This window comes from Rissa tridactyla, chromosome 3 (genome assembly GCF_028500815.1).
Source record: "Rissa tridactyla isolate bRisTri1 chromosome 3, bRisTri1.patW.cur.20221130, whole genome shotgun sequence".
Classification (NCBI taxonomy): Eukaryota; Metazoa; Chordata; class Aves; order Charadriiformes; family Laridae; genus Rissa; species Rissa tridactyla.
The window spans coordinates 117,565,251-117,709,429 of NC_071468.1; positions in this window are offsets into that span (position 1 = coordinate 117,565,251).

Below are 144,179 nucleotides of genomic sequence, written 5' to 3' on the forward strand. Positions count from 1 at the left end.
ATAAAAATGTACATCTTTTGAATATTTGCAACGTTCATTTACTTAGACCTGAGAACTGTCTTGTATAAAAAGAATAATATTAAGATCCACAAGGTCAAGAATGACCCAAAGTTGTATTATTTACATGTAACTGCCTTCAGTGTATCTTATATGTCTTAAATATGATTGCTCCTGTGTCGTGGCCCAATGTTATTTCAGTGCAGGGAAATAAAAATAACAACAATCCAGTAGGATTCAAACATTGTTATTATTAGTGGCAGTCCTGATGCTAATAGCCATACTGATACTGCTGGTTTAGTAGGAAACTAATCCAGGCCTGAGGAATAGTTTTGCAACTCAGAAATCCAGTCCTGTCCTTAGAAGCAGTCAATGTCTTCGGGGTCAGATGAATTGTGCCCAGGGTGGATTTAACGCTGGCTCTGTCTGACACAGCTTTGAGCCGCAGTAGTTTTTGTTCCTGTTCATGGGGTCAGGTGCCCCAGCTGCCTGGCTCTGATGCTTCTCCTGATGCTAAGTGTTGGGGTGAGGGTGAGGTGGCTGCTTGTCTCACTTCTTCATCAATCTTTGCTCTGTCAGAATTGTAGAAGGCCTTTTTGCCCTGTTAGTCTAGACACGAGAAGTCTGAATATCTTCTTACACTCTGCCAGCATAAAATGACCTCAAAATGTTCTTAAATTACAGTGAGCCATATATTTACTCCCAGCTTAAGGCTCTTTGTAAGGCTTGTTGCCAGAGCAGTGCCAAATGTAAATCAGAGCCAATATAAATCAAGGTCCATTTAACATACTATGCAGAGTGGAAATTAGAAAGTTTAGAATCAAGTAACAGTCTTTTTTCTCTGTTATAAGACTCTCATAGCAATTTATATTCTGATCACTAACGCATGGCATCATTTGCCCCCTGTTATTAGGGGAATGTATTACCTCCTCAACATAATTTTTCCTTGTTCATGGGTTTAAACAATTTCAGATTTTCAGAATCCTGTCAATTTCACAGAAAAAATAACATCCATATTAATAAAATTACAGAATTGCATTAAAAGAGGAAAATAATTGCAATGACGGAAGGGAATTTCTTAATTTCCAGCCACTGTTTGTTACTATCTATCTGACTGTGTTACTCATTAACAACAAACGCAGCCTGCGTTATAAGATCGTGTTTTATGGTATGACTTGAAGGCAGACTACAGTTCGCTCTTTAGTCTTTTGTTATTAACAGCCTTGTTAATCTATCTGGATAATTGAACAAAGAAGCTTAGATCTATATGACAATGGGAGAGGGCCTTTTTTTTCCATGGTTTGTTAGACACACATCAAAACTTAACACTGTCCCATGACACCATCTCCTTGTAACTGGATCTAAAAACAGCTATTTTTTTTTTCTATCTATCTAGTTACTCTAACTGGATTCCTAGAGCTAATTGCCAGGCTTTAACTCCTTTGTGGGATTCTGCGGTCCATGCCTCCTAAGCCTTCCAGCTAGTTCCTCACATATTTACCCTCCTTCCTTGTCAGTGATTAACATCCGTTTCTTCAGGAGACCTCTGGGCTTTTCTTGGCTTGGCATCATAACAGGGTAAACAAAGTAGCAAGAAAAAATAAGTTCTTAAAAATGAGATTTTCTAACAATTGACAATCCTCTTTTGAAAAGTCATTTGACCATGAGGTCAAGTCTTTAAAAATGCAACAAAATAAAGCATTTTTAGAAGTAATTTCTTACGTCTGATTTTACCTCTTAGTCTGATAGGTCATTATTGAAACTGGGAAGAGAATTCTCTCACTCTGTCTCTTTCTGGTTTTCACATGGGGCAATGCGTCCTCCTGTAACAAAGGACAGGGTCTCCTCCATGGCACAGTGTCAGTTCCTGCTGTTTGGCTTTGGTCTCTTATTAAAATATCTAGCATCTCTTTTTAATTGTATGCCTTTTATCTCTCATAATGATTCATCAGCTGTTCTGATGCTTGATTCCAGTAAGACAAATTCCCCTAGGCAGTACCCCGTAATTGTTGTTTCAGGATTTGTTCAGTTTAAATATGAATGCTAATTACCTTCAACCATAAGTCAACTATTAGATGCAAAAATGTTGTCAGATATATTTGAGGAGAAAGTTGGGGAAGGCTTCAGCACAAGGTGAGGGACATCTACCAAAGGATTGCCAAGAAATAATGAAAGGCGAACTGAGGCAGACAGATCTGCTGTGTTACGTCACATAAAGTTTAGAAACAAACAAACAAAAAGGTTTTGATACGTACAAATCACTTACTAACAAATACCTTCAAAATATAGAGTGTATCTTGTTTTTTACCTTTTATAAAGTGGTTTTATTCCTCCACAAACTTTGGCAAAAATGTTTGTTCATCATTCAGGTGACCCCCACATGCCTGTTTGGCTGCCCGCTTTTTTCTCGTTTCAATATAAGGTTGTCTTTTTCTCATTTTAAGTGAGTTTAAAAGCTATTTTAAAGTATTTTCCTAGTGTATAACCTTGTCTTTTTTGCAACTCAGGCCCATTTGTCTCCAACAGATATTGGAAACATTTTCTTACTTTCCTCCTTCTAGTAATGTTACATTTTAAAGCCTATTATTATGTTTACCCTTTGTCTTTTCTACTCTAGTCGTCTAATCTGCTCTCCTCCAGTGACTTGCAATGCCTTGCCATTGAATTCTGATTATGCAGACTCCTAAAGGCCTGAGGAAGTTTCAGGTCAGGTGTCTGGATAATCAATAAGTCTCTAGTACCTTCTCTTCCAAAAGTACGAAGGAGACTAAAGAACACTAATAACAGACTTCTACATCTTCCAGTCATAGATTTCTCAGTTCTCCAAAATTTGCTTTTTTTAAATCAGAGGCTTCTTCTATATTTCAGTATGTGAAGCTCTTTCTTATTATGTTGAATTCAGCCTGCTTGCAAGCTGTCCTGTTATTCTCACATTCACAATCAGTTCAGCTGTCACAGAAAGCACATATAGGCAGACTTTACTTCAGTTTATGTCATCTATATTTTACTTCTGAAGAATCATTTTATAATTTAGCTATTACTTTGATAATCTGTTACCCTGAATTTTAGTATATTTCAATTGAAACAGATAGTGAAGGAGTTAACTTCTGTAAATATAAGTTCAGTGAACTCAGACAGGAGGCCAAGTAATTCCCAAATTTCTTTCAGGTGTATTGGTGATTGCCTGTCATTCATTTGGCTTCATTCTCTATTCTTTGCTTCATTCTAGTTCAAATAATTTAACCACTCTTCTCTTCCATATGTCTATGCAGTGGCTGTGAAAGGAGATTATGTAAAACATGAAAACTGTCCTTCAATTTTTTTCTCCTCTAATACAGTTTTTCAGACCCAAATCAATTATGAGTTATCTTCTTTCCAGCTATTTTATGTCTGTGACTAGTGTAATTATGACCAAGGGTGCCATACCAGAATCTTCTTTTCATAGCACAGAAGCACTTAAAGGCCATAACATCAGAGATCTCCTGACCCCTGACTCTGATTAGAAAGGAATTTGTTATGGGAGTCATCTCAAATGAGTCTTGGGATAGCCAATAATTGCCATTGTTTCCCAAGAGTTCAAGTTCTTGTTTCCTACCTTCTCTAAGTCTATGCCTAGATCTTTTTACACCATAAATCACTCATTTTTGTCTGTCTGTATTTTTGCTTTTTAATTACACCATTATTTTGCTAGAACTCATCTGTTGCTTTTAATGGAAGCATGTCTATCTCTTGCAAGTAGAATCTAGATGGCAATACAAGAAGGAAGTTGTCTTCAGACCGGTATATCATACCCTAATGAAGCAACCATAGAACAACGCAGACCAATGCACTACTCGCTACTGCTGAGAAATTTAGTTACACAGTTAACAGGACACACTCTGGCCCCACGCAGTTGTAGTTTATTCAGAAACACACATCCTCCTTTTGGGTTCAAATATTACTGATAACAAGGTCTTGATTTCCTTGCATCTGCTTATTATTCAGTCACGTTAGAGGAACTCGCTTACTAAGGAGCAGTTATAGCCTGTGAATCTCTCAGTCTCCTAATTTCGCTCTTCTCCGTTTCAACAGTGTTTTGTCATGTGATATTGTCTCTGCTCTTCAAACTTAGCTAATGGCCAGAAGGGTGTATGAATAAATCATTGCTAATTTGGTTATTTCTAAGAGATGTCAAAATGGAGAATGTTGTACCTGAAGAAAAGAAAAAGACAGAAAAGGAGAGAAAAGTAATAATCTCACTTGGCCTGTTCTCTGAACGACAGTATTGCAACCACAGATTGTATTGATAATGTTCAATTTCTCTCACGACAGAGGAAAAACAGAAACATGACAAATTTTATTAAGCTAAATAATTCTTCATGCTGTTCTTACTTCCTTACCTCTGCCCATATTAAAAATGCTTAGCTCACAGCTGTAAGTGTTAAGATCACACCAGTTCTTACCCTGTTTTTCCCAATCTGAGCAGGGTGCTCAAGGCTTTATCCAGTCTCATCTTGGAAGACCTCCAAGGATGGAGACTGCACAACACCTCTGGGCAGTCTGCTACACTGCTTACTCCGGCGCTGCATCTCCCTTCTCAATGTCAGTCCAGAAATGTGCTGTATTTCCCCTTTGTCTGAGGTCGGTATCACACACCTAAAGAACAAAGGCACCTTACAAAAGCACTAATGAGAGTGTATAGCAGAAGAGCAGTAAATCTGCATTATGTATCTAGGCTGGGATATGACCTTACAGGGGTATAAGAAAAGGCTTTTCTGATCCCCAGAGTGTCATGGTCACAGCTGGAAATGAAGGCTTGAAAAATAAACTTTATGATAGCTACTAATATTACAAATTGTAGCACTATGGAATAAATCACAGGAGCCATGAAACACAACATACGGTACCCTGTTTTCAGCCAAATGATTTATTCATGAATGTTCGTAATTCAAATGAATTGGCCATGAATATTCATGCTTACTCCTTTGTAACTAGATATTGTAAGGAAATCTAGGCTAATTACAACAGAGGCTCTTTGCTAGCATTTGCATAGTGGCAGTGGGAACATTTTGGAAGTTGGAATTCCTTACCGGAGTCCCAGCTGTAACTACTTCATATGATTGAATGCGTACAGAGGTCAACAAAGCAAATATGTAGTAATACTTGGATGTAGTCTGCTGGCATCTACCCAGCCTATTTGTAGAATATGCACCATTAAACCATGAATATCACACAACTTACTGCCAGTAAAATGGTAGACATTCATGCAGAGCAAGCCTTAAGCACAAGGAAGTCAAGTGGCTTTTGGGCTATGTTCCAGTAGGCACAAGAGGTCAATTTCTGCTCACAGTTGCATTAGTGCAAATTCACTGATTTCAATTAAGTTACTTTGGTGTGACTACAAGCCAAATTTGGCCCTATCTACAGACTCATAACTCATAAACTGGCAATTTTCTTTTCCAGTAACAGCACTGAGAAACAAATTATACCATGATTTCTTATCTATTTCCAGTGACATAGGCTCAGGTTAAAATGTCATAAATCTGGCATTTCATTTTTTCTTGTTTTCTCAAAAACATCAGCAGGAAGGGATGCTTATTTCCCTCATTGTTCCTTTTTCACTTCAAAAAAAAAAAAAGAGACATAGACATCCTATATGGAATTGTTTGCAAACACATATAGAAAGATCTGAAAAGGAGCTATAGCTTTGACATTGATGACACAAAGGAAGAAGGATGAAAGAAACATAATAGCTGGGTCTTTGTTCATCTAGAGAATGACAATCAGGTAAGATCCTTAGGGAGTTCTTAGACTCATATATTCCAAGCTCACATGAGACAATTCTGATTTGGTGTCATAGAATCATAGAATCTTCATGGTTGGAAAGGACCTTTGAGATCATCGAGTCCAACCAAACAACCTACAATCTCTGTCACTAGAGCATGCCCTGAAGTGCCACATCTAGATGTTTCTTCAATACCTCTAGGGACGGTGACTCAACCCCCTCCCTGGGCAGGCTGTTCCAGTGCCTGACCACTCGTTCAGTAAAGTAGTTCTTCCTAATATCTAATCTAAACCTCCCCTGCCGCAACTTCAGACCATTTCCTCTGGTCCTGTCATTATTCACCTGGGAGAAGAGGCCAACACCCACCTCTCTCCAACCTCCTTTCAGGGAGTTGTAGAGGGCAATGAGGTCTCCCCTCAGCCTCCTCTTCTCCAAGCTAAACCTGCCCAGCTCCCTCAGCCTCTCCTCATATGCCCTGGTCTCCAGACCCCTCACCAGCCTGGTAGCTCTCCTCTGGACACGCTCCAGCACTTCAATGTCCCTCTTGTCCAGAGGGGCCCAGAACTGAACACAGCACTCGAGGTGAGGCCTCACCAGTGCCGAGTACAGAGGCACCATCACTTCCCTGCTCCTGCTGGCTGCGCTATTCCTGATACAAGGCAGAATGCTGTTGGCCTTCTTGGCCACCCGGGCACACTGCTGGCTCATGTTAGGGTGGCCGTCCACCAGCACCCCCAGGTCCTTTTCTGCCGGGCAGCTTTCCAGCCACTCTTCCCCAAGCCTGTAGCGCTGCTTGGGGTTGTTGTGACCGAAATGCAGGACCCGGCACTTGGTCTTATTAAACCTCATACAGTTGGCCTTGGCCCATCGATCCAGCCTGTCCAGATCCCTCTGTAGAGCCTTCCTACCCTCAAGCAGATCAACACTCCCACCTAGTTTGGTGTCATCTGCAAACTCACTGAGGGTGCACTCAATCCCCTCATCCAGATCATCGATAAAGATATTAAACAATACCGGCCCCAAAACTGAGCCCTGAGGGACACCAGTGGTGACTGGCCGCCAAGAGGATTTCACCCCATTAATCACAACTCTCTGGGCACGGCCATCCAGCCAGTTTTTAACCCAGCGAAGAGTACACTTGTCTATGCCGTGATTCGCCAGCTTCTCCAGGAGAATGCTGTGGGGGACGGTGTCAAAGGCCTTACCAAAGTCCAGATAGACAACGTCCACAGCCTTCCCCGCATCCAGAAGGCAGGTCACATGGTCATAGAAAGAGATCAGGTTGGTTAAGCGAGATCAGGTTGGTTAAGCAGATGTCCTGAATATCATAAACCACATCATTTTTCCCAATAATCATTGTGACAAGACCAAATCTTCTGATAATCTGACTTAATTTAAAGATACGGAAATGAGGACACATTTCCCTTAAGGTTGATGTCTCTGAGTCAAACATACATACCTAAGGTATAGGCACTGCTAGGGTGTAAACCACCGGACAGGTTTCTAAAGCAGGGTGGGTGAATCATGAATATAAAGAGTTTCTAGGTAATAAGAAATCCCAGATGTAGATGTCAATGCTTACCCTACATTTCGATAGGCTTAATCTCACCAGGGTTTTCTCCAGAAAAAAAAATTTCCCCAGGAAAATCAAGGATTTCCTCCAGCAAATTGCTCAAATATTCATTTCACTGTTAAAATGTGCTTCTGAGTGCTGATATAAATTTTTCTGGCTTCAGCTTTCTACCAGAGCTGGAGTAAAGCTTTTGTAATTTGAAGTGACAAAAGAAAAAGAAAGAAAGAAAAAAGAGATTTAAAAAAAGATCTGTAAGAAGAGGCAATAATTCCTGCAGGAAATGTTTCCACTTTTTCTGTGTTTGTTAATAAATGTCCTTCCTTGGTCATTACTTCTTGTTATGACTTTGTTCACTTTGTCCCCATGTGGTTATTATGGATTGTGATTATGTTGCCTTGTAACCTTTTCTGGGATAGACTGCTGATGGAGCCTTTTAAGCTTTTTGTGAACAGAAATTTTTCAGACCATACATTATTCCTGCAGTTTTCTTCTGAACCTCCAACACTTTCCAGTATTGTTAATGAACCATGAACACTGGAAATAAACACTATTTTTCCCACTACTGCTGTATCCAAAAGTAAATACTATTTCTCTCCATAAAATTTTACTTTTAACAATAGTGTTTTGCCCAATGTTTAAATTCATTTTGTTAAATTCATTAAATTCATTTGTGTGTGTGACAGCCTCTATCGTTTTCAAAGCTTTTGTGTTCTAGAATATGTTTTGTAGGAACAAGTCTAAAGTCTTTGTTTCCCAGGTATATGATGCTACATTTGACTCCCTCCAGATAAATGAGGATCGCTGAGCAGCATAACATTATACTGCTAACATATTATTTATTCATCTTACATTTTTTTGCATGTTAGCCTTATTCTTCATCAGTTGTGATTTTGTATTTTACCTGCAGATCATTGATAAAATATATTGAACAGAATTACTCAGGTAGACACTTTTTTTGGGATGCCTGAGCTATCCTCAGCCAAATGGCATTTTTTTCTTGCTGGTATTTCTGGGTTACTAGCCAGTTTTTAACTAATGCACTGTGTGCAAATTTGATGTACACATCAAGACAACAGGAATAGCAGGTGCCTTGGCAATTTGGGTCAGGTCAATAAATTAAGTTCCTTTTCTAATAACTAGGTTGTTATTATGTAGTTATGAGGAAGGAACAATTACAAGAAGCAATCAGGTGGAAAAGATTCACACCCCTTACCTTCTCAAAGTTTTGAAGGAACAAAATGGCGATGAACTTTGGTTGGTGAGGGTGCATGTTAAACCAGCACTAAAGGCACTGAAAAGAAGTGAGAAAAACAAAACCGAACAGAAGATAAAGGAAGTACAATCAACATAAGCACAGCAGGAGAGTCTTTGAGTGCCTTGGATAAGAAAAAGGGTGCTCTTATTCCAAGCTTGTAGAACAGCAGTTTTACTCTACGCTTGATTTATATTGTGCCCCTTCTATGGAATCAATTGCTTGAATGCTGGCAAGAGCTCCGTACTGCTCCATTAAATGTAAGACCCACTGTGCTACAGGATACTGATTAGCATGGACAGGAACAGACAATAGTGCTTGAAAATTCATTGCAGCCATGTTTTTAAAAACTATCAAGTCATAACTTAACAAAAAGCCCAATTAGTGCTCAAATATCTTGTATATTTTCTCTAGCTGTGGCATTACCATTGTTAAAATATATTAAAACTAATGTATAATTCCCAGAGTGTAAAATGATATTACAAAATAAATATTCTAAATGAACTGTTCTCTATCCTGTATATGCAACTGAAGATGTGGAAATACACTGTTGTATGGATGATAAATGAAGATCAGCCTGAATTTGTGAAATGATCATTATATATATACCGCAAATGAATAATGAAATAACATTTTTCCACCCACATGCATATGATCTATTTCTGATGAGCTGAAATTAGTCATTTCAATTATTCTTTTAAATTTTACCCCTAACAGATTATTCTTGGTATTTAGATGCATCTAACTAGAATCATTAGTGCATCCTTTTTATACCATAGGAGACAAAAAGGGGGCTAGGCTTTTTAATATGTTTTGCTTCTTGATAGAAAATTTCTACATAAGTATTAGTGTCTGGGATCCACTGAAACATGATTTTACAGACATTTAAGTGAAGAAATGGAAAGTGTAATGACATTGCATTTTTATAAAACTATAGTTCTGGACTTCGGTCCTTTTCACCTTATTTTTTGATGTTTTCATTGCTTGAAATTTTATTTTTGTAAAATTTTGCATTTAATGGTTTTGATGTGTGCAAGACTTTTGTTCAGCAGGAGTGATCTCCTTCTGTAGGTAGTGAATATAGATTCACTAGGAATGAATATAGATTTAGGAAAACCCACATTACAAAACCCCACATTAATTTAGCATTAATGTTTGCAAGGAGAGGGGTTATTTGCACAGTTCTCTTTGGACCCTGAACATACACGACCTCACTTTCTGTGTTGGGCTATCTGAGGAGTGATACTAGTTCTTCTTGCCTGGTCATGTCGCCCCCGTGTTACATTTTTTTAGAAGGATGCCACTGAGCAGCAAGCAGAGTGATTGCCTGCTTGTCTTGTTTAGTCTGGAGTGCTTTCAATCTGACTGATTCTCCTGTAAGGAGTGCAAAATTGTGATAGAGTTGTTCTCTATAAAACTATACAAAATTCAGGAAGTTGCCAGGCTGAAGGTAAGACTGGATCTCCTCTGTGAGGAAGCATTGCAGATGTGGAGATGGCTTCAAATCTTTTGTCCAGGGTTATCTCATGCAGCAGGTCTGAGTTTCCGAATTTCAAAACTACCTTCTAGCTTTTGTTCCAGTAAAATGTAAGAGTGGAAATTCCTTGCAAGGCCTTGCAAGTGTTTTCCCGATGAGTTCTTAAATTAAATAGTGCACACAGATATGTCCCCCTCAGACCTCTGTGTTTGGTGGCTGCCTTCACTGGCACACTTATGATTCTCAAGCATCATGAAGGAATAGTACATTAATGCTATTAGGAATGTCAAAGATTGCTGTAAATACCGCTTATTTGGCTTCATGGTTTGAAGAACAAGAAAAAACTTTTTTAACAAGGCATATTTAAGATAGACACCAGGAAAAAAATAGTTCTAATGGTGAAGAGAATAAAGCACAGGAACAGATTTTCTCAGAATTTTGCAAAGGTAACAGAAGTCTTCAAGAAACAGTTGGGCAGCCAAAAGGCAGGAATGACATAGGTAAAGTTGATCCTGCCATGGGGAACAGGTTAACTTAGGGTCTAGGAAGTATCCCATGGTTCTGTAGACAGAACAAGGACCCGAATGTATTTTTGACCATCTTACAGAATAGTAACAGTAGGCAATTACAGAGAGTTAGTAAAAATTCAGATGTTCACTTTCAAGGCAGTTAGTGAAAATTTAAACATTCTCTTCCAAAAGTTTCAGCTAAAATGCAACAGGATGAGCAGAGACATGAGTGAGATCAGAGCTGGTCCCTCTGCCTTGATACTCTGTGCTGGCACACACTGATCATTTCCCCCCACAGAGCCCATCTCACTGCTAATGAACACATTCACTCAAAAACAGGAATACATTATTTATGTTAAATAATTACCCTCTCATAAAACCCAGGCATTTCATCTGAACAGCAGCACACTGCAGAAGGTGTCATAGTGTGCCTATGAGAAATGACTTCTTGGTTAGTGACATCACCATAAAGAGCTTTTTTTATCATGAACAAGGAGTAACGTTCTCTTTTCAGGTTGTTGCTGTTAGGCATTATGAAGGATTTGCATGTCAGATATTTCCCTCTCCCCCACCCTCCAAGCAGCTCTTACAGTGTTTCACTGCAAAAATACTTAGATTTAATATGAAAGCTTGAAGAGAACACCTAAGGTGATACTGCTGATACTACCACCTTTATTTGTCCTGAGTTGTATCTTCCCTGATGAGCAGATTTACTCTTACTCCCTGTAATTATGGTAACAGGGCGAAGAATAAAAGCAGAATAAGGTGCTACTTGTGATGTTAAACTTGGCCTTTCATGCCCTTCTCCCTCCTGCTTATTTTAGTTTTGATACTGCTAAAGACAGTTACTCCACAACATTTAATTCAAAAGTTCAAAATTGAAGCCATTGCAGGATGTTTTATTGTTTTTCTCATTTCATTAATCTTTCTCTATCATCTATTTACTGGATATGAATTGCAAGAAGCACTGTGCCACATTTGCGTGCTTCAGAAAAACAGTTTGCATGTGCAGGCAGCATATGGCAAATGTATAAATGGTTATGAATAAATCATGAATCACCACAATTATTAATAACTGATAAAGTCCTGAAAAAGCCTTTAGCTGAGCAATCTGAAGGAAGAAGAGAGTGCAAAATGCCTTGGAGAAATGTGTCTTCACTTAAGAAGTGAGCACTCCCACAGCCTTGAACACTGGATTTAGCAGGAGACTGTGTGGAGCCAGCTATCAAAATGGTTTTAGCAGCAATGACTTTAACAGAGCGTATGTTCTCCTGGAATCTAATGATAGAGGAGGTGGCGAAAGGAAGACAGGGGGATAGATTGCTCAGGGGATTTGTAATGGGAACATCAAGATAACACTTGCCAATTTAATTGCGCTTTTCATCATATGATCTCAGAGTGTTTTTCTCATAGATTCATCGTTTTTATGGCCAGAAGGGACCATTAGATCATCCAGCCTGACCTCCTGTTTAATGCAAAATTTCATCCAGTTATCCCTGCACAAAATCCAATATCTTGAATGCTTTGGAAACTCTACAAGATTAATTCTGTATCTCTCACCCATGTTGAGAAGAACTTGCTTAGGAGAGAAGTCCTAATTTAAATGGGATAAGTTTTGTGCATAAATATTGCAATCTGAAAAGAGCTACAGAACTAAATCCACAAAGATTTGGGATGCAAATGAATATTCAGGACATAACCCTGGGCAAAGGTGTTACTGTTGAAGGGTCTGCTGAGATGCACCTTTTTCTTTTCCTCTGATAATCATCTATTCGCATACTTCCAACTTTTACACTAGGATTTACATTTGTACTAAAACACCTCACACATTAAAGAAAGGAGGATGCTTTTCTGCACGTCTTGGGGCAAACCATCGTACTTTTCCATTCTTTCACTGTGTTGTGAGAGCCTGGAGAACCTGCTCAGTTAGGAGGAAGATTAAGTACTGAAGTGACTTCGTAGGAGGAAAGAGCCTTACTGTGGGTCTGGTTCAAAGACACATGGTTTCCTCTCCCCATTTATGATAAATCAGCTTTAGCCAATAAGCCATTCAGTTACATTACCTATATTGCCTAAGCTAGTACAACTTCTTGAGATGTACACCCTACTGAACTGCGACTAGAAAATATGTCCATCTAATGAGATGCATGAGGTGACTTAGTCCAGATGTTGTACAACTGAGGGAAAAGCATTCATCTGATGCTACTGGACTGCTGAAAGCAGATGGTAAAATTTGTCTTCTGGTGGCTCACGTATCATAGGAAAAGAGTATATACAAATTTCCTCCGTCTCTTTTGCTCAGTCTGGACATTGCAATCCATCACCAACAATCAATACCTACATTATTTGATTTTTTTCTATGTTACAACATCTCAGCTCACAGAAAATTTTCTAAGGTAGTATCACAAACTTTTGCTGATCCAGAAAACTATGCATTTTTGAGGGTAATTCCAATCCCACTTTGAAAGGAAATTAACCATGCTGTCTTAATTGTCTTAATTTGACAATTCTAGTCCATCATACTTTTAGATTATTAGAAAGTCCATAATTCACAGAGCAAATTGTAAATATAAGATCATAGCCATGGCATGCTAAACTAGCAATAATAACAGTCAATTGGCTTATTTCTGACTACATCATGGGGAAAATGATTATTATGATGTTTGCATTGCTACAGATGGAACAAATGGCAAAAACTTTAGGACTCATTCTGGTAAATATTATAATAATATTTTTTTCTATTTTTTAATGATAAATTCATCACATTTTTCTGGGAAACTGAGAACAGTGTTTCTTGATGTCATTCCATTAGCTTTTACTTCTCAAGAGCTCAGACATAACATTGGACACAAAAGTTTTTATGCAGAATTTGGCAACTTGTATGTCAAAATCTCAAAGGACACAAATGTATAGTAATTGGATCCATTATCACAGAAAACTTGTCATTTGACCTATATTAATTATAAACATCATGCTTTTTATATAAACCGTGAGACTGTGGTTGCATGAATAAGAAATAGAAAGCAAAAATAACATAAAAGTACCAGAGTAATGATCAGCATTTTGAATTCCAGTCGGCAGGTGTTTTTAAGCAGCATTTCTGAGGTATAAATACTGAAACTGATACTGTTTAATATAAATATTAATGATCAGGATGGCAGGATGGAATCCACCCTCAGAAAGTTCGTGGGTGACAGCAGGTTGGGGGGGAGCTGTTGATGGGGGAAAGGCAGAGCATCTCAACAGGTTGGATAAACGGGTTGACAGAAATCCCATGAAGTTCAACACGGGCAAAGACTTTTGCACTTGGGATGGAATAACCCCATGCAGCAGTGCAGGTGTGAGGCTAGGAAGCAGCACTGGAAAAGGACCTGGAGTTGGTCATGGTGGACAAGTGAACAGTAAACCCCTACGGTGGTCAACCCCACACTAAATTCTATTAACCAGCAGATTGAAGGAAGCCATTTTTCTTTGGTGTCTGGCACTTATGAGTCTGCTTTGGAGACCGCTATACCTCATTTTGTCCTCCCCACTACAGAAAAGATGCTTTCAGACTGGGCAGAATGCAGTGAAGGGCCACCAAAGTGATTAAGAGTACAGAACATATCATATACAAGAAGAAGATGACCGCAAGATGAGTGGTGCAGTTAATACAGCTGAGGGAAGGGATACCATTTAGAGGGAACTTGACAGGCTTGTGAAGTGGGCCCATGAGAAGTTCAGCCAGGCCAAGTGCCTGTGTCACAGCAATCACCAGTATCAGCACAGACTGGGGGATGAATGGAATGAGAGCAGCCCTGAGGAGAAGGACATGGGGATATTGGTGGATGAGAAATGGGATATGAGCCATCAATGTGTGTTTGCAGCACAGAAAGCCAATTGTACTCCTAAAGATCATCAAAAGAAATGTGGCTACCAGGTCGAGGGAGGTGATTCTGCCCCCCTATTCTAGTCTTGTGAGAGCCCACCTGGAGTACTGCACACAGCTCTGGGACCCCCAGCACAAGACAGATGTGCACCTTTTAAAGCAAATCCAGAGGAGGGCCACAAAAATGATGAGCGGGCCGGAACACCTCTCCTGTGAAGAAAGGCTGAGAGTTGGGCTTGTTCAGCCTGCAGAAAAGAAGGTTTGGAGGACACTTTATTGTGGCCTTTCATTACGTAAAAGCAGCTTATAAGGAAGATGGAGAGAGACTTTTTACCAGGGCCTGTAATAGCAGGAGAATGGACAACAGTTTTAAATCAAAAGACGGATTGGTCATAAGGAAGAAATTTTTTATGATGAGGGTGGTGAGACACTGGAACAACTTGCCCAGGAGGAGTTATCATTGGAAGTGTTCAAGGTCAGTTTGGATGGGGCTTTGAGCAACCTGACCTAGTGAAAGATGTCCCTACCCACAGGCATTGAGGTTGGACTAGATGAGCTTTGAAGGTCCCTTCCAATCCAAACCATTCTGTGATTCTATGAAGCTGAAAGAAATGACTTTTTTTCATATTAAGGAGAGGAAGCTAAGGGGAATTTTATTTTTATCTACTGCTAACTAAAGAGTAGTTGTATAGAAGATGGAGTCAGACTCTTCCCACAGATACACAGGGAAGGAATAAGAGGGAACACAATTTGTAGTAAGGAAAAATCTCATTACATGTAAGGAATACATTCTTCACCTTGAAGGTGGCCAGACCCTGGCACTTTTTGCTCAGAGAGGCTTTCAGATCTTCATCTTTGAAGATATTCAAAACTTGAATGCACAGAGCCCTGAGCAACCTGTTCTAACTCTGGAGTTATCCTTATTTTGAGCAGAAGGTTAGATAAGACAACTTCCCCAGGTCCTTTCCAACCCAAATTATTCTATGAATCTATAATATTTCCACAAAGAAAAATTATAAAAAAGATACATTAAACATTTTAAAAAGATCCTACAGTGATGATGGATATTCTGGAAGAGTTCTCAAAGAGATATTCAGATGTATTAAGGATTTAAAATAATTTTTCCAGCTATTGAAGAATCCAATAATAACAGTGATTTACACTGTTCTTTAAAAGATGTTTACCAGTTTGTAATTTTTAGAGCTCCTTTGAAGAGCAACACATTTACAGATATAGTTTTCAATGCCTTTAACATGTGATGAAATCTTGACCCTGTTAAAAAAAAAAAGGGAAAAAAATACTCTTATGTGTTTACTGGTTTCAGGAAACATCTATGTGTGATTTGTGGGATAGAATCTGTGCACAGTCTGCGAACAAAAGCTGTAATTTTTTAATGTACTTAATATGACAAATAGCATAAAGATCATTATAGTGCATAAAAAAAAATCCCTATGGACTTCCACAGAGCAAAAATCAGCTAATGTCTTACTTAACGAATATATAAAGGGAGAAGTTCCTCTTGGGTAACAAACTGATTCTTCCACCAAGTCAAGGCAGGAATCTGAGTGGTGTTTCATGGTATGCTCATAAATCCAGCTCTGAAATGCCTCAGTTTTGTTGCCATATAAAGTGCAGGGGCAGAGCGCTGCTTATTATACAGCTACCTAGCAGGAATGGGAAAAAAAACCATGGCTTTTTCTTTGTACTGAGGCTTTGATTTCTGTAAAAGCTTTAAGATCTTTTGTGAACAGCCAAAAGATAGTTCTAATCCTCATCACATTTTATGTGAATGCTCATAAATGTGTGGACTTATGGTCAAATGCCATTAAATTACCACACTCCATCAGATGAGTAGCAACAGCTGACTAGATACATGCTCTTAACCCAATACGTGGTGAGGCAAAATGTACTGCTTTTTTTAATTTTGTACATTTAACTTTGCCCTTAGAGTGGACTGAGTTTTCATATTTTAAGCCACCACTGACTGTGTTGACAGTCAATTATTTTGTAGTATCTCAATTTTCTTCTGTCATACCCTCATACCCTGACTACACAATAAAAAAATGATCTATACGTCCTGTTTTTCTTGACACCTGTCCTGCCACATTTCAGGGCTGAAGGTCTAGCTGAGAAGTTCTGGTTTTATGTGTATATATTAATTTAGAGATAAAAGTTAAAAGATAGTATATAACCATTCCAACTTATTTGGCACTACAGTAAATTATCTGCGACACGTTGCTCTGATTTCTAATAGAACTACTCAGGTAATTCTATATGGTAAAAGGACAAATTAACAGGACAAAGCTCAGTAAAACTTTCTGTGTTATACTCAAGGCAAAGATATTAAGCGTTCAAACAAATTAGCCAAAGATCTGTAACATAAAACTTATCAGATTTGCTGAATCCAGAAAAATTGTCACCAACATTTTGACCTTTGAACTGAACATATGGTTGCAAGCTTCAAGGGCACTACCTGTGCTCTGATTTACCTTATAGAAGATACATTTTTCCTGCTGAAGGTTCCTTACAGTCTTATGCAACCCCATACCCAAACATATGTTCTCATTATGCAGAAGTTTGTTTCCCACATAATTTCCCTTCTTTAAGAGAATAACACCTCTCTTACCTAAGTGAGATTTTTCATTAAAATAATGAGCCATGTAACACCTTGAACAGTGCAATTAACCAAGGTTCACAGAACACTTTATAAATTAGAATTTCAACACCCGACAAGCAAGAGTTTTTAAATACCATTATTCCCATTTTCCCAGAGGTTTGGATTGAAATCGACTAAGGTTCACTCAAGTTCCTACTTGAAAAAACTCTGCATAAGCAGTTCCCTGATAAGGTTGAGTAGTGGCTCACACTCTTCACTGACTGCGTATAGTTCCTAGGTGTCTTAATACAGAAAAAAAAATTATCTACTGCCCAAATAAAACAACACCTATTCCAGGCACCTGTAATAGGTAATCTGGATTTTTTACTGGTGCCCCTCCTGCAGCTGTTGCCCACACGCCACATGAGTGGCACAGCTGAGCAAGTATGAAACCTGGGAGTGCTGCAGCAGGTGACATCCACCTCTGTGACATTCCAACCTCCTTTTGAGGAAAGGTCCCCTGTCCAGGAGACTGTGCTGCAGAGCTATGATTGAACCCATGAATTTTGTTTGACTTTAGGTGGCAAGAGTATCCAGCTGAACAAAAAAATAAAATCTTTTGTATCTCTTCATGGAGTACTTGACAACCAGACTCATTTATCTCATACATATTTATTATTTTTAAGAGCTTTTTGGAAGTCATTTGACATTTCATTTAACACACTTGTATTATTAGCCTTGAATGCTTATTTGCGGCATTAAAAATCACTTCTAATTGTTACAGGGGCATAATTAGGATTATACCAAAATCATTCTACATATGAAGTCAGACAGTATGTGAATGTGAAGAATATGTGAATACATGCATAAATAAGTATATGCCTATAAAGTATGTATGCACGCATATATATTTTTATTATCTATCTTGCAGTCTTGAGTTATTCTATCTTAAGTAATGTTCTGGAACTCTGCATCCTGTAACAATAACCACATGAATTTGCATGGTCATTTATCAAGAGAATGATTTCTGGGACAGGACATATCTACAGAAAATCTGACTCCACCTGAGTTAGCCTTTTATACCCTCTTTGTAATCAGTGGAGATAAAGCAGCACTTTTAAGGGGGAAAAAAATCTCTTCTACCTTATATAGTTGCATTATTTAGATGAATCTTGCATTAAATTTGTCCGCTCCTTTGCACAAGTCTCCTTTTACTTTAAGAAAGTCTGCACAACCAGTTAAGAAAAAGATGTCTATTGTGTGAATGAACCAGTCCTCTTCTGGACTTTAATATGTCTGTTTTCCAGTCCTGCTGGGAAATCTGTAGAGATGAAGATCTTTCAGGATAGAAGCCACACTGGCAGTAGTGATGGACTTCAAAGTAGATTTAGTAAAAAAATTGTTTGTATCATTCTTCTTGTAAAATCATAATTTCTCATATCAGAAACTTTTCAAATGAATTTGCCTATTTCTATGAAAAGTCCCTATGAAGGTTTCTGGTCAAAGCAAGAGAAAGAGGAAGTGAGATAAACAAAATATATATTGGTGGAGAAGGAGACGGGAAAAGAAAGACTGAAGTTTAAAAAAAAAGTAAGTAAACAAATAATGTCAACATTCCCAAAAGCAGAATGACTGGATTTGAGTTCTGAGGAAAACACAAATATTGTTGTGGTTTTTGTGTCTTTATAATGTCACCCTAAAGGACTGTAAAATATTTGAGCCTTCTAATGGTGACAGTGATAATAATAATTTTTCATTCAAACATAGGATGTTTTCCCTTAAACCCTCTCTCATTTTTTAGGCTAAACTCTTTGAATATTTTTAAATAAAACATGTATTTTGTGACTCTTCTAGTTTTAAACAGAAAAACAAGTGAAATATAAGAAAATAGAAACATTCTTCATCATCTACAAAATAAAAACTAAGAAGTGTGCACATTTGGAAGGCCACCCTCTAACACCATTATCCACTCAGCTACTTCCCCTGGCACATAAAAACAACAAAAAAGAACTAGTTTTGTGTTAATGTCACCATCCTGTCTTTTTGCAGATAGCTAGTGCTATCCAAAATAGATGTATGTGTTTGAAAGATTAGTCCGGTTTTTATATGCATAATGTATCAACATCATTGCACAGCTCCAAGCGTGGTTAATTTTTATTTAAAAAGAAGCAGCATAATGAAGACTGTGTGCTGGAAATGTCATAAGGAACTGCTTGCGTATATTACCCACTTTCAATTTCTATGATTTATGTGATGGAAATCGTAAACATGCTGTGAAAAGTGAAGCCCAAGACTTGAAACATATGAAGCCGAATACTGCAAAGGACTTTGGCATCTGAGTTATTCTGAGAAATAATTTGATTTTCTGTTACGAAATAGTTTTCCTTAAATGTATGCTTTGATTTACTATAACATACTTACTTAGATTAGTATCTATAACATAGATACTTAGATTTGCTCTGATTTCAAGATCACAATGGAAATCTGGTAACATTAAGAGTAATCTTAGCACAAAATTCTATTTCTATGATTGGGAAATTCTTTTTTAAACAAGTCTTGATTATGGAATGTATCTATAATCACAATGCTCCCCTGCACATGATTAATCTCCAAAAAGCCACATACTTTAAAAGGGTATATAATTATAACTAAGTATTATCCTTGGCCATTAGGAAATGCTCTTCTTATCAGAGCTGCAGAATGCTGACTGAAGTATTACATGGGTCTGTTGGGAGTATGGTTAATGTATTAACATCTCTGGTTAAGTCTATACTAACCAATGGTAAATGTTATATATCATTTTTAATTTGCACATTCCTCAGGGATGAAAGTTTTATAGTGCATCCAGCTGTGAAGCAAAGCCCCTCAGTACTGCAGCGATAGTATTAGCTGCACTCTACAAAATGTCAGGATTGATTGCGATATGTGTTTTATGATTTTTATTTTTTTTTTTGTCATTACAGTAGTCTAGCTATAACTCAAGTATGTTGTTTTGCAAATAAGGATCATAGAATGGTTTGGGTTGAAAAGGAACCTTCAAAGCTCAGCTGGTCCAACCCCAATGCCCGTGGGTGGGAATGTCTTTCATTAGACCAGGCTGCTCAAACCCCCATCCAAACTGACCTTGAACACTTCCAATGATGGGGCACCGATAACTTTCCGGGTCAACCCATTCCAGTGCCTCACCACCCTCATTGTAAAAAATATCTTCTTTATGTCCAATCTCAATCTACCCTCCATCTGTTTAAAACTGTTTCTAATTGTTGTGCTACTACAGGCCCTGGTAAAAAGTCTCTCTCCATCTTCCTTATAAGCTGCTTTTACGTAAGGAAAGACCACAATAAAGTGTCCTCCAAACCTTCTTTTCTGCAGGCTGAACAAGCCCAACTCTCAGCCTTTCTTCACAGGAGAGGTGTTCCGGCCCGCTCATCATTTTTGTGGCCCTCCTCTGGATTTGCTTTAAAAGGTGCACGTCTGTCTTGTGCTGGGGGTCCCAGAGCTGTGTGCAGTACTCCAGGTGGGCTCTCACAAGACTAGAATAGGGGGGCAGAATCACCTCCCTTGACTTGCTGGCCACGCTTCTTTTGGTGTAGCCCAGGCCACAATTGGCTTTCTGGGCTGTAAGCGCACATTGCCAGCTCATGTCCAGTTTTTCACTCATATCCCCATGCCCTTCTCCTCAGGGCTGCTCTCAAACTGTTTAGCTTCCAGTCTGCGCTGATATTAGTGAACACTGTGACACAGGTGCAGGATCTTGTACTTAGTCTTGTTTGAAGTTCATGGGGATGAAGTTCATAATGACAAACTTCATGATGATGAACTTCCTCATCCCTATGAGGAAAAGCTACGGAAAACAAAATACCAGAAGCGACCTATGTTCTTAAGCCTCACGACGTACATTTGCATGTGCATCACTGGAAATTTAGATGCTTATGGAGACTTTCTGGTGAAAATAGAGACACAGAAGAAGGCATTAATCTGGGTGCTTTTTTCCTTTTAATGAAACTCAAATCACTCAAATTGGTGATGATGACGACTAAAAATCTTGAATAAATAATCTGCCCTTGTACAGTTCATAAAATAGATAGTAGACATGCAAAATGGAATATACAAAAAAAAGAAAAAAAAAAAGCAGAATGTGGGGCCACAGAAATTCAAAGCAGGGAAGAAACCCACAAATATTTACTATACTAGCTCAAACATGGGAAAAAAGGAACAGGGGAATTTAATCCCCCAGATATTGAATCCCAAAGTCTTTGGCGGGATGTCTTTGCAGAAGGAAGGCTTTAGCAAACACCAGGTTTTAGACTCATCATGGTGGATACTGAATGAAAGTTCAAGGCTTGTATCAGACAGGAAATCAGATTAGCTGAACCTTTCTGAACTCAAAAATATTTGAAACCTGTGCAGTGAGAACCGTCTATCAGATGAACTGAAATAGGCAGACTTCCCATAGAAGATCAGTAACTTTTAAGGTAACAGGAACATATGTGGAAGTTGAATTAAATTTGTTTAGGAAAACACGCATCTGACATTTCACCGTGTATTTTACCAAATAGAACAAGATTGCTTCAGTGTAAGGCTTTTTATTATTATTTATTATTATCATAAACAATTAACATAATCTCACCTGTTATAACACAGCACAGCCCCACTGAAATCAACAGAGCTGTAGTGATTTATAGCAACTGAAGATCTCATCCTGTATTTTTACATTAATAAGCTTAGAAAAGCTATTTCTTCACAAATAAGACAGCTAATTGCCTGACCTTTCAGCCTCACCCCTTTTTATAGCTGTCTTGGGGATTTACGGAGAAGAGTTATGAGAAAAAACCCATCTCAGGACAGGGCTATCTGAACCTGTGCACCACTCAGGTTTCTCTCAGGACAGGGCTAGCTGAACCTGTGCACCACTCGGGTTTCTCTGAGCACGACTTTGCTGTCCAACGGGGCACGATGCTGGAGCAGCTGAGGTACCTTAGTTACTGAAGCTGTTGTATTTCATATCACAGCCACGAGACAGCTCCAGAGCTCAACTTCAGTGTCGGCCGTGCAGGTGGGGTCTGGGAGTTCAGGAGGAACCATCTTTGGCCTTTCTTGTCATAGCATGGAAACTGAAATCCCTAGACAGGGTCATGCTCTTCTTTTTAAATGGTTTTCACTTTGTGCCTGGACAGAATGGGTTTCAAGCAGCTAGGTTTTATTCCATTCAGAAACTTCAGCTGGTAGGTTTGAACAACTTCTTCCCTAAAACAAAACAATTCTATTTAGCACTTAGTAACATACATTAGAAAACACAGATTTTAAAACAATGATGCATACCTTTTATATTCTACCTCTCCATCCATCTTGCAGTTATTCGCGGCTAATCTTATGTTTCACTACAAGCCAAATGAGATGAATTCTCCTCTTAAGTTACTGGGGCAGAACTAAATCAATCTGCTTCCCCTTAGCCAGCCCAGATCCTGCTGCGTCTTTGGGTCTTTTAGACTAGTTTCCTTTTGTTCGTGCTACCTTGAGTGCTCCCCATGAGAGTGGGCTGGAGCCATTAAGACTGTTATCTCTGGTATTGCCTCTTAATGACCCTTAAGTGTAAACTGTTAGGCACCAATTAGAAAGGCCTCCTCCCTCTTTCTCTAAGTGGGTAGGCTCTATTAACTTGACAAATCCTCAAGGTGAAATATCTATTGGGTACAGATTAAAGTTGTTTAGGAGTTTTTTCTTCCCAGAAGCAGCTGATTCAGCAAGACCAAAATGCTTATTAGGAATATATTGCTTTTGAAAAACACCCAGTGAAATTCAGCCAGAGCTTAATGAAACTGCTTGATTTTCTGCTGATGCATTGAGTAGGGAAACCTGACTTCCTTTACCGTATTCAGGCGTACGGGAATCACACCATGAGTACTGCCAGAAAATCTCAGTGTTTTACTGACATGAAGCTGAGAAATTGGAATTTTTTAGATCACCTTTTTGAGACTGGTCGAGGAGTGCTGAAGTGTGTATTGACAAACTCAGTGATTTCAGACCCTTCCACATACCCTACTTATATATTCATCCCTCTGTTGCTCAGTTATGCCCTAGACTCTCAGATTCCCCCCTTTTGTATATCATACAGAAATACTAGGACCCACGGATGACCTGAGGACCTGGATTGTCAGATTCAACACTATTTACTTTTAATTATATCTTCTTTATTGTAAGTATTTTATTAAAACTTCATTGAAACAATACTGCTTTTTCTTTCACAATGAAGCACTTCAGCCACTCTCCTCTCCAGATGTTGGAATTTTCTGTGATCAGGAAGTGTAGCTTTTTACTTCACTTCTAATTTTACAGTGCTGCTAGTAGGAGACTTGGAGCTAACCTCACTAATTACCAAAAGACACTCCTACCTTTATTATACATCCCAGACAAGAGCTTATGAAAAATAATTCTGTAACAGGGTTGTAGAGTATTATCTGCTCTGTGCCCATGGCACAAGGGTAAAGGGAAATTTTATACTCATCATGAAAGTTGCATCAGTTTGCATCAAATATGGATCTTTTTATGCAAATAGGATTCCCCACTGCTTCTATTACAACTTGCTGCTAGAAACCAGTACCCGCAAATTCTCTTTCCTTCAATGTGTCGGGGATTTCATTTCTATTGATGACAAATGCTATTACACAGTAAGGGATTATAGGAATTGATTTAGAACAAAAAATATGAGAAGGATTATATATGCAAATGGAGGAAGGAAGGCCAAAATAGTAGTTTAGAATGCAAGAAATGATGGAATACAAAGCAGAAATGAGAGTGTACATACAATAAATAGATAGCATTTCTGATAGTGAGAATTGAACTGTATGACAGACATCGTGCTAAAGTGAATATACTCAGTGCTAGAATAGTCTTTGGCACAATTGGAATATTTTTTAATATTAACATGAAAAGAATAGCAGAGTTTTGACCATGTGAGCTGTATGTGACTTTTCAGGCCATATCTTCTGCCGACATCGAAGTGCATAAATTTATTCCAGCAGAGCTTAGATTGATACCAGGACATGAGTTTTGGCCCTTCCTTATGTGATGTCTCTAATGGTTCAGCTTCCCCATCACTATATAAAACCAAAGAAAATAACTGGGGTCAGTTATGCTCTTTTACCAATACATATGCTTTCAGATAGCTACAGAGTGAGACCTGGGACATTTAATTTTGATCACTTTAGAGTTTTCTTTGCCGCTGTTTTAAGTGCATAACTCCTGGAAATGAGCTTTAACTAGAAGATGCATGATTGTTCCTGTGTATTGTTCTTATGGAACTATGAGAGCAGGACAGCGTGTTAATTATCCAAGCATACAATCAGGTATCTCAAGAGACAGAGAATAAACGCTTTCTTTCCTACAAAAAGGCTTTGTGTAAGGGATTCTCGTTGTAAAATCTTTGCTTTCCATGCAGCTTTGAAGCAGAGCTGCAGGAAAGATAAAGAACGAGGAATGGAGGAATCTGCATCTACTATAAACTGCATGACTTTGCCAGTGCTGCTGGAATCATATAAAGGACAGACATTTTCTGCTTATTAGGTTGTCTCCCTCTACCCCTTTTTAGTTTTTAAATGATTTTTCTAAAAACTATAGAAAAGAATGGGAAGGGAAGGGAAGGGTTGGGTTCAAGAAAATACAAAGAAATACAAGAATCAAAAAAACCCCCAAAATGAAAAACACCCCCAACCAAAAAACAGTGAAAAGAGCTATATATATTTTTATCATTCAATCAATTGTGGGGCCACTCACAACGGCATAGCCTAAACCACAGTGCACCAGTTCCTGTATGAAAACACCTATGAGTAATTGCTGAAGTGCTTATACAGGCTAGGTCTACATTAGGATGAAATCCATGATGCAATTGGGAAAACAGAAGTTCTGCATGCAGACAAGATTCATCCTTCCCACTGGAATCTTTTAGAAGATCCTTTAATGTTCCATTTGTGGTTTTGCACTAAATGTGTACAGGTAATAAAATATATGTCAGGGAAACGCTTCCCTCATTTTAAAGAAGAAGAGAGAAAAAAAAAAGCTTCTCTTGCTGGTCTAAAGCCAAAGCAGGAAGCAGAGAGTGCAACTTGGTAGTGTTTATTCTTTGGGTATGCTTATAAAGTCTTTCCTTCAGTACTCTGAATGCAAACAGTCTAGTTCTGAGCTTTACTCAACAGGGAGACTTCCATGGACTGCTACTGGATGATGGCCAGCCAGTCTTCATAGAATCATAGAATCATAGGGTTGGAAGGAACCTCTGGACATCATCTAGTCCAACCCCCCTGCCAGAGCAGGGTCACCTATAGCAGGTTGCACAGGAACGCGTCCAGGTGGATTTTAAATGTCTCCAGACATGGAGACTCCACCACCTCTCTGGGCAGTCTGTGCCAGGGCTCTGCCACCCTCAAAGGAAAGAAGTTCCTCCTCATGTTTAGGTGGGACTTCCCATGCTCAAGTTTGTGCCCATTACCTCTTGTCCTGTCCCCGGGCACCACTGAAAAGAGCCTGGCCCCATCCTCCTGACACCCACCCTTTAAGTATTGATAAGTGTTGATAAGGTCCCCCCTCATTCGTCTTTTTTCCAGACTGAAGAGACCTGAATCCCTCAGCCTTTCCTCATAAGAGAGGTGTTCCAGTCCCCTCATCATCTTGGTAGCCCTTTGCTGCACCCTCTCCAGCAGTTCCCTGTCCTTCTTGAACCAGGGAGCCCAGAACTGGACACAGTACTCCAGGTGCAGCCTCACCAAGGCAGAGTAGAGGGGGAGGATGACCTCCCTCGACCTGCTGGCCACACTCTTCTTGAGGCACCCCAGGATGCCATTGGCCTTCTTGGCCACAAGGACACATTGCTGGCTCATGGTCATCCTGTTGTCCACCAGGACTCCCAGGTCTCTTTCCACTGAGCTGCTCTCCAGCAGGTCAGCCCCCAATGTGTACTGGTGCATGGGGTTATTCCTCCCCAGGTGCAGCACCCTACACTTGCCCTAATTGAATTTCATAAGGTTCCTCTCTGCCCAACTCTCCAGCCTGTCCAGGTCTCTCTGTATGGCTGCACAGCCTTCCGGTGTGTCAGCCATCCCCCCCAGCTTTGTGTCATCAGCAAACTTGCTGAGGGTGCACTCTATCCCCTCATCCAGGTCATTGATGAATATATTGAAGAGGACTGGACCCAGTACTGACCCCTGGGGAGCACCACTTGTCACTGACCTCCAACTAGACTCTGTGCCCCTAATCACGACCCTCTGAGCTCCGTCTTTCAACCAGTTATCTATCCACCTTACTGTCCATTCATCAAGCCCACTGTTCCTAAGCTTCCCTATGAGGATGCTGTGGGAGACCGTGTCGAACGCCTTGCTTAAGTCAAGGTAGACCACATCTACCGCCCTCTTCTCATCTATCCATCCATCCAGTCATGCCATCATAGAAGGCTATCAGATTAGTCAGACATGATTTCCCCTTGGTCAATCAAGCTTTGATTTCTACATTTCGTATGCACACTAAGCATTTTAAATAAATAAATTGCTATAAATAATTAAATTAATTAAAATATTACTATCTGCAGAAAATTCTGAGGTATTCAGTGGTTATTAAAGAAGCTCCTGTTCCTCTGAACACTTGCAAGATGACACATTAGTTGAGAAGAAAACTTTTTAAAAAATAATATTGTCCTTTCCCCCAAACTCAGGAGCATTTTTTCCTTTGGGAATGTGTTTTTCATCTCTCTTCTACCTGCCTGTGTTACATATTCCATCAAAAGCAAGAGAGGAGTTGTTCAGTATTTCCAAGAAGAGTGGTCATACATCTTCCTTATAGATGTACACAGCTAGGTAATAAAAATCAATTCAAATGTTTCCAAAGTAATCAAATAGCCATTGGTTGAATTTTCACCTGACAGCAGAAAAGTATAATGTATAGTAGAGTATAACACAAAGTGCTGTGTTTTATAGTAGGTATACACAGTTGTTTTTCACTGAAACAAACTCCTTTCAGAGATAATTACCTTGTTTATTTGCTAATGATCACTCCAGATACAAAGCTATGTCTGCTCAATACATAGGATTTTCACAAGGAAAAACGTGCTGTTAATTTCAGAAGGAAATTTTATATCTTTCTCTATATTTATAAATCATTAAGCAAATGATTTGTCAAATTGCATGTAATAGATTTACACTTATTGATGTTGATCTTTCACAATATTGGGAGAGAGAAGTAATAAAGATAAAATCTGTGAAAGATGCCAAGTGGAGAACATTTATTTCTATTTTTCCTAATTAAACGAGCTTTGTAAGTAAACAGTCCTAAACTTTATCGCGACCTCTTCTTAGTCAAGATGAATACACTTATAAGAACTGCCATAATAATCTTATTTAATACTCTCTCTGGGCCTGTTACATAAAACTTTAATGAATAATTTGTCAACAATAGACATAAATCTCTCTGCTGATGCATATCTTAATCTTTTTCATAATTTGCAGGTCAAAGTCTATTATGCTTAATGCAAAAAAAATGTATCCGAGCAATATTAAAGATACCGTATTCAGACAGGTTTATTGCACATGGAGACATCCATTCACACTGGATGTTTCTCATTATTAGCAAAGATATATATATTTGCAATAGTAGACTCAAATTACACCTTTTCTTTCATTACCCAGCTGCATTATAAGATTTCCTGGGCTCCGTTTAATTTATTGCAGCTTCTTGTTATGCAAAGAAAGCATCTACTTAAAAAAAAATCTACATATCAGATTGTATAGAGACTTCATACTGGGAGAGAGATTATTAAAATGTGATTTATGTTTCTGAATCTGAAGTAAATCACCTGATTGTGAAATAGTTTCTAAAAGAAGCTAATTTCTCTTGCTTGTTTGTAGCATATTGTAATTTAAATTAAAGGTAAGTTTTCCTGCATTTTGTGACTTTGCAGGGCCATTTCACAAGTTTCCTTTTAATCTCAGTGTTGCTGTGTAATAATCTTGTTTATTTCTTGTTCAATGTTCCTATTTAATCTTTTTTTTTTTTGTCTTTAAATAGACTGAAATTAATAGTGTCCCCTGCATTTTTAGGTTATTTTACTCATGTTTTTGCACCAATTAATTTTTCTCAGAAAAGTTTTCAATTAAACCCCTGGTGATAGGAAGTGGAATTCTGCAACACTAATCTGGAATTTCCACCTCCCAATCACTGGGGGGTTAATTGAAGGCTTTTCTGGGGAAAAAATTGATTGGTGTATAACCAATCAGCAAAATATTATGAGACTACACGGAATACTGTTAACCTTGGACTGTCTAAGGAGAAGAATATTGCCTTATTTGAAAGAGAGAAAAAGAAAAGAATTACAAGAAACATATGAAATGGGTCAGCAGACTGGAGGAAGAATTCATTAGCGAGCTCCAAGACAAATTCTCATTGCCTTTTAATACAGCACCTTCCTAAAATGGCTCTCTAGTTTCAGCAAGGCATGGTCTGTCCTGTGCTCCTGTGGGATGAGCTGTGTGGAAAGGACAGCCCTTTCGTCCAAGTCCTTACATAGTGTTAATTGGCAAGTTGGCTTCTTTGCCTTTGATCTGTAGATCTATGGTGGTTACAAGCAGTGAAGGTTCTGTTCCCAAAAAAGCAGTTTTCAAAGAATTAAAAAGTCCCCACCACTAATTGTATTTGCCTCAGACTACAGGCAAAATGGACAATGTCACAGCTCTGAAGAAACTTTGATAGGTTTATCGGGTAGTATGCACAATACAGTAAAATCACAGGAACTGGGATAGATGCAGATTTTGTATTGAATAAAAAAGGATCCGTCAAAACCCAGGAGCTGGAGCTCCAGCATTATTGAAATATATTCTATTAAATGTAAAATAACATTTATTCCCCAATCAATAGACTCCTTGTAAATCATATCCTGGTGTGAATGAATTTCATAGATTACATTACAAACTCTTGATATGCATCTGTCGTTCTTTGCAGATCTGCTACTTCAGCTTAATGCATTGATCAGCTAACGGAATATGGATTCAAAAAGAAGAAATAATTACTGAACTGTAGTCCTCCATTGATCTTCTTGAAGTTTGATAGCTAACCAGAGCAGATTTGCTTATTCAGATCCACTAGCCAAAGTCTCTAATAAGTCTTTTATCTGTTTTTCAGCATCTCTGAAAAAGCATGTGGCAGGAGTGAGGGAGGTGTCATTGTTTGCAGGTTTTATGAGTGTTTTGCTGGTATTAAATGTATAAACAGCCTGGGACTCTTCACTCTCCACTCTATGAATTAACAATGGATTGGAGATGTACTTCTTCATGCTCACTCTGTGACCCTACAGTTTGCATTCCTGTCTGCACAGTGTGGCCAGTTAACGGGAGGAATGGAAATACGTTCTCCTATAATACCCTACAGCCAGGTGGCTAGTGTGTTTATTCGTCATGTAGATTCAAAACCTTCCAGGATGAGAACCTAATCTAAACTGCTGTTCAAAAGGAAAAAGCCACTGCTACCACATCCTCCTTACAAGGAAGCTCCAACGTGCTGCCCACATTGCTTTCATTTTCCAGTTTTATAGAAGCACCCAACTCAGACCTCCCAAAGGCAAGAGGCAGGGTTTTCGGTATCCTTTGATCCTTTTTCCTTTACGTTTCTTAATGCCCTGCATTTCCTACTGTTCAGGATGGTGGGTGTTAATCTCAGTAGAAACACCAAATAACCCCCTGTCTGTGTATAGAGAGATTTTAAGGAATGTGCATCATCCTGATGAGTTCCCCTCCTGGACCTGAGCATTTACGGGTGGCAATGGTGATTACCGCTTCATACAGCAATTTTCTTATCAGCTGAATGCGCAAAATCAATATTTTTCATATAGTATTCCTGTTAACTCATATTGCCAAAATCTTTTCTTGCTTTGGGGGATTGCTTCATTACCAAATTGCTCTGAGAAACACTTCCTACATACATCGTGCAATTTGTGTTACGAGAACAACCAGACTTGATGCTGAGACTGGGAGGTTTTGTGGAAGCCAAGCAGCTGCCAAATGTGGAGTTCAGCAAAGATCTGGAAAGTTACTAATATACAACCACCTTTTTGTTGAGGAATGAAAACACTACTAAAGAGTTTTTCTGCCTTACCTCAGACAGCTGCATGTGTCTTTTGACCACTCTCTTGTACTTAGAAAAACCCTGGAAGATGACAACCTGATAATCTCACGGCCACTCAATAAAACACTGGAATTCATATCACCTCAGACATTTAAGGAAATATATGTTTCAGTAACAGTAGTTAGAATATTATTCTACAAAATATATGAGGAAACTATGATTTATTAATATCCCAAAATCAATAGAAATGATCATATTTCTTAAAACGCTTCAAAAGTTATCTAAGATATACAGTTCATTAAATGAGCTTCTCAGCAAAATCCCTGATATATATACACAATGTACATTCAATAAATATTCAGCCATCCATCTCCCATTATCATTCAATGAGAACAGGATGTCAAACTCTTTTTTCCTCCTAAGAAATCCCAGAACCCAATACTTCAAAGAAGGAAGGAAATTATGTAAAGACATTTGTCAAAATGATCATTAGCTTGCATGATAAAAGAAATTCACATCATGGCTCTGAAGAGATGCACTGTAATATCTGAATTGTTGAATAAAATGCACTGGCATTTCAGATATACGCTGAAGTGAACGTAATAGATCTGATTCTTTCATTCACTTGGATTGCTTTGTCCACTCATGTTAAACTTATGGTTCAAGTTAAAAGTATCATAAATAAAGTTACTTCTGATCAATCAAGTTCAGTCATGTTTTTTTCTCTTTGATACCCAGATATTTTTCTGATGGATTTCATAAAGATATATGCAATCATTGTCTGTCTGCAGCTTTTGAAAAGGAAAAATACTTTTATCACTGAGCAGTGGATTTACTTAACTTATATTCACCACGAACAAATTAATTCCAGGTTTGACAAATATAAGGAGCGTGATTCAAATTTATCAAAATATTTGCATATATATTTAATCAAAAATACATGACCAACTAATACTGGTTCAGCCAATGTTTCCTGTCCCCCACCCCATTTTCCTACACTCTCACTGTACCTACTCACTACCCTGATAAATACGTCTACAGATCCTGTGTTATACTTGAAAGCTCTTCTCTGTAGAAGAGTTTCAAATTTGGACCCGTTGTTTGCAAAACTTAGAAAGCTATCTCAATGGTCTTGAGAGGGAAAGCTTGAGGGATCATGGGTTTTAGCACTGAAGAGAGAGAGGGGAGTTCCGGAGTAAATTTATCCCTATGTTATACTAAACATACATGGTTTGCACTGCTAAATCTCAGGAATTTTCCCAGATAACTGCAAGCTGTACACTTGAAAACACAATACTGCGATAAATCAAGCGTAAGGCTAAGATTGAACAGAACACTGCCCATTTTTACGTGGTGTTAATTTAAATTGCACATCCCATACCACTTAGTTAAACTCCAATTAATATGTAGGTGTCTTCAAATTTGTTATTTTGATTTTCAGGCTACCTTTATTTGAAATCATAAACTCAGAATAATTTAGATGGGAAGGGATGTCAGGGATTATGTGATCCAACTTCCCACTCAAGGCAGGGCCAACTTCAAAGTTAGATCCAAATTCAAAGTCAAATCATCAGGACCCTCTGACCCTTGCTTAGCCATGGATGGGTATTCCACAGCCTCCCTGGACAGTCTTTTCCTCTTTGAACCCTCTTCAGTGCAGGGGAAAAAAAAAAAAAAAAAAAGGAAAAAAACTTCCTAATATCTAAGCAAAAGTTTCCTTGCAAAAAATCATGTCTGTTGCTTCTCATCCTACCACAATGCACTTCTTAAAAACGCCTGGCTCTGCCTTCTCTGCAACTTCCCACGATGTATTTAAGACAAAAATATGATCTTCCTTATATGGTAATATAATAGGCTGTATTTCTCATTCTTCCTCCACGTCTTCTTCCACCACCAAAATGTAATTTAATTGAGTAATTGTAAAAGAGCCTTTTTTATATGTTTTTGCAATAAAGCTTCCAGATGTATGAAACCATGATGTATTGCTTGAATTAGGTATAATTTAAAAGTTAGCTATAATTGCTCAAATTCAAGTGCCTAAAGGCTCTGTGATCAAGAAGCTGTTACTTCTGTGAACAATGAAAGGTATTTCTAAAATAAAGATACTGTTTTGCTTTGTTTTGTTTTGCTTTCAAATACCTCTATGCATTTATTCTTTCATATGCAAAAATGACATATTCTGAAATACACCTGAAAGTGTCAGCTCATTGTAATTTTAATTCTAATAAAAATTGTAATTTCCAAAAAGCAAACAGCAAGTGACTGTTAATGCGAGAACAGTGACTACACTTAGATATTCTCAAATGTAAATTTCTTATCTATATTTTAGATTAACATCTCTGGCTGCGTTTTTTAAAAAGGTTGTATTTGAAATTCAAATCAAAGATAAGTTAGCTGACTTCTCTGAAGATCTCTAATAAACAATAGTAAATTTATTTTGTTATTGTCAAACAGAATTAAGCAGGTACAGACAATATTGTTATTTTTCATTTTCAGAAGTAAATGCAAAGTAACATATAGTGATGGGTTTATTATTTTCTGGGAAATCAAAATTATTCCTCTAAATAAAAACATTTTGATTTCACCTTATTTTTCACGTTGTCGTTTTCCATTACTAATGTTGTAACAGAGATATAATCTAACGCCATTGACTATTTTGCAGAAAGCCTTTATTAAATGTTACTGCAAAATAACAGCTATTTTCTTTGACTGAAAATTGAACAAATCATGCTTAATCCAAGCAATCTTTCAGCAAAACCATTTAAACAAAAATCTGCCATCATTGAGCCACTCCTACTGAAGTACAGAAGTATGGATTTTGTTGTTTGGGGAAAAAAAAACAAACAAACCACCTTGTGAAACTTGCTATTGTTAACAGTCATCAGCCATTTTAGCTCTCGTTTTGAGAGAGACAGCTAAAATGGACAAAGCTGCGGTCACAGTTCTCACCTATCTTAACTATGTGTTGTGAGACCCAGTATTGATGAAGAAGAGCCAGTCACACTTCCGGGTTCACCAGTTAATGTCCTTGTAGATTTCTAATAATCCTAATTCTTTGTTGCTCAGTGGCAGTGAAATAAATCAGTATCAATCCAATCAAATGATAGTACAATATATATTCCTACCTATTTATATATGAATTAAAATTATGAGACCGTAACTGTAAAACTAAACATGAATAAATAGCTAAAATTTAAAAAGGTAAACTGAAAGGCTTATAACAACACTGAATCTATCTATGTGCCTGTAACAAAACTATTTTCTAATCCTTAGGTATCTAAAAGCAACAGAACAATAAAGACAACTTGCATAAATTATTAACTACAGAATTTTATCACAGGAAAAGAAATAAAGCTTTGGAGAAAGTTAATTATTTTGCTATTTTGATACTGGAAATAAATTATTCTTCTATTTTCTGACCTGCAATATATGAAAAATAAACAACTGGTTACATCATTTCCATTTTACATTTCAGTTCTGGTAGAATGCACCACGAAACCCACCTCTAGCCTTCCCTTCTAAGATCCCACAGGGCAGATGCTAGCAGAGCAGCCTGGCAGACGACAGGCTGACAGCTTCTGATAGCAAGTCACAACTGATGACCTCAGGTTTCTTTGGAGTCTAAGCACAGAGGTCATGTCAACGTGTATGGCCCAGATCCACAAAGATATTTGCTCATTTAATCCCTAGTTGAATTTCTGCGTTGCTGTTGAAATCCACGGGTAGTTAAGGACCCAAATGTGAGCTTCTATGGCTCCCTGGAAGCTCTCGGATGGAGCAGCTGAGCTCATCTTGCGGCTCCCAGCAGAGGAGGATTATCTCTCACGTCTTCCTTCCTGGCTTCCAGCCATTGCCTGACCCCTTAACGAACTGACTCCGGTCATTAGGCATGTAGAAAAATATAAACAGTTTTTGCCTCTGTTTTTCAGAAGGTTTTGGGGGGTGGTTTTGGTTGTTGTTTCGGGGTTAGTTTTTTGTTTGGTTGGTTGCTTTTTCTTGCTATTTCTCTCACCAAATCACAACCCTTAATGAGTTAGTTTAGGGGTCTTTCTTTTACTGTTCAAACTGGGAAAGATTTCTTTCTGGCACCCTTTCCTTGTGAACTTGAAAGCTGCTCAAACACATAGATATGCATAAGGTTACACTTTCACACTCTAATTAAGGACTAAAAGTGGAGTATGTGTCTTAGATCACAAAAAAAAGCAAAAGGCAAGACCGTAAAAGGGAAATGAGGCACTTGTGATGACAAGGGGTGCACAAATCTTTGGCTCTCAAAGTCTTTTTCTAACAGAATTTCAAAGATGGAGATGCTGCTGCACTGTCATCCTCATTTCCCTCTTTACAGGTGAAGAATGGTCAGGAACTTACTGATACTGTGATGAGTCTTCTTCCATACCTTTCTTCCACCATGTTTCCTGTTAACGCTGGGAGTAAGGGTGTCCTATTCCTAACTTTTACTTATCTGGTTTTCTGTCTTTACTTTTTCTTCAGTTCCTCACACAAAGTGGGGATTAAATTCACAGTGAGGCTTTGCTGGCAATTCTTCCCAGAATTGAAGGCAGAGCACCTCTAAGACATCTTGACTCCCGGAACAGTCATGCCTACGTGAGCAATTGAGGAAAATACTCACTTCACCAGAAGGCATGCACACATGCATATGTAAAATATTAATTGCGAAATACAGAATAGGGAAAGCTGGCATGACTGGACAAGGCAAAAACCTCTGTGATGACTTTCATGAAGTTAGGAATCAATTTGTGTTACAATCTGCCTGTAGTCAGTGGAGACAGGTTCCTACAGAGACAGACTTGATTAGGCAAAATGACTCTCTGGAAGCATCCAAGACCCTGCACTGAATTTTAAGAATTTAACCACTCATCAGAAGTATTAATTTGACTAAAAATGGATGTCTAGATTATAAACTTCTATACCTGAGATAGCCGTCAAAATTAGTATCATAGTGAATAGAGGGAAAGTGGTAGTTTCAAGGTGTATTTCATCTCTTCTTACTATGGACATCTATCACAGGTCAGATATATTGCCCCCCAAAGTATGTTTTTCTCTACAAAATGGAGTCCGAGGTGATGAACTCAGGCACTGATGTTAGGCAGGATGAATTCTACCCTCTGTAGTAAAAAGAACAATCTAATATTTTGATATTTGGATATTGAATGAGTTCACATACTTCCCTGTAATTATACTGTAGAATAAGGGACAATGCTGGGAATAGAGATTTTATTTCCGTAATATTTATTACCATGGGATATCACTGAGGCCAAGAACACAGAAGGATCAAAAGAAAAAAAAAACAAAACAGGATAAGCAGCTATATGGATAACAAGAACATCCGCAATTATATTAGATTAAACAAAAATTCATAAGGGATATAAACCTTCATGCTTCAGAGCATAAGCTAATCACTGACTGATGGGAATTAAGAAACTTCTGTTATGGAGAGGTTAATCCCTAATTGCTCACTACAGTATTTCTTGCAACATCATCTGAAGCACTGGCACTGGATAGTAGACAAAACAGACAATTAGTCTGATCTTATATTGTAAAGTCTATCTTGCTGTCTTGTGACTGTAATGTACAAAATGCAAATCCATGTTTAGCCTGGTTTCCTGAAGAAATGAAGCGTAGATGACCCCACTATCTGCTATCTGCTATACCTGCCTAATAACTTTTGAAACCATTAGCCAGTTCCAGCATTTGTCACAGGAGTTGAGACCTGGGGGATAATAAAATTCCTACACCTTCAGCAAAATCAGAAGCTTGGCCAAGGAGAAAGGCCCAAATTAGTGTCCCACTGCCAGAACATCTTCAGAAAGAGCTCAGCATTGATTTGGTCAGCTGGCCTGCTGTAAGTCAACCATCCCATGAATCCTGGCTTGCTGGCCAGCCTGTACACCACTCAGAAGAAGCTTGTTCATACCATCTCCTCCACTGCCAGGAGTTAAAGGAAACAGGAGCAATAGAAAGTGCAGCCGGAAGAGATGGAGGTTAAAGATGCAGATGCAGGCTGAAGGAACATCTGAAGGGCTAGTGGACATCTGGGCAATAGGGGCAATGTAGTAGAACTCTGTGGTGAACAGATTAATGGATATAGGACAGCAATGCACCGAAGACTTGAGTTGATTATTTTCTTTGTTCATAGAATGATTTGGTTTAATGTTTAAGAAAAAATACGCTTGAATCATAAAGGTGACATAGGGCTGTTCTGAATGAGTCAGTACACCCTCAGCCTTCTCAGCATCTTCTCCCCTACTTCACTCCCTTTCTTCCTGCAACAAAAAAAATGGAGATCCACAGTGACTCCATTACTTTTACACATGAACAAATATTCTGTCCTGCCTTTTTCCTCTCCACAAAGGATATACGCGATGGATCCACCTTCAATTTGTGCTCAGCATACCACAGACAAAAAGTTAAGACACAAGAGTTCCTTTGTTTTGCATCATTCGCAAAAATTGTACAAACATGGTCATATTCGGGTAGTCAGAATGGAAGATAGGAAAGCCAGTAGTAGTATGACCTCATTTAAAATAGCTTGAGGGCTCTTCTAACTGATAGCATTTTTATGAGACCAGTGAAAGACTCTCTTTCTGCTCTGTTATTCATCCTGTGCATGTCCATCCCACAGGGTTGACAAGGCATTTGTGGGAATCAGCTGTGCTGACTTTATACAAGTAGAGAATTTCCCTCTGCTGGGAGCACTCTCCACTTGTGGATGAAATGCATTCACTGTACTGCAGAGCAGCGCGAAATGATTAGAGCTGAACCAAGACCTTAACTGACACTCATTATTACGGTATGTCTACACTGTAAGAAGATGTGTGATTGTGGCATGTATCAGCATATTCACACTGCCTTTAGTGTAGCCAGTGAAGGTACCATGACATGGAGCTTGAGGCTGAGTTTTACGAGTCTGTTAGAGACCCTTCATTCTTATATGGTTCTTATACTGTGTGTGCATATGTGTGCATATATGCATGTAGGTATGTGTGCGTCTACATATATATATGTAAAGGTATATATTTGTAAGTATCAAACTAACAAATAAGAGGAAATTAAATCAGATCACAGAGTCATAGAATCATTTCGGTTGGAAAAGACCTTTAAGATGATTGAGTCCAACCATTAACCTAACATGGCCAAGCCCACCACTAAACCACATCCCTAAGCGCTACATCTACCCGTCTTTTAAATACCTCCAGGGATGATGATTCAACCACTTCCCTGGGTGGCCTGTTCCAATGCTTGATAACCATTTTGGTGAAGTAATTTTTCCTAATTTCCAATCTAAACCTCCCCTGGTGCAACTTGAGGCTCTTCTTGTCCTAGTTCCAGGCTTAGGCAATGGCCTTCAGTTGTCCATTCTGGGAAATTACTGGGAAGGCTCCTGGCACAGTTTTTACCTGAGATCTATCACTCTTCCAACAGTTCTGAAGCCTTGTACATGAATTAATATGGATCAAGAACTGTAGCTGAGGCAGTTTGCATGTGTCAGTTCCCCCTGTTCCCAGTTTTGGAGGCTAACAGAGTATGAACACAGTTAGGATGACGCAATTTGCCTAATGATCCATAATGGTCCCCAAAATGACTAAACAATAGCTATCACTGAGCAAGCAGATTCTTGGCTACATGAGGCACTGGTGAATATTATATTGTTCTCCCAGTTTCATCCGTATGCATTCAGAGGACTATTCCCTGTTTGCCTTAGATCCTGGCTGCCAGATCACCGTTCTCTGATTTGCCTCTGTTGCAGATGAATTCATGTAAGATGCATAAATAACACTTCCAAGAAGCAACTCAAAGTGCAGGCAGAGAAATTTAAGTGGATCATCATTAGATGCAGAAGTTCTTCGGGGTCAGGCTTTTACAGGGGAAAGTGGTGAAGAGAGGAAGGTTTTTGTAAAGACTATATGTGAAAAGTGAAAAGACAACTTTCAAAGTTGATCCTATTCAATAAATGTCATTAATTTCCTACTGCACAGAGACAATATAACGGGAAGAAAGAGAGAAGGAATTAATTTGGAGAAGAATATATTTCTATATATATCTTCAGCGTGTGGTAAAGGGAATTCAGCACCATTTCTTCAAGAGCACTGAGAGTCCTTACTTCTCCCTGAGTAGCTAGGTTGGCAGTCTTCAGACAGGAGCAACAGCACTCTTTGCCAACTATCAGTAACAAATTAAAAAAAATGACAAATTCAGCTTTAATAGAAACACTTGCACTGGGGAGAGTAAATAGCCAAGGAGCATATGTACAAATTTTAAAGCATATGGGCTTCTTGCTCTCCTAGCCATTAATATAATACTGTGAGTGCATTTATGTTCTCTCTTTTTTTTTTCTCTATAAACTATGTGTATAGGAGGCTATTTGGGACATAATTAACACTTGCTCCTGTTATACATTATAAAGGACACTTGAAAGACATTTATTGGTAATTGGATACATTAAATACCAAAAAGAGATAATAGAGCAGTAGGTCCTGAAAAACAAAAACATTGTTAAAGAGCAGATAATAGATCCTTCAAAGTACAAACCACCCACCCAAAACTTAAAAGCAAGAAACCAGAAAATTACAGGAGATGATAACCTGACTCAAACTTTCCCTTGCAAACCACATGTCTTATTATTATCTTTTAATGCTGTATTTCAGACAGCTACTGAAAACTGACTACTATTTCCAGACAACCCATGGACAAGCTGTGCTCTATAAATGTATCTTACCCATCCTGTGCAAACATTTTACCTAACTCAGCAAAAGCAAAAAAAGTGCCTTGATTCACCTGTGCATTAGATTACTTCATGATGTGAAAAAATTCCTGAGGTGATTCTGAGGTGCGAATGATTAGATGAGAAAAATAGCAACGAATTTCTATATAGAGACTGAAGAAACCATCACCCTTTAAACTAAACAGGAGGTGAATTAATGATAAAGAAATGTTAAAGCTTTTAGTCTGAAAAATATTCTTTTAAAGAGAGGATGGATTTGGTTAAAAATAAACTGCAAATAGAACTTGCTTTAGGGTATTTAATAGCTTCAAATATACAATTTTTAAAGAAACAGATTTTTAGTTTAAATCAAAATTTTATATAATCCAAATAATTTTTAAATATTTCCATCGTGAAATCTACTTGTCTGAAAACTTGGGTTTTATTCTCCTCTATTTCCTACACCACCACCACCCCCTCCAGTGCAAAATAATGGAGAGGGGACATGCACTTTCCACACAAAGTTTTGTGGTTTTACATTCTCTTCAATGCAATTTGCAAATCTTTCCTGAGTCTAGCAAAAGTCTGGACTATCAGAAGAGAAAATAAGATTTTACAACTCTCACTTTTGGAACAGTCATCTCTGACTATTGGAAGCATTTCAGAATATGAGACAACCAGTAAATAAAAGAGTTTTGGACTGGTCAGGTTATAACATAATTGTCCATAAAAGGATTTCTCATTCTCTCTATCTGAAGTGTTTGATATTGGCTTTCTGTCAGAAATATATTATTGGACTACCTGAACAATATTTGCCATAGTATAGTAATTCCCATGGGTATGTATCATCCTTCAAAGTTCACAGATTCCAGACACACATGCATTTCTTGTAAAAATATAAAAATAGACTTAAAAAAGCCTAGCACTGTTTTCTAATAGTAGACCTGAACAGGGCAACAGCACTTTCTGATCACTCTGTAGATTTTTGTAACTTTTCTGGTGCATGTGGGTGGCTGCATAAAGGGTTTCTCACAATGCTCACAAACAGCAGGCTGCAGGGGTTTCAGTGCCACAATTCCCAGACCACGTGTCACAGATGTGAACTTAGATGTTATTTTGATGCAACAGCATCAGTTTCTTCTGAAAAGTATTTATGTTGTCTTCTACAACCATGCTACTCCCACTTTGTTAAAGACTGAGGGAAACAGTTTTTACTTATCCAGAGTGCAATAGAAATCATGAGGTTTTGGTGAAAAAAAAATATTTGGAAGAGTACTAACACCAAGTTCATTGAAAATATTCAGAACTACACTGCTAATATTTGCACCTCCAAATTCAGTATTTATAGGCTCAGAATATTCTCCAATATTTGCTTAAAACTGACTATATCACATGCATCCTGCCATTAAATTCACTTTATAGAATATTCACAAAAGGCAAACACAAAGGAAGTAAAAAAACTGCTGCGGAGAATTCAATTATTGTACTTGAGTGCATACCCACAGAAATATTTCCTAAGTATTCATTCAATATTGGCACCCATGGCTATGTCAGTAAATCAAATCATCTTTAAGCAGCACCGTTAAAATATTGTCACTTTTTCTTTGCTAATTTATAATTGTAGTTCTCTTTGCTAGATTGGGTCAGTTCTCAGTTGCCACTCAGGAGCAAACAAGATCCATTATTGCATCATTCTTAATGAAAAGGAAAAACTGTTGCACAGATATTCTCAAGACAGGGATCAGAAACCATGGCATGTGAGACAGTTGTCCTACTCTTGTCTTCACAGCTGGAATGGAAAATGTTAGCCATGGTTAGGTGGGAGTATAGGTACCTTCTTTTCATTCTCCGGGAAACAGGCTTTGGATATGGAAAGTCTTGAGATTCACAAATTAATGAGACGAAAACCAAGCAACCTTGAAACTTGGAAATGAATATTATTGGGAGAACACAGTTGCCTCTTCTGGAAAGGTGGCGCCTTCTGAAGAGGTCACCTTCTGAAGAGGCAACAACTGGAACTAGCAACAATCCAGTGAGATCCTTGAGTTGTTTTAGCATTTACAGAAAAATGTCTGTATGAACTTGTTAAACCAAGGAACCCTGAAACTAAGTCACTCTGCTATTGGGGGAAAAATTGTTTTTATGGATAGGTGGAGAGTTAACAGACTGGTTGAGCTACTTCTTCTCAGAATATAAAGAAATTCTAGGAACTGTCTTTAGTTTTGGAAAATTAGCTATTTTATTACAAATAGATTATATCTCCAAAAACTTCCCAACACTCTAAATAAATGTTCTCTCTCTGAAGATCTCTTTTGTGAGATCTCTTTTTTTGAAGATCTCTTTTGTGACTCCACTGTTGCTCTAGGGGTGGACAATAAGCATCTCTTCTCCCTTCAGCCTGCTACTCTTAGTGCTTTTGAATCTCGCACATGCAGTGAAAATGGCCTTTTGCCTTCTCTAACTTTCTGCAGTTCATCAACTGACTGTTGCAGCATAATAGGTCCCCCTGAAAAGAAAGGTGCTAGAGAATTTGGGACTATAAAGATGGAACCTCCAGACAGTCATTCAAGCAGGCTTGCTAAAAACCAAGTCTTTCACGTTACTAGCAAATTACCTGGCATCCCAAGGGGCTCAATTTAACAACAGTGATCATCAAGCCAGTTTATTGCTACCTTCTCTCTGGAAGTTGAAAAAGCTCTTTCATCTTTTCTTCCGTGAAACTCTTTAGCTTCAGAGTATCTGGTTTAACAAGCTCAGCTCAACATGGAATTAGCTATAGACGTATTTCTTTATTCCTCTCCCCTCTGCCTTCCTCTTGACCTTACTAAGGGGGTAAAAATTATCTGGGATTAACCACTGCCTCTCAACAAATAAAAATTACAGGAGAAAACTGACTTAATAATTATTTTGCAACATTCCAGTTGCCTTATGCGTATTCGCTTATCTGCTCTTTTGTGCAGAATAATGCCTGTGTTTACACAAGAACCTCAGCCTTATGGCTTTCAAAGGTTGGACTTCGAAAATCTAAAACTGTTCTGCTAGAATTAAGAATTTGATATAAAACTAAACTGGATCCCACTTCACTAAGGACACAGCAGGTGGCCAGAACACTAGCCACTTCTATCATTTGCTTGAGACTATAATAAATCCTCTAATCTTCTAGACCTATGAGACCATTCATGCCTTTTGCAGTCAAAACAATTTCTCCTCTAGTTGCTTTTAACATCAACAAACTTTGCAAGATTTTCATTATATCAAGTATCACCTTGTAGCATTGTCCTTATCCCCTTTTTTTAAAACTGTGAGGAACCCTAGGGTATATGAAATTCAGCAGAGTAGCATGCATACAATATACACCTATGATTGGAGGCAGGAACTGCCTTATTTTACTAGAGAAATCAGCTCAGCAGCACAAAAGTAGCACACTCCCAGACGTAAGGATAAGAGACCTTCCTCCAGGCTATGGATTATAGCTCATGTATTTGGGTTACATTAGCATTTCACGCTATAGAGTCTTGATTCAGCCATAAATTCCACAAGTGTAAGAGAAGATGAAGGGTCTGAAGCTACAAAAAGTTTCCCCAGCATGGCCTGCACTTCCCTCCTCACCAGTCTGGCATGGAGGGTTGTGCCACAGCTGCAGAAGCACAAGTCACAGACCAAAGGAGTATAGCCCACAGACGTATGGGACAAATCTATGCCTTTAACATGGATCCGGCTTCTTCGCAAACATTCACATACTCAAAGATTTCCAAACTCTCTACCTGAAGGCTAGGAAAAAATGTTATTAAAGGAGCAAGGCTCCCTTTATATCACACATTGCTGATACATAGTGCCTGCTCTGAAATCCTTGAAACAAGGGAAGCATGTTCCTCAGGAATATATTTCCTTTCCTTCCTCCCTCTTTATTAGCAAACCGTGCATATTTCAGTCTACAGCAATAGGATGCCACGTCTTTGTTTTCCTCATGAATCTTTCCATCCCTTTTTCACAACTGACTCAATCTGACCTGTGCAGGAGGAGCAGTGCCCGACAGAGAGTGAAGTTACACGGCAGTGACTGTGTTCTTCACCCGGCACGTTCGTGCTGCACTCCACAAGAACTCATGGAGAAAATGAGATTACCGCTTTCCCCCTTCCCCTCCCAACCTCCCACTTATAAAATCTGCACCTGGGTTTGCTTTGGCAGCGTAACACCATTGTTGCATCCTATCCAGCAGGTACTGTGAGATGCTGATTATAACATTTGGGATTGCTTCTTTTCCTGTTCGTCCTGCAGGAGGGGGAAATGTTATTTGTAAATGAACACAAGAAGTAGTAATTAACTGTTATATAAACCTAATTTCAGCATTGGAAAACATAATGGCAATCTTTATATTCATTTCCCTGTTATCAAGACTCCAGACTGCTGAGATGCATTTGGAGGGTGTGTAATAGCGAGGCGTAGCACAGACAGTCTGCCCCAGGGCCAAGGACGATGGAAGCCAAGGAGGCTACAGCTCCGGGGAGTGCCTGAGTAGTGGGTCTGTCCTGGGGATGCTCAAAGTCGTGGATGCTTAGCCCTGGAGCAGACAATTTTGGCAAGTGTGCCCTGAAGCCAAAGCCCCTGAAAGCTGATACTAGCAGCGAAGCTGACAAGTAACATCAAATTCAATGAGCAGCTGCACAGTTGAAGAACTTTTGATTCATCACAAACTTGAAAAAAACTTGGATTTACATACAAATTAAAAAAATTAAAGAGATGAAATGACATTTTTTTGAGACTCAGAAACCCTGTGTGAGGCTGTATCTTGTTTAATGGATTTGACTGCAGCTTACATCTCCTAATTTTCTGTTCTCTAGAATAAACATTTGTTTTTTCATCCTTTACTAATAATTCATCTTTTTGTGATCTTTTATTATCTTTGTTGATCTCTTTTAGAATCTAGAGTCTAACAAGTCTGCTCGTTAATGAGTGGTGCAAATTCTAGAAAGTTGAACTGGATCAAGGACCTTGGTAGTTCAAGCAGAATTAAATAATTACCTTTTTAAGTCCTGCATTCAACTCTGAAATTAGTACATTTTAGAATGATGTTGTCTTTCTTATCATATATTTAACCCATATAGTTTATACTACAGCTCCTGTTTTCTATATTGATCTACTTTTGTTTTCCCTTTTTTTTGGTATTTTTTTTTCCTTCCTCAGTATACATCTTTCTAGTTGCCTTTCACAAATTTCTTCTTACTGATTTCAGACTATTTCTCTAATATATCATAATCTCTGAGTTGCTGTTCTGTCCTCGAAAGTGACATAACCTGTCCCAACCTAAAGTCCTTGAACTTTTCGTAAGTATATTCTCTATCCTGTCATCCATGTCTTCAATGAAAATACTAAATAATACATGTCCCAGAACTGCCGTATGTGAGGCCAATTTGAAACAGCCTCCTAGTCAGGCAGAAAACTAGTGATAAGTCTGCTCTGAGTACTTTTTCTCCCAACCAGTTCTGCATTGACTACATTTGAGCAAGGCTGCGTTTCCCAAATTTACTTGTACGAATGCCCCATGCATCCACATCAAGAGACTTACGTAAATCAGACTACCAAACATATCTAGCACTTCTCCCGTATCCACTCGGCCAGTTAACATGTCAAGAAGGAAATTAGACTGGCTTGGCATGTTTTGTCAAATCCTGACAAATCCGTATTGCCCTTTTCTTAGCACCTTATTACCTACCAGCTGCACAAAAACAGATTAACAATTCTGTTTCAGTATCTTTTGGGGTATCAGAATGAGGTCAAGTGCTGTTTAAGTCCTTGAGATCTCCCTTCTCCCATTCAGTATTGCATTGCTTCTTTTTCTCCTGTTCTCTGAATCGTCTTTTCATACATTTATGGAAATAATTGTTGGTGCTTTGGCTAATATTTTAAACTATATGAGGGTATCTTTCAGCTATGGAAAGCTAACTTATCCAAGTAACTCTGACCTCTTCTTTCCCTTTTTTGTCTTGTTTTCCTATTCTGTTGTTAATGCAATCATGATGAGTTTGTTTTCATAATGAATTTATTTAAAAGAAAGGTCATTTAAATATGATTTTTTCAGTATCATGTACCACTTAAAACTTTCTGCACATTTTAAAAGACAACTTTCTCCCTAATGTAATCTAAGGATTTTTGGAAAATATAGCTGTGCAGAGATAATAAGTCAAAGAACTAGAGCTAGAACCAGCACTGGAATTCAGTTGTCTCTGCTGCTGAATCTTTATAATGTCCATGATTTTGGCCAAAGCCAACTAGCCAGATAATTTCTGGGTCCAATTCAAGAGGTAGCACAGGTCAGGGACCATTCCCAAATGGCAGTGCAGATCTGACCACATTGCGCCGGAGGCTAAGAGAGTTTAATAGCACGGATGTGACTAGACTGTGCCAATTGGCCTCAATGTCAGAGAATGATCCCTGGTACTGTTCAGTTTGTTAGTACAGATCTAGCCTTTATCTCCTCATATTTTCCTTATCCATCAGATGTTAAGTTAGTTCAATAGGTGCTGTATTGGAGTCATGCATGCCTTTTATCTTAATCCATGGATGTTTAATAATTCCATATCTCACGTTCTTCTGTGTTCAGATTCATTGCGTTTTTCCTTGATATATAAGGCAATACTTTCCCCATTTTTCTTTCCTTTTGTTCTAGGGCAAGCAGTTCTCTTCTCAATCTGTCTACCTTTTACTTAAAGTCAGGCAATAAGAATTCCAGTAGTCTTCCTTGGTTATTTGATGAGCTGTAGACAATGAAAGATTCCAATGAAAGATTCACTATTATTCTTTTCTTTCTTTCAAATATCAATAGAAATGTGTTTCTGAGAAAATTATGTGCTTCTTGGATTTGATATTTGATCTTTTCTTCTTCCTGCAAAATGACAGAAATGAGAGATCAGCATTCGTTAATTATATATAATCAATTATTAAAATTTAGTACAATAGTTATCTCTGTACCTTTTTCAGGTATTTTGCATTAGGCATTCCAGTGCTTTGCTGGCTTGAGGGCCCCACACCACCTCCCTGAATATCAAAGGGGATCTACACAGGCCCAACAGCCCTTTCAAGCACAGCATATTGAAGGATGGAGACCTTGGATCAGTATCCATTTCATCGGCTTTAACGATGTGGTGTATTTAAAATGCATGTTCTGGAACCCCTAATTAGCAAAAGATCATAGCCTATCCAAAGTGGTATGGAGGGAAAAAAATGACATCAAAATTTACAAAAAGAACCCTAAAGTTTATTTTTTACACATCCTTACTCACATTGGAATGTATATGCTGAAATGATTCAATTGAATCAAAAAAACCCAGGCCCTCAGTAACTGCTGAGCCATTGAAACAGTTTTCACAACATCATAGATAATTACAATTATCCTTCTCTTAGGGACATTGGAGCTGCCAATTTTCTGCAATCGAAAATAAATAAATAATTCAGAACAGATGTTGACTACTCATCCCAGTTTAGTAGAAAGCTTTAGGCAGGCATGTCAGCACTAAACTTGAGAACAGTGACAGAACTTAAAAATATTTCTTCTCTTTTATTTCCTCCTTTTTTGTTTTCCTCTTTCCGTTTTATCTTCTGGGCAGGGTTTCAAGTTTGTCATAGGGTGACTTAGTCCAGTGGAAGAAAAAAACCCAACTGCTTATCAACTCCGCTTGGATTAGAGATGTAAGGCGGGAACCTGTTTAGTAACCAGGAGAAATATCAAGCGCCTGTGGGTGGCACTGTAGGTATTTGGTCATTAATTATTAACAGAACCGAGCAGTGACTGTTGTGCTCCCCACACATCTGTAAGGTGGAGGTTGTTCAGCCTCTAATCAAAACTGTAGCACAACTGTGACACTTGCTGTAAATAATATTCACGTGACCAAAAGGTTTTTGTTCAGACTAACAAAGGTTATCAATGCATCTAACCGACTATTGAATACGATATTATCAGCTGCACCTTGCCTCTGTGGTGATGGTTCTTTTTTTTAGGTCAGGATAAATATTCTTCAGTAACTTCTAAAGTGTCTTGGCCTCCATGAGCCTTGGCATTGTGATATTGCTTATCTTTGCCTGATGCTTTAGCTTTTTTTTTTTTTCTTTTGCCTTTTTTTTAAGTGCTTGCTACATGCAGAAGCTTTCTCTTCCAAATATGCAATTTCCAAGGAGTAGTGTCATCTTTCTGCTCACTGTTGCAAAAAATGAAGCCAAACAAACCTTCTCAGACTTGTGCTTACACCTCACAGCCAAACACAGCTTTTGTTTAATTTTGGTAGGGTTTTTTTAGGTGGTGGTGGGGTTTTGGGGTTGGTTTTTTTTTTTTTTTTTTAGGAGAAATTTGCAGACATAGAATTAAAAAATCTTTTCCTTTTAGCCAGACTTTAAATGTTTCAGTTCTAGTAGATGCTACAGCTAGGAACTTTGCTATATTATTACCATTTTAGAAATTAAAGTAGGATCCTTTCAGCTTCTGAAAAATGCCAGATTACTGTCTGTATGTCAACGCAACCAATACTGAAAATACAAGCCCTTTGTCCTATGACCCAGCAGTTCCTTGGTTCAGATGATCTGAACTGCTGGATGACTGGGGATGTGTTCTGGATATTGCATACATCTCACATCATTCACTTGGGATGCAGCATGAATTAAATAGTGACAGTTTGTTACGTGCACCTGGGGGCTGCGTATATACTAAACTAAACAGTGCCCAGTACATTTCTGGGCTTTCCAATACAGTCATCTTTATTATCTATATTTCAACTCTTAAATTGTTAGAACAGTCTCTGGCTTGCTTTGGGTTTGTCCCAGTTGTCAATTTCCTAAACATTCCTTGGGAACAGTACGTTTCTAGGCACCTTTTCCAACAGGCAGTTTGCATGCAGCCACCCTGTTATTGGAGGCTGAAATCCTCCCTGCCAGTTGGTCATGAATTTTCCCAAGAACATTTAATTTATTAGTGTAGAGGTAGCCGTAGGGAATCCAGCCTCAGAAACGTGTCTGAGATATTTCTTCAGGTGGGATAAAAAATGATCCTCCCTCCTATTTCTTCCTCTCACTCCACTCCTTACAGCTCGTTCAGCTGATGTAGGAGAGGTATATATAGCAGCATGCCTTTAAAGGATATTTTGACTATATTACACCGGTGTAAGTTTTGATAGCTGCATATCTGTTTTAGACTTAATTAAACATCATAGTTCTGACAGACAGAATATGAAGTCTGCCTATGAATTTCCCGTGAGAAAAAAAAACAAACAAAAAACAAAAATCAAAAAGTATCCACTCTACAACAGTAAAGATTACTGGCAAATTCTATTTCAATGCTTTACAAGAGTAGATCAGCATATGTCTTTCTTTGATCACTTTTCCAGTCTGATTGCGTCTCATCCCTATCTGCTTTGTGGCAATAGTGCTATTTTCTATGGGTTAGCCTTTTTTGGGGGTGCAGTACTGGAAGGAGTGGAAGGAAAGGGCACATTCACTGTTCTGTGTAATTCAGGCATCATGCTTGGGTGAGAAGTGCTGTAAAGCAACATAACATATTGCTATAGTTGTACAAGAGAAAACATCCTTTTTGCTTGCAACTACATTTATTATCATTGGCAGGTGACTCAAAACTTGAATTATATTTTCCTTTGCACTAAACACAAGAAGAAATTCAAAAATAGGTTTAAAATGCTTTTCTTTTAATCCCTAAAGCAAGCTGAAAATGCATGCAGCAGGTCAGGAGATTAGACCATGGACTTCAGCTGTGATTGGGAAGTAGAGTGTGCTGACAGCGTCTGCTATAGGAGTACTGCTGATATGGTACGTTTACTGTCAGCGATAAACAACAAGCACAAGCATTGCATATGATTTCATCCTTGTCTTCTCTCTCTCATTTGCAGGTATGTCAACTGTGCCTGTTTTTTCTGTCCAAGATGCTTGTAACCATGAGTCCTACCATCAAATTAACTCATCAGGCCTACATTCATAAGGAATATTTATATTTATTAATTTTGTTACCTTATTAAATTACGTAGTAAAATATTTTCCTTTGCCAAAATTAACACAGCATTTTGCATACACTTTGAGGATAAGTTATTTTTATATGGGCAAATTATTTGCAGATGTTTGGTAAACAAAAGTCACCAACATGCAGAATGCAGTGATGGTGAAATGTGCCGTCAACGCCCTCCAGTGTGTTGACTTACATTATTCTGGATGCACACTGGAATGATTGTGCTGCTAATGCTACTTAAAAGGTCAATATTTATCACACTGTGCAATGTTCCCAATGTCTTAACTGCTGGTACAGTCCATACTGTGACAGGATAGAAGCCTTTTCAAGCTTCACTGCAATTACCCTCCGAACACCCAGTGGGATAAGAAAGAGCTTTTACGCCATTTCCATGTATCAGGAGTGAAGATACAGGAAACTAGCTGAGATTGTTAAGGGCAGATCTGCAGCAAGGTATGTTCAGATGGAGGGCGCTCCTCTTACTGCATGCCTGCTCTGGTGTTTTCCTCTTACTTCCCTATCACTATACCATCCTGACACCAAATGAACTTGCATCAACTCTCCTAGCAGGTCTGGAGCAGTTGCCAGTGATATTAGAACATATTTTCCTCCATTCTCCTCCTAAATGACCCATAAAATGCCATTTATGCATGATTGCTCCATAAATATCCTTTCTGACCAATGCATCTGGGTTTCCTTTCCACAAAAGCGTGAGCATGAGGGAGCAAGAGGAATAATTTACACTCATATTTTGTCTGGACACACAGATGGGACGCAGCCAAGACATGCATTAGGACCTGGCAGATAGAAGACCCCTCGAGTCACATTGGCCCCCCAGTCATTTAAACATTACAATCAATGTAATCATATACAAAAAGACCTATGATTATTTACTAATTTTATGAGGAAGCAAAAAGTTTACTGAAGAGTGAATTGTACTGTATCTCCAAGGGCTAGAAGAGGTTCTTCAAATGCAAATGTGTAATATACTAAATACCCCTTGAAAGTAACATGCAGATTAATTTTTGCAGTAAGATAAAATCTTTTACCTAAATCTAAAAAAAAAAATTTGGATCGGAAAAAGGAATCAAATTTCATGTTTTGTCCTCTACTTTCTGATATAGATAATAATTTATACACAATTACAGGTATAAATTTACAGATTTAGTCACAAAAATGTGGTATCTTGGTCTAACATCTCAGTATTATGTTTGTTTAACTTAAAGATAATAATAATCAGTTTTCTTGTCTTCAGAATATGTGTTAGTGTCATCAGTTCATAGAATCATAGAACGGTTAGAGTTGGAAGGGACCTGAAAGATCATCCAGTTCCAGCCCCCCTGCCATGGGCAGGGACACCTCCCACTAGACCAGGCTGCTCAAAGCCCCATCCAGCCTGGCCTTGAACACTTCCAGGGATGGGGCATCCACAGCTTCCCTGGGCAACCTGTTCCAGTATCTCACCACCCTCACAGTAAAGAATTTCTTCCTGATATCTAGTCTAAATCTCCTCTCTTCCAGTTTAAAACTGTTACCCCTTGTCCTGTCACTACACTCCCTGATAAAAAGTCCCTCCCCATCTTTCCTGTAGGCCCCCTTTAGATACAGGAAGGCTGCTATAAGGTCTCCATGAAGCCTTCTCTTCTGCAGGTTCAACAACCCCAACTCTCTCAGCCTGTCCTCATAGCACAGGTGCTCCAGCCCTATCATCATCTTTCTGGCCCTCCTCTGGACTCCATGGAGGTCTATGTCCTTCTTGTGCAGAGGGCTCCAGAGCTGCATGCTGTACTCCAGCTAGGGTCTTACCAGAGGGGAGTAGAGGGGTAAAATCACCTCCCTAAACCTGCTGTCCAGGCTTTGTTTGATACAGCCCAGGATGGGAATGGTTTTCTGGGATGCAAGAGCACATTGCCGGGTCATGTTTAGCTGCTCATTAATCAACACCCCCCAAGTCCTCCTCCTCATTGCTGCTCTCAATCTATTCTCTGCTCAGCCTCTATTTGTGCTTGGGATTGACCCAACCCACATGCAGGACCTTGCACTTGGCCTTGTTGAACTTCATGAGGTTTGCACAGGCGCACATCTCCAGCCTGTCCAGGTCACTCTGGATAGCATTCCTTCCCTCCAGTGTGTTGACCCCACCACACAGCTTGGTGTTGTCAGCAAACTTGCTGAAGGTTTACTCAATCCCACTGTCCATGTCACTGACAAAGATGTCGAACAGCACTCGTTCCAATACTGACCCCTGAGGAATGCCACTCATCACTGGTTTCCACTTGGACATCAATGTATTGACCACAACCCTTTGAGTATGACTATCCTGTCAATTCTTTACCCAATGAGTGGTCTATCCGTCAAATCCATGTCTCTCCGATTTAGAGATAAAGATGTCATGCAGGACAGTGTCAAATGCTTTGCACAAGTCCAGGTAGATGATGTCAGTTGCTCTTCTCTTATCCACCAACGCTGTAACCCTGCCATAGAAGACCACCAAATTTGGCAGGCATGAATTACCCTTAGTGAAACCATGTTGGCTGTCACTGATCACCTCCTTATTTTCTATGTACTTTGGCAGAGTTTCCAAGAGGATCTGCTCCATGATCTTGCCAGGCACCGGAGTGCGACTGACTGGCCTGTAGTTCCCCAGGTCTTCCTTTTTTCCCATTTTAAAAACGTGAGTTATTTTCCCCCTTTTTCATTTTAAAGAGACACTGAAACAGGCACCCCAGGGAAGCGGTCATGGCGCCAATCCTGTGAGAGTTCAAGGAGAGTCTGGATGACACCCTTAGTCATATGGTTTATTTTTAGGTAGTCTGGTGAGGAGCAGGGAGTTGGACTTTATGATCCTTATGAGTCCCTTCCAACTTGAGATATTCTATGATTCCATGATTTCTATTAGTCAGCAGACATCCCAGGAAACCACTCGTAAGCACTTTTATTAAATCTGCTATTCTGGAAATGTTGCAATATTTTTGAAGAATTAATAATGTTGATAAAAACTACTACTACTACTACGTCTGCTGTTACTACTATACTTAAAAATAGGAAATAAAGTAATCTGGACAGCTGTACACCCATTGACTGCCACATTACCCAGGATTTAGAAGATATTTTAAGAGGATGAATAATTAAATATATGGAAGTAAATGGGAAATAGGGTAAAATGTGACATGGATTCACCAAAGATAGATCACATTAGCCTCAGCAGACATTTCTTTTTGATGAGTTAATTGATTTTCTAGATAAAGGAAAGGCAATAGGTTTAATCTAACTGGACTTCAGTAAATCATTTGACATGTTGCCATATGGGAAATCATTGGTTAAATTGCAGAAGATGTAGATTAGTATAAGAATTATATGCAAACAAATGGAACAACATAAGAGGGTAGTGAAAAAGTACTATTGACTTTAACAGGTTAGGGATAACTTAAAAATTGAGACAAGTATTATTCCTGAGGTTTTTGCAGAACTAATGCTTAAGAAATTGATCCCAATATCTTCATTACTGATCTTGGCACCAGTCCGCTGGTAATGCAAAATGTTAGAAGCTATTGTTGGCAAGAGGAGCTTGAAGAACATACTAAGAGAAATGAGAAATATTTATTGTACATTTGTACAAAGTGCCAGATAATGCACTTACAGTTTAACAGGAAGAATTTCTTCCACATGTGGGTAGCCACCAATTAGAAAACAGAGGAAGTAAACCAACTTGAAGTTCTGGTCAACCACAGGAAAAGTATGAGGTAACGAAATAATGCCATACAATATAACAGGACAAGTATATCTAGGAAAGAAAAGAAAACATTGACATCAGTGTTTCAAGCACAACTGAGTGTTCATTTAGAACATTGTTCAGATGTTTAGTCACTTGTCTTGAAGAAAAAGGCAGTGAAACTGGAAGAGGAGAAGAAAGGAGTTCCTGACTATACTGAAGATATCTATACTCCAGGTGATGTAATAGTCTTTACACAGAAGGAGGATTGTGAAAAAAAAAAGAAATCAAAACCTGGATATGTGTAAACTAATGTAAGTTTGATCACGTTATGAAAGTGATGATATGATATGATGCCTGTGACACCAAGGGACTGTACCCTGTGAGCCAAAATACCTTCAATCCAATGTTCTTAGGTCCAAAACCAGAATAAATGACTTCTCCTCCTACTGGTGTAATAAGATCTTTAAAAGACAGAGAGCAAAGTATTTTAACCATGCACACGCATACACAAATAGATTTTCTGATACACAAACATGAATTTATTTCCAATTCGTAAAGGTACTTCGGGTCCAGGAACATGAATGTAATTGCCATCAGCAATACTCACTCAATGCTTGTAATACATATTCCAGTAGCCTGAGGGACCCCAGTCACATGCTATGGTCTTGTTCTTTCCTGCACAATAGAGAAAAGGAAAGTTTGTTTCCTTACAATAATTTTTATTAAAACAAAAAAAAAAAAGAAAAGATGCAATGGTGCAATGGCTCTTATGCAGTAATTTTTATAAAAAAGAAAAGATGTACGTGCCCATCTTCAGGAAAGGCCAACTGGGCAATTGGGAACAGACAGTCAGCATCACTTTGGTCCCTAGGAAAATCATTGAGCAAGCACTCCTTCAACACATTTCTGGGCAGATGAAGGAGAAGAAGGTGACGGGGAACAGTAAAAAAATGGATTTACCAGGGATAAAAAATGATTGATCAACCTGAGTGCCTTCTATGATAAAATAAATAACTGGATTTGTGGATGAAGTCAGAGAACTGAGTATTATTTGTCTTGACTTTAGCAAGTCCTTAAATGCTGTCTCTCAAGATATTTGTATTCAAATTAGCACATAATAGTCTGGATGGGTGGACAACCAGATGGGTAAAAAGCTAGTTGGATGGTCGGGGGCCAAGGGCTGATATGTTTTACTCTATCTTGTGGCTGGTAACAAGTGGTCTCTCCTGGGTCCAGCCAGGTTTAACATCTTTATGAATGACCTGGAGGACTGATTGCTTATCAAATATGCAGATGACACCAAGTTTGGGGAGAGTGGTCAATATGCAGCCAGGCTGCCATCAGACATCCAACCTGGACAGACTGAAGGAACAACTGAAAAAAAATTTGTTGAAATTCAACAATGAGAAATGCAAAGAAGTCCAGCGTCTGGAACAGAATAATCCCTTGCAACTGCAGAAGTTGGGGAGCTGCTCCACAGAAAAGGCCACATGGACCCAGATGGACAGGGAGCTGCACAAGCCAGCAGTGTGCCCTAGCAGCAACAAGGGCCACCAGCACCCTAGACTGCATGACCAGGGTACAGCCTGCAGACTGAGAGAAGTGGTTGTCCTCCCCTCCTCAGCACTTGTTAGCCCAAATCCGTATCCACTTTTGGACCCTATAATAAAAGAAAGACATTGACAAACTGCAGTGAGTTCAGCAGAGGGCCACCAAGATGGTCAGGGGCTGGAGCACTTGCTGTAGTACTGAGGCTGAGAGAGCTGGACTTGTTCAGCCTCAGAAAGAGACAGCTTCAAGGGGGGGTCAATGTTGGAACAGTCTGTCTTGGGAGGTTATGTAGTCTCTGTCATTGGAGGATTTCAAGACCTGACTGGAAAAAGCTCTGAGCAACCTGGCTGGACACCACAGCTGACCTTACTTTGAGCAAAAGGTTGGACTAGAGGCACCCTGAAGTCCTACCTGAATGATCCTGTGATTCTATATAACTGAAAACCTCATAAATGAAATATTTCGTACATCCACACCAAGGTAGCTATATGAGAATAAATAAATATTGTTAGGAGTCAGACAAAAGAGAATGGAGAGTTACACTAAAGAAGCAGCAAACAAAGAAACCCCATGTTTGGACACACTGATTTGTAGCAGTGCTGGTTCTGGGATTTCTACTCTGCGTTCCAACATGACATGATTGATCAACTTGTGAAATTGAAGCTTTAGCACCGCCACTCACTAGCCATAAGTCAAGAGGCCCAATTTCCTGCTGTCCTGCATGTTCAAAATTCAAATATGGAAACCTCACGTAAGACACCATCAATTTAAAGTAAGTGTTTTGCACCAACTCTGAATGGATGTAAATCACTTCCTTGCCTACGGGCAAAAACTGAATCAGGACCAATGAAATAGGCATATGGCTTTGCTTCTAAACAACAGCAGCATTTTAAAAATAGAATCATAATAAACAAATTTCAGGAACTACTTAATGGAGTACTGGGTTTCCCCAACCATTTTTCTAACCAACCAGATTGATTTTGTTCCCTTTTTTTCATTAAACAGATTACTTCAGACTGTGAGCTTCTTTGCCAGTTTCTAGCCTGCAGAGAATTTTAATGACTGAGTCATAAACCCCTCCAAAAATGGTATATTTAATGGAAATGTTAAGGGACCCTTAGCTAGAGTAATTGTTGTGTTATGCTGCAATAATAATAAACAATAGTAATAATATGAATAAAAATAACACAGTTTTATGTGAACCCATAAAAGGCCATTTATATGATCACTGTACAAATATTTAAAATTTCGAAATACTTCATTTTTCACAATTACGGTGATGCTAAAGACTTTATAGACTCTTCCAAAACCTTTGGATCTCCATATGTTGCATGCTTTCAAGTCTTAAGACTGGTTAAGGGTATGCATTGGCAGGCCTCTGGTCCTGACACTACTGATTAGTTAAAAGGACTTTTTTTTACTAAAACTTTTTTAACATTTCCACTATGTATATTTTTTAACATATACGCCTTAATGAGGAAGTAAAAGGTTCAAAGTTTCAGGAAATTCTGAAAAATCCCCAAGTACAAATCAATGGTAGCAACCTATTTAATAAATTATGAACCAAAAAAATAATCAGTTAATATCCATTATCAAAAAGGCAATTTCGTATAAAGCTGTTTCTGCATGTCCTCAGGCCATCAAACTTACTCCCTGGCTTCCAACAGCGTGGAAGATTCAATTAGAATTTCATGTTGAAACGTACGTTAACACCTTCTTATATATATTTTGGTAATGTCTGTTTAACTCCGGCTGTCACAACTTGGAATGGATATTTTTTTCTTTTCCAATAAGCCAGTTGAAAAAAAAGGGGGAAGATATTGAATGGTTCATAAATATATAATGTTCCCATTTGTTATATTCTGCAATCAGAGGCAGCAGCTTTAAACTTGCATATCAGTGCATAATTCCACGAACTTAAAAAATTGATCTGCCAATGTCTCCCCTCTAGCAATCTTTTAATTAAATGAACTTCACTCACCTTACTGCTAAACTCCTTGAGTTGATTTTATACTGAGATTTAATGTATTTTTCAGTGAAGTTTTTGGTTGCTGTTTTTAAACTATAAAGGTTGTTTAGTAAACAAGTGTTTAATAATGTATACAAGGTGACTGAACATAGATCAATGCCAATTATTTATTCACAATAAATAACTTGGAAGTAATAAGGTTCTTTTGTATTCTCACAGCCAAAGACAAGACCAGGCCCAGTTCTCAGCCACGGTAAATAAAATCGAACTTTTAATTTGTAGGAAACTGTGCTGATTTGCTTTAAGGATATTTTTTCCCCACATTCTTATATAAGAATGGAATTTGTAGTGATGGAATTTGTGTGGAACTACATGAGTAAGCTAGTAGATGTTTCAACACAGAAAGCCATGATAACGTCACTAAGAACCTAAAATATTGTGGATCCCTCACTACTAATTTGAGAAAAACATATTTGATGAAGTACACTTAACAGCTCAGATTACAAAAAGACAGGATGAACTACAGCTAAAGGGAGTGGCAAGTCTCCAAGTCTCTAGCTCAGTGGGTTAGGAAACAGACCCTAATAATTAATAAGTCTACAAGTTGTACAACTTTGGAGTATTTAAATGCTACAAGGGCATGCTCAAATGCAGGAACATTGGGCAAGAATGGCACAGAGAAGGTGTGCGGATCTCCCAGACTGCTGTCAGACAGACATGGCTGCAGTTGCACCACAGCCTCTGGGCTTCAGGAACCAATATGCGGGGCTATGAAGAGTGAAAGACGAGATGCACACTGCTGGTGTACACACAAGGAGCTCCATCCATTGCCTGCACCCAGCCCATTGCCGGGGTGTCTTCAGTAAACCCAAATCACTGGAGAACTCTGCTGGCTTTGCTGTTTTATGGGGTGTGGTAGGGTAGGAAATGTAGGAAAGCTAAGAGAGTTTTAGCTTTTCCCCATGTAAACCACAGTCTGCTGCCAAGAGGAGAACAGGATTACAGCTGACTCCATGCCTCACCAGTTTCTTGTTGTCCTCATTTTTTTGCTGTCATCAGACTGGGCTGTACGAAGAACCTCAAGAGTGGAGGAAGGCCATGATACTTTCCTTCTCCACTGGGGTTTTGAAACGCTGCATAAGAAATTCTTCCACTGTTAAAGCTGGAAGACAGTATCAGCAACTGTATTTCTCTCCCTGCTGTATATTATAATGCTGCCTAAAGTTCCACCAAAATCCAAAGGATATTTATGTTTCTAAGCATCCCACACGCTTGCAAATTGAAGCAGCAAAAGCTAAATGCACCTGCCAGTGGTTTTCAATGCCCATAGAAAATATTGCTCCGTTTCCTCTCCCCAAAAGCCATTGCTTCTAAATCATTTGCAATGCTGCTAAGGAATTATAACTGCAGCACCAGACATTACATGACAGCTGTTTGAACAGAAATACTAATTGCTTTCATATTTAATTAGCTATTGTTTAAATTAAAAATACCAACAAAACAGTCACAGCAGGCTCATTTTAACAGGAGGTTTATTGGTCCAGGCGCTAGCTCAAAGAGCAGCAGGCATTGGATTCACGCACTAGCTCTCTTTAGTCCTGAGAAACTGCCAGTGCATTCCGCACTCAACAGCTGCTGGTTCATCCCACTGGCCTGATATTCTTCCTAATGGTCTTTTCCCGCCTGAAAAGGCAGAAATGGAGAGATGTCATCTGAGGCAGGGCGGAATTATCTCACCTATCCTTAGATATTAATAACATAGATGCCTAGAATCCCTTTATTAACAGTGGGGAGTAATAGCCCCATTTATGCAGCTAAAGAGTGTTGTACTTTGATGCCAGGGTGTATCATGTCCACACTGCTCAGGGCTGCCCACTTTAGCAGAAACAGTCTGCTTCCACACATTAGAGCACTTGGCCCTAGAACATCATGATTATTTGTGCAATTTTTTTCCAGTTCAAAGCCACCCTGTGTCACAGGGAATAGTGTTTTAATATCAGGAGGATAACGGTATGTGCTGTGCACTCTTCAAGGTGATTTGGGGCTTTGACACCTGTCCTATTGGACTTGGAAGCTGGGGCCACCACAATCTCATATTGCGTATATCAAATTGTCTCTGGGGCTTACTATCCCCAGATCGACCTTGGGTGTCACCTTGGCAGACAATAAGCTCAGATGAAAGGACATTTAATTGGTTTAGATGAAGAAGAGAACAGGTTCAGGGAGCAAAGAGGAAAGCTGAGTTATTTGATCATGTAGATGAACACTTGGAGTGTACAGACAATTGCAAAATATAACTCACTGCTTCCTAAGGTCCACTACAAGTTTGGGTCTGACAGCCTATTTTCTCTATTCACTTTAAACAGAGTAGGCTACGTTACATACAAATAATTATGCCATGGAAATCCGAAGTTCGGCAGGATGAATATCAAGCATTGTGCCATATAAAAGACTGGTCTCAGAGGCTGTCACTCTCTGACGTGTTCAGTCGTCCCTACACTCCCTTCGTCTCAGATGGAAACACTGCAAACCTCGCTCCAGGCAACAGGGGAGGTGCATAGCTGGTGCAAATGCAGTGTGGGACCCAAATGTACTGTGTAGTGCACAATGTGGATGCCCCAGCGGCAGGTCAGTCTAAGAGGTCCAGAGCTGTTTCCCTAAATGTGAAGGTTCTGGATCATTATGTGCTTGAGATATCATCAAATGGCCAGTGTGCTATTTTTTGATTGAATGTGGTGCTACACAATGACTCTCACTCCCACCTTCTTCCTAGTGACATCTAAAGAAGTTATCATTGATATATTCCAAAATGCTTTGCCAGCTGCATAACCATTCACTTTGCTGATTCTCAAAGATGCTGGCAAGTATATTGCAGGTACGACTATTTACTTAAATAAACATTTGTGTGAATTTTCATGTGATATTTCCTTTCTGCTGATATTCACGAAAAGAAAATTGTCTCACCCAAATATACATGAAAATCAAATATTTAACTGTTGCAAACACTGCCAAGGACAATTTTGTTTAAAATGTGTGCAAATATTCATGACAAATGTTTTGTGATATTCACTCAGCTCTGAATAATTAACAATGCTTAAATTGCAACACATGTAACAAAACCTATTAGTTCTAATAAGTCAGTACAGTGGAATTAATCAGGTTTTCATTTAAGCAAATGTATTACAAACTAAATTGTTTCATAAGCTGTCAAATGCATAGAAGCACAAAAGTTTGCATTCGCTTCAACCCCCAAGTGCCAGGGTGGAACGTGGTGTTCGGCGTTTGGTTGACGATCTGACGGGGAACCCAGCTCACATGTGGGGGCAGCGGTGCTTGGAAAGGGACTTTGTGGTGGGATCCTTCACGCAGCAGCGTGAAAAATAAAGGTGGGAATGTGTTGTCTCAAGGCTCCTGTAAAATCCATGGAGGCTGCAGAAACACTCACTCTTCCCCAGGACAAGTGTCTATGACAGGTGGAATGAATTGCAGTCTGGAGGTTCCTGTCACTCTCCATTAACTGTAAGAGGAACCTTAGCAGCTCATTTAGGCTAGACACCTACAAGACAGATAGAATTGGGTGATATGAATCTCTTCCATTACAGATCCCAAACAACAAACTTGGATTAGGTAAAATGAACTCACCTGTAGTTGGCATTTCCAAGGGACTGTAAGGGAATTGCATGTCCTGCTGAAAAGAGTTTTCATTACAAATCCCTGACTTGGTTATTATGTGCCATCTTTCTTTTCCTGAAAAATATGACAACCCCCTTGCCACGATCATGATCTTAGTACGAAGGTCAAAATAAATAATTATATATTTACTCAAATCTGACTTTGTGACTGTACATAAGTATTGGAATGTTTTTCTTTCAAAAAACAAGTTTCTAGCCTCCATGTCTGAAAAAAAAAGTTTGAATATATATCCCAAGTGTCTCTCAATACTCAAAGTAAAAAAAAGAAAAAAAAACCAAAGAAAAAACCAAAGAAACACAACTTGAAAAATATTATAATTTTTCCTATTCTTGTGATCTTTAAGACACCCTCATGATTTTTGGGGACCCAACCCGTGATGTTTTAGTACTTATGGTTGGAATTATTAAGATAAAAATACACTTCCCATCCTCATTACAGTTGCATTTGTTTTCCTGAGGCAAAATATAAGTACATTATATTATTCATTTGAAAAATATAATAGGCAGAATCAAGGAAATGCTTTGGCACTGATGCATGACTTCATGCTGAATGCATACACTGTAAATCTTCACACAATCCATGAACAGGGTACATAAAGGAAAGCAAATGCGGAACAATTTTCCCTATACTGCATTATCATTATCGTGTGAATGTTTCATTTGGGAATGCAAACATTCTCTATTCAGCCCACAAACACCATGTTGGTTGAAATATACGTTAGTTGGCAAGGGAACAAGTACTTGATGCTGGAGAAAAACAATGTGGATACAAGCTCCTTGCTAGCTGTTGAGGAAAAGTTTGTCCCTCTGAGTCACGCATTAGAGTCCAGAAGATACAGGATGATACGCTGATTTCCAGCTACTGCTTTGGGTAAGAATCTGACAAAATCTAGTTATATTTCAGTTCACACTGGACAACTGTGTGCTATAGGTGTGATCCTGGCAACGCCAGACCAATTGTTCCTGCTCTACCTAGGCACGCCACACACTGAGCATCTGGCTTGATAAGCAGCCTCTTGGCATACCAGAAGCCTATGCAGCCACATTGTGCTTGTCTTCTCGGTAGACAAAATGCAGATGAAGGACAGGCTGTAGCTTCTCCCTAACGTGATTCCTAAACAGCCATAGCAAGATCTAACGCAACTGTCAATAGAGTGGCTTTCAACATGGCTAATTCATTTTCTTTTTCATTTTAAACACAATGGTTTCTGGTTTCTGGTTTTTAAAATAGCATGCCAGAAGTGTTCAGATGCTAGACCAATGAGGGTCTTCTGCATGCCTAGAAACGTGAGTTGGAGATCTAGATTTTCACAGATTTTCTGCATAATTTTGATGTTATGCTTAACTTTAAAGTATCTTCAGAGTTTGTTTTTTTCAAATTAATTTCAAAATTTGCCGTCAGCAGGATTTCAAGTCAGTGTAGTGTTAACTAATTTGTTTTTCGTCGAGTTCTTTATTAACAAAGAAATCCCCTGATTATTACACTTCTCTGACTTTTTGATAATCTCCCTTGCAACCAGTCCCATAATGCCTGAATACTTTTCACTGAAATATTGTTGAGCTGAAAGAGCTGATGGGCCCTGTAATTAACTTCCAAATAATACCAAAGTAATAGGATGTTGTAAATAGTAGGAATCAGAAATGTATTTGTGCCCTGTTCGAGAGACCCGTGGCACTGAGCGCAGCCTTTGAGCTGAGGCTCACCTGCCTTTCCTTCCTGTTCTTCGCTGTTACTAACAGCTGCTACGTTTTCAGTGCCATGCAATTTACATTTTACAGTGCTTTTCCTGACTGCACTCCGGGATATTTAACACATTCAAATGACCACAAGCTATTCAGTCCTGATGGGCAAGATGAAGCACAGTGATGCCTCCCTCAAACTTACTTCCTTTCCAATTACAAAAATAAATTAGCTGAACCTAACACCACAAACCTGAGAAATGGATATTGCAAAGAAGAGAGTACCTTCAAGCTGGGCTGAGAGTGATAATAATCTAGCCCATAATTAAGAGTAGAAATATGCTTCAGTATTAAAACATCCATTGCTTCATTTGCAGTTGATAGGAAGAGAGTGAACTCATTACAACAGCAATGTAAGGCTTTCCATACGAGTGCCATAAAAAGACATGACAAATATAAGTTAATTGGCCACATAACATGCCTTGATGACAAGAAATTCTTGTCATAATCCATTCTATGGAGAGATAAGCAAAGCCATAACTTGCTCAAAACTGGAAAAGTAACTGCAGGATGAGGAATATAAATCAAGATTTCTGCTTCACCTTGAAGCCATAAGGGTTCATTGCCCCATACACACTATATGAAAGTGTAGGTGCCCTCAATAACTTGTGTAACAAAATTTGTTTTAAGCGTTCATCTGCAGCAGCAACAGAAACTCTTCATGGACCACGCATGGCTACTTTGCCTCGAGCGATGGGGTAGAGACCTGGGAAAGGAGCAAGAACATTCTCTTTGCGCCACTTGCTCCAATCTACTGAGCTCACTCTGTGCATGTGTATGGAAAGCTGGAAAGAAAATGCAAGTGGAGTGAAGGACAAGTCAGTCAAAAGCAGTAAACTCTCATTGCTGGTATCCACTGGTAACCTCTGAGAACATTCTGGACATGAAACGTCTTGTTTCTTCAGGAGTTCTCAACAAATGAACTTCACAGAGAGGGATTTATTTAACTGGCAGGTATAACTACAAGCAGATTTTTTTACTGTTATGGGGTCTTTTTCTTCAGATTTCATCACTGCTTCTTTGGAGCAATTAAACCCAGGAAACGGTATTAAATATAAAATGAAAGCCTGAGGCACAGGTTCAAATGCAAACTGGAATTCGATAATGTTTAAAGTTATTTCCTTTGTCTGGTTTTAACATTTTCTGCCTTACCCAGCAGACTATGTTCCTTTTAAAGCTGAGATTTTGAAAATGAAAATGTGAAGTTTCCCCTTTTCAAAACATGGATGACATTTTCAAGAGTCCTTCCTCCACTTTTCCTTCTGTATTTTTTAAAGCAAACAAAGCTGCCATAAAAAAGCAAATAATGAAATTCGCGAGAAAAGAGAGAGAAAAATAGAGAGACAGAACATTTCATTTCATTTCTGACCAGTTCTGAACTGCTTGTTCATATTCCCCATACTCTGTCAAAATGACCACCTAGTAATATTTGTTATTAAGAACAGGATATAGATGGTTCATAAACTTACCTGCTGTTCTCCAGAATAAGTCATGGACATGAGAAAATACTCTGATTCACACTCAAAATTTTACTTCCCACAAAGGATTGTGACTTGTAATATGATTTCTCAGCAAATTTTCCTATCTGTCAGAAATGATTAAACACGGAGTATTCTACTGTGTATCGTAAGTAGAAGTCATTCTGTTTCTTGCTAGATTTCCCTATTTACCTGCTTCTGAAACAATCTACCTAATTAAAAGTAGCACCCTATCTGATCAAGCTTTCAGTAGAAAATGGTAATTTTTACAAATCAGAAAGAAATGCTAAATGGAAATATTTTCCTAAATTTCAGTAAGAAATTAGCAAACTTTTTTTGATTGATTGATCTACTGAGATTGTTAAAATCTTGTAAATACCTTTAATACACTACTAGAAAAAAGCAAAAGCAAAAGCAAAAGCAAAAGCAAAAGAAAAAGAAAAAGAAAAAGAAAAAGAAGAAGAAAAAGAAAAAGAAAAAGAAAAAGGAAAAGAAAAAAAGAAAAAGAAAAAGAAAAGGAACACTAAATGAGCCTGAAGCTTTTAGGTACTATCCAGGCTGATATTATCTATATAATAGGTTATATAATAGGTTAATAACATGACTGCTAATCACTACTTGGGTTAATGCAAGTCACAAAAGGCAATGAATTTGCAAACCATAAAATAAACGTTTGCAAAGCCTGATCTCTGCCTGGATCTAGAGCATGTAAATAATCCCTTATCCTCATAATCACTGGAGTTCACCAAAGGGTATCAAGGGAAATGAAATGGGAATGGGAATGAAACTAATCTACGGATGTGTCTCTGATTTGAGAATAGGGAGCTGAAGCAGAACTGTAAAGTATCATAGTTCTGAGCAGAGCTCCGGAGGTGCACCAAGCATAGCTAGGCGTACCTTCCAAAAAATTAACAGCATAACAGCCTCCTTAGCGTGAAATTACCCTGTGCGTTTTCCTAGGGTAAACAGTGGTTTTCAGAACCTGCATGACTTCCATTCACCTCATTACCACTGACTTCTTCAAGCTTCTCTTTCCTCTGTTTCAGATTCATTGCTTCTAACTCTTTATATTTCCAGCTTCCCTATTTCCCACTCTTCTTTACTGTTTCATGTTTCATTTTGCTCAAAGCTCAAAAAGAGAGTTCATAAAACTTTCCCTAGGACACCTCCAAGAGGACACTGGTCTCTCAGTTGCTGCCTATTATCTCTCAACCCTGCGTGACACAGACAACGAATGCAGAGCACTCGAGCTCAGAAACGTCATGCACGGTATTGAATCATTGTAACATCAGTTTATTTTGCAGTGACAAGGATCCTTAAGATAAGGGTTTAAAACTTCCTTAGAGCCAAACAATATAGGTACCTGTTTCAATGAAATTGAAGCTTATTTCTAAGTCTTTTATAATCCTTCCCATTTCTCATGATCTCCTCTTCCTTCATCTTTCGATCTCTTTCAACAACCTTGCATATGAGAACACGATAAAAATGCTCTGATGTCCTTGTTGGTAAATAAAAAGCACAGTAAAAGCGGGGTGCGTATATGTGTAGTTTATTCCTAGTATTAAGCTATTAGAGCATTCTGGGAAAAAAGTAATTATGAAATTATTGATCTGCTATCAGCTATATGGTCAGGTTTTTAAGGTGTGCAATAATATCCCTAGGTATGAGTTCTAATATAAGGTAGATTAACTTATCAGAAAGCTTAATGGAAAAATCTATCAATAACTATTAAAAGATAAAGATTTTTCTGAAAAGCTTTTCTTGCTTTGTTTATTTAGACCGTAGTACTTTTATTCATATATTTATGGCGTGAAGTTAGTACATAGGTTGAAATATAACAGTAGATGGAAGTCTGTCACATCCAGACTTTATCTAACTTCAGTTTGTTAATTAATGTACAATGTTAATTCATGTAACTAATGTCTCTGTTTTGTTTTGTTTGAATGTAGAGGCCACTTATACCAGTATTAACCATGCAGAGTAGCATCTTAACACTCTGAATGCCAGAAAGCACTCACTGTATTTAAAGACTTTTGCAGTCACTCACCATCATAGGTCCAATGGCAGGATTCAAATCAAGATTAAAGCACTTCATTTTAAGTGTTTGCCCATGCACTTAAAGTTTTAGCTACCTAAAAAGAAAAGTTTAGTGTCATTTTTGCTGCCAGATGGTGTCTTCTCTTCTACTTCTCCAGAAGGATCAAAGCTCTTGTGGGTCCTTTATGATACCTGTCACATCTCTGGAGATCTCTTGCACATTCCACAACAAAACCAGCCCAACAATGGCTGTCTATGTTGGTAACTGAATCACAGTATAGGTTCCTAAGTTCCTGGTGCAGTCAGTGGAGATCTAAAGAACACTGAGAAAAACCTAAAGAGCTACTCTTAACCAGTTACTAGTGCTCAGTACTATTGCTCGCACGCATCAGGTGTTGATTGAGAAGCTTTGAGGTGTCCTTCCCGGCCCAGGATGGTGTCTTGCCCAGGCCCTCTGTGATCTCTGCCTGCCCCATTAGGATGTCTCAGACTCTATAGGCAGCTTAGCTGGCACCAGGTGTGCGTGTGTGTACAGCTGCAGTGAGTCTTCCAAGTCCACTGTATGGTGAGCTGAATCCCTGCCTGATGGGCTCGAGGGTGTCTGAGTCAGTGTCAGCTCACACCAGGGCTATTCCCGGCAGGAAGAACAGATGTAGCCATGCTGATCGAGTAGAAGAAGCTACATGGACACTCATCACTTCTGACAGTTGGCCTCAAGGCCAGGAAACAGTCCCAGGCACTTCCGTGTTGCTTAGTACAGGCATGGTCTTTCCGAGTAGGCTGTTATTTTCAGTCTTTTTGCTTTATAGTGCCTCTGTTGAACAAAGTAGGTTTAGACAAGTTCACACTCATGCAGATTTATTAGGAGGCTCCATACCTGATGTCATTCATTCAGCTCTAAGGCTGAAATTTACTTCTAGAGAAAATAAAAAATCAAAAGAGGAGAGAAAAAGAGAGAGAGAGAGGTGGAGAAGCAGTGGGGGTTCCCAGATGAGCATCCCCCCCTGGGTTCCCATCCAGCGCAATGAGTGTCCCCGTAACATTTTGGCACAGTAACAGTGTAGTTTTCATCAGGACCAGCTCAAGGCCCCCGTTGCTTGTTCCTGCTCACGATGATGAAGCACATTTTGATTAGCAACAGGGGCTACATGCTGAATGGCTGCTAAGTTTTATGCTTCTGTGTTATCAGGGTCCCTAAGGTAACTCAAAAGCTACAACCAAAGCAGAAGGAAAGGAGGTAAAGAACGGATGATTCTCACGCTAGTGACAAACACTTCCCATTACAGCAATATCAGTGTATACAGGCAGAAGGACAGGAGAATAATGAATAACATGAGGAAAATGGCAGGATAACAATGGCAGGAAAACAAGGGGAAAATGTTGCCAAAGAGACTCTGGGATATCTTGGATGAAAGGGTGCAGAACTGCTACAGGGAAACAGGCAGCAGAGCTGCTGGTGGACAGCCCTTAGCCCAAGGCACCTACGTGCAACATCTCCCTCAATTTTATCACTGGTGATGTACTTCTAACTTTTAACTAAAGGACCACTGAATTCTGAATGGTGTCTTCTTCCCCCTTTATTTTAGAAATGCTCCTCAATATCAATTTAAGAACATTTATGTCTTTTGTAGGAAAGTCATGCTTTGCAATACCCTATCACTAAAATGACTTAGAAGGGGAGATCTGTAAGTGCGTGGCACGGGTTACATAAATCGAAGTACATTAGGGATCTGGGCAAGTTTTTGCTCTCACTTACACCATTGTAAACTTGAAGTATGTAAATCAGTACCAATTGAATTACTCTTGATTTGTTTTACTGTAAATGCACCAGTGTAGTCCATGAGTCAGCTTTTTAATTAGAAATCCTAGGGAGACTGAAGCTGGACTGGCATTTTTCACATTAATTATGTTTTGTCAAGGAGACTTGAAACTGAGAAATACTCCATAATTTGGATTAAAATAAAAAATAACATTTAAATGATATAATTTGTTAATCTATAATCTTCATTGCTGTAAGTGCTCCTGAGTCTCCAGCAGTGAACTCAGAGTAAAAATGAGAGATTGTTCCAGAGGCTACAGAACTGACAGATCATAAAAAAGCACTACCAACATAAAAATAATGATTAGTATTGGAAATAGGGTAAAGCAGGCAAATTTTTCTTAATTCTACATTTGGAAATAGTATGAGACAGAAGTCAGCATGAACCTTTCCCTTGATTTGACTGTACTGTCTAGTCTCATACACAGCATCACAGACACAGACTCTGTACCAGCACTGAAATCTGTACTACTGGGCTTCTGTGTCTGCAGGAGAATAACTAGGTCATTTTTAGCATAGGAGAGACTTTAAATGAAGAAATATAGTGCAGTATTCTACACCTGCATACCACTTTCACGCAAGCACTAGGAGCTTTATGGTTGCTCCCACTTTTGAACTGCCTCTGCAGCCCTGCATGTCTCTCTCATGTGTCTTTTTTCCTCTTTTTGCAGGAATCTGACACACAGTGGAAGACACAAAGGCTTGTGAATGACATAACAGAGTCTAATACAACATGGCTGATGGCTTGGAATTGCCCAGAGACTAACGTTGGCCTCATTGGGGAAAAGGTAGACAGGCTTTCAGGAAGAAGATGATGTTTCTAATAACATCCAGCCCATAAAAATAAATGGTAAAAAAAAAAATTGTCTGAAGCAGATGTAGGCATAAACCCACCATTATACACAGATGGGAATAAGAAACAATCTTTAAAGTCCTCAACCCTGCATCTGGTCAAGCTTAACACTGGAAAGTCATTCAAAGGGGAATTTGGGTGGTTGTTTTTGCCTTTCTTGCTACTCTTGCAATCTACTTTCCTGCCTTAAAAGACTGTGGATTGGCTTTCTTTAGGAATGACTAATAGAAAAAAAGCTCTGACTAGAAACAGCAACTCAGATCTAGAACATCAGCAACATATTTTTGTGAAAGGCCCTATGACTAAAATAGGAAAAGATTAAATAGTCCAGGGGAGGGTCAGTATGGTAAGGGAAAAAAGGTCCAAATGACATAAGAAGTCAGACATGTATACATGATTGATAAAAAGCCCACAGTTAGAGCAAAAAAAGTATTTCTTTAAAAAGTCCAAGCAGTTAAAAACAAATGGATGTTAGGCAAACAGAAACAATCTTTCAATTGGTTGAATATGGTCCTCCCACCCCTTTCAGAACCAACTGCTGTACAGATTTCGTGGACTTGGTGGTTGTTTTCAGGCAGAGTGAAGATGGCTGCTGTGTAATGTCCACCACAGCTTTGGCTGTTAGAGCTCTAAGAAGAGCAAAATGATCCACAAAACTTCTGGGCAGAAAGATATAACTGGGTCTGGCCAAATGATGCCTATGCTCCAAGCAGATACAATTAATGTTAAAGATTCTAATATTTTGCTGTGAGTACGTCTTCCCTTATTTCAGATCTCCAGACTTCTATGACCCACCTGGTAAACCAGCCCGATAATCAGTTTCCTTGACATTCCCACTCTAAGCAGGCTGAGAAGATTGTGGGTCATCTTTCGTTTTTTTCAGTAAGATTTTCACATTATATTTGGGAATCCTAAGAGGTCCACGTTCACTGCTGATTTTAGATTATCTAAAGTGAAATGGACACAGTCATTTCACCCAAGAAAGGCTTGCTCACAACTGGTTAGAAGATAAGCTTTGACGCAAAGAGCTGAGCAATTATGAGAAATAAGAAGAGGTCAAGCTAAGGGAGATGGGATTAAAAAAAAAAAACAAACTGCAGAGTAAAACTATATAGATAACACTATTTTTCTTCATTAGAACTTCTGAAAAATCAAATGAAAATTTGAATGAAAATACAAAATCTTGAAAAATGCAATTGTCTGAAAAGCATTCTGTACCAGTCGTTCAAATCTTTGATTTTGCGGACTTTTTCTTTTCTGTGTCTGGGGGAAGTTGTCACATTAGCTTTAGTAAACATTTCAAAAGGCAATTGACAAAAGGCAATTGTGGACTAAAGGTCATAATTTTCTCAAATTAGAAGTGCTGAAATTGTGTATATTGCGCCTGTATTTAGGGAGATAGTTGCTGTCTAAATTCTGTAACGTTTCTTCCATTTTCTCACCACCTCCTAACACAGAGCACATTGCCTATTGATGTGATCCAATGAGACAGATTTATGCCTTCCCTTAATGTCAGGCCCTTTATTTAGTCACCTACTCCAGGTTCTTCTTCTGCCAGAAGCCACTCTGCCTATATTTAAGTTGCTCATAAGGAATGTCACGTGAATCAACACAAATTTTGACCTGACAAAGACTTCCATTTTCAGAGTCTGCTCTAATTTCCTCAGTCCAGTTGAAAAAAATATGGAAAGCAAGAACCAGCTGTTCTTGCCTATGCTTATTGTCAGGGGAATCAAGAAAATAAAGTAAAAGCACAGTATCATTGCCCTGAGCTAGTAAAGCTTTGATAATGAGATAGCTGCTGATACATGGTTAGTAGTGGCTGGTTATATTTAAAAAACAAGAAAGCCAAAGCAACAAAAGTTCTATGGGTGAGCTACAGAAAATAAAGCTACGTCAATTCCCCACACCTTTCTGCATTAAATGTTTAATATCATGTGAGGGATGAATCTCTCAAATATGCTAGGAGTACTTGCTAGTCGGAGGGCATCCTTGTTGACAACAAATTGCGTATGATCCAAGTCTTTGCAGTTAAAGTCAGCACGCTCTCTTCATTCTCAGAGGGAAAATGAAGTAAGACAGAGAATTCCTCGTGCGTCTGAAACAGAAACAAGAAAGTGGATAAACTACAAGAATTACTGATTTATTGCAGCATGTTTTGAGATCACTAGCGTTAGGACTGATGTCACTACTAACTTACGCAAATACATTTCTTTCTGTTCACTTATTTTCTCTTTATAGATTTAATAATCCGATGCTTTGGGGCTTAAACTGGCAAGTGATCCATGATCCTACCATCCCTGTATCTATACAGGATACGTAGACAAACCCTAGAAAGGAGCTGTGCTTTATTGTCGGACATTTTACCCCAGTTTGAATTCAAGAAGACTTGAGAAAAGAAAAGGAGTTTTGCTTACATTTAGAGTCACACCTAAATTTCTTAATTTGCATAGGTTAGTTTTAAAAGAATGGAAGCTTCAGGGGGCAAGTTCAGCTTGCCAGAAAGTGCCCAATGCAGTGAAATCTCAGCTTGAAGTCCATAAGCATTGTCTCCTAAAATAATAAAAAATAAAATAAATTACAGATCTTCGTATTTGTCCTGGGACATGCAACCTTCGTTCCATTACCTGTGGTAAAGATGATGGCTATTGACTAACTCTGCAGTATTCCCTTGTTTGCAAAGAAGTAACTTTATGGTCACATTGGAAATCAAGTTAGAACAGACAAGAAAAAAAACCTTCATGTCTTTGAGTACTGTGTGATCTTTGGGTTAAATGAATCCCCAATGAGAAGTATTAATCTGTGAAGAGCACTTTAGTGCTTGGGTGGTGGTTCCTGAGTTCTCTGCACTGAAAGAGCAGAAAGTCTCATGGCTTTAAAATCATGTAAATAGCATGAATATATCTCAGATGGTAGGAACTCATTTGCTCTCAGCTGCAGCTAGCACTATCCAGCCAGAGGTAATATGTTATGCTTAATTAATTAAAGGGATACTGTTAACATAAAAATCATACTTCATTCCGAAAATGTTTTAACCGCTGTTATAAGAAGTAATACCTTTTACTGCCAGGCATTGGAAGAGATTAGGAATTCTGTCTTTTTTCTCTCATCCATGTGCTTGGCAAGGACTTTTTGTACCAAGGCTGATCAGATACTTTCTGCTGCAACTTCGCTTTTACAGATTTTTTTTGGTTAAAAAAAGCAAAGTTTGATTCAAATTTTGTAACAAATCTCTTCAAGAACAGTGGGTCTTCTTAGAAAATAAATGTCTTTTTGCATGTTATGTGAAGTTCCTCTGGAAAATAAAAAATGTGCAAAATTTTCAACTTGCTCTTTATGGCATAGACACAGTTCTGTGGGCACCTTTTGTGTAGTCACTCATTCTGTCACTATCATCCTCCAGTGACTTTGTCTTTCACACAGCACTAGAGAAAAAGAACTAGAGTTTAAAGATAGGAAAATGTGAATGCAAAAATATAACACTGGCAGGATGTCTCAAGGTAAATGCATTGGCAGAAACTGCATTTAACTTCCTTTAAATTGACTAGATTTCAAGTTGAAAGTTTCCCATTAGTGCTTGAAATTAATGTGTCATTCAGTTTTCAAATGACAAAATACCATATAGCTAAGAAAAAAAGATGCAAGAAGGAAGCAGTATAAAAAGAAAGAAGAATAAAAGCCACCACTCCGCAACGACTTCTGAGACAGTGAATCAGGCTGCCAACTGTCAGGCTGTATAACCTCTGGTTCCCAAGATTCAAGAAGAGAGATGGTGCTTCAGTTTGACATCTATGTCAAGAGCAAATGAAGCCAAGTCCGAAGCTACCCACACTGTTGTGAATTTGCGTTGGAAATACATCTCTTGCTAGGGTATTCCTGGAGGTCATTGCATCTGAATTAACATATAGGGAAATGAATATTTCAGTGAAGAGCAGAACTTGTGTGAAAAAAAACGCTATGTCCAATCACAACCCTTATACCTTAAGGATGCAAAAGTGAAGTATACATGGCTCTCTCTTCTTTTCTTGTTGTTTATTGAGAGTTTAGCTTAGAGAAATGACCTAGAGCTATGATTTAAAGCAGTAAGGTTTAATTATCTTTCTACACTAGTTGAAAGCTATATCATTGCCTTCTATTTTTATTTTTTTTTACCTTAACTCTATTGACAAAGAAAACTACACAAAATCATCTTCAAGAAAGTATTTAAAAAACTAAAGAAGGAAAATAAAGAACACACACACACACACAAAAAAGAAATGCCTTATATAATAATAGAATTGGACAACTGGCTCAAATTATTCACAAAAATATCAATACAGTCTGGTACCTACCAGAATATCTTTTTTCTGGTATAGAGATAGCAAAATATTATGCACTCTCACTTAGTACCTATTTTCTTGAGGTAGTAGGGAGCTAATATGAGGAGTGTAAGTCAAGAGTTCAATTCTCTGCTCACTTTTTTGATATAAACCAGAAACATCTTCCCTTAAATCAGTGAAATTTCACCATTTAAAACCAGGAAAATAAATAAATATCTCAAAACAGGTGTATCATGCAGAAGACTAAATCCTGTCCTTTCTAATATTATAGGTATTTAGAGTACAGTCCTGTACTCAGGATGTGACCCATAAGAGTTTGCCAAACTGACAACAGGAGCAACACATTTGAAAAGAAAATAATAGCTTCGTGTGTTTCTTCCTGTCCAGTTTTCTTCCTTTGTAAATCTTTTAATCCAACAAGAATGATCTCTGTGGATAATCCCTCTTCTAAAATGTTTGCTTTTTGAAACATTATCTAAACAGTGCTGGCATCTGACAAAAGTCTCCCTGATGAGGTCTTGTTTGATGAGGAACTGCCAAACATTAACTCATAAAAAGCCCTCCCCTATTTTTTCCCAAAGCTAGTCACTCTCATTATGGGAAAATTAAATAGCAATAAATAGAGCAACACATAACACTACCTGAATTCTTCTCATCTTATTCTCACCTCTTAAATCACAAAACATTCCTGAAAGAAAGTTTCATATACTTGTGTCCAAACAAGGGAGTGAAACTGAGGTCAGGAGGCAAGCCGATATGCCTGATATTGTTCAAAGCAGCAACCAAACCAGAAATGAGCCCCTTGAGAAAAACATTAGTGCCACAGCTTTCATTAATGGCCAGAATTCATATCCATATCTCCTAAACCAAGGCCATCCAGGGCAATAAACCGTTGGCAGTGAAGCAATTAGAAACTACCAACTTCTCTTTATGGGTTCTGGTACAGTGTGAAAACTGGTCATACAACAGGAATATGGAAAAGCACAATAGAAATGATGATAGAAGAAAAGACTGGTTTATAAGCAGAGGTATGTTTTGATAGGTTAAAAGAGGCCTAAACAAGAGAATTTATAAACATAGAATGGTTTGGGTTGGAAGGGACCTTAAAGATCGTCCAGTCACAATCCCCACCTGCCGTGGGCAGGGTCACCATGCACTAGACCAGATTGCTCAAAGCCCCATCCAGCCTGGCCTTGAACACCCCCAGGGATGGGGCAGCCACAACTTCTCTGGGCAACCTGTTACAGCGTCTCATCACCCTCAGAGTAAAGAATTTCTTACTGATATTTAATCTAAAACTCCCCTCTTTCAGTTTAAAACTGTTACCCCTCATCCTATCGCTCCACTCCCTGATAAAGAGTCCCTCCTCAGCTCTCCTGTAGGCCCCCTTTAGATACAGGAGGGCCACTATAGGTCTGCCCAGAGCCTTCTTTTCTTCAGGCTGAATAGACCCAGCTCTTTCAGTCTGTCCTCACAGGAGAAGTGCTCCAGCCCTATCATCATATTCGTGGCCTTTCTCTGGACCTGCTCCAACAGGTCCATGTCTTTCTTGTGCAAAGGGCTCCAAAGGTGGATGCAGTACTCCAGGTGGGGTCTCATGAGAGCAGAGTAGAGGGGCAGAATCACCTCCCTCGACCTGCTGGCCATGCTTCATTTGATGCAGCCCAGGATACAGTTGGCCTGTTTAACAGTCAACTCATTTGCCTACAGCCCTAACAGATAGAAAGCAGATGCCCAAAATGTGGTATTAAGGGTTGGGTAGTCCACATAGCCCCCCTGTGCATGCTCAACATATCATGTCTCGAGTTCATCCCTGTTATCTGATCTAAATGGAGACCAGTACAGAATAAGGGTAATGGACTTGGTCACCAATTCTCCGTGCCATCTTCTGCAACTTATTTAGTCTCCTTGAGCCCCACCTCACCTGTCCATAAGTAGGAATAAATAATATGTCATTTTTGATAGCCAAACAGGTTTTGAATTTTCGTACGTTCATTACTAGAAAGTTCTTGCCACTCTTTAGAGAAAGGTGGTCATATATATGTAAAGTGACACAAAAGAAGCTAAATAGTTCCTCTATTTTAGCATTCTTTTCAAGCATGGGAGTTTCTGTGCAGTAGTGCAAGAGCTAATCACTGGAACTTGGTCTCATGTAATATCAGTTAATCTATTTATTGTAATTTATTTATCTATTGTTTTTATTCTAAAAACTTACACTACAGCATGTTTGCAAAAATGCGATAAAAAACTTTGAAAAAACTTGAACTGTGGTTGACAAGTGCAATAGATGGTACAATTTCCAATGTGTTTCTTTACTAATTCACAGAACTCCAGGTTTTGCAAGTCGTTTTCCAACTACAATGACCCAAATTAATGAAATCTCACTTGTGTTATTTCTAATTGACAGCAACTGTTGCCTTGTGCTATTACTTGTACAATTGATCTGACAATCAGTGGGGAAAAAAAATCCCACCATCTTCTCCTTCTGACCACACAGCTTAGCATATTTGTGTTCGGACTTATCTCTAATTTTAATCTTCTAATTTTAAACACCAGCTTCAGCAATTTGTTGGACTTCTGGTATTATTCAGGACAGAGGTTTAGTCTCTGTAGTGACCCTCATATCTATCAACAGTATGAAGGGTAGAGAGAAAAGTACTTTAAAAAAGTACTATCTTTGCTAAGAGCAATATTTGTTTCGGATGAGATGTGTCATATATCTTGTGTGCAGCACTGCTGCCTGATATGTCTTGTCACATTACTTCTTCTATCATGTGTCACATTATGTAAGGTCATGCTGCTTTTGCCAACAATAAGACGCAAAGGACTAGAACAGCAGTGAACTGCTTACCAGAGGCTCCTTCTTTACGCTTCATCCTGTCTCCTGCGAGGAAGAGCAAATCAACAGCTGCAGCACCAAACTGCAAAGCCACCTGAAGAAAAGGAAGTAAATTACCAACTGCTCTAAGGACAACAAAATTTTTGAAAGCTGACTGAGAGTCCACTGCTACATTCCTTACATAGCCTAACCTTCCATTAGAAGCGAATGAAAGTCTACACAAACTTAAAGGAAGATACAGAGCCTTTTCTAATGAGTTTACAATTTGCAGCTCTTATTCCTGCCTGTATTCAAGGCACCAAGCACCACATCCCAAATTAACACACTGTAGATAGATTATGACTTTCTCTTACCTTTTATTTAAACTGCCATTGCTCAGGATTAAATGCATTGAAATCAGTAGTACTATACTGGTGTGAGAAGAGAATGAAGCCCGTGTCTTTTCTTCCTACATGCATTTCAGCTACACAACTACTTTTCCAGAAATACAAATAATAACAGTACCAAACCTGTTAAGTAGTATGCAAAGCAGAAAGAAAAAAATCTGCACCAAGATCTTAGAAGAGAACAGTTATTGTGGATCAGTGTCATGGAGATGTAGGAACGATCTGTTCCTACATTCATGATCCACATAACCGCCATGCAGCACTAACAAACACTTCTGTTATTTGAGTTACATTAATTTCCAGCAGGGCATTTGGTACCTTACTTGTGTAATTACCTGGGATTCCAATTCTGCCACAGTATCCTTAGTAGGAAACTTCCAGAATCTCCTTTGTGATCTGTGACTGAAAATACTAGAAGCGGTAACTGCTGGAGTTTTACTGGTCTTGTGTACAAAGAAAAGTGTTAACTGAATTACCATTATCTCTGTTGCTCAGTCTGAGAATATTCCCAAGTTACGGTTGGCTAACTGTTAGTCCTTTTGTAGATAATTGCATCTGGGGAGAAATCACCGCAGGCACCAGTACACAGGAAGCCAACTGGCTGTAAAGCAGTTCTGCAGAGAAGGAGATTGAGGTCCTGGTAGACAACAAGCTGACCATGAGCCAGCAGTGCATCCTCGCAGTAAAAAAACCCAACAGTTTTCTGGGCTGCATTAGGAGGATTGTTGCCAGCAGGTAGAGGGAGATGATCCTTCCTCTCTACTCAGCACTGGAGAGGCCACATCTGGAGTTCTGTGTCCAGTTCTGAGCTCCTCGGTGCAAGAAAGACACAGACTTAGTGAAATAAATCCAGCACAGGGCCACAAAGATGATTAAGAGATTGGGGCATCTTTCACACGGTTAGAGGCTGAGAGAGCTGGGGACTGTTCAGCTTGGAGAAGAGAAGGCTTGGGGGGATCTTACCAATTATGTCTAAATACCTAATGGGGAGGATATGAAGTAGAGGGAGCTGGACCCTTCTCTGTAGTACCTACTGACAGGACAAGAGAAAATGGGCACGAATTAAAAACTAGAAAATCCTACTTGAACACAAGAAAGCACACTGTTGTTTACTGTGAGGGTGATCAGGCACTAGAACAGGTTGCCTGGAGAGGTTGTGAAGTATCTGTCCTTAGAGACATCCTTGGGGTTGGGAAAACATGGCTGGACACGGTGCTGGGCAACCTGCTCTTGTAGACTCTGCTTGAGCAGCAGGGGGTGTGGAGTAGAAGATCTCAAGATGTCCTTTCCAACCTTCCATTCTGTGATTCTGTGACTTTATGTGGTAGCCAGTCATTTTACTTATACATTACACTCTTTCCAGGCTATACCAAATCACACTAGTAGTTTTCTACTGAGATTGTTTCCTCGATGATTTTCAATGAGAAGAAAGAAAGAGGTTAGAGGAAGCAACAGGATTTGAATAAGTCCTAAATAAGCACTGAATATGTACAGTCTGACCTCCTGCCTGGAAGTTCAGCAGAGCTTCTAGACCTTGTACTGGCATCTGCCAGTAATTTAATACATAGACAAGTTTCAGCTAAAGTTTTTCAGACCTGACAGCCATATAATGAGAAGAGCGCATGTAATGTGCCCTCAGTAGTTCACATCACCTTTAGCTGCACCAGCACAGTCAGAGCTGTGAATGGCTACTGGAGCAGCAAAAACCAGCTGCTGAACTCTAGCACAGGACAGAGACTGACAAATGAGATGTGATGTCTCAGATTTCACACTGGCCAGTAGAGGATGAAGAAAACTAAAGTTGAAACACAGCTCTACAGTTATAGATATAGATCATTGGAAAACCGAATCATGAAAGCGTGTTTCCTTGTTATCCTAATGAGAAGGGGGATGTAGAAAGTGTAACTAAATCTGCTGAACTGCCTTTCTTCAGAAGAGACTGACAGGCTTTGTGGGGTAGGAATATATTATTCGGAGGAGGGTATTATGTATGATTCCATCAGGGCTTTTTAAGAAAAGTATGTTGATAGATGTCTATATTTGTATTCAATTACAATGCACCTTACTGCACAGGTGGAGTAGATGGAGGCGAGCAAACATTCCCCTAGGTATGTGCTGGCTGACAGGTGCTGAACCTGCTCTTTTTGGTGTGGCTATTCCCTGAATTGGAATGTGCCTCTCTCCCTTCCCTTCTGACTATTAGGAGGAGACTGAAAAAAAGGAAAAAATAAAACTTAAGGACTGTTTTTGTACAGAAAAGTGAAGAATGGGAGGTGACACGATTGTGCTGAGAAAGAAGGAAAGACCAAGAGTAGTGCTGTACCTTGCTTGGCACGACATTCACCTGCAAACATGAAGAAACCTTATTTCTTCTCCAGGATGTTTATAGATTTTAGCCAATGCCCATTTTATGAAAAATACAGAAAAATTCTGGAAAACAGAGGTCAGCACTCAGTTTTTCTCACTCACATGATCAACATAACACATAACACAGAGCCTACCAATCTAATTTTCTATATGCTATCCCTCTGCTCATATTCCCTGTACGTTGGTTTCATTTATTGTCCTATTTAGAATACAAGCCTTTTTGAAAGTAGACTGTCCTCCAGCAGTACGTAACTCTGTCAGAATGGGTTCATGAGGCTGTGTGAAAGGCAATAAAACATAATAAATAACAACAACAATGACTAGCAGAATTACCATTTTATAGACCTGAAAGAAGCTAAGCAGATTGCCCTGAATAAAAGAAATTTCTTCCCACAACCACAAATCTTCAGGTCTGTGGCTGCCTAATTTTAGTTTGAAATTTAAAGACCATTAAAAGCAAAAGAAAATATTTGTGAATGTTTAACATATAAACACCACATTTTCTTAGCCAGATAACCCAAATGCATCACTTCAAAAATTCAGTCTTCTAAAGTGAATAAAAAAATATCATTCTTTTGCACTGAAAACACAGTACAGTAGCATGCTGACTGTAACTCCCTTCACACTAAAAAAATCCCTTGAAAAATAATCATCTAAATTCAGTATTGAAAATAACGTTTTATCATCATATACTAGCTGGATTTAAATTAAATATTGCTTTAATGACATTATTACGGGAAAAATTAAAAAGTAGCTTAACACTTGCCACTGGTTATTTTCTTAATAAAACTGTTGTGGAAAGCAGCTTTAATCTTTTTTAAATGCCACATAATATAAACCAAAAATTTTGTATTTAAACCAGCCAAACTATATACATTGACGATCTAAACCAAGGGGCTGCCTGACAGTTTTCAGGTTAGATTCACATCTTAGCAAAATATTTGAGAAAATAAGAATAAATTAAAGTTCCTAGTTTTTTTTCACCAAAGGGATTCTTTGTGCGAGTATACACACATTCACACACACATATATATGTATAAATGTATGTATATATATGTATATACATGTGTGTGTGTATATATACGTGTATAAAAAAATATATGCATATACCACCTCCACAGGGATGACTACTAATGTCATCCAGACAGCTCAAAGTGCATCAGGTCTTTCTTGCCTATGCAGCTCCACTGGAATTAAGAACGTAATCCTGTAAAAATCCATTGACTCCACTGGGAGCAGGCTTGTGCTCTTGCTTGCTTAAATTAAATACCTAAAGTTGCAATGTATTTTTTTGTATTGGCATTGTGTTCATTCTTCTTTCATTGATGTTGCTAGGTTAATTCTGCAGTCAAAAATGTGCACCTTAAAAATCATGAGCATTTCATACACTCTGCGAAGACAAAAAATCCTCTTCCATGTTTCCTTGCAGTAAAAAGAGCCTTAGTTTATCTTCATTTGCAATGCAACAAAACAGAAGTAAGTTTTCTGACATTTGTGAATTTACTCCATATTTTAAGTGAGTATCAAAAGAAAAAGAAAGTATTTGTGAATGTTCGACATACAAAACTCTCATTTTCTTAACTGGATAATCCAAATGCATCACTTAAATTGGTCTTCTAAAGTGAAAAGAATCTTGTTTTTAAGAATCTCAGGCTCTTGCTCAGGTCAGTAGCAATATTCCACTCACTGAAGTCACTCATCCTATTCTTATGATGGTAGTAACTCACAAAGAATAGAATCATAAAATCATAGAATTGTTTAGGTTGGAAAAGACCTTTAAGATCATCGAGTCCAACCATTAACCTATCACTGCCAAGTCCACCATTAAACCATGTCCTGAAGTGCCACATCTACACGTCTTTTAAATACCTCCAGGGACGGTGACTCAACCTGTGCAGCCGGTGCCAATGTTTGATAACCCTTTCGGTGAAGAAATTTTTCCATCCTAAACCTCTCCTCTCACAACTTGAGGCCGTTTCCTCTTGTCCTATCACCTGTTAGTTGGGAGAAGAGACTGGCCCCCACCTCTCTACCCCCTCCTTTCAGGCAGTTGTAGAGAGTGAGAAGGTCTCCCCTCAGCCTCCTTTTCTCCAGGCTGAACGCCCCCAGCTCCCTCAGTCGCTCCTCACAAGACTTGTGCTCCAGACCCCTCACCAGCTCCGTTGCCCTTCTCTGGACACGCTCCAGCACCTCAGTATCTTTCTTGTGGTGAGGGGCCCAAAACTGGACACAGCACTCGAGGTGGTGCCTCACCCCATCATCGAATACAGGGGGACGATCACTGCCCTAGTCCTGCTGGCCACACTGTTCCTGATACATGCCAGGATGCTGTTGGCCTTCTTGGCCACCTGGGCACACTGCTGCTCATATTCAGCCAGATGTCGACTGGGTGTGTACAGCACAGAAGCCTTGAACACGCCCGCTTGTTTATTTTTTGCATTAACCAGACACCTTTGCATAGAAATCCTTGTGCACGCTCTTCTCTTAGACTGACAGTCTTTTTCTTACTCTTGTGAGAGGGCTTCATGTTTCCATCTACAGAAGTTTAGCCTCTGCAAGGTCTTTGGGAGTCCTTCTCAGCATCCCCTTGGCAGCCACCCCGACTGGCTCCTCTTCTGGTCTCCTGATCCTGCTTAAATGGGATTTTGCTTGTCCAAATCATACTGTTTCCATGTCCACTCACACTTTTAAGTTTCCAGCAAAGGCTTGTAGCTCATGGGAGATGGAGAGGTATATCCATACATGCTGTGGACTGAGGTAATTTTAAAAGCAAGGGGCATAGGCCCTTATAAAGGAAGCAAATACTAGTGTATAATACCAGGTACTTGAACAATGCCTTAAATTCCCAGCCAGGACTGTCTTTATACCATCAGTGGGTATGTATTTTGCACTCCTTTTATGTTACCTCCACAGCAGATGCAAATTGTCAGTGAAGCTAGTTGGGAACGTTCAGACAGAAGGATTTTCTGATAGAACATGCCCTTCTCGCAGAATTGATTTTTTTTTTTTTTTTTTAATTTATTTTGTGAACAAATATTCCATTTTTCCACTGGGAAAAATCAAACTGACAGGTCTCCAGGCTCCTCACCTGGAAGGTTTGTGTCAGCTTCACTTTCTGCAGGCAGAAAGCAAATTTGACAGGCGTTGGCCAGGCAGACTGTCAGAGCTGAGTACCGAGCTCTCTGCCTCCTCCAGGGTGGGCCACCTTTCCCCACTGGGACGGTAGGAGGGGTAAGGACACAGAAATCCTGAATGCTCCTGCTTCAGCTGGCCTCCTGGAAAGCTGGTGTCAATCCACTATCATCACAAGCAGGAAGTAACGCTGAGGAGAGCCATTCAGGGTAGTTATGAGACAAGCTGTAATTTTGTCTCAGTTCAGGTTTTGAGTGGTTTTGTTTTGTTTTCCTGGAAATGCTCCTTATGTATATTTATTTCTTTTTTTTTTCTTCTTTTTATTTCTCTCTTTTTTTTTTTTTACTTCTTTTTTAATTCAGGGCAAATGCTATTAAAGTACATTATATATAATTTCATTATATCATATATATAATAATAGACATAATATACAATATATACTTAGTTATTTGTATGTGTTTCCATATGTATCTATATATATACATATATATAAAAACTGCAATTTTTTACAGATGATATTATACTGTCAGTCATATTATGATTACAATATTATGCTTACAGTCATTGTTATGTCCTTCATGTTCAAGTGCAGAAAGCTGTTATCTTTAAACATGTTACAAACTGCAGCATAAATTAAATGGAGCAAAATGTACTTTACATTATTAGAAAACAAAGGAAATCTCTGTATTTAGTAACATTAGCAGAACTAAAATCTTCGGCAGTGAATAAAATGGATTGCAATTGAAAACACCAGTGGTAAGGTAACGTCCAACTCATACACTAATTTACATAGCTGCAAATAGCTGTAACATTTATCAGCATGTAAGCCTGCATATAGACTAAAAGACTTGCTGCTTTTCCGCCTCTACAACAGCTTCTTCAATTCCTTCAGTAAAAACTGGCCAATTTTTCACTTCTGTCCTGAGATGATCAATAGTCCCTAAGTGAGCCACCTTTTGAAGTACTTCAGGACACATTTAGCTCCCTCTTTGATCTTTCCATGTCTCCTTTTAGATATAATGGATTTTACTCTACTGAGGCTTTATCCCACCAGCTTCATTTTTATTATCCTTTAGCTGACTTTCCAGAAGATAAAAGCAAGTTAAAAGGAGAACTTTTCTTAGCAACAAAAATTAATCATGCATCTCCATTTTGGGGAGCATCAGACACTTTGGAAACCCAAAGAAATCCTCATAAACAATGCTTTTTGCAACATTTACTTTTGTGGTGGTTCTTGAGGAACACACAAAGCCAGAGAAATGAGTAGGGGTGAAGCATCTGTTCATGTCTTTTTTAAAGTTCAGGATCTGTGTCCTGACTAAAAGGGTGTTCCCAGTTGTACAAATCCAACAAAAAACAAATGGGGAGTTATGATTCCAACAGGCAGCATCTTCCCTGTTTCTACTTTTTTGCAGTTTATTCTACCCTGTTGCTCTGTGTTCCTCCCCTCTCTCTCTGCCAACCCTGTAAGCAACAGTCACGTACAAACAAGATTACAATTGAAGCAGATTTGGGCAAAGAGGGTTACTGCATACCACACGTGGTACCAGGTTTTCTTTGTTCAGACTCAGCTTATGGATCCCTCACTAAAACACATGTAAACTACTCCCTTATTCTTTTGAATTTCCTGTACCAAAAACAGGGTCTCCAGCAAACTACTGTGACGCCTACCCAGACTCTCTCCTGCCGTGGTGTAACACAAGACAGCACAGTATCTGAACTCAGACACAGGTGAAGGCATGGCTGCAAACCGGCTCTCTACGACAACAAGGCAGCAGCAGCATGCCGTGCACTCAACTAGGTCAGGGGACGGGACATTTGCTGCATCCTTGGGATACTGTGAGCCCCAAACCACACCTGTGCCCTGGTCACATTGGAAGAGAATTTGCACCATAAGTCTTCCCCTGCTCCTCAGCTCTGGACTGGACCACTCATAAGCCTCTTGATGGGATGCTCATATTTATCATAGAATCATAGAATGGTTCAGGTTAGAGGACACCTTAAAGATCATCTAGTTCCAACCCCCCTGCCATGGGCAGGGACACCTCCCACTAGACCAGGCTGCTCAAAGTCCCATACCGCCTGGCCTTGAACACCTCCAGGGATGGGGCATCCACAACTTCCCCGGGCAACCTGTTCCAGTGCCTCACCACCCTCACAGTAAAGAATTTCTTACTAATATCTAACCTAAATCTACCGTCTTTCAGTTTAAAAGCATTACCCCTCATCCTATTGCTTCACTCCCTCATAAAGAGCCCCTCCCCATCTTTCCTGTAGCCCCCTTCAGGTACTGGAAGGGCCTATAAGGTCTCCCCGGAGCCTTCTCTTCTCCAGGCTGAAAAACCCCAACTCTCTCAGCCTGTCAATCCTTATGTTCTCACTGGGATATTCTTATGGTGCTAGATACCATGCAAAAACAGCTCAGTTTCTCTACACAGACAGCTAAGGGATTATATTTATTTCTTTTTCCTTCCTTTTTGTACCTAGAACAAATAAAATTATTCAGAGGAATATACCTACAAGAAAATCTCCAACAGCAGAAATCCTGCAAAAAAGTGGAACAGCTGCTCCAGATTTTTGAAGAGGAAAATTATTTTTCTCCTCAACAAAGTTTGGGAAGGCACTCTTTCCAAATAAGCAACCGGAAGAAAGTTGAGTGATTTGTTTGCTTTTCAGCGTACATCTGAATATTTCAAGGAAAAGTCTCAAGACTAGAAAAGAAAATTACCTTTTCATATAGCATGAATTTTAATCCACAGTAAATGTGGAGTCAACAGAGCTGCTGAATAGAAGGTAATTTTCTGAACAGTATCCCTACTCTTCTATCTAATTCACAGGCTGATAATTTTTTGTGTGTAAATGAGACAAACCCTTGCACTAGATTACTGTCAACATTAGAGAGATAAAGAGGAGAGGAGGAAAAAAAAGAAACCAGCTCAGACCCAAGGCATCCATTTAGCATCCTGCTATTCTGTGTGCTGATGGAAGTGACAAAAAAAGAAGAGGTAGAGAAAGGGAACCTGAAAGGACTGATGAAGTAATAGTAAAGCTAACCCAGTGCTAATGGGGGTCAGGAAAATGTAAACTCCCTCCTCATACCCAGCCTCGGATTTGCAGATTTGCAAGGAAAACTCCCCTGGAAGGATCCCAGCTCTCAAGTCAGCTGGAGGGTCCTTGGACCAGATAAAGGCTGCTGAGACCGTAAACTGATGTAGAGCATGCCCTAAAAGTCCTGGTCTTGCCAGACAGGGTCACCCTAATGGTCTAAAGGTGCATCTGACTCACTAAGCAGTGTGTTATAATTTAGGGAAAGTTGCATGAAGACTTGTTCTCAAAACTGAATTGCCGGAATGTCAGCAGCATGCTGGTTTGCTCTGTGTGCATGTGTGTGTGCCACAAGCTGGTAGAGGCTCATCTGCAGCACGGGTTTTGTGTAGACTGAGTTATGTAGGATTAGCTGTGGAACAACAGCTACAGCTGAGATGTGCCTGGCGTCTCAGATTTAATTTAAGGCTAACATCACAATATATATACTGCCGATTTAGAGCTAATGTCCTTCTGTGAATGCCATTCTCTGCAGAAAAATAATGCATATGCTGCAGTTATGTCACCGCTGTAAAACGGAGTTCACCTGCAAAAAACAGTAAAAAGAAATAGTTGATATGCAGGAAGCCAGACCAGAGAAGCAGATTCAATTCAAAATGAAGACATCAAATACAGATGTCTGAAGGGATGTGCGCTCAGGTGAGCTATGTGTCTAAGTTGCCACATAATCAATAGAGACACAGTCAATACAGTCATTGTTTTTTACGGGGAGACAAGCCACTGGGGTGCAATTCAGTTTCCTGCACACAGGCACAAACACCATTTGAGAAAGACTAGTACATGCAAAAAATCCACCCAAGGTTGACAGACACAACACACAGGATCTACATTAGATCCATGGCGTTAGGAGTGGCAACTTGTGACCAAGCAGGAAACCAAACACACCTCAGCTGTGCTTAAATACATCTCTTCAAGCATTTGAATGTATGTATAGTAAGCTGAATCATAATCCACTCTCCTCAGAACGTACGGGTTAAGACTAGGAGTCAATATCCTAAGCACAGGAGCTGTTAAGAACTGCAAGAACTCATGTTTAATGCTCTGCCTCTTTCTCTTGGTTCAGCAAGTCTAAATGGGCTACCTCTGCCCCTTCTGCTCCAGTGACTCCCTCCAGTTCCTTTGATACATAGCTATGGCAAGACTACTGTTCCCTAGATCTATCTCAGTGATTTAGCAGCTCCACCTTGTTTACCTTTCCCATCTCTCTGCCACAAAGGTGCATTCAGTCATTTGACATACTTTGTTTCAGATGCAAAAAGTTCATTTTGGATCTTCCTCTCTGACTCTTGAGGTTCCAAAGGAACAAACGCTGCCACTGAGAGAAGATATTTATCTTATAATCTGTAGGGCTGTGTCTGCTGGAAAGAGCAGTTCTGTCCATGTTCTACTTCACTAGTAAAAATGATGTGACAGGCAAGCAGAGTTGTGGGAAAGAAATCTTCACTATGCATTCAAAGTGATCTTGCTTCCACAGTGACAGCTTCTGAACCAGCTATTACTGCTCTGGAAAGAGATATTACAGTTACAGCAGGTAGCTCTATGAAACTATTAGTTCAGTGTTTAATGGATGCCAAAAGCAGGCAGAATTAAGAATTACTTGTAAAGGAACAGAAAACAATATAAAAAATGTCATAATGCCACTGTTTAAAAACTCAGGTGTCTTTAATACAGTTCAGTGTTACCTTGTCTTCGAAAGAATACAGTAGTGCTGGGAAAGATACAGAGAGGGACAACAAGGAGGACCAATGATAGTGAAAAACTAAACAGAATAACATTCCTCATCTTGGAGAAGTCACTGAGGAAAGGATACGACAGATGTCTGTAAAACAGCAGTAATGTCAAGTGGGTGAAATGAATAGAAACTGTCTCATCTATGCTGAGACCATCAAATAAAACTAGCAAGTAACAGATTAAAAGCAAGCCATAGAGGTACTTTCTTATATGTGTGGCTGACAGAAGGCATTGTGGATGCCTAAAGCTTATCTGGATTCAAAAGAGATGAGACAAATTAATGAAATAATATTGACAGGATTCTATTAAACACAAAGGCATCACCTTTCATTCAGGAAGTCCCGGAGGCACAAGTCACTGCTGGCAAAGCAGTGTACCAGGGAGGCGTCACCATATGTTGCCCTGTTCTTACATGGCTCCCTATGCATCTGCCGTTGGTCAGTGCCGGAGACGGAGCTAGGTGGATTTTTGCCCTGACCCAGTATGAGTGTTCTTATGTTCACACAATTAGTGCTAGCCTCTGGGGAAAGGATTTAGGCCAGCTACTGTGGATGCTATTGCGGATGCTATTGCAATGCTTAAAATGTATACTCAAGAACCTGGCAGCGTGATTCAGAACACCTCAATTAGGCACTGAGTCATCCTATACTCTCAGTGGGGGCAGAGGGGTATCACCAACATTTTTGCACATTTTGCGTTTGATTTTTAATTAGAATAAATGTATTTGTGTTCGTAAGAATGTTTATGTGAAAAAGGGATGTGTTTTGCAAAGAATAATACAGGAAGAAAACTGTATTCCGTCCCACCCCCATCCGAAATGATCTCTTGCTGAGCTGTGACTAGAAGTCATAATTTCAGATATTACTAGCACCATTATTGTATCAAATGGCAGTATGGTACAAAATTCATTGCTGCCACTTTTTAATCTGATATTGATGATTCATATAAAGTCAGATAATTTCATCCCCAATAATATGATACAAAACTGTTACTGCATGAGTCAGTTTCCAGTAATGAAGGATAAAAATATACCAGAATTCTCTATATAACAATATTAGGGCTGTAATACACTTCTTGGGATAGCCAAGATCTACCTCCCATGTTAAATTGAAATGCTCTTCTTCTGTTGTTGCTCATCATTAAATGTGTTGAATACTGTGTTCTTACCTGGGGGATGGTGGGGAGCTTGTAATATTTATAAAGGGAAGAGCCACTCATCTAAGGGCCATTTCTGTTGTATGTATTATTTATTCCCTGATCTATCTCCTCCCATGTTCACTGTCTTTAAGAACTATGATTAATAAAACATTCCATGCTGAACAGTGTGGGTTATATTCCCAAATATATATATTCAGGCCATTTCTATGAAAATGTCCCAGGAGAGATTTTTCATCACAAAAAATGTACGTATTCTCTATTTGATCCACTAATTTCATGTCTATTTTTTAGATTAATTATTCTATTTCCCTACATGACCACTTTTCAGCTGGGCATCCCAAAGGGATTTTGTAACCAAAGTAGACAGATTTTGTTCTTTAACACATATCAGAAGTAACTGCAGAAGAGAATTAAAGGGGGTGATTTAGAAAAAAATATTTCTTCATTTTGTTCTCTAGTTTTCTTAAATGATATTGAATTTGTTATTAATGTATAAGAAAAAAGAGGAGAGAATGTCATATATTTCTTACAATACGATTAATATTAAAAATGAAGTATATATTGTCTTAATCTAACTTTAATCAATATTCCAGTAGGTATGGGAACACTATTGCTACAAACAGAGACCTACAACAAAAGTCCTTATTGTGGCAAATCTCCTCTTGATATCTGTTCATTGAAGGGAATGTGACTGGGTGCTTTTAATCCCAGCATCTGCAAAAGGTAACGCATTAGCCTTGGTTCAAGAGAAATAAAAACCCCCAAATTTTGTATTATGAGAGAGGTCAAACTATGTAACTTGGAAGTATTTTTTTTTCTGGTTTAGATCTATCTTTCCCTCATATCTGGCCACCTTATCCTAACACAGCAACTGAGAATATGGCAATAATCATAGAATCAAAGAATGGTTAGAGTTGGAAGGGACCTGAAAGATAATCTAGTTCCAACCCCCCTGCCATGGGCAGGGACACCTTCCACTGGACCAGGCTGCTCAAAGCCCCATCCAGCCTGGCCTTGAACACCTCCAGGGATGGGGCAGCCACAACTTCTCTGGGCAACCTGTTCCAGTGCCTCACCACCCTCACAGTAAAGAATTTCTCTTTCAGTTTAAAACTGTTACCCATTGTCCTATCGCGTCACTCCCTCATAAAGAGTCCCTCCCCATCTTTTCTGTAGGTCCCCTTTAGGTACTGGAAGGCTGCTATAAGGTCTCCCCGGAGCCTTCTCTTTTCCAGGCTGAACAGTCACAACTCTCTCAGCTCATCCTCGCAGGAGAGGTGCTCCAGCCCTCTCTTCATCTTTGTGGCCCTCCTCTGGACTCATTCCAACAGGTCCATGTCCTTCTTACTTTGGGGACTCCAGAGCTGGATGCAGTACTCCAGGTGCTGTCTCATGAGAGCAGAGTAGAGGGGCAGAATCATCTCCCTTGACCTGCTGGCCATGCTGCTTTTGATACAGTCCAGGATACAGTTGTCTTTCTGGGTTGCAAGTGAAAATTGCTAGGTCATGTTGAGCTAAGAATCCCCGATTGTGTTTGTATCACCAGAATAGTCAATGGCCCCAGCAGAAGAGCCATTCTTCTGTGGCAGCGCTGCACCAGCATTGTGTAGTCCCTCATCATCAGAATCTACATTCTAAGGCTAGGACATGAAGCAGGTGAAATAGAAGGATGGTGAAATAACTGTAAAAGAAAAAAAATAATATTCCTACTAATACCAATAAAAAAGCCTTCTATTGCCTTCAGTGAAGCCAGTTATGTATATTAACTTATGTGTAACTAGTCATGATACCCAAGGTACAGCATAACATCCCCGATAAGCTCAAAAGGGCCAGTGCACATGGTCTTAACACACTTGAATGCAAATATATTCTCAAATAGTTTAATTAAGTTGATTTTCAATCTTGATTTTTAATTGAAATCTTTAGTCTTGAGTCAATCCTCAATTCAAGCAGGATATCAAACACCATAAGGGGAAACAGGTTGAGAGAGGACAGCTGCACTGGGCCTCCAGTTTGAAGTGTGATTCTCTTCTTAAACAGTGCGTTACTATAGACCCAGATTTGACCTCCAACATCATTTGCTTAGGAGAAGTGCACAGCACTTTCTCCAAATGATTAAAAAAAAAAGTGCTAAGAACTGCAACCCCTTCAAGACAAATTTCAGTTAACTGGAAACTCCTTCCTTCTGGAAATAGAAGCCTCAAGCTACATACCTCAAACCACTACTGACTTATGAGCATCTTGCTCTTTGTCTCTGCTCAATTGTTAAATCTCTGAGATCTTAAAAGCTAATCACAAATTATTGTATCAGTGCAGGGAGGACATAATTTGATAGGTAGACAGATGCCAGTTTACAGATCTACCCTGAATGACTTTATACAAAAGTCATGAGCAGGAATAAATATTGACTCTCTCGACTTTTCACTTGATCTCAGTAGGAGTTACATATATAAAAGGACTGCAGGACTTGACGCAGCATTGTAGGTTTGGACATAAGATAAGCAAAAAGCTTATTGCCATGATAAGTAATTATCTGGCACAGAGAAGGCACACCAGTTTCTAGAAGTCTTAGCAGAACAAAAGAGTTATTTTGCTGGCTCATCCCAGGAGCTAAATTGGGTGGATATTATCAATTCTGTTGCAAGCAAGAGTGTACAGACATAGAAATGACTCACAAAGTCAAAGGAAAACAAGGAACTCCTTAGAAAGCACTAGCTCAATCCTTTTCCTCCTCAATAGCAGTAGTGGAGAATATTCCTAGGGGGAGGAATTAGCTGTCCTTAGCAAACTAGTGTGTGGGTGAAGGTTCGTCTTCAAGAGTGTGGATGTGTTCCCCTGTTACAGATTAATGTGCTGAAAAGAAGTTAGGTATTTAATCTGTTCACAAATTCTGTACCACATAGAGCTTAGGTATCATCTTCTGTTATCTAGGAGTGGACCTCTTCTAGAAGTCTAAAGATGGTAAAAAAAAGGGTGACTTAAAAGTTAAGTATTCTCCTTTTGGTCCCAGTTTGAAAGGTCAAGAGCTTTCAATATCGGAAAAAAAAAATCATAAGCTCTAGTAAACTTTTCTACGATTCTCCATTAGTGTTTTTTGGTTTTCTTTGCTCTTTATAGACAACACTATAAAGATTTGAGAAGTGCAGATTAGATTCTGGATACTTAACCTGATTCATAAAAGGGATTTAATTTAAAGAACATACTTTTGTCAGACTTTTCACCAGAAAACATAAGTCATTTTTGACTTATTGACCGAGTGACTGGTAAATTCTCCTGTCACAGAATTTGAAGTGGAAACTACTAGAAAAAAATAGCACTCTGCCTTTCCGCATTTTGAACTCCAATACTTGTCTAACAGATCATTTGTTATTCAGCCTTTTATAGAGGCAACTCTGTTTCAGCCATAATATTTGCCTGATTGTTTGTGACATCCATTTCTAGAATTCAGAATAGCATGATACACCTAATATTCTGGGTTTGTACTCAACTCTATTATAAAATTCAGACTGTCTGCTTATGACAGACACTCATTAAGGAGGGGTTTATGATTTTACATTGCAATTACAATCTCTAGGGGAGATTGTTTGGCCCTTCCAAGGAAACATGGCCTGGTTAAAAAATTATGTTAAGGCAGGAATATGAGTGCAACAGTGTCTGTAGCTGAAATACACAAAATTGCCCAAATGGCATTTGTCCCAGACCGGCAAAGCTAAAAAGGAAGATGATTATTATCCAGTTTAATTGCAAAAGGACTTTTGGAATAAGAAATCAGCTTGAAAAAATGTGTCAAAACCCCCCCTTTTTTTTAACAGTAGGGAGGAACAGTGAGTGAGAGACAGACAGAAATAAATAGAAAAGCAGTCAAAATCTGGTTTGGTCCTGACAGAAGCTGCCCCATGACATCACCGCCCTGCCCACGCCAGGTTGAGCATCCTCCCCTGGGACACCATGAAGAGCCCGCAACTGGTCAACAAAGGGCAGCTGGTTGTAGCAAGCAGGAAACTCGGGTGTGCGTATGTGAGCTGGTGGGGATTTCTCCCCCACGTGTACATTGAGGGTTGCAGTGAGCAGCATGGACACATGTACACCTGGAGCATCCACATCTCCCACAGAAGGGGGATGCAAATAGGGACTGCAAACTGTGGAGAGGGTGTGTGTGCCCCAAACCCACACAATCTGTGAGGGATGTGAGTGTGTACATGTAAATATGAGCTTGCGCACATTTGGGTGTAATTAAATTTTTTGAGCTTAGTTACAGAAGAATGTTTAGAAATTTGTAGTTGGATATTTAATATTTTGACAATGTCTAGTATTGCAATTTATCTGTTGTATTGTCGATACTGATCCTGAATTTATAGTTCACTGAATGTTGGTTACTTATGTATTAATAAATAAATAAACTACTTTGATCCTGGTTTGACTCAAACCACTTGAACCGGGAAAGTTTTCCCTGTGACACAAACCTGGTTTACTTTTTAAGTAGCAACTTGAAAATATGAATAGGAACTTCTTATTACATAAATCTTGAGGACACATTAGGTAATAACATTGTTTAAATGCTAAAATAATCGCAAGCACAGTTTGGAATCTTTAGAATTATTAAAAAACAGAATACAAGTCAGCAAGGTTGAAGATACCTCAATGACCTGAAGGCAAAAACCGCAACAGAGTTATTAAGCCAGAACTAACAATGTCGTGGTGCTATTTGAACCGAAAAGTCATTCTAAGCTTTCTCCTCCTGGGAACTGATCCCTATCACTTTCTATCAGATTGCTGTTATGATAAGACTACACAAGTAATAGCCCAGGAAGAGCAGGCTCTAAACATTTACATACTTTATCAAGAGTGCTGATCACAGTGACACGCTCCTTAACCAAACAATAAAACAGAGGAGGAAAAAGGCCTTCTATTTTCTGATCTCTTTTGCATATTGTCATTCTTGCTTTAACTCATTTGTCCGTAAAAATATCTGTGTGATAGAGAATGCCAGATGATGATAATGAATAAGCACAAACCACTGACTAAATGACAAATTGTGTGCACTCAGCAGACCAGGCTGCTTTTAATTTTTTTGGCCAATTTTTTCAATGTACTGCAAGAAAGGACATCAGATATGTGGCCATACAGCCGTGATTGTTCCCATTAAATATGCAAATGGATTATTATCATATGTCATAAACCGCACATCATCTTCAGCACAAATACGAACTTGGTACTGCAAGGGACTTCCTAGATTAATGAGTTCAGTCTCTGCTTTTACAGGCAATTATGTTACACATCCCATTTCATAAACTAATCAAAATTTAAAATTAATTAAGCTTTTTGCCCCCCCCCTTGTATTGGACACTTTTCCAGACTCCTGGTTCTCAGAAACCTTTTACTTTCCAACGTAAATTTTATTCAGTTACAGTTTATTTCCATTTATTCTTGTGCCAAGTAGCCTTTCCCCTCTTGGATGTTTATCATCACTGATATATTTACAGAAAGCTAGCATAATCCCCACTTAGCCTTCATTTTGCAAGGCTAACAAGCCAAGCTGTTTCAGTCTCTTTTCATAAGAGAAGTTTTTCATTTCCTAGTCATTCCTGAATACCCTACTCTGCACTTAATCTAGTCTGAGTTTAACTCCTGTGGGATACAGGGATTCTCTCACTTGGGACATCCAAGGATGTTCTTTGCCTTTTTTTTCTTGGCTACATCAGTCAGTTCTACAAGGTCTATCCCTCTATCGTTACCAGCTCATGAAATCCCAGTTTACAGCAAAATTATTATTTCAACAGTGCATGGCTTTGTATTTTGTACTTCTGAATTTCATCTCATCCTTGTTATTCTAGTCCTCAGGGCCATCTCTCATCTTTTCCTTTCTGCGCAATAGAAAAATATTCCTCTGTATTAATGATGACTCCGAAACTCACAATGTCAGAAAATTTTATCAGTATCTCCCCCACTACTTTGCTGAGGGAACTAATGAAATCCTTAAATGCCACTGATAATTTCTTTCTGCTCTATATTTTCCCTGTTTATTACAATTCAAACATACAGCCCCTATTCTACTGTTCTTCACTTTCTAGTATAACTCTTTATTTTCTTTTTGGCACTGTGTCAAATACTTTGCTGAAATCCATATATATAAGAGCTACCATCTTTTCATTTGACTATCAATCTTTTTCAACAGCGTGTTTGGCATGATCTATTTTTGCTAACTTAGCTTTGTGCATGATTTTATATTCTGCTTATCACCCTTTCTGTATATTTTTAAAGAAAGAATTCTAAATCCTTCTTTATAATGAATATTAGATCAACACGCGTGTAGTAGCTTAGATCACTTCCCCCTCCTCCCTTCTTAAATATATTTGATAATTTGCTATTCTCAAATAATGTGTTACATTTATCTTGCTAGATTTATTCAAAATACTTGCTCCTGGGCTTGTAATTTCATGTCCCAGCTCTTTCAGAAATGCGGGTTAGAAATTATCCAGTCTCCCCACACCTGAACACATTGAACCCTGTTAATTTTGCTTCTCTCTTCACTCTATTTCTTTCCGCATTTTCTTACCCTTTTTATTGAGGAAGAAGACCTTTGCTATTTCTTTTAATAGTTTTACAAGTCTGTCATAACTTGCCTTTGGGAAACCTCTGTTTTACTCTCTACTTGTCATGTCTTCTGCAACATTGCTTTTACCAGGCCTTTTTTTTTCCTCACGTTTTTAATTTCTTGAGCTATTTATCCAGTTAATTCTTTAAGCATTAAATGTTTCCTGCTTTTATTTGGGATATTTATGTCACTGACTTTTTAAAATTCCAAGTCGCTATTTTATTTTAGTTCCTGAGCTCTTCAGTCCAACTAGTAATTCTACTAGTTCCCTAAGATTCTTAATATTTTAATTTTTAATATCAGGAATCTTAGGTATGGGCCTATTTTTTAATAGTCTTACATTCAGTGCAAATGAAAACAGCTGGCTAACATTGATCCAATTGTATTTGCTACAAGCAGAATAGTATACAGTGTTTTTCACAGTCAGTTAAAAAAAAAATCAGCTGTTAAGGGCCAATGGTTATTGGGAGAATATAAAGTGTTAATTTTCGCATTCATAAATAATTAGACTTCATCATTATTTGGTTTCCCGTTCATATTTGGAAACTAAAGCCTCACAAAACAACAAAAACCATATAAACATTTATATATATCTAAATTCATGGTGACATTAAAATACCACTAAGAGGTAAAAGACGTGAACTCAGAGAAAAAACTCCTATACAACTTTAGACACCACATCTGGAACAGGTCTGGCCAGCTCAGAGTGTGGGAAGACAAGTTTCTGTCCACCTGCACCTGTGAAAACAATCATACTTTTTATTTTACCAGTGCCATTATGATGATTTCTTTCTATCTGTATCTGACCTCAAGGATCAAGAAATAACATAACAAAATATCCTTGCTATTCCTCCCTGAGCTAATTTTCACCTAAGCATATGCTCTTTTATTTTTCAGAGGTATTTGGAGTTCCTAACTCAACCTTCTGGATCAGATCACAGAGCGTACAGCACACCTTGACTACCGGTCATCTGTATGACAGCAGCTTAAAGCTGGCTGGTGTGACCATTCTACTTTAAAATGCAGTGGAAATTGAGTTTAATCTAAATCCATGTCTCTAGCAGATCCAGTTGATCTATCATGCAAAAGTGGATCCTCGGGAGAAATCTAAACATAAAGAACTAGGACTCTACAAATTGTAAGTATCATGCGACAAACTCCAAGGTCCTTGACCAGGAGACTTTTTAAGATGAATTTATCATAATCAATGACATTTTTCACCTTCGTGTATTTATTTTGCTGTGAGATCGATGGCAGATACACTACAGTGCTTAACAAAATGGCAGAAAATAGTAAGGGTCTCCCTGATGAGACAATAATGACATCAGCACTCCTATAAAAATCTAAATTAATTTCATTGCAGAAAAGTACTTCTATGTTTACTCTTCAGCACAATCAAGAAGCAATACAGTCATGCCATGGCTCCTACTGAATGCCTCAGGAAAACAGAAAAAAAACTTACATCATTACAGACACCAATATTGTATCTCCTTGCCTACAAAAGAAGCTGATTAAACATTATTTTTGTTCAATTTCCATACATATTTCCCAGTTTAAAAAGGACTAATCATGTAACTGAAAAAATAAAAGGGGGAATATATTAGGTCTCAGAGTTAGGAACCAGACACAACAATAACTACCTAAGAGTCAGTAAGAAAACCTTCATGGGAGATTTCACTGGAAGTCGTCCACAAAGAAATTTCTACCTTTCCTCTGAAGCCTGTGAGAATGGGAATTACTGGACCGTCCGCTTTTATGGTTCAGCATGGCAGTTCTTGAGTTTCTACTTTCACGTAAATGTAAGGTTAATGTTTTTTAAACAGTAAGCCTAAGCAAAAGCAGCACATTTTCTATGAATGGCTGTTCCAATTTGAAAACAAGAAACTTTTCTTTTGCCGTGTCCTTTTGCGGTTGGTTCACACGATATTCACTTGAACAAGTTTATTAAGTAGAACATACACTGAAACCACTAACTTACATTTTTAAAGAATAGTCATGGAAATCCTGAGCTGTTAAGTGAAAGTATCCTCCCTAGGAATCAACTCACAAAAGCTCCATGCTTCTTTTCAAGCTACAAAAACAAACACTGTGACCTCTGTGCACGACCACAGTAACCAGGATTTTGCATACCTACCTCAAAAATCATCAGTCACACAAGAAATTGTTCTTTGGAAAAATTGTTATTGAGTGCAACTTTAAAAAATGCATTTTACTTTTGCCTAATACTGCATGCTGAGACTTAACATTTATTGATAAGGACTTAGAGATATAAATTCATATAGTTCTTACTCACAAAATGCCTGGCTCTCTCCCCTCTTGCACAAGTCATTTCTCCACTCCTGCATTTTTATTAATGTTTTAACACTTTTATCCAGTGCATTTTGATCTAGTCATATGAAAAAAATTATAATAACATTTTAGCTGCTGCACCATTAAATCCTGAAATTCATTCAAATGCATTGTATAAATGCCTATAATAAAAATCTCCAAAATTAGAGTATAACACACAAAACGAGTGTTACATGAATTTAAAAAATGTAATGAAATCCAGCTGAATGTTCTGTTAGATAATGTCTGATCACACAATGAAGACAGACCAGTACTGCGACTTTTGCAAGCTCATTGGATGCCTGACTCAGGTCCTTGCTGCAGTCTTGAAAGTTTTTTCCCTGTAGTTTTTCAAAACAGAAGCACATGCAAGTCTGCAGTAATCTCGACCCTGTGCAAGTCAGTGGAGCTGAAACACAGCCTCCAAGTGAAGCACTTAGCCAAATATCCTCCTGAATTGTATCTTCTTTAGGGATAAAATTAGGTGTATACCTCAGGGTTACATGCGTGTTTCAGTGCTGCTGTGAATATTAAAGTAGCTGTATCCCAAGAATTGGTCTTCACTGATGTAATCATTAGATTTTTCCTCAAGATATTTCTTTGGAAGAATTGCATAGATTGTTTTCAGTTCTTTTCTGAAGCAGGAGGCATCTTTGTGGTGCATCAGCTGGTGGGGGCATCCCAGGGTGAGCAAGAGACTGCCTGTCAACTGGCACTGCAACCACGGAATGAGATGGTTGGTGATATTTCTGTATGTCACAGAAAAATACGGTGCAGAGGCAGAATCGACCCTTCCTATGATATTTTCAACAAGCTTTTTTTTCCTAATTTTCTTCCTGATACCTACCTGATGAAGGTATAAGAACAATGCAGTGATGCTCCAATGGAGGGTCCTTACAATATCTTCTGATAATCACAGACTAAAAAACGGGGACAAAAGTCTGGTGAAATCAAGCACATTTACAATTGATAAAGCAGGTATTCCACAGAAGTAACTCATTCACCCACCTCAAAGAAAAATATTCTATAGAATTGCAAAAGGTTTAGATGTTTACAAATGCAGAGAAATTTACATTAAACAGAAAAACATCTTATATAAGGAAGCACATTACAAATTGTAAGACAGGAGACAATTGCTTTATATCTGGATTTAATACATAACATTCTCCAAGGAAGTAATACTGCCAAAGTATTCACTTGGGAACTCCATATGTTTTTTCTGAAATACGTGTTCCTGGTGACTGTGAGGTGAAATACAAAGACGAGCTAAAACAATCTGTTCTAACAGTTCTTTGCCATTCCTATGTTTTTTATTTATTGTTTCAAACACTACTGCAGAAAAAAAAAAATCAAACAGTGCAGTATGACAAAGTACTTGAGCATCCACCTATATTTGAACACATGTTTAAATGTGCTCCAGAATGGGAACACTCATCTGGCAAAATATCTCAGAATTTGCATTCCTCACACGGTGAAATTCTAGCGCTCCTGGTGTCAACCAAGATTTTGTCACTCATTTCAGTGTTGGTGAAGTTTCAACCTCAAACTCTAACAACTGGCAACTGAGGAAATATTTGCTCGTCTTAAAAAAAAAATATATCTGTTGTCAGTGGTTCATACTACTCTCTTCTGACCTGCCCTTTGTGAGTGACACCTTTATTCTAGCCCACCAAATCACTCTACTCTGAAATCATTCCTGAACACTCATTTGCTCTTTGGTGCCTATAAGAAATAAGTCAATAATGTTACAACAGCATTCTATTTCTCCCCCTTTCTCTCTATATGCATATATATACATGCATACAAACATATATGTGTGTGTAAATATACATATATATATATACACACATTATTTTATCTTCTTTGTTTTCAATGCACCTTGTCTTATCCATGCGTGCCTTGTTTAGGTGTAAGCGCTTTCTGATGACAACTGTCTATATTTCATGTCTTGTACTGCAGAAAACATTTTCACACTGCTTTACAACAACGACAGGCCAGCTGTTACGTTGCACTGAACTAGCAGAGGGCCGAGTGACAGGACGCACTCTGTTGTGGCAGGGACGTATGCAATTCAGGAATGCTTTGGCTGAACTGCAGGGCTAGAGGAGCACACCTCCAACGCCGACGACATGGCTGTGCTATGCCTGCTTTGCCACAGAAAGAGAAGGGCCAAACATGCGGGTTATATGCTCTGTCTTGGGTGATATGCATCATGTTTACAGAAATCTTCTTCACCCAGTAGTGGTGGAAGTCAGTCAAAGCCTCAGGAGTATGGTTGATGTCTAAACTCACATATAAAACTTGTGAATCAAGCCGTTAGTGTGGCAGGACAGGTATGATGAAAATTGACTGTTCTTTGCGCTGCAGACCTTGTATCGAATGACGTGCAAATGTTTTGCTGACTTAGAAAAGATATCCTAAAAACCCGATACACGAAGTTTCAATATAACAATCATCAAGCAATCCATTGCCTTGTTCCTTCTTGTACCATTTTTCAAGCTCCACTAATGCCAAATACTGTTTGTTTGTTTTTTTCTCATAATCTGGAACCCGCTGTGCTCCTTTCTCTGGAAGGGGAAATATTGCCCACACTGTAACCTTCCTTTCACAGGAGCAATTTCCGAACTGCCTTTAGACATTATGCAGAAAATGCTCTTTCCTGGATGCAAACCATGCCCATGCCCATGCCCTTGGCTGAGTCCAGCCAGGGCAGTGCACTTCTTTTCCCATGTGCAGATGATACTGTCTGTGCCACGGGAGCTGAGAATTAAGTTCTTCCTTATGTCTGCTATGATGTTGGACTTTCCTAATTAGTTCCAGCAGGAAGAGCTTGAATCTATGGAGGGCTGGTCCACCAATTGGTTTGTCTCCTGCCAAAGCTCCTTTGACCTTCACTTCTTAAATACTCACAGCCTAGACTGGGCTGGGCACCTGCTCCCATCAACACACTTTTTCTGAGTATGCCCTTTTGTTGCTATTATGACTGGCTGGAACTCTATTTGCTTCCACGGTATTTTATCATTTCATCTAGACTTCAGGATCAAGAGCTCAGTAATAGATAGAGCAATATCACGTACCTGTTGTGAACAGAAGTGTCACAATTGAGTCCTGCGTCATAGTGTCTGAGCCTGCCTAGGATCACACTTTTGAATTTATTGCTTTTGACTGAGAGTTTCTCTTTTTATACATGCCTAGTGATATGAGTGTACATAGAAAAAAGTGTTTTTAAGCAGAAAAACAAATATTTTCCAGCAGGACAGCTGAATGCTGAAAACGCAGTGAAAACCACCATATCTAAAGCTCATTTTGTGTGATCTATTGTTCACAGAAAGCAGGCATACATCATTTGGTTTTATTTTTACCCTAGAATTTAATGCCCTTTGTGCAAAATGTAGAAGTTAATTGGTAGCTAACTCACTTTGATGGTATGTTTGCTGTGCTTGAGGGACATATTTTCCCAAATTGCCACATTTTAAATAGACTACCTTGCAGGGCTTACTTTTAGCTTATCATTACAACTTGGAAAAATGCACTACCTTTTCTCCATGCAGATAAGTGCTCCCAACACACTTAATAATGAGATATCCTGTATACATATGCAAAGAAAAAAGGAGTAGTGAGAGAAAAAAAAGTTCTACTGTGAAGGATGTAGCAATTAATTGTTCACAGGTTGGACACAGGCATATGATTTTTCAAGATGCATGAGATGTTTGCTTAAGAACAGGTTGAAGGAGGAACTCTTTGTATTTTCAAGGCATTCATTTTTGTCAGATGAGAGTCAGAAATGTCAAATTCCTGTATGAATAACTGCTTCCTGTTCTCACATTTTGCTGAGCATTATTGGTAGGAAGTTGCTGAGCATTCAAAATTTAGAGTTTTATCAGGAAAGAGGATGACTTAGCACTCTCACCTGATCCAGCAAAACACTTTGATACAGACCAAACTGCATCTGGGCTTTATTAATGTACTTATCTTGCTGGCATTCATCAGCAGAGGGTACTGGGCAGTTATTAGAGTTGGACTTTAGAGAGAAACTCAAGATATAAAATTCAGTGAGAAAAGTTGAATAGCCTTCCAAGAGAGACTGGTGTGCAGGCCCAGCTTTCAGATGAGGGTATACTGCTAATTGATCATTTACAGAAATGTCATAACTTTTAAACTACTGCAGAGGGCAATTACACATGTTTTTTTGTCAGGAGGTTTGTTTGATTGGTTGATCTTTACAAAGACTGGACAAATCCTAAGTTCTGTAGTAAAGTCACATCTGTGAGGGGGTGTTGTTTTGTTTTGTTTTATTTTTAAATCTGAATAGTAAATGAAAGAAGACATTAGAATATAGTTCCTTATGAAATCCATGCTCCTCTGTGATAATTCTGTCCCTGAGCTAAAATTTACTTAACTGAAATCATAGTTCTGTTTTTCAATCAGGATGAAGAGCACAGAAATGCTGACATAAAGTCAACTTTTTGCAACACAGTATTATTCTTCAGTTTTATTTAAAAATGGGACCGATCTTTTTACAGAACAACCCACCTTGACAAATGCAATGCATCAAGACATATTATAGGTGTTGCCCTGGAGTGTTGTGCACGTGCAAGTGGAAAGTGGGAGTTTAACATGCCAAATATCTAAAACATAAAATTAGACAAGTAGGTAAGAGACAAGGCTATAATTCATTGTGGCTTCACGCCATGTTCTTTTCCCTCTCTGTGTAAAAAGGAAACCCTCTAGGGGTACTCAGACTCTGAAAATAAAGTATTTTAAGTCCAAAAAGATGATAATAATGTGAAAGTGCTGGCTCGAAATGACAAAAGCCCTAAGCTTTTAAAACTTTACAATGTTTAAAGTTTAAAAAATTTGCATGAAACTGTCATTAGTTTACCATAATCATTATTACTGCTAACAGCAGTTCAATCATATGTCTTAAATCTGGGATTTCGACAGCTCAGGGAAATTATAATTCCAAATAAGTAATGTGAGGAACTTGCTAAGTAATCTTGAAAAGTAGTCATCCCTCATCTTTTTGGAGGAGAATTCTCCACTGGTGTCCATGTAGTTTCCCATCAGATGGCAAACATGCTTCCCATATGATTTTTTCCCACCTCCAATAAGGCCTGAATGTGTTTCTGAGTCAGTGCATCCCTTGATGTGAAAAGTTACCTAATAATGTTACATAAATATGGCTTAGCAGGCTGGTGTGCTTGCCTCGGTTTACATTCCCGCAGGGCTCCTGCAGAAGTCCAGCAGATGTGTCTCCTGGCAGAAAATCAGCCAAGATAATGAGAAAAGACTTCAACTTCCATATGCTGGTATCAGCCCAGATTTAATGTGCTCCTCTGAGTGCTTCCCTTTATCAAAACTTCTGTAGCACTCTGGCAGGTTTTCTCAGCCTTTTCAAGAGAAGATGTTCACAGAAAGGCTGGCAGTGTGTGGTGGAGACTCTGCTGCTTCTGCTTTTCTGCTCTTTTTCCATTGGCCTTGATAATCTTAAACAGAAGCTATATTCTGTATTTCCCCTCACTTCTCACGTTTGGTTGTGACCAGTATCAGTGAATACAGTTGAATGTGTGCCTATTGCTAAGAAATGCAGCCATGGCTGGCTTTAACAGTGGTTCTGCATTTGTCTTAAATGTGAATTAATTCTAAATCTTTATCTTAAATGTCTCATTTGATGTTTATTAGAATGATTATGGTTGCATTACTGATCGAGTCCCCAAGGAGACCTTGGGTTTTTTGAGAAATATTAGCAGAAGAAGACCTAAGTATTCCTCTTTTTTTTATATTTGTATAGGAAGGGGCTCAAGCCTTCAAAGTCAACTGGGTGGCAAGATGCAGGGGCCATCTGTAGGATGTAGACATAGGGGAAAATTATACTCAAAGTTGAGGCTAGCTTGCTTGCAACTTTGCCAATTCCTTCTAGTTATGTAAAATTTCTAGGAGTTTAATCCAGAAATTACCTCAAAATAGAGAAGGAAGTTAGAGGTAAAATGAATTTCTTTTGTCCTTTTGAAAAAGTTTTTTTTAATAATAAGTTATTTCAGAATTTATGTTTTTTCCTCTCCCTTTTGCTATATCTTCCTTTTTCCCCTGATTTAATGTCTTGCTAGGGTAAGAATATAGGAACTCTGAGGCTGGATCAGACTAACAGTCTGGTGGAAATCTTTATCCTTACTGTTCGAATGTTTAAAAATACCATGAAAAGCATTCACAGAATAACCTCCTCCTGGGATAGGTGCTAACAGCACCAGAAATTGTTGCAACCCCATTGCAAAAAGTTTTATGCTCTTCCTACCTTACTAATGTGACTGGCTGATTTACTCTAATACCACTGCCTTCTTGGTTTCCAAGACTCTTCCTGTGGAAACATGTTTTACAGTTTATCTTAGTGTTGTGTGTAAAAGCTTCACCTTGTTTTTTTTTAATGTACCCCAAGATAAGGAAGAAAGTATGAAATGGGACCAATAAACTGAAAAATGTATTTTCTACTGTGCATGTACAAGACGGAAACTTGTAAAAACAAACAAACAAACAAACAACAGTGTCTTGCAAAAATATTATTTTGGGAAAAGACCAGTTTTCAACAGTCTTCAGAGCATATTCAGAAGTTTCAATCTGTTGGATACAAGAAGACTCCTGGTGCTTCTGCCCAGCAAGAACAGGTTTTTTTTTTTCTGAAGGAAAAGCAGGTCTTGCCTTGGCAAGGTTGGCAGAGTAGTTGTCACTTATTGCCTGAGCATTGTCACAACTGATCCCAGGTCCTTGTGACATAACACTTTTCCCCAGAGAACTCAGAATGTCTCCAAACGTATTTCAGATATGAGGAAACTGAGACCTGTCAAGGGGAGATGGTATGTCCAAGGTCACAGAGTAAACCAGAAACAGAAGTGGAATGAATTTGTCTTCTAAGGCCAAACCAGGACTCTTGTTGGAGGTCCGGATATTGACTGGAGTCAGGCTATGTCAGGATGAGATGCTATCTGAACACACATGAACAGCTCTGCGGAACTGTTCCTTCCTGATGACAAATTACTACAACTAAGCAAGTATTTACAGGGTGAAGGGATGGCTTAAAGAAGTCATCTCAGCTAAGATATCTTCAGTCTCACTGTTTGCTCCTGATTCTTCCTTTCCTACTCATAATTTTCCAGTCCAGGGTCGTTACTATCCACCAGATGCAGAGAGCTGGAGAGAACTTGTTGCCTAAGGCACTATAAACAGGACCTTCAGCCCCACTGTGGGAGTCTCTCTTCACCAGTTAACACAGTGCAATGGATGGGCATCTTGAGAGCTTGCAATAAGAGGATTGGCTGAGGATTGAACAGCAGTTGATAGTATAGATGGATCAACCCATTTCTGCTGGAGCAAAAATTCAAATGCAACAACTCAGTCTGCAAGGGAGTCAAATGAATATGTGTTCAGACTGAAACATGACTTGTGTACTGCTTGTTGTACAGGGGACAATTAAAAAAGATTCTTGTTGATACACATTCAAAAACTAAGGGAAGTTTATGGTTCAAAGTATTTTCTTTTCATTAGCAAGTACTATATCCTTGAACCAGATTGTTTTACTTTAGTCCAGCCTCATGAAGATTATTTGCATGTAAAACATCTATTATTATGTATAAACTACATATACAGAAACAGTAAAAGAGATTACTTCATTATATGCATTCCTAGAAATATTATTATACTGTATATCTGGTAATCTAGCCAACTAATATATGGTCCTAAGCCTATGGTAGACACTGAGGCTCTTATCTGTAACTATTCTTAAGGCATTCCTTACCTACTATACATTGCAGATGAGACTATTTCACTTCTGTATGGCAATGTCACAAGCATAGAAAACCATTTTGTCTTTGAGTAGCATTTTTTTAAACAACTAAAATTTAAGAAAGATCTGATCCCAAGGTTGCTATAACAACACTGCTGCCTAATAAGGATGGCTAACCAGGTAGCTCCTTAAAAACCACTTACTAAACCAGAAGAGCCTCTATTTAATGGAGCCAGTGGGGTTGAGCAGAGCCAACCTTCTGTTCAGTAAGACAGGCTCTTGCTCACACTTCTTGCTGTGGCAACCAGGGTCAGCTGACCTGTGTGTTTACCCTGTGGAGGGGTCACACCTGCAGGGAGGAGTGGAGGGGTCAGGTGACCCAAACCGCCCAATAGGATGTTTCATCCTATCTGCCATGCTCAGTATAAAAGCTGAGGGACCAAACAGCAGGTTATTTTCCAATGGCTTCTTCTTGAATGGCTTGGGTTCTTCAATGGCTTGGGTTCTTCAATGGCTTGGGTTCTTCAATGGCTTGGGTTCTTCAATGGCTTGGGTTCTTCAATGGCTTGGGTTCTTCAATGGCTTGGGTTCTTCAATGGCTCTCTTTCTTCAATGACTGATGTGTGAGGAGGATGCTGTCAGCTCATCTGCCTTTGATCCCAGTCAATGTGTTCCAGAATCCAGTTCCTATCTGCTGCTGAGTCCTGTCTGGAACTTTCCCAGTGCCTACTTGTGACAACTCCCTGGGACCTTGATATGGTTTTGTATATGGTGTATTTATTTTATTATTTCTTTTTTAAATTATTAATATTTCATGAAGGTAGTTTAGTTTTTTTCTAAATTCATAACTTTCTTTATCTCTCTTCTTCCTCTTCTTGGAGTGACAGGTAGGGGAGAGCATCTGTTGTCTTGTCATTGGCCAACCCGGCCCAAACAGCCAAAAATCCTCTTTTGGTATTATTTTTTTCATAAAGAAACTGAAGTGGTAAGGAAGTAAGATAACTGCTTCTTCTTGTTAAGACCACAAATAGACCTCTATTGTAAATTGGGTATAACATAAATATATGATATATAAATATAACATTAGTGTCATCTAGGACACTACTTCCTACTTCCATACACAGGGATGCATGAATAACCATTTAGGTAGCAAGGCACCTATCATACTTGATTACAAACTCAAGTGGGATTGGGAAGCTGCTAAGGATGATTGTAATGCATCCAGGGAAGCACAGTCCCCAAGGTATGATCAGAGCTCCGCTGATGCACTTGGACAGTACAGGGTTCAGCTCAAACTTTAGAAGAGGTGGGGATCACTTTTTTACAAGAGTAAGTAGAACATCTGGACTCAAGGCCTGCTTCAGTCTGACAGAGTTCTGTCTGTCTACTGTGATTCCCAGGAGGATATCTCAACCTTCAGTCAAAGTTTAAATGGGCTCTCCCTGTCCCATCAAAATTAGGTTAGAGCACAGAAAGTATACTGCCCAGATTGGGAGTGAAAACAAAGACAGAGCCCGCCAATAAAGGTACTTAAAATACATTTTGTCTTTGAAAGGTTCTGATTTCTATTTCTAATATAATTTATTTAATATCTCTTTACAGTAAAAAGCTTAAACAACCTGTATGAAAAGGAAAAATATAAAATCCTACTGAAATAAAACGTCACAGAACAAAATGCCAGATGTACTTGCAGAAGAATGAAGAAAAAAGTTGGAAAATCTGATAAATAATTTGTCTGACACTGTTGGTCTAAGACTGCATATTACTGTGCAGGTAGAAAGGGCTTACCCCATTATGAACGTTAGTCAGTTATACTTGTTACAAAAAATATATTGAATTTTTGAAGGTGTTGTGAAACTTCTTTTTGTAAAATTATTGATAAAATACCACTTTTTATTTTATCTTAATATCATGTATATAATAGGAAAAAAATTAGCATAATATTGGACTTGGTTTTGACCTTCTTAAATCAATCATGAGCCACTGGTATAGACGGATCGATTAAAGTATTATGTGTAACATAATCAAGAATAAAACCTGAACTCATTAACTAACAAATTGGTACATCGCTTCATTCACTGCTTTTGGCCTCCTGAGTCACAGCTTTTGCTAAATAATTGAACTTTTGGTTTTGTGCCATTATATGGCTAGATCATTAAAGTGCATGTTTACAGAAAAGTCACATACAAAAGAAGTACTCACAATAATTATTTGAAGATAAGAATCCGCTTTTTAAAATTTACAAAAGGTGAGTTAAGAACTCCTATTAGGTGACAGATTTATGTATTCAGTTGTTAATCTAAAGACAAGCTGGACATTCTTGTTGCTCAGTGTGCACTATAGTAATAAACTGCTTTCAGCAACATGACCCTGTAGAGTAATGTTTCTTATTCTATTATTTTACACTTGGCTGGATATGGCAATGAAAAAATGTGGTAACTGTAAAAGAAGGAAAGTCTGATTTTAGAAGTTAAGCAAAGATTTTGGTTTAAACTCTGATGACAGTTAAACTGTATAAATAATGCATTCTAAATAGGTGAGGCAACTAACTGTTACAGTGGAACCTTAAAGTGAAATAATATTAAGACAAATATAACTTGTATTTAACTTAAAAATAATGATAATAATGCATACAAATATTTGTTTTGTTACTTTCCCCCATAGATTCCCTCAAATCAGGTGAAACAAAAAGAACATTTGTCCCTCATTTGGTAAAGAGAAATTGAACAGTAAATTTAAGCAATAGCAAACATTCTAGAGTAAATTTAAAGTCTGTAAAGAAGTACAGTACTTGATCCAAGTATAAGGTCAGTTCTGCAGATATAGATCCAGCACCGAGCAATGCGTGCAAGGGCAGAATCTACATCATTGAAATAAATAGAATTTGTACTCTTCATTTCAACGAGAGAATAGTTGTGACTGAGTTTAGCAGGATTTAGATATATGCTGAAATGTTTTTCCAAGAGAAGATAGATTTAGTCTTATGATTGAATGATTCCCTGAATTGAGGTCTGGTACAGATAAAAATATCACAGATTTGGATATTGATAAATTCATTCAATTTGCTTCAATGAAATGGCTTTAGATTACAAACTCTTTCAGGTGCTTGATTTTAATTTGGAAGTGGAATTGCTATTTTCTCTGCAAAGAACATACCACAAAGAGGTAAGGTAGGTCACACATTTTTAAAACAGTTCTGCTATATTTCTGTTAATTTCCTTTCTAATAATGACATATTTCCTTTTTATTGCCAATGGTGTGCCTAATTTTCTCAGAGCCAAATCTGGGTCGTCATGCAGGTCAAAAAGTCTTTTGCATAGGTAAAATTGCCTGTTTTTACTTTTGATAGTAGGTTCAAAATAAAACACATACCGAGTAAAGTCACAACAAAAATGACTGGGATTTGTCTACTTTTTTGAATTTTATATAGAGTTAACATGTAATTTGAATGTAGTTTATATAGCAGTGAAGAATTCAGTTGTTTGTAACAAGATGGTTTCCAGTGTCTCCAAACAGAGCTATGAGTTATACTTAAATATGATATATCTGACAAAGAAGGTAGAACACCACCCTTTATTTATTTGGGGCCCTACTTATGTGAGACTCTATTCTGAAAAAATGAAACTGTGTCTAAAGCACAGGTGATGTATTATCATATGAATGCATATGAGATGGTATGCCTGCCCCAGATTATATTTGTCTTGCCTTGCTTTGGTGAAGGAAGTGTTACAGTTTATTTTTTTTTAATACTCTTATTTTCTAATGAAACAAAATCTTCTACATCACTTTTTAGCATACTTTTATTATATATCAAATATTCTGTTATTACAGTCTCTGCATGTTCAGGTGAGTAAGTTAATGCAAGTTGAGAACTAATCACACTGAAGTGTACAGATATACCTAAAGTAGTTAAGAAAGAGCATCTCAGATACCTAAATTAAATCTAAATAATGCTGCAAAAAGCTCCATGCAAACTTGCATACTTGCTAGAGTAGAGATGCCATAGGTTAGGGCCCTGCCCAAGCAGGTGTTGGTTTCTGATATTTGCAATTCTTTGCTGTGTGCTTAACGAACTCGTTCATGTTTCTGTTCTGGCTGGTGCTCCTACATTGGTTATAATTGCCCTCCTTCAGGATGACTTTTCTTTCATATATGGACATCCACCTACACTGTTCCATTGCCAGCCTATGGCTTTTTTAGTGTCCTTTTGCTAACACTCAGTCTCTCCATATGAGCTCCATATAATACTTAAGTCAATGCCTGCTTGAATATATCAAACTATATATGGCTATGGTTCTATCAAAGCACAAGAAAGAGAACTCTCAAATTATTGATCTCACTGAATATAAAGCATAATGTATTTAGAATTACACCTAAGTGGTGATTTTTTGGAAAAATGTTTAAAATATTCTTTTTATATCTTTGCATAAGAGACTATTCTAAACATAGTATTGGGGACATACTCAGACTATAGTTTTTCTGGGGAATATTTTTCTTTCTGATGGAGTCAGGTCCTTTCTACCACTCAATGAGGACGATATTAAGAAAATAACTTAATAGTTCCTCCCACTCCTGTCACAAATTTCAAATAAGCTTTATAGAGGGACAAATATTGAATTTCAAGTTATTTTGTGTCCATTTGAAACCTACTGAAAAGAAAGCATGAAAATAACATTATTTTTTTTTATATAGACAGATTCAATGGCAGTATCTTCGCTTCTTTAAAATTTATTGCATATATTGATGCCGTGAAGCATGTGAGGACTGGACTAGTTGGTAAAGGGTGAGGCTATTTTTTCCCAGCAATGACTAAGGATTCCAGAGATGTCTAGATGTTTTGTCTATGTTAATGCTAATCATTTGAGTTGCCAGGCCTGGATTTTATGGACACTGGACTAAACCAGTAAACTAAACTGGTTTATTCCACTACCTTGGACTATTTCTTTTCAAAGGCAGCTTCATAGATTATTTTTTTTTCTTCCTTTTCTCCTTCTCCCATGTTAGCTTGCCTGTCAAATCCTAGATGTTGCAAATGGGCAGTGCTCTTGCATTTAACTACTTAGTATAAAAGCTGTAAGAGAAATAAATCCACATTCTCTCTTCTCAGTTCACTTACACAGTCTTTTTTTCTCTCCCTCCCTCTCTCTGTGAAAGAGCCCAGCTGTTTCAAATTTAAATATACACAGTCAATTTTAATATAATGTTCTTCCTCTGCAAATGAAATTATATTATTCACGTGTTCTAGTAGTAGTCTTTAGACAATTAGCTTTTTCTAATGTGCTTTCTTTGTCATCCTTCATTCTGACAATGCCAAAGCCCCATGAACAACCAGTCTTTTTTTTTTTTTTAAATAGCAATCATAATCACAATGCCATATGACTTTAGTGACCTGAAACATACTTGCACTTTTATGCCTCTTCCAAACTGCTGTCACCTATCAGATGGTGAACGGTCACAAATATTAAACTGAAATATGTTTAAGTTCTAAGTCTTCTTGTATGAAACGTGAATAATCAAACAGATTGACTGACAAAAATACTAGAAACCACGATGAAGCATTATGATAAAAGCAAAGATAACACAAAAAGTAAATTATTCTTTGTTCACAGATGTTTAGGATTTTTGCTTTGAAACTGAAGTTGTAACCTGAGAACAGAGCAGGTGTTGTATATGCAAAGTCCTAAGAGGTTACTGATTGCTCAGAATGCATGGAAATGTATTCCAGTGTCTATTACTGAAACAGCTAAATACACTGATGATTTAAGCAAGTGATTTTATGGTTTTATAAATGCATAGCTCTTTGTCATGAAAGCAGCCTCAACCCTTTTATCTTAAGGGTTGAACTAATCTTACTATGCGATTTAATTACTTTCAAAGGTTTGTACCATTACATTTGCATGTCCACTGCATTTAGCTCTGAAGTAAATACCAAGAACCAGACACTAACAGCTTCAGTTTATAAAGGCAAGGTTCACAGATTCCTATTTTGAGTTTTTGCCTTTTCTGAAACAGAATGTTCCAAATAATTAAAGAAAAAACTGCACCAAAACCCAACAAAAACCAGAACAATGAATCCAGTGAGGAACAAGGTTTTTTTCCCTCCAGTCCTGATGATTGTAAGCCCTCTGTACTTTCCTCTCTAAAATTCTACTGTACTTCAGCAGACACCTTACAACTTCTCAGATTCCTAAATTCCCTTTATTGATTTTTGTAGACGTTGCATTGTCAGTACTATAACATCCTGGTTTTATTATTTTCCCCAACTCTCCAGTTGGGTTATTGCATTCATGTATCACTTTGAAATTTACAACCTATTTAATAGCATTTTTATTTTTTATGATTTTGTTACTCTTACCTTTTAAAAGGATCTTAGGGAATATGTTTTAGTTTTCTCCAAAATATAAACAAACTAAAAAGCTACCTAGCTAAATTATTACTTTTATTTTGACCATAGAGAGCGATGAAACAAAAATTATTTTAAATCAATGCAAATTACAACATCATAATATCAACAGTGTAAAGCCAGCTTTATGGTCTGCCTGTTCCATATACTTCTGATCACAAATGGAGAAATGCAACTATCTGCAATTTTCTTTGCTTTGTTGTGTATCAGAAGAGCAGATTCATCTTAAAGTGTATGGATGTGACGGCATATGTTAGAGGAGGAAAAGGCGGGGTAAGAGGAGAAGGAAAGAAAGAAAGATGTTGCTGTATGGTAACATTAGGCTTTTAAAATGATGTTGAGCATTTTGGGCTGTAGTAGAATTCAATGTCACTAAATATGTATTTGTGTCTTCCAAATGGTGGATGAGAAATCTCATTTTTACAGCGACTTTGGAGATTTCAGATCATGTTTTTGTTTTACAGTGGAAAAAAACCCACAACTTTGCAGATAACTTCTTGCAGCTGGAGGTTTTTTGGTAGTTTGCTAACCTAAAATGCAAGACACACAATGCAAGGCCATCCTTAGCTGAATTAAAAGCATCGTAATTGTGGTTTAGGTGCAGCAAGGAGTTCAGAAAGAAACTCTAAACATCCCAGAAAAGTGACACAGGTATGAGACCATTGAGCAGAATACCAAATTTTTCCTCTCCTTGATGAAACTGTCATCTGATGAGGCATATCAGAAATTTTCAGCTTTAGCTAAGTCTCATTTAATCTAAAAATTTCCGACCTCTTCAATACTTTTCACCCCTGTGTCTCCCTTTCACAACAGAGATGGCTGTATACTGTCCAGGTAGTGGCATTCCCAGCCCATTTAATCCTGAGGAGAAGCATTCCAGGTCACTGGGAACTCATCAAAGCCATCTCTTCCTACTTGCTGTAGGTCAGTCTCAAGGCACTGAGACTGAGTAATTCCTCTAACATCTGCGCTGAGGATGCGGACAGCCTGTTGATTTATAACTTCATCAGTCTAGCATTTCACAGTAGCAATAAGCACACTCTGAGAAGACAGTTTTCTCCAGGAATTTTTCTTGTTGTAGAGGAAAATCTTCATTAGGAACATGAAATACAACATTGGCTCAGAAAATCAGTATTGTCTCAACATCAACAATGTTTGGCAGAAGTTAGGGAAAGGTCATTTGCCAAGATCTTGAGTGGTCTAGTTGTTATGTTACCACACAATGAAACCAGATATGGGGATACGTGTGGTATCATGTAACACCTTGAAATACAATTATCTATATAGGAGACCAAATCTTTGTAAAACAAAACAATTAAAAATCTGTTCTAATGGGGCAGATGGGAAAATTTGCGAAGTCAGAGAATCCTGAGCATGGTGCAATAGATCCGATATATCTATAGAACATGCATCTCATACACAGGTTTGAAGATACTGAAAGCGGTCTGAAAGGTAGTGCTGCAGTTCCTAGGGTATTTGTATAGCAACTAAAACTAACAAAATAAAACCAGCACTATTGTTGTCCACATGGTCAAGGAGTTATATAGATACAGCAGACGTTCACCTCTGACTTCATTTAGTGGAGGACAAATACTACCTCCACATCTGTCTCCCGTCTTAGAAAGATGTAAGTTTTCCAGATGGAGTCTATTCAATTGGTAAAAAGCCATGTGATGAGAGACTTACTTTGCAGCATTGACTAACAAGCTAAATGTATTATTTTTTTCTTCTGAACTCATAAAACCACCCATCTGTAAAATTTCAGTCCATTTCCCTAAACGTAAGTGATTCGGTATTTTACAGTAAGAAATAATGACCATTTTCATTTATAAAGCGCCCCCTGCCAGCACACTGTAGGTGCCACATGGATTAACTCTAATCAGAACAACCAACAACAATTAAAACATCATTAAATATTCAATACACAAAAGCCCCCAAACCAAACAGAGCAGCATTATCATAAAAGTCATCTAAGTCTACAAACACAACATTAAAAGTTAGTGTAAATCTGCTGTCTATGTACATCTTTCAATTGCTTACATTTCATAGTAAGCTGCTAATAAAGCAAACATAAAACTCTGAAATTGTTGTGTCTTGGCCTGACTACACTGAGCTGCCCAGAGGCTCTAAGCAAACTGAATAAATATGGAAGGGATGACTCTGTTCTGTCCTTTACCTTTACCACCAGGGCATCCTCTCTAGTTGGGTCATGGGATACTGGGAGCAGAAAAACTGGACTCATCAGAACGTCCAGCAGAAATTCTGTGAAGTTGAAGCAGCCAATCAGTCTGGATCATTTTTGGCTCATTCGTGTTTTTGCTGTAGTTTTCTGGGTTTCTATTTAGGTATGGAGGAAAGAGGGGTTATTTATTAACCACCTTCAGTCCCTGAGGCAGTGGAGTATAGTGCCCAGAAGCACAGTGTACAGAATGGCAGCAGTGATCACAGTGACGAAAGTTTGATTTTGGAGCCTGTTCTGTGTTGCTAATTTCACATTGAGGCTTAAGCCAACCGGCAGGTTTGATGAGCAGAGAATTTTCTTCCTTGATTTGGGTTAACGAGGACCATTAAAAAGTCCTCTTTTGCGGCACTTAGCATGGTCCCCTTCCTAGAATTCCTTTGAAGTTATATTTACTATGGTCCTTAGTCTTACAGGAGCTTGGAAATTTGCAGTGCCCTTGAAATCCCCCTCCTTTGCTTCACTGCACTTTAAATCAGGTGATCAGACTATGGAGGTAGCCGAGAGGCAATTTTCAAAAACAAAAAAAGTTGACTTCCATATTTCTGCGGTGAATCCCTCTGCTATGTACTGGATCTCATGGGAGAATTTTGCCATTATAAATCACAGTAAAATTAAGGAACCGGATTTCATGTGTTTGGCAAAGTACCAAAGAGTCTTTTTCAGCATTAAAGATAAAATAGGTCCATAAACTCAAGATATATCAAGAAATTTCATTTAAACAATGCTGGCTTCCAAGTCCTGCTTTGTGCAGTAATACACTTTTTCTTTCATCTTCATGAGCTGGCCCAGAGCATAATGGACTGTCATAAATCATGTTGGATAGTTGCCAATCATTGCCAATAAAACTGAAACCTGAAGTAAATAATACACAAATCTTCATCCCTTTTGTTTCTCTTCAGGGTATTACAAATTACTGTAGGACTTAGTATGAATGACATAAGAGGGTCTTCAAAGTTATAACAGGTCAAGGGAGTGTAGGAAGAAAACCCAAGATAAGACTAGAATGTAAAGTTCATCTTGAAAACCAGCAACATTTCAATACCATTTTAGTACAGGATTAGTTTCAGTGACTGCTTGCATACAGAACACTCTGTGGTCTTCCATGTACCTGGGGTATGCCACCCAAAGAGGCATTAGGTTAACAGGTAGAATAAGGCTTATTACACTATAAAATAGTTGATTTATCACTTGTTTGTTCCATGTCAATATAATTAAAGCTGAAAGGTGATGATAGCTTTTGAACATCTGTCTTTAGCTTTCATATTCTTCACAGTCTGTTGATTGGGTTATGTTTTGTATTATTTCAATGTCCACAACTGTCAAGTGAAATGGGAGAGTGCTCGTATGAAGTGGTGAGCTGCAGTCAGAAGCAGCACTTCATTTGTTTTTTACGTTAATAGGGTATGACAGCTCCAGCTCTGAACAAATTGTTTTCAGTTGTTTGATGGGTCTCAGCTGCTCCAAACTGGAAGGTGACCAGATTTTCTTTTAGTTGAAAAGTGAGGACTGTTAGAATAGAGTTGTACGCTTTTCACTTTTTTGCTAACATATAATGAAAGTCCTTCGACTCCTTTAAGATTCTAAAACATTGAAACTCATGAGAAATTAGAGGCTGTACTGAAATATTATCCACACACAGGAAGGCCACTGACCTATATACCTAAACATCACAACAACATTTTCTTTTAAAAACCAAAAAAAAAATTTTGTTTTATAAGATCTCTATTCTTCCTCACAGGTCACAGTATCTTCCTTTTCAGGAAGCTGACACTGAAATATTCACCAATAACTAAAGAATAATTTCTAATGAGAATTATTTTTTCCATTTGTTTGCAGGAAAGTATCATGTCACATTGTTATTAGGGAACCACTTTATAAAAATTAGAAATAATAGAAAAAGAAAAAAGTAAAAGCTTGAAAAGAGTCTCAAATATAGCATAAAACTAAGGAATACGTTTGATCTATTTTTTGTTAGACAAAACCAAGACTACTCTTTCAGACTTACGCACAAAAGTCTTTTCTTTTGTAAGTTCTCTCTTTAATTGTGTGGGTCAATAAACATTACCTGGAATATGGACAAAAAAATAACTAAAGTCTCTGTTACCTTATGAAAGGCTCTATCTTTAACATATACTGTATTATAACTTTTCCCCCCAAGGAGTTTGTATCAGTGCTTCTTAATAAGTAATGGGAAACTCATTGAGATTAGGAACAATACTGTTTACTGCTAGCCCTAATAACCTCATTTCTATGGCTGCCAGCCAAAATTATTTATTGAAAGTTGTATTCCTGTAGCAGCTTTAAAACTCACCTCAAGGTAAAGTTATGTTAAAATATAATTAACCATTTTATTGCAGCTCATAATTGTTTTTCCTTGGAGGGGGAAAATGTTTTGGTTTCCACAATAATTATAGAGGAGCAACCTACTCTGCCTGGTTTTGAAGTACATGAGTTTTCAATCAAATTGGAAGCACTTGCAGCTCCTGCAGTAATCTAATTTTTACCTCCTTACCATTTGAAACATTCAGCAACATCAGGAAATATTCCAGGAAGACAGGAAAAATCAAATACTCAGCTGTACCCATGAGAATATTTGTAATCCTTACCATATTTTTCTTTCTTTAAGCAAGGATTTTAAATTGGTATTTTGGAAGGAGAAAAGGACAGTAGTTCATCATTTACTGCAAATTATTGTTTTATTTGGTTTTCTTAATTTTCTGCATAGCTGTGCTTTATGAAACATATAATAGAAAACCACTAAAGATGGAAAAGATATTTTGTTGGTCCGTTTTCCGGCCATTTTATTGTTTGGTACAGATATAGGATTTTAGTTTGTCCTCTTAGACCATCAAGAGCATAATTCACTTCAACTTAGTTAGAGTTTATCAACATTGCTGTGTTAGCACTAGCAACTGAAATGTATATCTTATTATCTCTAAAGAGAATCCAGAACTCCAGAAAGAAATAAAGATAGTTTTATCCTATTTCCTTTTCATCTGCTTCTTGAAACTACCCATATCACAGGTACACTCTTAGGCATATAGAAAAGCAGCACTTGGAAAGAAGGAAAAAAGCAACAAAAGGAACCAAACCACAAAGAAACAAAAAGAACTAAAGATTTAAAAGAAAATGTTTTCTGTTTTGACATATAAATGGTGACACATATATATTTACAGTTACAGAAGTCATGTTTGGTAATATTTTGAGATCATTAAAAAAACAGTGTGGTTGGAATTATAAAGAAAACAAAAATTACAAATTTAATACTTACTGCTTATTTCCATTAGGGATGTATCATCTAAGCTATTTTTTTTGTTAGGACAGATTATAAAGAATAAAAAGATAAGCTAAGGGTGCTATATTAGGGTATCTCCCTGTTAATGTCAGATGACCCATTGCAAACAAGGCCAATGCTTGGAATGGTGAATGATCTGAGTTTTGACTGTGACTGTTTACGCTCCTCATCTGGAAAATAAAAATATTTCGCTGTCATCCTGGACATCCAAGAAAAAGCAGCAGATCATTTAGAGTACAAACCTCTGCATCACAGTCCTTAGGGGACTATGATAAGTCCGCGCATCTCAGAGAAGAAGCTGCTTGTTAGTCTCATGCTTACAGATAGCTCAAACTGTCCTAGTGCCTGCATTATTTCTGATTTAAGACAATCTCTCATTATAGATTATCCAGAGAACAAAAAAGGTAAGGTGGGCCCCTCCATGCTCCTCTGGATTTCTCAAATTTCAGAGGACCCACAGAAAAGAATCAATTGCAGCAGCACTCAGTCTCTAATCTTTCCATTTTTTTTCAGAGCTGAGAAAACAAAAGCAGGAAAAACAAAGCAAAACCCCTACAACAAAACTTCAGTCATTCTGGGTATTCGTGTGCAAATGAACATCAAAGTGTCCCACTTTGCTTCTAAGAGTCTCATATTCTAAAAAAAAAAAAAACCACCAACAACACACATGCCTTTCAAAAACATAGCAGAGCATCTATAAAAAAATGTAATTATATATTTGGAAAGGGAGGAAAGGGACTGATGTGTAGAATGGTAAACAGCATACGCTTACAGCCAACTCCATAGATTTCAAATAACCGATCTTGTAGGAAATAATGAGCTATCTGCTAAGGAAGGAAAAAACAGAGGAACTAGTAATAAACAAACTCTGGCTCCCATGTGTGACCCAGTACAGTACAATACAGTTTAATTTTATTACTTGTCATTCATACCGAAAACAAATTTGCAATTTTCTGCAAATATAATGGGAATGTTCCCAGAATGTGTAAGTGCAGAGGAGAATGGGATATTTCTGTCAAATGAAACACTGCAGTATTCGTCTCCAAAAAGAAAGCAGAATGGCTTGGTATTTTTGCTCAGGAGAGGTACATGATTCACACAGTTATAGATTATGAATCCAGAAGGGACTGTTGTGATCATCTGGTCTGTTTTCTATATAAACTAGGCCAAAGGACTTCTCTCGATTAATTCCTGCTCAGGTTAGGCTGCCCATATGTAAAAGAGTACTGTAAAACAGGACAGTGTTGATTGCTGTCAGTATCCATGGAGTAATCAGCTTAATTTGTTAGTAAGATACAGATCAAATATTAAGAAAATCCTTTTTACTGTAAAGACAGTTAAATACTGGAACTGGTAGGCAGTGATCCTTTTGAACCTGCCACTGGAGGCTTTTAAGAACAGATAAGCATGGTGTGCATATAGAGGACATTGTCTCATTGCCAGGGTTGGAAGAAGAGGATGAAAAGATTAGATATCTCTTTAGACTCTTTCCAGCTTCGCATTTCAATGGAAAGGAAACCTTTGTTCGTCAGTAGCTGTGGCACATTGCATAGAGTGAATTCACCCAAGGAGGATTTGGAAAGAAGGCTTTAGAGCTTTTGAGAAGACCTTCCTCCCTCCTTAATTTCACAAGCTGAAATGACATGATGGTCCCGTAGTGCAGCAATGCAGCATCACAATCTATATTAGTCCACTATTGTATACAATATCTACCATTGCAGGGGGGTATAGGAATACAGTAGGAAACCTGAAGCAGCATAATTTTACACACTCTCTGTTTCTTATACCAGGTACCAGTTACAGGCTCAGCAAGGTAGTTTCCATTAACATAGCTGAATTTGTCAGATAGACTGCCACAGCCAAACAGTCCTTGTAAAAGCACAGAAATCTCCATGCTGTGGTTAGAAATGACTAGCATTATATGCTGCAGAGATCAGTTATCAAGGAGTCTCTGTGTAATGAGTGTCAATCCTTCATTCCTTTTAGTCACCATTAGGTTTAAACAAAAGACCAGCAGTGTTCATTGGCTTTACTTTACATTTTTGCATATACTTTGTCATAACTTTGATGTACTACCCACGTATTTTCTTAATACTTTATTGATTGCCTGTTTTGCTTTTGGTCTGGTATTGTACAGCTATGAATTATCCTAGGTGTTGTGTGAAAAGGTTTCTCCTTTAAATTTTTTTATCATTCAGTCTCATTATATGTCCTTATTGTCTTAGAAAACAAAGACAGAATAAACAGATGTACTGAATTCAACCTCTCTGTGTCTTTTTTGGTACTGTAAGGTCCTAATGTATCTCTTACTCAACTGTTACTGAACTGAAAACGGAACCACTCAATTCATATCTTTTTTCTAGATAAGGAGCCCATCTGAATTTTTTCCAGTTAAAGCATACAGTTTTGAGATAAGGTGTCCAGAACTAGTATAACGAGTGAAGACAAACCTTGATATATAGAATGATTTTAACATAGTCATCTTTTCTATATATATCCTCTTAAGTTTATTAATCAAAATTATTTTAAACACTATTTCATATTTAAAAGAAACTGTAACTTCCTGAGTAAATGTTGCAATTGGTCAACCTTATTGATAGAATCCTACCCAAAAGCTGAACTGGCTGTATTTGGACTCTGTGACAGGAGAGCTTTTGTTCTGTCTTGCAGAGTCCAAGAGAGTAAGTGAGCCTAAAATATGTCCTCTCCTGACCATACAAATAAGAGTTACACTAAATTAGTCTCAGCAGGAGTTCTTAGGACTTGATGCACAAGAGGGCCCAGGATCAGAATCGTAATGAGTTGTATTTAAGCACTCTGCCATTACCAGAATATATAGTCCCAAATTAGGTGTCTAAATTCCCTTGTAGAGAGTGGAGAGCTTCAGGAACCTATCTCCACTTCTATTTACAGTCATTAATCTTCTCCTGGCACCTAAACTAATCATCCTTTCTCTGAGAAGTAACAGAGATGGAAGTTGTAGTGAGGTGGGGGTTGGTCTCTTCTCCCAAGTAGCAAGTGGTAGGACAAGAGGAAACAGCCTCAACTTGCACCAGGGCAGGTTTAGGATGGACGTTAGGAAAAACTTCTTCACCAAAAGCGTTATCAAACATTGGAAAAGACTGCCCAGGGAAGTGGTTGAATCACCATCCCTGGAGGTATTTAAAAGACAGGTAGATGAGGTGCTTAGGGACACGGTTTAGTGGTGTTTTTGGCAGTGCTAGGTTAACAGTTGGACTTGATGATCTTAAAGGTCCCTTCCAACCTAGATGATTCTATGATTCTATGACACACAAGCCTTAGACCTTATAGACCACTTCTGTTGGACTGAGGAAGTTGAATTCAGACTCTTGATCAACCTCTTATCTCAGAGGTTTTAACTCCAATTTTAGCACCTTTCACATAAATTACTCATGTGCTGCTCTATATGTGGACTCAATACCTGCCCTGATAAACCTGTTCCCCTCTGTACTGAATAATTAGACACTTGCTGAATGGTCAAGAGAGAAATAAACTGCAAAAATTCAACAGCTCAGTGCTTAAAACATTCATGAACAATATGGGAAAGATAAGTTCCCGACCTCTGTATGGTGCGTATCTCATTACTTGCATAACATAAAACAGCTTGAGCAGCGGAGATTAAACAGCCACAGCCACCACAGTGAGCAGTTCGATTATGTTCCTGGGAGATGGAGTCCGAGTCCAGTCCAGCCGAGAAAGAATTTGAAGGCAGGTTTCCCACAGAGTAGATGAATGGCCTAATCACTGCGCAAACACTGTTGCCTCTTCATTACATTGTAAGGGAAATTAAATGTATTTTCCTATATGGAGCCCCATAAACAAAACAGGCAGAGGAATTCCAGAGATGAGGTACTGGCTTGACTTTAAGCGCGAATAAGTACAAGCATCTGAATACAGCCAATACCGAGAAGCAGAGAGCAACTTTTCTGACCCTGGCAAGCATTTTCCAGGTGTACGGAAGGGTAAGAAAAACTCCAATATGTACTTCAATACCTAGCTGTACTTATACTGAGGACTGGCATTAACAATTAAAAAGACATAGAAATTCTCTTAAATACTGGGGTGTGACTTGACCTCAGTCCTGCCTATCTTTCTTCCGCTCTCCTTTCTGCAGCCTTTATCCATCTGCAGCCTTTATCCATCTGCAGCCTGTGAATGTTCTCTACTTTTAACTCTCTGCTGCAGTCTCTTCTTCTCTTTAAAACCCATAAATAGAGACAAATTCAGAAAGGGAGACAATTAATTGCCGACAGCTTTCTGAAAGGATTGCACTTAGCTTCTGATGGAGAACAGCTGTGGTGCAGACTCTAATACATGCCATGGATGGGAAAGCATGGTTCCAGCTGGCTGAGGACAGCCACAAGGTCATTCATCAGTGAATACACTCTCTCTCAAGTGTCATGTGACAGATACAAAATTGTCAAGAGTTTTGAGTGGATCTGATGATACCTTTTTCTTAAATAAACACTCCAAAACCCTGAGGTTTTCATTTTTCAAAGCTACAATGCAGTAATTTTTGAAATAGTGAAATCTCAGATCTGTTTGGAAAAGAAAGAAAAAAAAAGAAAAAAAAAAAAAGCAGGCATGTGCTCTATACTGATTGAAGGTGGATCTTTCCCTCCACTCTTCCTCCCCAGCCCAAAAATATTTGCTGCTTCTGTAATTTACAATAAATTTTTCAAAACCTCTAGTACACACAGAAAATGTCTACCTTGTGTGTGGCTATATGCCTGCAAGGATGCAAACATAAATAGTAGTGCGGCCAGCAGGTCGACAGAGGTGATTCTTCCCCTCTACTCCGTTCTCGTGAGACACCACCTGGAGTTCTGCATCCAGCTCTGGGGTCCCCAGTACAAGAAAGGCATGGATCTGTTCAAGTAGGTCCAGATGAGGGCCACAAAAGTGATCAGAGGGCTGGAGCATCTCTCCTATGAAGAAAGGCAGAGAGAGTTGGGATTGTTCAGCCTGGAGAAGAGAAGTCTCTGAACAGTTTTATTGTGGCTTCTCAATATTTAAAGGGAATTTATGAGAAAGGTGTAGACTTTTTACCAATGCCTGTAGTGACAGGACGAGTGACAACAGTTCAAAACTGAAAGAAGGTAGATTTAGATTGGATATGAGGAAGAAATTTTGTACGGTGAGGGTGGTGAGACACTGGAACAGGTTATCCAGAGAAGTTTTGGATGCCCCATCATCGGAAGTGTTCAAGGTCAGGTTGGATGAGACTTTGAGCAACCTGATCTAATGAAACGTATCTCTGCCCATGCCAGGGGAGTTAGAACTAGACTATCTTTGAAGGTCCCTTCCAACTGAGACCATTCTCATTCTATGATTCTAAGTCACCTCGTTGGCAGTCTCCTAGTCTGTTCCTGATCAGATGAAGAATCTCTGCTTTTGATTATCCAGGCCTGTGCCAGGTACACAGGGACACCAGCACCCACCCTCACTGGATGCAAATGATAAACATGGTCCATCAGAACTAAAATCTATCCCACACAATGAGAGTACCAGACAGTACCATAACAGTACCACAGAATGCCAGGTTGGAAGGGACCTCAAGGATCATCTGGTCCAACCTTTCTTGGCAAATGCACAGTCTAGACAAGATGGCCCAGCACCCTGTCCAGTTGAATCTTAAAAGTGTCCAAAGATGGGGTATCCACCACTTTCCTGGAGAGATTATTCTAATGGCTGAGTGTTCTCATTGGGAAAAATTTTCCTCTTGTGTCCAATTGGAATCTCCCCTGGAGTAACTTGTACCCATCACCCCTTGTCTTTTTCATATGACCCCTTGTAAAAAGTGAGTCTCCATCTTCTTTGTACCTACACTTTAAATGCTGGATCATGGTGATAAGGTCTCCCCTAAGCCTTCTCTTCTCAAGGCTGAACAAACCCAGTTCTCTCAGCCTTTCCTCATATGGAAAGCTTTCACCATCTTGGTGGCCCTCTTCTGGACCCTCTCCAGCCTGTGCTCATCTTTTTTGTATAGCGGGGACAAAAACTGAACACAGTGTTCCAGATATGGCCTGACGAGCAGTGAGTAGAGTGGGATAATGACTTCTTTATCTCTGCTGGTGACGCCCTTGTTGATGCAGCCCAGCATCCTGTTATCTTTGTTTGTCGCTGCAGCACACTGTTCATTCATATTGAGCTTGTCGTCCACCAAGATAATTAATACTTAATTACTTAGTAAATTTTATAAAGACAGAAAATAATTTCACTCTGCTGGATCTATCTTTGTAGCTTTCAGACACAATTCCTGATCTATCTGCAGCCCACTACAAAACTAACCAATAAAGCCAAGAGGTAGTCTCCCTTTCTTTTGTTGATCTCATCCTTGTAACAAAATATTGCATATACTGAGCTTTGAACAAGGAAGAAAGCCAGCTGTTACCTTCTCTAACAGGGCAGTTTGTAACTTAAGTCACAGTGATGACTCCTGGCCTTAAGAAATATGATGCAGCATCGTTTATTTGAGGCAATGGAAATCAAGGCTGGAGGGATATATTCCTAGATCTGGTTACATCTTTTAACTCCTCAGACCTTCAATTTAATCACTTATAAACCAATTAAAATATTTTTTTTTAACAGGCTTGATTTGTTATTTTTATTACTTATTCTATTCTGAATATTTTTAATATTCTGGAATACCAGATATTAAAGGAATCTGTTACTACTGTCTTTTATCATGTCAAATGTGATCCTCATTCCGTAGGATGAGAGTCAAGATTAATCCAAGCTTAGCAAAGTGCTTTGCCATCACCCTGTCTTATTATGGCAAGTAATAGCAAGACTTCTCATTTTTAGGAACGAGGGGAAGGAAAACCCCCAGTTTTATCACCAATGGGAACAAACAAGTTGCAATAGATTAAGAAGGGTTGTTTTTAAAATGCTATCATTGCAGTTTATATTGATTAATTCCCAGAACGTAAATTATTTTTTTAAAAAAATGATGGTACATTCTTATTGTGATGACCAATCATGCATATCATTAGCAAGTATAGCAAGGCTCTCAAGTCAAGATGAGATTGATGACTTTTCAATTATTGATGTAAATGAATCACCGAGTATAGCAACTTGAAGGAATGTATTAAAGAGCAAAAGTCAAATCACTGCCTCTGTGCACACACTGTCACATTAAATAAACTCATACTTCATTTGTGCAGTGGGTGAAGAAAGCTAATTAAAATGAGTAAAATTTCAACTGCAGTTACTGGCATTGTTAATCAGTAAACAAAGTTGAAAACTTCAAATAGGCGGGCAGGCTTCAGAGTCCAGTACACTTGTAAAAACAGATCTAAAACCAAAGCAGAAGAAAATAACAGCATTGAAAATAACATTGAAAGTGAACTTGAAAAATTATTAAACCATCCCATAAATTAGCATGCATTTCTTGCCCAAGAAATGAATCTGCTGTTGCTTCTTATTAAAGTCCTTTACCAAGCAACTATTTAGTCATGGAGTTACACTTCCTTGAGCATTCTGGGGGAAACGAGCTCTGCAGATAAGCACATGGAACCAGGAACTAACTGTGAGCAATTTCAATTCACATAAGCTTCATAAAATCTGTTAAACAATTCCATTTTGGACGAATTAATTCTTCAGTCTTCCTTGTAGTTTTAGATTCATTTTTGTTCCTCAGTTCAAACAATGCAGATGAATTTTTGAAAGTCTGCGGGTATTGTGTCATTTGGAAACAAATGTGAGTTTTCTGTGATTTATGCATGTAAATCTTGCCTCACAAAACAACACGCCTAATGCAATTTTAGCAGCAGCCTGTTCCATGCATTGGAAGGTACTTCCAGTCACCAAAACACCAATAAAAATATGAGTGATTTAAATTGGCATATTATCACAGCCTCTACTCAACCCTCTAAAGAACTAGCAAATATTAAAAAAAAATCAGGAACCATATTTATTGTTTTATGGCAAATTCTAAAAGACAAATTTATTGTTCTATACAAAAATAAATGCTTGATATTTTAAAATTTCCTGTCAGGTGAAAAAGAAAATTTAAAAAAGATTAAAACATTTTAAGATTTGTTATTCCTTATCTTTCTGTTCTTTACAATAGTAAATTTCCTGTGTGAGAAAAACCCCCATATTTTTCATAGATCTAAGCAGATGAAATAATACATTCTGGATATTATAAAAATTAAAATTTTCCATGTATTCTATGCAATTGTTACTGTAATTGTCAGGTTGTCTTGAAACATTTTAACAAATTAAAAATTCCATTTTTATTAAATTAAACTTTTGGGTGAATGAAAATGATTATTTCATTTTTGGGGGAAAATTTTGGAGTAGCTATTTTCCTCATTAGTTAAAAAATAAATGCTAGGACATTTATGTACCCTTTTATGGCAAACCATAAGATCATTCTATACACACCAGTTTGGACCCGACGACCCATTTTTCTTTCTTTTAATTTTATTGGGGAAAGCCTACAGACAGAAAAGGTTAAAAAGACTCAGTGAACATTTGAAAGAAAAGTACTTCGTTCTTTACATCTGAACAAAAATTTAATGGGATTTTCTTCACCTAACCAACTCTGACAAAAATCTTTTCTTCAGACATCTGTCTTACAATAATTTCATTCCAAGGACTGCTCATCTTTTTTACATTAAATGAGCACTGAGTTTTCAGTAGTTTCTGATGGACTCCTATGACTTAGATAAATTGATTCCTGAGTCTTTCAAATAAGGAGAAGCTGCAGTGAGAGGTTGGAAATACTATTTTTACTTCTTTCTTTTCCTATTTTTTAAAATCAAATAATTTATTTTTCTTAATATATTCTAGCCATAGTCTTTTCAAACACATAACTAACTAGAAATCTTGATTTCAGCGGTTACTGTCTTTTTCAAGTTCTGCACTTAAGCTTCTGATTGACTCACAGGACTATTCTTTTGTCCGGTCTTTCTTTTCATGGTCATTTCCAGATGTTGGATACGCTTACATACGTAGAGAGACCACTTTCCCTTCCACTTCTGTTTGTCCTTTCTCCAACTCATTACACTTTAGCTTAAGATATTTTATGGGAGAACAGAAAGACCCTAATTCTGGAAAGCATCATGATTCAGTGAAGTACTTAAGTGCAGGCATGAGTCCCGGTGGAACTCCATAAGCTTGAATATTTCCCTGAACAGAGGCCAAAACAGACAATAAGCAAAGTGAAAAGGAGGAAAAAGTATAGCTGATGTGCTAAGATAAATGGAAATTCAACAATGTGTGGGTCCTACTGAGTAACACAGTTGGTAATTACAGCAATTCAGAGGAAAAAAAAGGGAACATTTCATACTGCCACAGAGAACAATTATGAGTATCAGCTCTTTTGTTTTTAAAGCAATACACCTAAGAAACTACATATTAAAAGTGCTTTTAGAAAGAGATTCTACTTCAGATGTTTCTTTTTCAGGGGAGAGTAATCATATCATTTAAAAGTTATTATTATTCTGTTTATTTTTCCATTGGTTCAATCACCTGTTCCCAGTAATTACGCAAGCGGAGGCCCAATAAATAAAGCCTACTGTCATTTCTTAAACCACACAAGTGGGTCAACGACTATGATTAAGCTGTCAGCATTAATGAGCAGTTTTCTTTAGTTTCTGTAAAGAGTAAAAACTTTTTATGTCTGGGAAAAAAATCCTTAAATAGTTTATAACAATCAACGTAAAATTGTGTTGTTTCTCATGCTCAAATCAGAAACCCATTTATATACGTAACACGAGCACGTCACACCTCTCAGTATTTTTACTACCACAGTAACTATGAAATTAGATAGGAGAAAGACTATTAGAATTATTTTATTTATTTATTCTTTATGGGTTTCACTTTTTTTTTTTAACTAACACTAAAATTTATAGGTTTTGTTAAAGAGAAAGTTAAGAGTAAAAAAAAAAATAAATCTGTTTGATACTAGCTAAATAATTTATATTCCTACACATCCATATAATGTGTATACAGATATAATATGTCCATATGTCCATATAATATGTCCAAAGTCAGACAGCATGAACACAGACGTGAACATATTTTAAAGGTATACAATTAATGTAAACATGCTGAAAATAAATTCCTAAAAAAAATGATAGAAAGCCAACAATCAAAGCAAATATTTCACAGAGAATGCCTTGGCTAAAAAGCATGCTTCCAAATCATTTTGGCAAATAAGTCTATAGACGTGTAAACCACTGCAACAGTAGAAAATGCATCAGCTTGCTCTTTCTCTCCTTTCCACTTGAAAGCCAATGGATGCGCGTGTGAAGTGGGGGCTGTGCTTTAAATACACAGAGTCTTGGGGGGTTCTTAAGTTTCCAGATAAGTCTGGTTTCTCTTCCTTTCATTTCACATATATTTTAATATTCACATAGTAAAAAAATATAAAAATTGAGAAGTTAATTTCACCTCATAGCCACAGGTTTCCCTAGAGAACTGGGAAAGCAATGCAGAGGTGAACTCAGAGATGTGGACCAGGAACACTGCAGGAGGCATGAGACGAACCAGAGGCAGAGCTTGCACCTTGACTCTCCCTTCCTTCAACCTTCTGATTCTCATTCCTACCTGGATTTTAAGCTATGGGTCAAGGACTCTTACGGCATGGATCTGTGGAGACCCATCTTTAGAGAGAGAGCAATGAAAATTAAAATCAATAAATTGCAAGAGAATTGGGTGCTATCTAGGGGAAAACATCCTGCCAAATTCAGCACCTTTGGCATCTGACTGTCATGTGGCCAGTGTGACAATCCCATTTTCTCCTTTGTGACATCGTTCAAATGTTGCAGCTCATTCATCTTGGCAGGCATCTCCCTGATGTCAACTGCCAGGAAATCATCTGAAAAAAACATCTCTGGGGACCGTTCTCTCTCTCACTCTGCAACCTTTCCTAAAGTTCACCCTATCTGAGGGCTTTAAGTGTATTTAAATTATTTTCATACACTTCTGAGACATGTACAGTTGGAGCTTTGGTAGCCTTTTCCTAAGGATGATCAAACAACTAGTAGTGGTAGGTTGTTTTGACAGGAATTATAAATAAGTGAGGCTTCTGCCTGCACCAGAGCAAACCCTATCCCAGAATGCATGCATTAAAACACAGTTTTATTTTGTTAGGAACGACAAGCATGACAGAAAAAAAAACATCTGGAAACTACCTTATACCTGCAGTAAAGTGGAAGGTACAAGAAGATCTGGATCTAGACCCTGAGTCTCCTGCCGATCTTTGACAAGCCATTTAATCTTTCTGGCCAAGATTCAAGAAATTATCTGGGCTTTTAACTTCTATTTAGAATCCTAAATTCTTATTGATTTCCTATTGACTACTCTAAAACAAACAGAGGCAAAGGTATATGCACAGCACAGCTGAATCAAAAGTTGGTTTTTGTTCTTTTCCTTATATAGCTGTATATATTTTTCTAAATCTCTCAGGAGAAAAAAAACCCTTCATTTTTGTCATATTTCTAATGTGGTTGTGGGAGAAGTGGATGTTACAGGCAGGCCTGAATAAACTGAAAATAGTACCTCAAAGAATAATTTTGGAAAAGGATAGGTTTTTTAAAGAAAAAAACTTCAGTGATTGTATTTATCACAGTGGATTTCAAGAAAAATAACAAATATTCTGTATTTATTAAGAATTCAGGTCTGTTTTCTCTGATCAAATTTGGAAGTTTAGTTTTATTGGTAAGAGTGTGTTGATAATTTTCTTTCTCTTCAAGAAAAACAATATCTAAAGTGTAGCCTAAATTTTCAAAAGTTTCAGTTTGGCTCAAGTCTCCTTTTTGTCACCTACATGTCTTGTTGCAGAGCTAGGAGAAGATGGAATAGGAATAAAAATGTTGATCACTTTGTGTGATCTTCTGCATATAAAAAGTAATTACATTTCTTCTAGTTACCCTTGTATCTGTTAATTTTTCTCTGTTCAGTTGCACCTACCTGGAAATCATCTTGTGCTCTCTATAAGACATCATGGATAGTTCAGATATTCTCTTGGGACTTTTTTCCAGTGGTTAATCACCCACAAATTTTTGCCTAGTAAATTTTCCCTTGGATCAGGTTATCAATTATGAGGTTTTGCTACACTTCTGCTGACTGGCACTTAAACCCAGTGAAGGTCCTCATAATCCAAACACAAGATATCCCACATTTCCCCTTCAGTCCCTGAAGGGGACCTACAGGAAAGCTGGGGAGGGTCTGTTTGCAAGGGCATGTAGCGATAGGACGAGGGGCAATGGTTTTAAACTAGAGCAGGGCAGGTTTAGATTAGACATTAGGAAGAAGTTCTTTACAATGGGGGTGGTGAGACACTGGAACAGGTTGCCCAGAGAGGTGGTGGAGGCCCCATCCCTGGAGACATTCAAGGCCAGGCTGGATGAGGCTCTGAGCAACCTGATCTAGTTGAAGATGTCCCTGCTTACTGCAGGGGGGTTGGAGTAGATGGCCTTTAGAGATCCCTTCTAACCCAACACATTCTATGATTCTGTGATTCTATGATTTATATAGTATAAACTCAAGAATCTGAGTTAAGTCTTTAATTCTGAAACTGACATTTTTTGAGAAATTAAGCTTCTGAAAAATGCTTTTTACAGCCTACAAGTAGATCTTATAACAATTCTTTCATCCTCTTCAATTTTCATCAAAGGATGTCATATTATTATACTAACCACATTTAGGCTCCTAATTTGCCACTTAATTCCATTATTTTCCTGAGGTGGATATATTTGCTGTTCAGTGTAGCTAGCTAGATGCAGGACCATCTCTGAGGTCCCTTGGGAAGGCAAAGATACAGCAAAATAATCCAGCATTTGGTTCCCTGGCTCAGGGCGCTGATTAGCTTCATGACCCCTTCAATTTCTTTAACTTTACCAATACAATTTCACAATTCCAAAGAAATTAAGAAGGGTGGAAACAGATTTGAAATAAGACCATACGGAGCTTATGAAAGGAAGAATTACTTCGCTTTGTCCTTGCACAGCAGTGGAAAGGAAAAAGAATATTTAATCACAGCATATTCTGTTTTCATTACTTTCCTTACAGTCAAACCAAGTGGGGGCGAAGGAGGATTATGAGGAGAAGCAGACATCTGCTAAAAGCACAGGTTTGTAGCGCAACTGACACAAAATCTTTAAGCAGCCTTTCTGTTCCAATCTGTTTTGTAAGAGCTACACTGGGAGATGGTGATGGGGGTAATCTAAGTAATATGTCAGTGTAGAAAAGGTCATGAAAAGAGTTATATCTGTGTGATCTAGAAGTTCCTCAGAGATCTTGTGTGGCAGAATCCACCCTACATAGAAATATAAGGTTTCTGGACTTGGGAGCAAGGGGCTGCTACCTGACAACTTCTGCCTCACCATAATGGCCTGTCTTTCATGAGCTCAAATAGACCTTCAGCCAAAACTCATCCAAAAGTACATGAACCACTCATAAATACTGAAGATCAATGAGACATTTTGAGCAGATGAATTTCTATAAACAAATATGTACATGTATATATACATGTATATGTATGCCTATGTCTTCAATCAGATGTCCCAGTTAAAGAAGTCTTGGACCAATATTTTAGCTCCTTTCTCTCATATACTGATCACTCCTGCTAATATTGTGCCATAACACTATCTTTCTAAATTCAAGTAAATGTCTTTACACCTGTGGAGTTCCTGTAAATTGTTTTCAGATATGCTGTGGTACAGTGCCATTGATTTTACAAGACCTAATTTTGTCATCTTTTATTTTAGTTGAGTAGTTTCCCTTACAATAAATCCTTTCTTGAACCGTCACCTGCTTTCATTACTATTTACTGTTGCTATTTCATAAAGGTATTCTGTGCATACACATCTTTCTGTATGTAAAATATAAATTATAAAATTCTTTACGTTGAATATCTTAGGAAGCAGGGAAGGTCTTGGTATTTTATAAAATGCTTGCCTTTATGGATTTTTCACATGGTGATTCACGCTGAACATACAGAAGAACAGTGTCACAGTCAAGGATAAAAGTGACATAAACTGCATTACAGCCCTCAAGCCGAGGGGGTATAGCACCTCTCTGAGAACAGTTTGCACATGCCATGAGTACTCTTCAATGAACCAGCCATGAAGACACTCCTTAAGTGTAACTCATCTTACCACAGAGTGACAAACGTTCATACACTACTTCAAACACAACACGCAACTTTCTTTCTGCTACAAAGAAAGGAACAATATTTAACTTTGTTTAGTTGGGAAATCTAAATCACTGGGTCTTTTGTGTTATTTTTCCATTTCTTACTACCACTATCTCATAACCAAAGAAGACTGAGAAAGTAGGTCACAGAATATTTCATATGAAACACTTTATTATTCTGCACTTATTTCAAATGTTCCAAGACTGGAATCATTAATAAAAACTTAACATCTGGAATACGCTTTTTAAACACATAAAGTCACAAGAGACGTTGAAAGTGAATCCACTATTGCTTACTGAACTCTATAAATCTCCAGGCCCTACCTTTGGTAATTATTTTAGAATACCTAAGAGAATTTGTAGATTTGTCCAATTACAGCCAAAATACTAACATTGATAATCTGCTGTAAAATGGCACTTCCACCCTCATTTCTCATAAAATGACAAGGAAAAGCGTGCCTGTGGGTGACTTTGAGTTTTGGAGGAAGGAATGAAGTCACAAGAAGTGACTAGCATCCTCAGGCACTGACTTTGAATTTTTAGTTCTTTCTCATTAAGTACATGGAAATTTCCATTACTCTTATAGATTTAGTACAGTACTAGGCAAGTCTGGACAGACCCCCTTTAACTCATTAAGGCCACAGATATTCTGTGTCACCATCCAGAGGTCACTGTCCCTGTCCATTGGCTACAGAGGGAAGCTAGGGCAATGGCGCGCCTCTCTTAGGCACTATAGGAGCCTGAGGTACAGATAACAGATACCATGAATTTAGGTTTGTATAATGTATTTTGACACAGCAGACCACAAAGCACAGCCGTCTGACCTATGTGGGGTGGGAGGAATAGATAATCCAGCACTAAACTGGCCCAGTGATTTCTGTCAAACTAGGCATGGAAAATTAGGTGATACAGGGTGTCAGAAGCACCTAATAACATATGTGCCTACATGTTTTAAAAAGCCTTTGGATGATTATTATTCTATTTCAGGTAAAGTATAATATTATCCAATACTGTCTTGATGCCACTAACCTTGTCTTGGTGCCACTAACATTCTTGAAACTGCACTTCATGCCCAACAATGTGCAAAATTCCCATTGTGCTGTTTCTTCTGCTTACCTTCATCTCTGGAACCACTTCTTGTTGTCATCTTTCTCAGGAACATAAGGACTTGGAGGGGTTCAAGTGGAGGTGGCAGCTTAGGATAAGGTACTTATACTTTACTAAGGAAGGTGGTATAAAATCATAGAATCATAGAATAGTTTGGCTTAGAAGGGACCTTTAAAGATCATCTAGTCCAACCTCCCCTGCAATGAGCAGGGACATCTTCAACTAGATCAGGTTGCTCAGAGCCCCGTCCAACCTGATCTTGAACATTTCAAGGGATGAGATATCCACCATCTCTCTGGGCAACCTGTTCCAGTGTTTCACCACCCTCATTGTGGTATGAGGTGCAGAGGGAGCTTTCAGGAGTGCAAGTGTGCCTTTCTCCCCTTCCATTCAGCTAGTCCTTCCTCCCGATATCATTTGCTTCCCTGTTCCCCTGGGGGACAAGTGCTCTCAATCTATGCATTTTGTAGGACCCTCAGACCATTTCACTCTCCTTCTAAACATCTATTTTTAATCTTTTTACTTCTATCATAGAATCATAGAATCTTCATGGTTGGAAAGGACCTTTGAGATCATCGAGTCCAACCATATACACACCAAAAAAAAAAAAAAAACAAACCAAAAAAACCCCACCACAAACAAACAACCTACAATCTTTGACACCAGAGCATGCCCTGAAGTGCCAAATCTAGACGTTTCTTAAATACCTCTAGGGATGGTCTAGAGAGATTCCTGCCCACTTTCCACTATTTACTGTCTTCTGTGAAGATGCTGGACACCTTTAGTTGCTTCTTGTCATACTGCAGGGCCAACGAGGGGGAAGCAGTGGGCGCCATGAAAGAAAGTCAGAAGCCTATTTTCTTTTTTATGCTTCTGGAGATGAAGAAAGGGTTAAATAGGCAAAAGCAAGGATTGCTGCTGCTACTGTGAGAGATTTCCACCCTCTCAGCTTTTCCTCCAGTAACAGGGGAGAACACGTGAAATCAGAGACCATGGATAGACTGTCCAAATTAGGATAGCTAATCCTTATGTCTCCAAATATACACAAAAACGTCAGCTGTTCAGTGCAGTGTTTTTCTCCAAGCTGCTTACTTTGGGTTCATTTAGGTTTGTCCGTCTGAAGGGAAGCCCATCCCATCATCTGATAGGAGGGGGACCTGCTGGCAATCTTCATCTCTGTGTTTTGCTATAAGATGCCACTGACCAGATCTAGGTGCCTCACTTCCTTTTGAAGATGGCTTATGGATAAGAACCCTAAGCAGCCTTGGAAATCTTCCAGTCCAGAATAAGATAAGCTTGGCATCGATGGGTAAGGATAGGGCAAGGGTTAAAATGTCCTTTGTGTGCATTCAGTGAGCACCTAGTGACCTCTAACAATCTAGCCCCAGGTTCTCTCTTTCTGAAATGGAAACAAAGGGCTTTCCACAAACATTTTACCTTTTTTAAGATACTTTTTTAGATGCTCAGATAACAGCACAACCTAACTATCAAAAAAATAAATGTATAAATGTAATATTGGAAGGTTACTAACCCTTGTGACTGTCTTTTCTTTTACATAAGAAAAGAAATACATACATGTACATGCTTGGAATAACTGTATAGTTGTATATGTATGTGCGTTATATATAAGCATGTTATAGATATCTATGTATATGTAATCTATATGTGTATGTATATATTTTGCATACATATATTATACATATATATTTATATATACATGTATAGTAAAATAAATTTTAAAATAGAAAGCATATTTTACTCTGCCAAGGTAAATAGGCTGGTTTGCATGAGTGAAAAAATACCAATACAATTTAATTGGGGAGCCCCATCTGGCTGCATGGGTAGAACAAAGCTGTGCTAAAAATATGAAGATAATTAAAAACAAAATGAAACAAAAAATCCTAGAACAGAAAGACTACAAGAGTTCAAACAAATTGTGTTTTTAACAGCAAATGGGAGGAAGATCAATAGTGTCTTCCGTAGCTTCTGGATAAGCACGTCCCATAAATTCAGACACCTATTAAAATGTGCTTACATGTGATATTAAGTTGCTGGGCCTGTAAATAAGGGGCAATTTCTCTCCTGAAAAACTCAGGGCTACATCCTTGGGCCAGTACTTTCAAACTTAAAAGTGTAAAAGAGTAATAGAACAGCTAGATATTTTCCAAAGTATGTAATGAAGTAATCTTGCTAAGATGGATTGGAGCAATTATTCAAAATGTAATTGGCTTTTGAAATGCCCATTTATTGTAACTTTAAGTGTTCACTTAGTACCTAAACAACTAGTAACACTATGCTCACAAAAATCATATAAACAATGAAAACAGAAAGAGAATCTAGGTGTTAGTATTCTCAATAAATACTGAAGTCCTTTTGCCTGACATTGTCTACTTTGGGAAAGGCAATCCTTTATTCTAATCAGTTTATTAAGAGCTAAAGAAAATCCAACTCAAGTGTATTCTGTGAGACCTTTTGTGTGACTGCAGGTAAAAGACCTAGATCCAGACCCCCAGGGTATTTAAGTGATTATTTCTCATTTCATTTAGATTGAAACAATATGAATATAGCATTTTGTACTTCCTTCTTTAATGATCTGTGCTTTGTTCTCCTTTCTGAAAAATAGGGGTGGAAAAAATTGTACCCAGGGAGCCTTTAAGAGGACATATGCATTAAAATATGGTGGGTCTGGCCTGGATTAATAATGACATCTCTTTATGTATTGTACACCTGGGAGGGATTCAGTGATTTAGAGAAAATTTTCCATTGCACCAGATTTTTCCAGGCCCTAATGTGAGTCAATAACCTGTATCTGTCACAACTCACTATGTTGTATCTGTACAACTCACTATGTGTAAACTTTTAATATAATTTTTCAATTAATTGTTAAGTAGTGTGCCCATTGCTTACATGTTTATATTAGGAAATAACAGGGCAAGGATTTGAGATCAAGCACTGTCTCACACTCATTCTTACAGTGTAATTGTTAGCTCAGTTCCTGCATATGTTTGGACTATTTCAAGCCAACATTCCTTTAGGTAACATCTGGCCACAGTTCATAGGACAAGATCACCCAGGAACCATTCCCTATACGTTTGAGGAGCCTCTGTTGCCTATGGTAAAGTGGTTTACTTACATGGCCACAACCCAAGGCATGCCACTTCGTTTCGGCAACTGAATAGTTGCTGGCCCCTTTTATTTATCAGTACAGATGTAGCCATCATGTTTTCCAGCAGAACCTTCGGCTTCTGCTTCAGCGTAGGAAAGCTAATAACCCATAACTTCTCTTGTTCTTCTTTCTATTTGCAACAATCTAGAAATGTCACACAGACACTGTGAACTGAAATGTAATAAGATTCTGAGTGCTGTTTGGATATATAGCAATCAAAGAGCACCAGATCTATGAGTCATTATATGCAGAATTTAAGAATTAAACCATTATGGTGTAACTGTTACTAAAACAGGTTTCTGCTCACTGCCGTTTTTGAGTGCCATTTGCATTTCATTCGTTCCAGATAGAGCAATTCCTAGGTTCACAGATTCACAGAAATGTTGGTTCATTGGCATCTCTGCATATCAACCAGTCAGTCCAGCTTTCCACTCAGGTTGGGAAATCCACAGTGCAAGATCAGGTCAGCCATGCCTCTCAGGCTGCGCTTGCCCGGGTACCTCACTGATCCTCTCCTTGCCTTGCTGATTGGGTTCCTGCTTTGACCTTGGGCATGAGGACACGTCCAAGATTTGTCTGGTGATCTCTGGTCTGTGGCTGACCCTTGTTACCATCACCAGATCTGCTCTGCACACTTTGTTGGGGTACTGTTGGTTGTGCCTCATCAGTGAAAGGGTTTGTTCAATCCTCGTTTAAAACATTGGCCTTTTGGAATCACACCTAGTAGTTTTAAATACTACAATTATCTTTTATTTAAGTCACATTTTTCCTCCTTGGAGATAGTCACCAACATTAATTTTCAACCCTCCTCAGTGTTTTTTCCCAACAGACTTTTTTATCAAGCAGATATGATTAAAAAGCATATTTTCATAACAATTTTTTCTTTTTTAAAAAATCCTGGCAGGCTTAGTTAAACTTGTCCTTTTGACATGTGACTTGGGGCATGTCTTTACTGCATTTTCACTCCTGTTACCATGCATCTTACAAATATTTACCCCAGGCACGTTTTCAAAATAGCAAACTTTTCACACTTCGCCTATTTTTAATACTCCTTAACAGCAAAGGCAGTGCTTGCTGCTACAAATCTAACAACTTCTACAGCAAGAATTGAGAGTGCAGATGAAAGACAAGGAAGAAGCAGAAACAGAGAAGGAAATACAAGTGCTTCATATCAAACTTGTACACTACTTGTGGTCTGCAATTTATTGTACATGAATGGGAGACTGTGCTGTGTTACTCGCCCATTAGGCTACCTCTGAATCTTACTGAGCCCAAATGATTCTCTGCTTATGCATGCTGTCAGGTGGAATTATCAAGTGCTGGAAATACTTTGTTTGAAAAGGAAGGATAATTTAAACTCAAATACTGGAAGCTGAACATCAATTTCCAGCTCTGCTGTAGGAAAGTCTCCAAAAACTAATTCCACACAGGGTCACAGATACTGGCTTTATAATGAAATTTCAGCCTTTTGTTGGTTTCCTAGTACCTGTTTGAAGCATATAAGAGGAAGACGAGATGTCTAAAAATGGGTGTGAAAGGTTGTAAATGGAAATTCATGCGTGTATATACACAGAATGGCATCTGGTACAGTAGGACTATTGTTTAAGACCTCAGACTCATATTGAATTTTTCATCCACCAATACCCCCAAGTCCTTCTCTTCAGGGCTGCTCCCAATCTGTTCATCCCCCAGTCTGTACTGATACAGGAGATTGTACTGATCCAGGTGCCATCCCTGCACTTGGCCTTATTGAACTTCAGGAGGTTCACGTGGGCCCACTCCTCAAGTCCAACAAGGTCCCTCTGGATGACATCCCTTCCCTCAAGTGAATCAACTGCACCACTCAGCTTGGAGTCATCCATGAGGGTGCATTCGACCCCACTACGTATGAAGTGGGATCCCTTCTGTTTCACTGAAAGAAAGAATACTAACGACTGGGCTACTCATTTTTTATTTTACATATCCTCAGTAATTTGTGGACCAATTTCTAAATATGGATGAGAATTGTGCTGGGCTAAAGATTTTAAATATTCTATAAAAAATAACTAGTCCCACAAATTTTGTATCCAAAAAACCAATAACCCACCACTCAAATTATTTTAATAGGAAAATGACGTTAATACTGTTTTATTTTTCATTAAAGATTTATTTTTTAAATGTCTGTTTTCACATTGTTTAGTTTCCAGCTGAGATTTTTATTATTAAGCTATGTGTTTTAACATCAGTAATCACTTTCCTGTCTCAGTTCTTTCCTCTTGATCAGTCATGTAGGTTTTAAAAATGTCTTAAATATCAGAAAAGTTACAAAGTAGTCAACAGAAATATAAAGAGCTGCAACTTTGCTCTTCTGAAATATTTACTCTGTAGAAGTTTAGCTATATAGATTGAAGAAAAAGGGGAAAAGGATGGAGAATGATAGCTGTTGGATAAAAGCTGGAGGTTATTCATTGCATCATATTCATGAGAAAATGAAAAATGAGAGGCCTCAAGTACAAATGGGAAAATATTCTGACTATGGTACTTTAAAAAAGTAGCTCAAGTTTCGTAGCTCAGTTTATTTTGAATTAAAAACAAACAAACAAACAAAAAAACCCCACAAAATGAAAACCTTCTATTTTTTATCCTGTCACACAGAAAACAAATACACAGCTAAAATTTTCTTGTGACTATTTTTTCTTCAGTCACTTCACTAGAACAGTTGAAGGTGGTACTTAGTAAGTCTGACAATACAACATTTTTAAGGGGAAAGAAATCCCTTCATCATTTAGCCTGGAATGACAGTTAAAGAAGCATGTCCTTTCTTTGTCATTCACAAGGACAAAGGTTATCAAAGGATATAATCTCTGTCACAAGATTATATTTTCTAGAATAAAATTCTTCAGATACCTAAATCCTATGACTGAGGTTAGGGTAAACAATCTCTGTCAGATAGGTTGTAAATTTACTAATTAGCACATTCACACTTGCTTTGATTAGTGCATATGAACAACAGTGAAAACTAACATTCCAGTAATTCAGGGATGTGACAAATTATCTCCAAAGAATCAATAGTCTAAACCAAATGAGAGTGTATGAAACAATTTGAAGCTTAAAAGGCTAATTTTAAATATTTAAATGTTAGGAAGAAAAAGAGAAAGAAGAGGATTCATGGAGACCCATAATAATGAGAAATTTAATTTCTAATCTTCAGAAATTAATTTATGGCCCACTGCCTCTCTTCATTTATTAAGTGGCATGAGTTTGACTCAGTGAATCAAGTGAAATTGAAGCTGTAGCTTAGGAAATTCCCCCTTTCTCCATCATGGTGTGTAGATGTCCATACAAAATCTAGAGATTCCCAGGACTTTTAGATATCAGTTTACCTGCATTCTGTATAGATTCAGTGTTGGAAACCTGAAGAAAAAATCGTCTTCACCTCCTAAAGAAATTTTTTCTGAGAGATAAAGCTTTAGGTGTGTGTGGTGGAGGGACAGGGACATTCCACAGAGCAGTTCTGGTTGCATCAAGGCAGAAGCCTCCTTTGCAAAAGAAAGCAAGCTGCCCAGATGAAAAACACTGTACAGGAATGTGGTGTTATCGTATTATCTCTCATAAAAGCAGTTTTCATGCGTCACTTCATATGCTGCTCTGTAATGGCTCTGAGCATCTGTTGTGCAGATCAAGCCTGTTAATCATTTTTGTTCTGAAACCTGTCAGAAATTAAGGTGAAAGTCCTTTTAGCTGGCCCCTTTTGTGTAGCTACAAGACAACCTGAAAATGCTTTCAGTCAATGAAGGAAGGATGGAAGAAGGCAGAATTTTTAAGAAGTAATTTTTTTTTTTTGTATTCAGGTCAAGTGATGCTTGTGCTTCTTTTCAGGGCATGCCAGGGATTCAGTGTTATGTGTTGGTGATGGGGGTGTTGGGAGACTGTGCTCTCCAGTCACATATTTGCTTTTATCTACTGCTTTGATGAATAAATGAAGCAATATATTTAGAAATTATATTGTCAACCAATGAGATTTCACCAACACGAAGAGTATGAAGGAGCTGAGGCTTTATGAAATGGAAATTATTATGACTATTGCAACTACTTAGCAATAAGAAAACAAGCAAAAACAAAAATAGCCATTTAAATTAGAGGATGCTACCTGTTTTCCTCATATATAATCTTTTAATGAACAGATCCTGCTTTTTTTCAATCAGTTTTCTGCTCTATATTTTTTTGATGATTTCTTTGTTTTTAAAATCTTATGAGAATCAAGGTTTCTTAACCTTTGGTGCGGTTCCTATCAGTGACTGATGATCTAATTCACACTATTTTATTGCTCTTTGCATTTTGGGTGACAGCACTGGCATTTCCAGCATGCATATTCACAACTGTTACTTTGGAATCCTCTTCCCTTGAACACGTAATGTCAATAAAATAGGATCACTTAAAAATTTATGAAGAATAAATGCAGAAAAAGAGGATGAATACTATAAAAGTGAGTCTAATAAAAAAATGAAAATAGTATTTGTGGAATATATTTTCAATCACTTCTATTTTTAATCAAAAACATTAGCTGACTTTAGTTAATAAGCAATATAATATTTTCATGAAATGGATCTGTAATACTGAAAAGCTTGAAGTATTGAAGTAGACTACCACCTGCAAGTATAGAAAATGTATTTTTGTAAGTACTGAAAACCTCTTCCAATATATATTTTATTGCAGTCAGGTTTCTGTTGCCAGTGTATGAAAGGTGATACTTTCTCAGTTAATTTATATTCATTTCCTGTGTGCTAATGAAATAACCAGTTTTACCACCTGAAATGCTCTTGCAGGCAGGCAGCAACTCAATTAGCAAGAATAATAAAGTTGCTTGGTCATCTTTCAGTGAGCACAGTCCATTCAAAAGACCTACAGCCAACCAGCTGCCTGTTAAACAGCATCTTGGCAGTCTTCTGAACATTGATCACTTCAAGGCAAACATAAACTTATTTGCTAATTACTTACTGGAGAAAAAAAAAGTAGTAAGACCAAGTCACTTTCTTTTTAATACCTGAATTTTTATAAAAGAACCTGTATTGCTTGGCAAATCTAATCTGTAAGAAATATGTAGATAGGAGAATGCACATTATTCACCTATACCTACAGGTACTTGCAAAATGTAAGACTTCTCGTGTGCATGAATTAACATATATTTCCTCTCTGAAAAGGAAAATGGTTTGCCTTAATTGTATTGTCTTTCTAATAAATAATGCAGATTGCCTCTAGTCATCCTGTTGCTCCTTGACTGTTGAATAGACAATAGGCAACCACGTCAGCTCTGGCTTTTTCGGGGTTTGCATTCTGGCTGGTATTTACATACAGTGAAGTGTGCCAGTCAGGAGGCTTGTTTCATCTTGGAACATAAAAATTCATCAGCAAACGGTTGTCTGCTTATATAGCAAGTGGCCAATGTAGGACTAGGTGGGTTTCATTCTTTGGATGATGAATAGGGAATGTACTTTGTTGGTCTGAACTGCATGTCTCTCTATTGCAACTTTCATGAGTGGTAGTGAATGTAAAGTCGAGTAGTCAGCATTATGTTTCTAACTAAAACTCTTAATTTTTATATGCCTCTGAAATAACTTTCCCTTCCAATAGTTCTCCTGTTGTTTGGAAGCTCACTGGGCTGCTGTATCTCTGTCCCAAGGAGAGCAGTGTCTGATGCATTTCTTTCGACTTCATTGCTGCAACACAGACTTTCACTGGACACATCTTGTACATTTCACAGACAATTTCTCTGTTTTCCTGTCACAACCTGAACGGACTACTCAAATCCTGGATCCTTTGGCAGAGCTTTACCTGTGCAGTGCTTTGCACTTACAGTTTCCTTCAAGGAGATATGGTATACTCATGCTACAGGCCTTGCAAGCGTTCCTGAAAAACTTTACTGGCTTCTTTAGCAATCCCCAAACTATGCAGTTTTAGCAAACTATGAACCATAACTGCAGATACTGATTTTCCAGCCTCCTAAGCACAGTAAACCTGTCTTTGGTTAGAATTCTCTAAGGCATACAGAATATTTAGTCAGATAATCTTTCTCTCTCTGTAAAGGTAAAATAGAATTTATTCAATTACATATAGTTTCTGACAAAGTAGAAATGTAGGCTAGCTATTTGGGATTCTCTTTGTGTTTAGCTTATATCTAGTCTGTATAATCAGTGAGGGAATTCATTTAATCCTAAAGCAAGTGCCTACGTGTGGACCTTTGCTAAGTCTCCATTGACTTTAAAGTAAACCCATGGAGAAGTAGCTAAGATATACACATTCCTTTGTAGATATCAGAAGTTAGATCAGGTTTATACCAGTCCAAGCTTTTTTCTTCACCTGTCTCTGCAGTTTGACACTTTTCTCTAGAGTAGAGCAGTATGTACCCTTTTTTTTCTTTTGTTTTCTCCTTTGGCCCCAAATATCTGCAAAACGTTTGGAAACAACAAATCTTCCTTTTTCCCCTGTCCACTAGAACATGGCAGCTGTACTGAGGTTTGTCAGAAATCAACATTAGTGACCCAGCGAGTTTTATGGTTAATTCTTTTTTGAATATAGGAAATGAATGATCTATGTTTGGTAACCAAGGCATTTAAACTTAGCAATTGCTGCATAACAACCTTCGCTGTATACTAAGGGAATGCTAAACATTTAATTAGTATCATAAAATATGATTTTTTTTTTTTGGTATAGGGAAACATTTGTTGAACATCTCTGTGGGTTTATACCTCAGCTGACAAATATGTGTAATCAGCTGGTATCACACATATTTAATTAATTCATAGAATACTGATGTATTTTCTTACCCTCGGTGATCAGAGATTTATCCTACATTATTAGATTCCTTTAGTATTTATTTACTGGTCTTAGTTTCTGATATGTACTCAGGGATTCCCATTTTTTATACTTTTAGTATATTGATGTGATAAGGAAAAGGCTGGGGTTTGGGTATATGCTTTATTTGGAGTAGGACAGGCTGATGATTAAAAGCTCTGCATGCAGAGCTTTATGTATCAGTCAAAGCAGTCTAAGACAAGATGCACAACTTGAAAAGCCTCTTCTGTAAAGTCTATAGATGCTCATAATATTTTCCAGAGAACTCATGTAAGTTTATGCATCCTGTTAGATTGCAAAAACTGTACTATTCAATTCACGTTTCTCTCTTATTTTGAATCCTTTGCTGATTATCTGTGCTTATGTAGGGTGCAAAATCATTGTGAAGCTTTTTCTAGTGCTCTGCCAATGACTTGAGGAAACTGCTTTAGTGACAGGAAGCCACAATGCCACTGAGACATCATGACAACAATTCTGATATTTGCTAGAGAGAGAAGAATTGTGCTTTAGGAGCTGCTACAACAGCTTGCCTGTAGGCCAGTGGAATAACTCATGTCTGCAGAGACCTTTAGGGCTTTGAATCCACAGTAGTACTAACTTGAAGTCCTAAAAAGTTCTGTCACATAGAAATCTATTCATTGTTATATTTTTCAATTTGTAGCAAGGCACAGAGTATTGTTAACGAGCAAGCTTTCTGTCATGGTGCCAATGGGTCAAAATGGTATCAAACACACACACATACACAGAGGCGCCCCTCTGGCTGCAGGGGGACAGCCTGCCTCACCATCGTCTTCACCACGGGTGCAGGGGAATCTCTGCTCTGGCACCTGGAGCACCTCCTTCCCCTCCTTCTTCACTGACCTTGCTGTCTGCAGAGTTGTTTCTCTCACATATTCTCACTTCTCTCTCCCAGCTGCTGCTGTGCAGCATTTTTACCTCTTCTTAAATATGTTATCACAGAAGTGCTACCAGTGTCACACAGCCACACCAGTGGCTCAGTTTTGGCCAGCGGATGGTCTGTCTTGGAGCTGGATGGCATTGAGTCTGTCGCACGTGAGGGCAAGTCCTGGTTTCATAGAATCACAGAATGGTTTAGTTTGAAAGGGACCTTAAAGATCATCTAGCCCAACCCCCCTGCCATGGTCAGGGACACCTCCCACTAGACCAGGCTGCTCAAAGTCCCACCCAGCCTGGCCTTGAACACCTCCAGGGATGGGGCATTGACAGCTTCCCTGGGCAACCTGTTCCAGTGCCTCACCACCCTCACAGTAAAGAATTTCTCCCTAATATCCAATCTAAATCTACCCTCTTTCAGTTTGAAACCATTGCCCCATGTCCTATCATTACAATCCCTGATAAAGAGTCCCTCCCCATCCTTCCTGTAGCCCCCTTCAGGTACTGGCAGGCTGCTATAAGGTCTCCTCGGAGCCTTCTCTTCTCCAGGCTGAACAACCTCTTCTCACAGAAGCCATACCTGCCGCTCCCTCCCCCTTCCATTTTTCAAATCAAAAGTTTTAATCTTTTTTATTATTATTGATTTTCTTTTAGAACATAAGAAAACATACATTATTTCCTACTTCTCAGTCAGAAAAATCAACCACACATTTTTCACTTCTTCTATAAGAACAACAGAGATAAAGCAGCATGTATTTTACATTTTACACTAAATTTTTAAACATTTAATACATAAAACTATTTTGATGAATCAAATATTTCTCAGTTTCCTTGAGTATTGTCCAGATCTAATGCTGGACAAGCATAAGAATTTTCTTCAATGGTTCATTACTTGCATGAAGAATCCAGATAAAGTCTGTTTTATTGCCTGTCATGGCTCAGTTCAGAAAGAAAGAAAACTGATCTTTCCAAACCTTGTGCAGGATAATTGTCTCTTGTGGCTGAGTTACAAGAGTCAGACACAACCTTCTCTTTTTGATGGATCCCTCACTCACCTCTTATCTCCAAATGTGTGGGACAAATTCAATGTAATGTGGAAAATAAAACAAGTTACTCTTCAGAGAGTGAATGTCAGACATACAAGTACTTTCCACAATGTAGTTATTTCTGTAATATAATTCTATTATATTACCTATTTTACTTGATACATAATTATAAATATAATGCTGTCCTCTGTTTCATTATTTTATATAATGGCAAGGCAATATTACACTTTGGTATGTAACAGAATACATAAAGGATATTTAGTCCATTAAGACCAATGCCTAGTTTCAAATCTCAGATTGTGATTTTTATTATTATGTGTGTCATGTAATAATCAACAACTATGGAGGCCATGACACATGTAATGTCAGCATTTTGGAGACTAGGTCATCCACAACAAAGATTTAATTTGAGCTTGGATTCTGGTGTAAATTTCCCTAAGGAAAGTTTCTAGGAACTATTTGATGTGTCAGTTTTGCTTGTTATGCACTCTGCAGTTATGGTGACTTTTCCCTTAAACATAGTTTTTCAGAAACCTTTATTATATGATTTAGTATCATCAGGTTGCATTGAAACCTTTCTTTTCTCTCCTCTTAATCCTCCATCTCCAGCATCCTTATTTGGAAGAAATTAATACTTTCAGTTTTCCTTATACTTCTTCAAAGTCCTTCTTTTGTCTTAAAACCACTGTTTTTTTTTCCCATGGGAGCTCTCAGATCAACTCGATACCAGAGTTGTCTTAGACTGGCTTTTCTGTCACGTCTTCCTCCAGTCACAGTTGAGAGAAGATGAACCTGTTCTTTTTTTTTTTTTTTTACCAACAATAATAACAGCTGTTGCTATTTTCTTGAGTTTATAAACCAGTGCTAATTTCCTGGAAGTGGGATTGATCAGATTCTAAGATTTCAAAGTATCACTGAAACATGGAAACTATCTTCAAAATACCAGTTAGAGAATTTGAATTCTTTATGAAAATGGTAAATCGTTCTGATATCCCTGCGAAGTCTTGAACAGAATGTATAATGCTTTTATCTTATTCCTGTATATTCCATCTGATATCAATAATGTGACTGTTTTTCCTTTCTCTGTTGCTGACAGATGTTCTGTGAGCAGTGTCTGGTATAGTTGGATTCTGCAGTTTGCAAAATCAACAGAATTTCTAGTTTTCTGGCTTCCTTTGGTGTTTGAGAATAAAAGTATATTCCCAAAGAATCTTCATTTTATCATTTTTAAATACCGGATCTGGGTTTATTTATCTGTTCTTTAACCTCTAGCAAGTAGTGAAAACTAGGTATTTTGTGGACCCTATTTCATTGCATAGTTTAAGCCAGTTGTGACTAATTTCTGACAAAGTGCATCGTCAGGACACATGACGCATTTTTGCTTTTCTTCTGTGCCACCAGATCATAGCAACAGCCTGGTTTTGTAAAGCTGTACTGAGGCTTTTGGCTGGCTGCTTAAATGAGCTTCTCTGCTATTTAAATGAATCTTCATCAGCTCTCTTAAGGATTTTCAGACATTTTCCATGAGGAAAATGCCTTGTAGCACTTCAGATGCTCTTGATGTTCTATTGGTTTTCCT